Source organism: Prionailurus bengalensis, chromosome E2, assembly GCF_016509475.1.
Source record: "Prionailurus bengalensis isolate Pbe53 chromosome E2, Fcat_Pben_1.1_paternal_pri, whole genome shotgun sequence".
Lineage (NCBI taxonomy): Eukaryota > Metazoa > Chordata > Mammalia > Carnivora > Felidae > Prionailurus > Prionailurus bengalensis.
In genome coordinates, this window is record NC_057352.1 from 35,336,832 (window position 1) to 35,466,662 (window position 129,831).

The 129,831-nt window shown below is 45.5% G+C and overlaps 2 protein-coding genes and 1 long non-coding RNA gene across 8 annotated transcripts; 1 reads left to right on the top strand and 2 right to left on the bottom strand.

The window, feature by feature from the left end:
- Positions 1–32,056: 32,056 nt before the first annotated feature.
- Positions 32,057–44,751, bottom strand: CFAP20 (cilia and flagella associated protein 20). Of its 2 annotated transcripts, XM_043599319.1 has the most exons (7): positions 44,614–44,751; positions 44,380–44,499; positions 35,457–35,536; positions 34,637–34,748; positions 33,424–33,612; positions 32,965–33,075; positions 32,057–32,495 (listed from the first exon to the last, which is right to left on the bottom strand). In XM_043599319.1, the coding sequence occupies exons 2-7, from the start codon at positions 44,461–44,463 to the stop codon at positions 32,490–32,492; spliced, it is 582 nt and encodes a 193-aa protein (XP_043455254.1). In that variant the 5' UTR covers positions 44,464–44,499; positions 44,614–44,751; the 3' UTR covers positions 32,057–32,489. The 2 variants fall into 2 exon arrangements, with proteins under 2 accessions (XP_043455254.1, XP_043455253.1); XM_043599318.1 differs by having other exon boundaries at positions 44,380–44,732.
- A 107-nt stretch (positions 44,752–44,858) lies between these two features.
- Positions 44,859–51,217, top strand: LOC122494272. The gene is made up of 4 exons (XR_006300137.1): positions 44,859–45,127; positions 47,220–47,281; positions 49,720–49,834; positions 50,753–51,217. It is a non-coding gene; the product is annotated as an uncharacterized LOC122494272 (long non-coding RNA).
- A 2,007-nt stretch (positions 51,218–53,224) lies between these two features.
- On the bottom strand, positions 53,225–92,186 carry CSNK2A2 (casein kinase 2 alpha 2). 5 transcript variants are annotated; one of them, XM_043599321.1, is made up of 13 exons: positions 92,039–92,186; positions 91,122–91,233; positions 81,976–82,077; positions 79,949–80,002; positions 79,088–79,138; positions 69,386–69,445; positions 63,978–64,061; positions 63,071–63,181; positions 62,709–62,810; positions 62,088–62,188; positions 61,135–61,283; positions 59,379–59,472; positions 53,225–53,676 (listed from the first exon to the last, which is right to left on the bottom strand). In XM_043599321.1, the coding sequence occupies exons 1-12, from the start codon at positions 92,140–92,142 to the stop codon at positions 59,396–59,398; spliced, it is 1,107 nt and encodes a 368-aa protein (XP_043455256.1). In that variant the 5' UTR covers positions 92,143–92,186; the 3' UTR covers positions 53,225–53,676; positions 59,379–59,395. The 5 variants fall into 5 exon arrangements, with proteins under 5 accessions (XP_043455256.1, XP_043455258.1, XP_043455257.1 ...); XM_043599322.1 differs by lacking the exon at positions 53,225–53,676 and adding an exon at positions 54,935–55,108; XM_043599323.1 differs by lacking the exon at positions 79,949–80,002 and having other exon boundaries at positions 92,039–92,184.
- Positions 92,187–129,831: the final 37,645 nt, after the last annotated feature.

A 129,831-nucleotide genomic window follows, 5' to 3' on the forward strand; every position in this document is an offset into this window, starting at 1 on the left:
TCTGGCAGGAGCACACATCTTCCAGCAGGCAGACCCTCACGATGGCCTCTGGTAATGTTCTCCCTCCCCTTGCTCTCTAGGCCTAGGGTGGCAATGTCAACCCACTGGGCTCGTCTGGTACCTCAACTTTCCTCGTAGGGTCCAGTGACCCTGGCCACACCTCTGTAAGTTATGAAAACTCGACATGTTACTTGTCCTGTCTGGAGTGAATTCTGTATCCTGCCAGAGCTCTGTTTGATACACTGGAGAGAAGGTCAAATTCCCAGATCCCTGGAAATGTATGTTGTCTTTTATTTTTTTAATGTTTCATTTCTTTTTGAGAGAGAGAAAGCATGAGCAGGGGAGGAACAGAGAGAGAGGGGAACAGAAGATCCGAAGTGGGCTCTGCGGTGACAACGGAGAGCCTGATGCTGGACTTGAACTCACAAACCTCGAGATCATGACCTGAGCCAAAGTTGGATGCTCAACCAACTGAGTCACCCAGACATCCCTATTTTATTTTTTTTTAAGTTTATTTATTTATCATTTGAGAGAGAGGGAGAGAGAGAATCGCAAGCAGGTTCTGCACTGTCTGCAGAGCCCGATGCGGGGCTTGATCTCACAAACTATGAGATCATGACCTGAGCCGAAGTCAGACACTCAACCGACTGAGCCACCCAGGCACCCCTGTGTTATCTATTTTAATACATGCTTACAAATTTTCCTTCCAGGTCATGTTAGAGCTTGCCTGACCAGGCCATTGGGCAGCCCTGCAGAGACATGGGAATGCGGGGCTCCCTCCCTGGGGCTGGGCACCTGGCCGCTGAGGTGCAGGCTCCAGTTCTGAAGCCAGAGTCCTGGTTGATCACCAACTGCACGCGGGTACACCTGGGGAACCTCTGGCTGGACACACATCCAGGTCCCTGCCAGCCACTACTGGCCACTGCCAATGGAGACCAGCCTGTGGCACCTCCCTCCCCTCCCACCTCCCCCCCCCCCCCCCCCCCCGCCACCTCATCTTGCTCAGAGGCTGGACAAAAACTTGACAAGCGTGTTTTCACCAACCTAAGAGTTTCGGCCTCTCTTTGGGGACTGTTTGTGTTTCGGGTCACGCTGTTGGCTGCCCCCACCTCCTTCTTTTCTCTGCCAAAGTACGTTCCCTAGGCTGCCAGGCTTCCAGGAAGCTGGCAGTTCCTGCCCTGAGCTGCCCAGTGGGAATCTCCTTTTCCTATTCTAGGCCCTTCCATGTCCTCTGTCCCATTTCATTGTCTCCTCATAGTCCAGCAAATGGGAGACACTGCCTCCATCTTATAGACAGGGGCCGGGCAAGGGATGGCAGTTTGCTCAAGGTCACTATACAGGGTAGGAGCAGGGGGGACATGAAAACTGACCCCCAGGCCAGTATGCAACCCCATCACCCACCCAAAGTCAACCATCAGACGGGCGTCAGGCCTCATAGCAATCCCCCTCTTCAGCCTGTTTACTCATTAACAAATGAGAAGCAGTACTGGGCACTCACAGCCGAGGGTTGGCCCTCGACCAAACCCTGCCCCCCCACCTGTTTTTGTAAATAAAGTTTTGTTGGAACACAGCCACTCCTTGCCGGCTGTGTACAGCCGTCCCCCCTTATCTGTGGTTTCACTTTCTGCAGCCTCAGTTACCCGGGGTCAACCGCGGTCCGGAAGTAAATGATCCTCCCTCTGGAATTATTAGGTCAACAGCAGCCAACCCCTGCTACATCTCAGTGCCTGGGTCATTCACCTCACTCCATCTCATCACATAGGCATTTCATCATCTCGCCTCATCACGAGAAGAAGGGTGCGTACAGTACAAGAAGGTATGAGAGAGAGACTGCATTCACAGAACTTTCATTAATACTTGCTATAATAGTTCTATTCTATCATCAGTTTTATTGTTGTTAATCTCTTACTATGCCGAATGTATAAATTAAACTTTATCGTAGGCATGTACGTATAGGAAAACACATAGTATATGCAGATTCAGTTCTAACAGCGATTTCAGGCATCTCCTGGGGGTCTTAATATATATCCTCCCGCGTGGGGGTACTTACTGTATTGTCTATGGTTGTTTTCTGCTGCACGGGCTGGGTTCGGTCACAACAGACTATCTGTTCCCCAAACCTAAAGTATTTACTATGTAGCTAGGACCACATTATGACTTTCTAGGCACTTTTATGCCATCATGAGCCCCTTCCTTTTCAAAAAATAAAAATTATATGCACATAATTGTACAAAATTATATTTTATGACTGTATGGGTATAAAGACAAATATAATCCAGGATGGATTATATTCTCTTTTTTCCTAGTGATTTTAAATAATTAAAACATTTCCATAGGCCTCTAGAATAACTGTGGACCTCAGGCACTGCATCCATTGTGCCTCATGGAGAAGTCGGTCCTGAGTTTGCCACACATGTGGTCCCTCATTGCTGAGAGTAGAACCCAAAGGGAGACACCCCTATATTTAGCCCTCTCCTTGGTCCTCCCTCCAGTAGCAAAGGGGTACAGGGAAGTTTGACGGGTTGGAAGGGAACCATTCGGGGCTCAGACAAAAACAACTGCATGTATTTCCTAGGATGGAAGTATTTATTTCTTTTCAAGTTTCTCTATTTTGTATTTTTCAAATTTTTAAATAGTTTTTTTTTTTTGGAATAAATAATAGATAGCCATGAGTTAAAAGAAAAATATTTTGAATGTCCCAAATAATTTGACCCTCCCCCCCACCTCTGCACCCCTCAACTCCCTTCCTACCACCAGTGTGATTCCTTCCCAGCAGACTGTGTGTGCTCAAGGGACGCTTGCAGATGGTTTATCACACACATCGTCCTGCTCCCTGCCTTTTTCCTTCTTAGGTCTATATTCTTATGCATAAATTCATCTTGCCTTTGTTGAATGGCTCTTCAGTACTCCATTGAACGAAGGTACCATAATTAGGACATTTGGGTATTTTCAATGTTTTTCTTTTGCAGCAGTGGAACTGTGAATACTTCTGTGAAGACCAGCCATGCCTGAATACATTTTTTCCTTCCAAACAAATCTCTCAGAAAAGGAGTCTTTTTATATACAGGTTTTGATTAAGGCTCTCCCATTACCTGAAGCTTTCTGATTCCTTTACTTTAAACAAGGAAGTACTATTTGCAGAAGACACAATAGCCTGAAATGACCTCAGCGCATTCTAATTTTGGATGTTTATGGTGGACATCCAACAGAATTAGTTTGGAGGGGGAGAAAAGGAGGCAAAGACATTTAACACAGATTTAGTATTTTTCCTGGGGATATGACTTCACAGTTGTAAGTGTTAAATAACACTGTAAATAAACCTTTTCAAAATTTACTTTAGAAAGCAAAGCTTTAAAATTAAGAGCACCCATTCACCAGACACATTGAAAGAATAAACAGGAAGCTTCAGAGTGGAAGATACTTGAAATCCACATGTCCCACAAAAGACTTGTATCCAAAATAGATAAAGAACTCCTACAAAACAATAAGGGGAAAAAAAGCATTTGATCCAAAGAAAAATGGATAAATGACTTGGTCAGCACTTCATTAAAAAAGAATACCCCAGGGGTGCCTGGGTGGCTCAGATAAAGCATTTGACTCTTGATTTTGGCTCAGGTTATGATCTCATGGTCGTGAGATTGAGCCCGGAGTTAGGCTTTGGTGCTGGCAGTGCGGTGCCTGCTTGGGATTCAATCTCTCCCCCTCTCTCTGCCCCTCCCCTGCTCACATGCACTCGCTCTCCCGTTATCTCTCTCAAAATAAATAAAATGAAATAAAGTAACACAAGGATGCAATACCACTATTTACCCACCAGAAGGGTTGAAATGAAAAAAAAAAAAAAAAAAGACACTATCTAGCATTGACAGGTTGTGGAGCAACCAGAAGTCTCATACCCTGTTGATGGGGACACAAAGAGCACAACTTTGGAAAACTGTCTGGCATCATCTGTGAAAGCTGAATATACGCATACTCCCTGAGCCAGCAGCTTCACTTCTAGATGTATGCTCAACACAAATGCATACACCTGTTTATGAAAAGGCATGTGTACAAATATTCATAGCAGCACTGTGTTATTGTGATTTATAATAAGAAATATGTTTGATTTTCTTTAAGGTTCCTGGCACACAACTTCTAAGACCCTTGGAATTTCTTAAGTGGTAGGAGCTATAAAGTGCTTTTTGTTATGTTCATGAGGTGACTTTTGGAACGCCCCCAGGTTACCTATGGGTGAGTGCTTGTTGCCAGGGGACCCATCAGGGTTTAGAGGGTTGGAAAATTTAGTTCCGTCACCCTCCCCAACCCCCAACCTCCAGCAAAGGAAGAAGGGCTAGAGATTGGGCTCAATCACCAATTGCCAATGATTTAATGTACCATGCTTACATAACGAAGCCTCCATAAAAACCCCAGGCCGGGGTTCTGAGCACTTCTGTGTGAAGGTTCGTCCCCTCCACAAGCCTTGCCCTATGCATCTCTTCCCGAGTTAGATCCTTTTATAATAAACTGGCAATCTGGGAAGTAAAGTGTTTCCCTGAGGTCTGTAAGTGGCTCTAGCAAATTAATCTAACCCGATTAGGTTGTCAGAACCTCTGATCTATAGCCTATGGATCAGAAGCACAGGTAAGTATCTGAGGGGGTGGGGGAGGGCAGTCTTGCAGGACTGAGCCCTTAATTCTTGGGATCTGCTGCTATCTCCAGGTAGATGGGATCAGAATTAAGTTAGCTGTTTAGTGGTGTTGAAAAGCACACGTAACAGTATTAAGTACTCTTTTAGGTACTATTTGTGATAGCCAGACAAACCAAGCGTCCATCCACAGTACAATGGATACTTGTGTTATAAACATACAAATACTATAGACTATTGAAAATGAATGAACTACAGGTAAAGGCATAGGAGAATCTCACAAAGTTGAGTCCGGGAAGGTAGACATAAAGAAGTAAAGGCTGCATCATTCCATTTATATACAGTTCAAAGGCAGGCCAAGCTAGCCAACAGGTGGGAACAATAGATGAACAGATAAAATGTGGTACGTCCATATATATATTCCTTTATGGAACATTGTTCTCCATAAAAGGAATGGAGTTCTGACCCCTGCTACAACACAGATAAACTTCGAAACCATTATGCTCAGTGAAATAAGCCAGTCACAAAAGGACAAATACTGGACAATTCCACTTACATGAGATATTTACAGACAAAAGAGATTAGAGGTTAGCAGGGGCTGGAGGTGATGGGGAAATAAGGAGTTATTGCTTTATGAAAGGGTCTGTTTGGGGTGATGGAAAAGCTCTGGAAACAGTGGTGATGGTCGCACAGTGTCATGAATATAATTAATATCACTGAATGTACACCTCAAAATGGTTTCAATGGCAACTTTTTCAAAATATATGTGTTACCACAATAAATAAGATTAAAAAAATGATTCCTATATTGCAAATAAAGAAATGAAGTCAAGAGGAGTGATAAACAAAACAAAACAAAACAAAACAGTCAAGGGGCACATGGGTGGCTCAGTCAGTTGAGCGTTGGACTCTTGATTTCCCCTAAGGTCATGATCCCAGGGTTGTGGGATTGAGCCCTGCATCCCCGTGTCCAGCTCTGCTGGGCGTAAGATTCTCTCCCTCTCTCTCTCTCTCTCTTCCCCACCCCTGTCTGCCACTCTCCCCCACTCGCTCTCTCTTTCTAAAAATAATAAATAATAAATAATAAATAGAATCTTTAAAGCAAATGAACAAAAAAATTCCCAGGCCAAACCAACCTCTGGTGTTAGAAATCAGGCCAGTGGGTGGGGGACAGTGGCCAGGAGGGGAGTCAGGGGGATTCTGGTGGGTTGGGCTTGTTCTGTTTCTTGACCTAGATGCTGGTTACATGGATGGTTTTTTTTGTGTGTGTGTGAAAAATCACTGAAATATTTGTGTTTTTTCTATATGTAAATGAAGCAATGAAATATACCTGCAGGATCTAGTATTTTGTAAATGGCTAGCTGGGACCTGGGTTAAATTTCGGGGACAGGGTCTTAAGTGCCTGTGGCAAACACTTTTAGATGGCAGTCACACTGGAAAGTGGAGGGGGACACACAGATAGCGATCACAGGACAGTGATAAAGAAATGACCGAGATGCATGGGTGGAAGGTGTAATGCAGAAAGTAGAACCCAATTATTTAATGAAATAAGACAGACAAAGCTACATTTCTAAAGTGACGTATTGTTTTAGCTAATATGTGATTTAAAAATATGTGTATAGCTAAGTCAAAACATTATTCAATACATAAGTATTTGAATATTTAACCTACATACCTAAAAGTTATAGATCTAAGCTGGCCCACAAACGTGTGGTTGGTTTGTTTTCATTTCTTTTTATTATTTTAAATTGTGGCAAAAATATGCATAGCACAAAATGTACCATCGTAACCATTTTTAAGTGTGTTTAGTGGTATTAAGTTCATTTGCTTTGTTGTAAAACTGTCACCGTCATCCATCTTCAGACCCTTGTTCGTCTTGTAAAACTGAAACCCTATGCTCATTGCCCAATAATTCCCCCTCTCCCCTCCCCCAGCCCCTGGCCTCTTCCTTTGTCTCTGTGTATTTGATACTTTCTGTACCTCACATGAGTGCAACCATACAGTAATCGTCTTTTTGTGACTGACTTATTTCACTTGCGTTCTCAACTTCCAACTATATTGTAGCATGTGTCCAAATCCCCCCCCCCTTTTTTAATGTTTATTTATTTTTGAGAGAGAGCGTGAGAGGGGGAGGGGCAGAGAGAGAAGGAGACAGAGAACTGGAAGCAGGCTCTGTGCTGTCAGTGCAAAGCCCCACATGGGGCTCGAACTCAGGCAGGAGCCCCGAGATCATGACCTGAACTGAAGTAGGATGCTAACTGATTGAGCCACCCAGGTGCCCCAACTCTATTTTTTTTTAAGTTTATTTATTTTGAGAGAGTGGTGGGGAGGAGCAGAGAGAGAGAGTGAGAGAGAATCTCAAGCAGGCTCCACACTGCCAATGCAGAGCCCTACATTGGACTTGAACTCACGAACCTCGAGATCATGACCTGAGCCGAAATCAAGAGTCAGCCACTTAACGACTGAGCCACCCAGGAGTCCCTGGTAACTATTTTTAACTTTTTGAGGAACCCCGCACTTTTTTCACATTAACAACACCATTTTACCTGCCCACCAACAGTGCACAGGGTTTCGATTTCTCCATGTCCTCACCAACACTTGTCATTTTCTGAGTTTGGACTATAGCCATCCTAATAGATGTGTTGTTTTTGTTTTTGTTCTCTTTGGGAAATAGAAGGCTGTCCTCTGTTCCGTGTGCTATTTCCTAACAACATGTGCAAGCATGTCTACCTTGGGGATAACTTCCTAGAAGTGACATTTCTGGACCAAAGGATGTGTGCATTTTTTTTTTTAATTTTTTTTTCAATGTTTATTTATTTTTGGGACAGAGAGAGACAGAGCATGAACGGGGGAGGGGCAGAGAGAGAGGGAGACACAGAACCGGAAACAGGCTCCAGGCTCCGAGCCATCAGCCCAGAGCCCGACGCGGGGCTCGAACTCACGGACCGCGAGATCGTGACCTGGCTGAAGTCGGACGCTTAACCGACTGCGCCACCCAGGCGCCCCATGTGTGCATTTTTAAGGTCACCAAATTGCTCTTCTAGAGGTTGCCCCAGTTCATCCTCCTTTCCCCACTCCTGCACCATCCCAGCGTGTGATCAAGGACATATCTACTGACTTCCCCGCTAGTGCCCCTGGTCCCCCCTTCCTTCAGGGTCACGAGCCACCACCCCACTGAGCCTTGTTTCAGGCCCTTTTGAGATTCCCCTCCCGAGGATCCTCCTCTCCTCCATACCGGCCTCCACAGAGTCAGCAGGAAAGATTTTTCTCAAACAGCCGCTCCCCAGGCTTGGAACTCTCCGGGGACTCCACGTCACCCATCGTTGTGCTGTGTCTCAACAGGAGTTCGCCAGTGATTTGCTTTTGAAAATTGATGAAAGCAGCTGCAAGGGTACTCCAGTGCGTCAGTTCGGGCTCCCCCGGAAGTGGGCCGGAGACTGGGATTTCAGGGAAAGTACAGTGGTCTATCGCTGGCCATCCAGGAACACAAGTCCGAGAGCAAGAAAGGATAAAGGAAAGGAAGACCGAGTAAAGGGCACGTTATCAAGCTACTTTACCACTGTGGGTTAACCAGAGCTTATCCTCCTGGAGGACTCAGGGGGCTGGCGTAGCACCTGGGAGGTGGAGAGCTGGGCGCTATGCACCAGCACCCATGGACAACTGGTTGAGCGCGGCTCTGACTTACTACGTGCGTGGGCAGCGCCACGGAAAGTTCTCAGGTAAAGAGACGCAAGAACCGGCAGCCGGCAGCTGGCCCTGTTTGCTAGACCAGTAAAAGCCAGGAGACTGACAGCCTCTGCTTCACCCTGTCATTGTGTCTCCCCATTGTGTCCTCTTGAGTGAATAAGAGAAAGGAAGAGTTGCAACTGGTGCAGGGAAATTTGCACCCCAGCTGCTCATCTCGTTGTAGCCACAGGCCTTGCGCCTTTCCACAGCTCATTCTGCCTTCTCCTTACACCCGCTTCCGGATTTTCCTTGGAGGAATCGCAGCCAACGCCCCGCCGCATCCTCATTCCCTGAGGTTGGGGTGGAGTTGGCCCCGCCCCTCAGATAAAGGCTGGTCACATGATTCGGGCCTGGCCAATCAGCAGATACCATTCTGCTGGCCATTGAAATTGGGTCAAAGATAATAAGATAGTAACAAGGATCCCCATTGAAGGTCTTCTGTAGACTTTGGCTGCTGCTTCTGGGAAGGTGGGGCTCTTTTCCTCCTGGGTTTGTGAGTGTGGAGCTGCTGGCCACTCTCCTGTTGTTAGAGGTGTGTGTGTATGTGTGTGTGTGTGTGTGTGTGTACGTGTGTGTGTGTGTGTACGTGTGTGCGTGCGTGTGTGTGTCCATGGTTGTTGCCTGAGAGCCACTCAGGGAAAACCCAGCAAAGAAGGGGAGACTGATTATTGGTGACACTTTGAGCCCTGGATGCAGTCAAGCCTAAAATGAGATCCACCTGGGACCGTTCAGATACCAGGGCAAATTAAGTGCCGTTTGTAGCTTCAGCCAGTTTGAGATGGGCTTCTGTTGCTTACAGCCAATGGAGTGCCAACCAGGGCACCAAGGCACCTTGACAGATGTCATTGAGAATAATTGTGGGGCTTCTCTTGCCTGAAGGTTTTGGAGAGGACCGTCAATCTGGGTCTCCAGTGGGGGTATTTTCCTCAAGGGAGTCAGGACAGCAAAGATGGGAGATACAGGCTAAAGGGGCTCCTGCCTGGCTCCTGCCTCAAGTGCACCATGTTTCTCTGTTCTGTCCTTCCTTCTCCACACCCTGGCCACACCAGGCTCCTCACCCTTTCCCACTCATGTTCTGGGTCTTGATCCTGCCCTTCCTGGGGATCCCCATACCTCCCCATTCCCAGCTGCCCCAGCTCAAATATACCCTTTTTTGCAAGGCCTGCCTGGACAAGACTCCAAACAGAATGCTTTTTCCCCTCCTCCTGTGCTCCTACTGTCTAGATCCTTCTATTTAATGCAGAGTTTGGGGTTCCTAGGTGGCTCAGTCAGTTAAGCGATGGACTTCCGCTCAGGTCATGACCTCACACTTTGTGTGTTCAAGGCCCGCATCTGGCTCTGTGCTGGCAGCTCAGAGCCTGGAGCCTGCTTTGGATTTTGTGTCTGTCTCTCTCTCTCTCAGCCCCTCTTCTGCTCATGCTCTCTCTCTCTCTCTCTCTCTCTCTCTCTCTCTTTCTCTCTCTCAAAAATAAATAAACATTAAGAAAATAATAACTTTTAAAGCAGAGCCTGGTGCTCACTATGATCATTCATTCACTCATTCTTACAACAGTTACCTACTGAGCATCTTCTGTGCTTACAGAATGGTTTTGTGCATTAGGAGTACAGCAAAGGACAATACAGACCAAAATCGAACATCCTGGAGCTTAAATTCTATTAGGGGATTGGACAATAAAAATCAGTAAATAAGTAAACTACAAATGGTATACCTGAGAGTAAGTACTAGAAAGAAAAATCAAGCAGGGAAGGAGGATAGAGAGAGCTGGAATGTGGCCAGAGAAAGTCCTTCTGCGAACATAGCATCAGAGCAAAGGCCTGAAGGGGATTGGGAAGTATAGTAGATTGAATGGTGGCCCCCAAAATATATGTCCACGTCCTAGTCCCCAGAACTTGTAGATGTAATCTTATTTGGGAAAAGGTTTTTCCAGAACTGTTAGAGAAGGCATCTCTGTTGTTAGGGCACCAAATTTGTGGCAATTTGCTATAGCAGACTTAGGAAACATAAAGGAAATAAACCGTGTGGGAATCTGGGGAAGAATGTTCCAGAAAGAGAGACTCTCAAGGACAAGGACTCTGAGGCAGGGACCAGGCTTGGTGGGTTTATGAAAGAGCAAGGAGCCAGAACAGCTGGAGCGCACTGAACAGGGCAGCATGGTGGGAGGTGAGGTCAGAGGTTTAGGGGACTAGATCGAGAGAATATGAAGGGCTTTGTTGGCTTTTACCTTGAGCGAGGCAGAGCCAAGAGACGGTTTGAGCAGAGGAGTGACGTGACTGGACTTACAGCTTAAATAAATGAAGGAATAAATGAATGCATAGCAGCCACCATATCACATCCTGGTTATGTCTATGCCTGTCTATGCTGCTAAGCTATGAGCGACATGAGAGTAGGGACTCTGTCTTAAATTTTTTTGTATCCCTAGGGTTCAACACTAATCATGCCTGTCCTGGCTTTTCCTGGCCTACCAATCAATAAGAAAAGACCAAAAAAATAGGCAAAAGAAATATTCAAGGTTAGGAAACATAGGAAGAGACTGGTTCAGTTGCTTTCTTAGGTATTCACCCAGGAGAATGAAAGCAATGGGTCACAAAAAGACTTGCATATGAATGTTTATAGCAGCTTTATTCATAAACAAAAATGTCAGCAGCCCAGGTATTCATCAATAAGAGAATATATATTTGGATAGTCATACAATGGATATTGAATATGCTATTCAATAATAAAGCAATATATGCCGAATTTATTCAACACCACTCAACAATTAACTATTGCAATGACCTAGATAAATCTCACAGAAATAATATGAGATGAAAGAAGTCAGACACAAGCAAGTACAAACTTTAGGGTCCCATTGATAGGAAGTTCCAGAATAGACAAAACTAATCTGTGGTGGAAATGTAAATACCGTGGTTGCCTCTGGAGGATGGGGGCAGAGATTGACTAGTTAGGCACGAAAGGGAATTTTCTGGGGGTTGCATTCTATATCATGATAGAGATCTGGGTTACACAAATGTATGCATTGTCACAACTAATCAAATGATACACTTACGATTTTTGCATTACCCTACGAGCATTTTACAGAAAACAGAAAAAAAAAAAAAAAAAGAATCCTAAGCAAATATTGAACTCCAGGTAATGATATGCATGCTCCAGTGTTTAGGGAGGAAGTGTACTGATGCCTGTAACTTACTCTGAAATGTGCCCCCCAAAATAAGAATTGATGGATGAATAGATCAATATGTGCTAAAGCAAGCCTGGTAAAATGTTAATTGTAGGACTACATGGTGGGTAAGTGGGTGTTCGCTGTACAATTCCTCCTACTTTTCTGTATGCTGAAATTTTCTTAATAAAATGTTTTAGGGGGCAAAAAGAGGCTCAGTGATCAGAGATGTGCAGATTATGACACTCAATCCTTCACCTATCGGATCAAATTACAATGAGACTGTCTTCCAAGCACTGGATTGCAAAAATGTTCAAGACTAGTGATACCCAGTGTATGCGAGGGTGTGGGGATTCTCATATACTGTAGATGGACAGGACTATGACAGTGCCCCTGCCAAAGCCATTGGCCTGGATGCCCTGTGAGCTTCCTTCCTGTCCCCGAGTGGCCCGTCCTTTACATACAATGTATACAATGTTGTATCCTGTTTTCTACTCAGCATTAGATTATCAGCATTCCCCAACTTCTTTAAACAGTCTTTGTAAACATTGTACTTAAAAGAAAAGAGGCATTGTCGGATTTGGGTGTTGTGTTTTTTGTTTTTTGTTTTTCTTTATGATTACAAAGTTCATTGTAGAAAAATTAGGATATACAGAAAAAGAACAGAGAAGAAAATAAAATCCTCTGAAAACCTACCACTTAGACATGTTGTTGGCCCTTCCCCGTCTCTTCCGTGCACACACACACACATTCAAAGAGATTTTTATGTTTGTGTGCTTTTTAACAAAATAGAGATCATATAGGGCATTGTGTTTTATGACTTGATTTTCTTAAAATTCTTCTGGGACGTGGTTTTACAGGTTGCCTGTTTCTTTAATGAGGGCCCACATTATTTCTCCATCGTTGGGGTCCAGGTAGGGTCAGCCTGGTATTGCTACACCCTTGGGGAACCCAGGGCATGGACAGGTCCACCAACACAGATGTTAGAGGTGTGCAGGCTCCTAGGGATCAGAGGGCCTGGCACGGGCACCCATTGATTCTGGGGCCACCCCATTCCCCTGGCCCCTGGCCTGGCTGCCTCACAGCCCCCCACCGCCCACTGCTGGGCTCAGCCCAGAGCCGAGCCCATTATGGCTCTCCCTCAGGGTTCTGCTGCCTGTCCTGGCTTGTCCTGTCTGTCCTCAGCTGCCCTGTCTAGGCCAGGTTGGGTGAGGCTGGGCCCTGAGTCCCCCTGAGGACTGTGGGAAGAGCCAGGCATCTGGAACCAACAGTCAAAGAGTCCTGCTTCAGCAAGGCTTTTGGCCCAAGAAGCAGCCTCCGTCCAGCCCTCAGCCTGGAGGAAACCCCTGTGCCCCAGGCCTCATTGTGTTGTCAGGATTTCCCGTTTCCTGACCGCCTAACCTATTTATGGGCCACAATGGCTGCTTCCCTGGGGAGGCCTCTACTGTACTTGAGCCCATCCTCTCCCGGCCTCTGGACTTGGCCCATTTGTCACATCACAGACCCAGCCTGGGCTTGCTCTGGGGCAAGGACAGAAAGTGGGTGTCACCTCAAATGCTAATTCAGTAGATTGATAGAGCCTGCCAGGTGCAGGGTGAGGATTGTGAGGCTGTATCTGGATTCAGCAAGAGAGAGTATGACAGTCCATTCACCATGTGGTGCTGAATGACTTGGGCTTACCGCCTGGTGACAACAACCCTCTGCTGTGGCCCAACTTCCCTTCTAGTCTCATCTCCTACCTCCCTTCCATGCTCCTCCCCTCCAGCCACAGGTCCTCTCTCCTAGGAACACGTCCTGCCTTTTTCTGTCTCAGGGCCTTTGCTCGTATTGTTCCTCTGGCCTCTCACACCCTCCCTCACCCTGAGCAAGATATATCAAATGGAGCATTCAGCCCCAGTTAGCTGTTCAGTTCAACAGTTCTTACTCAACCTCCATTTCAAAGGTCCATTTCAAAGGTCACATCTTCTGGAAGGCTCTCCTATGGCCCAAGACTGGGCCACACCCCCCCCCCCCCCCACGAAACCTTGATACCCCATTCTAAAGGAGAGGCCACCAGATCAGTTTTGTGGGTATCTTAAGTCAAGCTCTCTAGAAGCAGAGCCTGAGGGGGGATTTCTTGTGCAAGTGGCTTACTGAGAGCCTCCATCCACAGGAAAGGGAGGGAAGCAGAATAGGGCAGAAGAGGAAGCTGAGTGAGACGTGGTTTCGGGAGAAAGCTTGCCTCAACCCGATCCCCCGAGGAACTCTAGAGCATGAATGGCACCAAAGATGTTGTGGACTTCAGAGACATGGGGCCTGGGCTGCTATACGCCCATGTCAGTCATTGCTTATAACTTCCTGGGCATCTCCAGGTAATGTGGCGCCCATCAGCCAAGGGCAGCCTCTGGATGGGGGTGAGCAGAGAGCAGCCAACAGCATAGCAGCTGAGGGAAGGGGCACCAGCCTTGGAACCTGGGTGGACACAAGTAGCACCTGCCTCAGGGAGTGTCCAGCACCCATGCCATGTGTGAGTGCTCCAGGGCAGGTGTGGCATTTGAGGTACCGCAGAGCTCAGAACTGGGCTCCAGAGAGAACTTAGCATCTGACAGACTAAGCTGAGCCCAGGGAGGGCAGCAGCTTCAGGACTGATACTGGTTGAGTCCACGGCCTGAGCCCAGTTGGTGGGGGCCACCCCCAGCCCCGAGGCCTTCCCAGCAGGCCCGGTGACTATGCCCCTGGGCCCCATCTCCTGGTTGCGTCCCACCTCCCTCCCCGTGGTTGTGTTTCTCAGCCTGGCTGTATGTCAAGCAGGCTCTGGGAAGGCCATAGGCCTCCGTGTAGAGTATGCTCTGGACTTGTCCCCAGCTCTGTCCACCTTCTGCTCCTCTCTCTGGCTTGGACATCATCCCTATACAAGTCCCCTCTAGACTGGCAAGCAGGATCCTAAATGCCTCCTTCTCCTGGAAGCCTCGTCAGACTTGCCCACAGCCCAGCCAAGGGGCCTCTCAGCTCTACTCCCTACCCTAAAGACAACTTTGAGATTTACATGATAGAAGATAGTTTGTGCAAGAGCCTAAATATTGGAAGCTTCAAAATAGCCTTTCAAAAACGAGTTTTTTTAGGTCACCCCGTTTTACAACCATACCTCCACAAAGACAGACGTGCCATGGTGGTATAAGGTTGTGAGGCTGGCCTGCCTGGGTTGTAGGGGCCGTGCTGATGGTCCTGATGGTCTTGATGGCCTGTGTCGGGTGGTGGCAGCAATGTCCCAACAGCCAGTCCTCTGATACCCTCAGTGTGGTGCTGGTGGGTTATCATGGGCTTGGGTGGGTGGCCACCACTGACAGTCTGCATGATGCTAAGTGAGTATACATATTGGCCTAAGCTTTGCCTTTCTATGCTTACTGTGCTCATTGGAAATCAAGGTCTCTGATGTTCAGAAATATGGTTAATTATGGAAATAGGGGCTAAATGATAACAAATCTATACTTCATGCAGTCATTTAGTACTCCACAACCTGTACCAGGACCTGGCATTCCATACATATCAATGGATGGATGAATGGATGGATGGATGGGTAGTTGGGTAGATGGGTGGGTGAGCGGGTGGATGGATGGATGAATGGGTGGATGTGAATGAATGGATAAGTACCTGTCTCACAAATACAGAAAATGGGGTTCCTAAGAGGTAGTATCATTTGCTCGAGGTGACAAATAAAAGCAAAACCATGATTCCATACTTATTCCTAGGGTACCCCAACCCCACAATTTGGGCAGCATATCAGTATGGAGGGAGGAGGAGATAAGAATGAACAGGTGTCTGGAGAAGGGGAGTTGTGAACTGATCAGGGAAAAGGTGATTCTGGGGAGTGGTCACCATTCTTACTGCTTCCTGCCCCCTGGTGGTGGTGGTTGGGTCTCCAGCCTGACCAACCCAGGGGCTGATCTCTGGGACTGAGGTCATCCAGCCACAAGGCAATGGTGTTTACACTGAGGAGAGGGAGTCAGGGTGCAGAGAGAGGGTCTGAGGAAGGACTGGGTCCCTTTGAGCAGCCTATAGGAGGAGGGGTCCATGCCCAGAAACGGGGTGGGGGCTGGAGGGGTGTCCAGAAGCCTCACTCAGCATCCCTAGCTCACTGAGTGACCTATCTGGGGAAGGCAGGGAAATTGTGGTAGGGTTTGGGCCAGGCAGAAGACAGAGAGGAAGGGGAGTATGCCTGTGCTGATAGCCCCTCCAGGAACTGGTTCAGTTCATGCTTGGAGGAAGGAAGAGAGAAAAGCCACCGCCTAGACCACCAGGCAGGAAGCTGCAATCCCGGCTCTGCCTCAGATGTGCTTTGCAACCTTAGGCACTAGACCCCCCCAGGGCCTCAGGACCCTCACTGGCAAATGGGGACAGTAATAGCACCTGCCTCAAGGGTTGGTGTGAGGACGACCGGTGTCCAGGGAGCTCAGGGACATGTTCCTGCTCTTCCCACCTTGGCTTCTGTGATCCTCACGCCAGCCCCTATTAGGGAAGCAGGGCAAGGGTCACACTCACATCTCAGATGACAAAACTGAAGCTCCGGGGAATGAGCTCAGGCTCAGTTCTCTCCCCTACTGATGCACCCTGCCTCTCCCACCCTGTGGTTGCAGGTGATGACGGCCAGGCTCCTCCATTTCCCACCTGTACTTGGGCTGCACCATAAGTTCACACACACACACACACACACACACACACACACACACACACCCCTCTGCAGGACTGCCTGGGCTCAGCTGAGCTAAGGGTGGGAGCCCGGAGCAGAGCATGGTTTTTCCAGCTGCTGGGCTCCTTCTGCCAGAAAGGGAGGGAGTGGAGGGGGGAAGGGGGGAGGGGAGGTGGCGTGGCCGCCTGTTCTCTGGAAGGATCAGTTTTTCCCTGGAAACACTCAGTGGAGTCCTGCCCTCCACCCCTCTCCCTTTTCCTGGAATGAAGGCTTGGGGTGGAGAGGAGAAGGTCCCAAGGCCACCTGGATGCACACACAGTCACGTCACCAGCCCAGCTTTGGCTCCAGAGCCCCTGCCCCCACCCCATCATCGAACCCAGGCTCCTAAGTACATCTCTGCCTCATTGAGGAAAACCGAGGCAGACAATCTGAAAACCATCGTCCTCCACAACTGGGTCCTGTCAACCCAGAGGAACACGATTCAGTCCATGTCTTTTGAGGGGTCATGGTGACCAATCCCCTGCCTCGGGGAGGCCAGGGGCCCAATGAGGGGACCACTTCCCTTGTGGGCCTGCTCTGTTGTGTAATCAAGAAGTTCCTGGGGCGCCTGGGTGGCGCAGTCGGTTAAGCGTCTGACTTCAGCCAGGTCACGATCTCGCGGTCCGTGAGTTCGAGCCCCGCATCGAGCTCTGTGCTGACAGCTCGGAGCCTGGAGCCTGTTTACGATTCTGTGTCTCCCTCTCTCTCTGCCCCTCCCCCGTTCATGCTCTGTCTCTCTCTGTCCCAAAAATAAATAAACGTTGAAAAAAAAAATTAAAAAAAAGAAGTTCCTGCTTATTCGGGTGCCTGCAGTTAAGCAACAGACTCTTGATTTTGGCTCAGGTCATGACCTCACAGTTTGTGATATGGAGCCCCACGTAGGGCTCTGTGCCGAGAGCGCAGAGCCTGCTTGGGATTCTCTCTCCCTCTCTCTGCCCCTCCCCTGCTCTCTCTGTCTCTCTCAAAATAAGTAAATAAACATTTAAAAAATTAAAAAAAAAGTTGTTGCTTATATCCAACCAGATCATCCCCATTTCCTCCTCTGTGAGCTGGAGAACAGACTAGCCCCCACCCCCCTCCCCAGCCAGCGAGGCCTGGGCTTGGGGTGCAGGGCATGGGGGGCACCGGCAAGGGAAGGTCTAGGCCAGTAAGGACTGGGGGAAGTCCTCTGGCCTCTCACTCCTTTGCTTGGCTATGGCCTAGATCTTTCTCCCTCCCCCTCACTCCCTCTCTGCCTCCTGCTTTCTCTGCTACTACCTATGTTCCTCCTCCTTCCTCTCCCCTGTCCCTCTGTCCATTCTCCGGCTCTCTCCTCACTCAGCATCTCCCTCTCTCTGAGTGCCTCTCTTCTTGCCTCACTTTCCCTTTCCCTGCTTTCTCCTTTGCTTTCTTGCCCCCTTCTCCCTCTTGTTTCTGTTGGGTCAGTGGCTCAGCCACCTCCTCGCCACCACTCCATTGGTCCCCACTGGCTCCTTTCCAGCCTCCCTTACTCCTTGACCCATCTCCCAGCTTCTCTCTTCCCCTGTGGTCCCCTCCTGCAGGCTCACATCAGACCCCTGGAGAGGGCCCGTGGCTTTCTGGATAAAGTCCCTTCTGTGGTACCAGACTTGCTGGCCCTGCCCCCACCGAGTGCCTTCACCCACTCCTGGCACATCTCAGCTGAGGGCCTGTCCTTCCTCTGGGCCTCTGCACCTGTCCCCTCCATCTGCAAAGCCATATGCCCCACCCCAACTCATTTCCAAGTCACTTCCAGACTGGGACCCCTCCCCACCCCCTGGGCTTTCATGGTCACCGTGTGGTCCCTCATGTGCTCCCCATTTCCTGCCCAGCTCTCTCTGAAGGCAGGTGTCTGTCCAGCACAGAATGTCAAAGCTGCGAGACACCTGACATGGCTTAGTGGTGGGAAATCCAGGGATATGCTAGCCAGGAGGACTCCCTAACAGGCCAGTTGAGGCAGAGTTGGTGGGGGGAGGGTGTGGGCTCTGAAACTACAAGCCCAGACCTTTCACTTTATGCTGGTGAGTCAGGGCCCCCTCTATGGGGTCCCAGGCAGGCACCCCTAGATCCTGCAGTGCGCGACTCTGCTCCCAGCGTTGCTGGCTGATCAGTGCCACCCCGGCAGGCGGCCCTGGGGCCCAGCAGACTGTAAATCACCACCATTGTCTGCCTGGTCCCAGTCTCGCCCATACTTTAAAAGGGAAGGACAAGAATCTCCCCGCACTGGCCCCTCCGCCCGCCAGTCGAGAGGCTGGTGCAGCAGAAGAGAAAGAGGGTCTTTATGCCCACGGGCAGGAGGGCACCACATCCCCGCCCAGTCCCCCGACGATGCCCTCTGGTGAAAGGAGCCTTTGTGAAGCCCCCAAGACCGGCCAGAGCAGACACACGGCCCGCCCCAAGTAGGAGGCGGTGGCAGGCAGCTGGGGGGTGCTGTGCCCCCGGTGGGGGGGTCACAGGCCACCGTGGGGGAGGCCTCGGGGCCCAAGGACCTGAGGCAGAGGTTGAGTAGTGGCAGGAAAGGAGAAAGGCCACGCTCAAACTGTGGCAGTTGAAAGTGGGCTCACAGTTGCCGCGTCCTGTGTACACACAGGCCCTGACCTTGCACGGCTGTGAGGGCCAACTTCCTGCAGACCTGTCACAGGGGAGGACAGCCTCCCCACCTCGCTGAGCCCCCCCCCACCCCGCCCCCCATGGCTGACTGCTTTCTCACCTGCTCTGCCCCACTCCCGGCTTTTGAATGGCTGGGCAGCCCACCTGGGGACTCTGTGATGCCATTCCTTCCCCCTCGAATGCTCTTCCCAGCCTCCTTCTCTGAGAGCCTGCTCTGCCGGCTCTACCTGCCCTTCCCCACCTTCCCCACCTCCAGCCTGCCTCATCCTTTATCACATCTGCATTTTTCTGTCAGTCTCCCCAGCTAGATGGGAAGTTCAGTGAAGGAACTTCTGTTCATTTCTTTCCTTTATCTTGCCCCTGGTGCACTGTAGGTAGACGCTGAATATTTCTGTGAGTGCATGAACAGATCATTTCATTTCACTTACCCTTCCTCCTACCCTGCGAGGGAGGAACAGTGATTCTCTGTCCTGGGACCGAGGCATCTTCCTCAAGTTATACACTGAGAAAGAGGTAGAATTGGGGATTTAGAGTCAAGGCTGGTGGACCCCAAAAGCCATGCATTTAACCTATGTGCTCCCTACTTCCCCACTCCTGCCTGGCAGGATCCCAAGGAGAGAAAGGCTTAGCCCTTAGGGAACATTCTTGACTATGCCCTTGGGAAGCAGCTCTGGAGTTCAGGTGGCCCAAACCCTCCCTTGCAGGTTGCATGGGATCCAATGTGGGGTCCTCAGGCACAGTGCCCTCTCTGTGACAATGGGGGTGGGGGGGTGGGCGGCAGCTTAACTGCTCTCTACACCTCACAGCTGCAAGTCTGACACTGCCCAGCTATGTATCATTAGGCAGGGTTCCTGCTCCTTCTGGGACCTCAGTGCCCCACCTCCCACACCAAAGTGGGGCAGTAGCCCTGTCTAGAAGGTGCATCTGTGAGGAACACAGGTGAAATTGTGCAGGAAAGGGCTCCTGGGACCCGGACAGCAAAGCCCCAGATAAAGATGTGTCCCTCGCCCCATCTGCAAAGGCCTGAACCTGGCAGGCAGCTAGGGGTGGGAAAGATGCCAGAGAAAGGCTCAATCCCCCTCGGCCCTCAGCTGGGGGAAAAGGCTGAGCCAGGGCTGCCAAAGCCGTGAGTCAGCCGTCCTTGAAAAGCCAGGCAGCCCAGGGCCCGGCACCATGGAACCCAGACCTCCTCTGTGGTTGGGGAAGTAGACAGGGTCTCCCCAGGGAAGAGCAAAGCCACCCAGCCAGGAGCCATTGGGACGTGTCTCTTCTGAGCCTGATCCCTGGACCTGGAGTGAATGCTGGTAGCACCCGCTGGACGGCGCTGGCCCCTGGGATGGCACTTCCTGACAAAGGCCATCCTCCCTGCATCCTGCTGCCCCAGGTCCAGAAGCCCACAGTGCCCTCCCCCAACCCAGGGACCCTCTGAGCCAGGGACAGGGCCTTAGAGAACACCAAGGCAGCCCCTTCACTGTGCAGATGGGGGAGTCATCCTAGCTGCTGGGTCACACAACCAGCCGGTGGCAGAGCTGAACCCTGAGGCCTGCACTTGGCTCTGCTCCGAGGACAGGTCACTCAAGTGCAGCTGCCCCTCTCAGCGCTGGGTTGGATACTCCAGCACAGGCAGACTCTGACTCGGGAGGGGAGATTCCACCCGGTGCCCCCTCTTGCCCCATCCCTTACCGCCCCCCCACCCCAACTCGTGGTCTGGCCACATGGAATGTCCTGCTGTTCCCCAAACTGGCCAGGCCCTCTCCAATCTCTGGGCCTTTGCCCACGTTGTTCCTTCTGCCTCGAAAGTCATTGCCTGTTCTTTTCTCTGGCCAACTTGTTCCACCCTTCAGCAACCACTGCAGACAGTAGACATGGACTCCTCCAAGAAGTGCTCCCTCTCCTCTTGCCCTGTCTGGATTCCTACCTATCACAGAGGCCACTCTGAAGGGCTGTGGTTCTGCCCCGGCCCCAAGTGCCAAGGCCAGTGCATAGCAGGGCTCAGTGAGGGGCCTGCAGATGAAGGGGAATGAGCTCCCTGTGGTGGAGGGTCTCTCGGATGGGGGGGAGCACCCTGCTCCTCCCTCTCACTTCCCTCCTCTGACCACTTAAGTAGCTGGGAAGATGGAGGGGCGCCTGGGAGCTGGAGAGCCGCTCTCCCCCAGGGTGCCCGGGTTGCCTCACCCTTGGAAGGACCAACTCCACCCCATTTCTCACTTCTGCTTCCTGAGCCCTTACTGCTAACTGCCCTGCTCTCTGTATTTCCATGGTCAAATTCCAGGCACAGGAATTTGAAGGCTGAGTCCTGTATCACCAACCAGTCAACAATTCAGCACCCAATTATCTCCAGCCAGAAGCCCAGGGCAGGTTCACATTCCAGGGACGCAGTGATCCACTCAAAAGTCCATGCGTTCATTGAAAAAAATGTGCTCTGAGCACCAAACCTGTGCCAGGCACTGTCCTCAGTGCTGGGGACACAGCAGGGAAGAAATGGATGCAGGCCTTGCCCTCTCAGGGCTTACAGTCCAGTGGGCTCCTCCCTCCTCCCTGCACTTCTGGGAGCCTCCACCTCCCTTCCTGGTGAGGATTTCTTCCTTTCTCCTCTTCGTGAAGCCCCTTTTGGAGCCCTCTGTGAAGGCAGGCACACAGATCCCCTAGAGGGTGGCCAACCCAGATGATGTCCGTGAGGATGATGAAACAGGGCAAGAACAGTCACCATGACAACACCCGTGGGTGCCGGGTCCTGCCCTAAGCACTGTCCATCCAGTTTCTGGGGATCCCCACCAAAGCCCTAGGAGGGGCTTATCACTATCGTAATTCCTGTTTCTGTAAATGGGAAGGCTCAGGGAGGCCCACTTTATGGCCTGAGTTCACAGGGCTGGTAAGTGGTAGAGCCAGGGTTCAAGCCCACCATGGTAAGCCCTAGAGGGAAGGGGGTAACCTCTGGCCGCTTGGCTCCTTCTGCCCCAAAGTGCTCTCACCTGCTTGTGATCCCACAGAGAAGAAGGGTAGATGCCACCAGAGGGTATGGTCTCCACCAAACGTGGTTTCTGCTGGGAAGGAGGTGCTGGGAAGGTCTGCCTGGAAGGGGGTGAACAGTGACCACAGGCTGCCCGCCAGCCTAGCCCCTCACAGGCAGCCCTTCCCACAGACCCACTCTCTGTCACAGGGACCTCCTTTTCCTCTCCACTGTTGCCAGTGGCACAGGGGCCAATATGGGAGGCTGTATCCACCTTCCCCACCCCTCCAGCTAACCCAGACTACACTTAGGACGCTAGCTCCGTATTGGGCATCCCCGATCTCGAGCCTGTTTCCTCACTGGTCTCTACAGCCCCAGCCTCAGGGAGGATCATGTCCCGCTCCCCAGCACCCCTCATAATTAATCATGTGGGCTTCCCTCCCAGCCAGGCCCAGCTCTGGCCCCTCCAGCCCACCCTGTTGCCAGGCCCCAACACAGCCATCCGTTGTCCCCTGGTCAGAAGCCAGTGACCAACTCAAAATAACTATTTCCCTTCCCTCCAACACAACTGTCCTTCCTGGGGAGGACAACAGCTGCAAGGGATTAGGGGTGGGGAACAGAACCAGAGAGCCCCCGACCCTCAGCCCTACACTCAGGCCCAAACCCACAGAGCTGGAGGCCAGAGCTACAGGCATGGGGGTGAGGAGCCGACCTGCCCCAGTGTCCGGGGCTGCCTTCTCCCCCCGGAACGAAGTCCTCCTCCCCATGAACAAGGAGCACCAGGGGAGCTGAAGGGCAGCAACCTCCTCAGCCCGACCTCAGCCCGACCTCAGCCAGGCCCACCTGTGGCCAGTCCTGGGCCTACCCCCAAGCCCAAGGTTGCTGCCTGTGGAGGAACTGCATGCTCTTGCTACATAGGAAGCTGGAACGCCCACTTCTGGCCTTTGCATCTGCTGTTCCCTCTGCCCAGATCGCCCTTCCCTTTACAGCCCGGTGTCCCCACCTCCTAGCCCCTCAAAGCCCTCCTGTGTAGAGCCTTTCTTGAGCTCCCAACCCCCTAACAAAATTCAGAGGCTGGAAGTTACAGCTCCTACCTGACCGCACACCATCTGTGATGGTACTTCTCACGGGAACAGATGCCCGGCAAGGATGACACCACAAAATGGCAGAACCACCCTCGGCTCGAGGAGATGCAGGGCTCTTTTGGATCCCGTAGTTGAACTGGACTGGCCAGGCCTCACTTTGAGCAGTGACCTCTCACCCAGGGCCAGTTCAGGCGGAAGGACAAGGAGAGGCATGACTGGGCTGGAGAGGGCCCCGGGATGCTCGGAGCTGAGTCCCCAAGGCTGGGCTGTCACTGCAGTGCCCACCTCAGGAGCATCTGTGCAGGACTAGGGCACTTGCTACTTCCGAGTGGCCGCTGTTCTCTCAGGGGGGCTCCTCAGTGCTGAGCTGGAGCTGGAGTCTGGCCTCGACTTACCATCCATCCCTGGAGCCACCCTCACCGCCCACTACCCCCTGCTGGCTCCTCGCACCCACCGCGCGGTCCCTGGCTCATTCCTGGCTCCTTCCATGTCGTCCCTTTCCTGGGGCAGGCCTGATCATTGCTTTCTTTCTCCAGGTCTTGGTCACACGGGCTCACGAGGCCACATTCACAGCCCCCGCCCCACACAAACACGAGAGCGGGCATGTCCTCACGGACCTTCAGCTGGCAAGTGGCATTTTCCTCCTGCCCTTGGCCTTTTCCCTTCCACCTGCGAACTTTGAAGACAATCTTCCATTATGTATATTTAAAAAAAAAATTTTTTTTTTAACGTTTATTTATTTTTGAGACAGAGAGAGACAGAGCACGAACGGGGGAGGGTCAGAGAGAGAGGGAGACACAGAATCTGAAACAGGCTCCAGGCTCTGAGCGGTCAGCACAGAGCCTGACGCGGGGCTCGAACTCACAGACTGCGATCATGACCTGAGCCGAAGTCGGACGCTCAACCGACTGAGCCACCCAGGCGCCCCTCATTACGTATATTTTTGGTAAGCCACCTCATATACGTTTCGGGACTGAGATGAGATATATGTTAGCCAGTAAATAAATATTACCTGCTCTTCCTGTGAATTCATTTAATCCTTTGCTACCCTTGCCTGAAGGCACTTGTGGTCTGAGGATAAGGGGGCAGCACCCGGAAGGGGCAGGTCCTACAGGGGATGGGCTGGCTACGCTTCCATTACCTGTGTCACTTAGGTTCTGGTAAACTGTGGCCACCTAGGAACCACCCCAAAACCTCCTGGTTTAAAACAACGAAGGTATTTTTAATTTTAATTTTATTTTAGAGACAGCATGAGCGGGGGAGAGGGCAGAGAGAGAGACAGAGAGACAGAGAGAGAGAGAGAGAAAATCCTAAGCTCAGCATGGAGCCTGACACAGGGCCTGATTCCACAACCCTGGGATCATGACCTGAGCCCAAATCAAGAGTCAGATGCTCAGCCGAATGAACCACCCCCGTGCCCCCAAACCAGTACCGTTTTATTTGCTCCTGGTTCTTCCACCTTGGCCGGGTTCTCTGGGGCAGTCCCTTGGCTGGTCTTGCTGGGAGCCACCTGGGTAGCCTCACTCAGCTGCAAGCTGAGGCCTTGCTTCTCCACGTAGGCTGGGCCTCCTGGTCAGTCCTCGTCTGGCTGTCTCTCCACGCAGTCGCCAATGTGATCACTCCAGCAGAGTGGCCAGGCACAAAGAGCTTCCATCAGTGAAAACCCAGAAACTGTCAGGCTTCCTCAAGACTTTGCCTCAGAGCTGGCACAGCATCACCTCCGCCACATCCCGTAGTTAGGTAAGTCACAGGGCCAGCACCACACCAGGTGAGAACACTCGGCGGCTATGTTCATCTCAGGCCACTGAATCAACAACATACGCGGGACGCACTGGAAGGAATATGTGACAAATTGGTAACGGTGGTAATTTGGGGCGGTGGGAATATGGGGGCTTTGAACTTCTCTATTTTTACATTTGAGAAAAAGACAAGAAATAAAGGGGAGGCTGAGACAAGGCATCCAGTTCACTGTTCTGAGAGGAGCTGTCCCCGACAGCTGTCATGGCAAGTCGCCTTGACTGCCGGGGAAGCCGGGGCCTTTTGGCCTGATGGGGCCCTAAGAGGGAAGCTATTCCTGACGCCAGGACCTGGGAAATGGGCCTTTGGGCGGGGCCTAACAACAGGCCTGAAATTTAGGCTTGAGACATACTGTCTGAATGAAGTCAACAGCGGCCAAGGTATCTGGCCAGGAGTGAAAGATGACGCTCATCACTCATGATGCAATTTCGAACTTGCTTCCCATTCCCAAGGTTCATCACTAAAATGCACCCTGGGTGTTTTTTAATTAATCCAGTGATCCCTCACTGCCCAAAAGGATGGTCCAAAGACCAGCAGCATTAGCATGACCTGTGGGCTTACTAGAAATGCAGAATCTAGGGCCTCACCCCAGACCTGCGGAATCAGAACGTGAATTTTTACAAGATTCCCTAGATGATTCTTATGCACAATTACATTTGGGAAGCCTGTTCAAATCTGTTCTTAAAAACACGATTATACTACATTGAAACTATTTTTTCTTTGATGGTGATAAAGTCTTATTGTTTTAGTGAAGGCATTTAAAACAGCATTGTCCAATTAAAATTTTCTTTATCTGCACTGACCAATATGGTGGTCATTAGCCAGCTACAGAGCGCTTGAAAAGTGGCTAGTACAACAAAAGAATTGAATTTTCCTTTAAATTTAAATTAAATGAAATGTAATTTAAATAGCCACAGACTGCTAGAAGCTTCCTGCTACTGTATTAGCATGGATTTTAAATCGACTTCATTTTTTAAAGGTCCGTGCACCTAGAAAATTGCAGCCGGGCTCCCCAGGGGATTTTGCACAGCCATGAACTCCTTGTTACAATGTGATGTTATGATGGCAGAAGAACTCTATATTTTGGTGTTTGAACCCAGCTCCTGGCCAGAACTCCTAAAACCTTTGTAATTTCCTACTCCGTTAAGGTGCTAGGAGCATCTCTTGTTTGCCCTTGCTTCCTGACACAGAGCTCCCAAATCCCTTGGAGTTTCCTGGGTGATGGGAATATCTTTTGCTCTAATGAAGTGACTCTTGGCAGGCTCCTTCCTGGCTACCTTCAGCACAGGGGCTGGTGACCTGAAAGACCAAGCATGGTCAGAAGCCTGGGATGTTCAGCACTTCCCCCCACCCATCCCCTGGGTTCATCCCCATGATAAGGCCTCCATAAAAATCCCTGAAGTATGGGGTTTGGAGAGCTTCTGGATGCTGGTGCCTCTGAGGCTCATGGAGCCCCCAGTGGGAGGGGAAGGTGGCAGCCACCCTGGGTTCTCCACACCATGTAAACTCAGCCTTCTGGGAAATGTGAGGTGACCTGAAGCTCCCTTCAGGCCTCAACAGCTTCCCCGAGCAAGTGGGGTTCAAGGGGACAGCTAATGCCCTCTTCCCACAGCAAAGGCTGGTGGCCCCTGTGGGGTTCGCTGCCTAAAGAAGCTTGAGGTTATTCATTTCCCTTATTTGGGGTTGCTGGGATTCCCTGGGGCCGGGGCCGGCCCAGGGCTGGCAAGGAACTTGTGTCGAGTATCTCCGTTCCCCTTCCCCTCTGCCAGCACACGGACCAAAGTGAGCACAACCTCCGGGAATGAATCTCTACTCCCTGTCATTATAACTTCGTCGTTGGTGAAATGAATCCAGTCCAAACATGTGAGTGGCCAGAAATGTTATCTAGGTACCTCTGTCCCCAGTAGACTTGGGGCATGAGAACTTGGCAGGCCCAACCACCTAAGATCTGCAGAAGGTTTGAGTCTGGAACTCCTATAGGGAGTTCACTGCCCCCATCCCCACCCGCAGACCCTTAGCAGCAGATTCCCGTGGGATTCTGCTCTCCCCTGCCACCCATCCTCCGGTTCCCCATGGACGTGCACCTGCAGAGAGCGAACAGACGCTTTGCCAAGCTTTCGGTGGCAGGAGTCTTTTTCATGTGCTCCCTAGTCACTGTCGCACGTGGGGTCTGAGATTTGCTTTCCCAGCAGCACACCTCCCGGTAGCCAGCTCGGATGGGGAGAACTGTGGCTTCCCACTACCTCTCCTAGGCGGGGGCTCCTGACAGTCACCAAGAACCTGACATGTTGGCATAGGTAGGTTTCCAATACCAAAAAAAGAGGCTTGGAAGGCTTCTGTTCTTTAGACTTCAAGTGAACATGAGGGCAGCCTTGGGGTGGGGGCAGCTTTGGAGGGGGCCTTGGAACCCAGGGGCTACTGTGTGTACAGGCCTATTCTACTATATCGACTGACTTTACTGTATTCCCTCCTAACTGCCAGGAGGATTCACAACTTAAGACTTGATGGAAGACAGCTGGGGGAGACCCAAGTGATGAGAGAACTCGTGAGAGTCCCTGTTAACATTTATTACCTTCATGCAGTAGAAGGGCAGCGGCTGTCAGTGACATTCGACACCCCTTAATAAGGGGCTCCAGCCACCGTGTTTCCATATCCTACCCTTCACATACTGTTTTGCTTTGCTTCAGACACCATGGATACCAAGAGGCACAATTTTTCCAAGGCTCGTGCTCCATCCAGATGTGCAATGCCTTGCGGATTTGCGATTTGGAGTGTGCCTACCATAGCTCAGGGGCACTCGTGGTTTGCATCACAGGACTCCGTATTTGCAGGCTCTGGAAAAGGTGCAGAGATGGAAGTTCCGGACTAGAATTTTGTATCAAAGGAACTTAAAGTCTGAGAGGGGCTTTGCTTTATGCTTTCCTTTCTTCCCAGCATCTGGCCTCTCTGCAGGTATGGCATCGATTCTTGCTCTTGGAACAGCTTCTCAGTGCCAGAAACACCACAAATCACCAGGGGAAGGTGTTAACATGCAGATTTCTCAGCCAGATTTAGATCTCCTGAAAGAAAATCTGCATTTTAACGAGCTGGGCCTCAAGCGTATGCATTTTAATAGGCCAGGGCTAAGTAATCGAAATTTGACTTTTTTTTTTTTTTTTTTTTTTTTTTGAGAAATACAATCAGAAGAATATACTCCACAGTGTGATTCAAATTGTAATGAAGCAAACATCGGTGTGCAAACACTCCCCAGGTTGGGAAATAAAGCACTGGTGGTCCTTGGAAGTTCCATGAAGCCCCTCTCCTGTCACTCATGCCCCCGTCCTCCCACCCGCATCCCCCACCCCTGGGTGAAACAGTGTCCTGAGTTCTGAGATACCCAGCCCCCTTGCTGTCACTATGGCTTGTCATTTATAAATGCATCCTGGAATATGTTGTTTTGCTTATCTAAAAGTCATATAGAAATGGAGGGGCGCCTGGGTGGCTCAGTCGGTTGAGCATCCAACTTCGGCTCAGGTCATGATCTCACAGTTCGTGAGTTTGAGCCCCATGTTGGGCTGTGTGCTGACAACTCAGAGCCTGGAGCCTGCTTCGGATTCTGGGTCTCCCTCTCTCTCTGCTCCTCCCCTGCTCATACTCTATCTCTCTCTCTCAAAAATAAGTAATCGTTAAGGAAGTTTTTTTTAAGTCATACAGAAAAGGAATCACCCTTGATATACTGTACCTTGCTGTCTTCACCATGCACGGGAGTCATGCTTCCTCTGCTGCTGCACCTGTAGCTGCAATTTGTCCCTTTTCGTTGCTGTATAGCTTTTTGTTGTGTGAAAACAACACATCTCGCTCGTAGGCATCTCTTCCAGCCCGGCTCTGAGGCACACTTCATGTGTTTTCCCCATCAGGCTGATTTTGCTGAGGAGGAAACAGCAGGTCAAAGAAGTCAAGTGATTTAAGAGCCCAGTGCGGGGGTTCAACAGCCTGAGTTTGAAATCTGCTTCCGCCAAGGGGGGAATCACTGTGTGAGCTCAGGAACACTCATCTCTGTGCCTTGGTCTTCTCATCTGTAAAACGAGAATGGTTCCTGTTCCAGTGCTGCGATAATTCAGCAAAACAAATACCCGTAAAGCAGGTAAAACTTGGCCTAGCCCCTTCAAATGCCTTCAGATCAGAAATGGGAACTGGGGCTTCTGTTTGGCTTTATACTATTTTTGTGGTTTATATTTCCCATGAACATAGGCTACTTTTATGATCCATTAGTGAAACAGAAACCTTTGCCCTACAAGCTTTTCACTCTTCACCTCAGCGCTGAAGGTAAGTAAGCTAACATGCAGCCATGAGGGGACAACCAGGCAAGGCCCACTGTGGAGACAGAGCCGAGTCTGGCCTTGAGATCTCTCCAGCAGTGGGGTCTGGCCTGGCCCAGCCACCCAGGGGGACATTCTCTCACATCTCACTGCTCTCTATAAAAAGGGCACACCCAGACACACAGGATGCCGGTGGACAGGGGGAGTGCCCATGCAAGCAGGACAGGGGTGGCATGTGACTGGTCAGGTGATCCAGGTCCTTGTCCCAGCCCATGTCTCCCTGGGCTGTGGCATCCTCATCAGTAAAATGGAGGAAGAGGAAGAGAGGGCTTAGACAAGGAGAGCGCCAAAATCTTTCTCAGTGAATTCTCAGTGAGGCTTTTGGCTAAATCTGCTGAGGTGCTGGGGAAATCAGCTTGGAGGTCTGTCCCTTGGCATGCCTGACTTTCCTGAGAGACACCCCAGGAGGGGGCCAGTCTGGCTACAGGAAAATCATTCGGTGGGCCAGTGGCAAATAAGGGCCACAGTGGATCTGCTCTCACCCAAGATGAATCCTGTTGGGAATGGTTGCACACCTGTCCCTTCAAGTTCACGACAATTAACTAACACTCTCACTTGGAAGGCAATTCCTTCTAAAACACACCATGACCTCCAAGGCGCCTGATAACGCGACCCTGCCCACTTCAATTTCTCCACTGTAAGGTCACTCTGGCCCCAGCTCCAAGGAGGCTGCTAACCCTCACAGCCTGTCCTTTCCTTCCTCCTGTGCTCAGCCTCCTAATGGTTTGTTGCCGTCTTCCTGGTGAGCTGGAAAGCCGAGGGCAAGGGGCCGTGCACTCGTTGGTTCCACAATTCACACTGGCCTGGGTCCAGCTTAGATAATACACCCCATCACCCCCAACGCCCCCTCACTTCCTCTCAAATGGATATGCAAAGCATCTGGGAAGTGGACAGCTGTCGCCTTCCACCCCAAAGAGGGAGGTGAGGTAATCCCCATACATAGTCTGACAAGTGCCTTGGGGTGAAAGGGGCTCTGTGTGGAGGAGAGTGTGTTGCTGTGTTTCTCTGGACTTCCAGGAGCACTTCCCTGATGGCCTGGCACTGAAGAGAGATGAAAAGTTAACCAGATTTCCTCGCCTCCACAAAAGCATCTTTCTTTCAGGCCACAATAGACACCATGTTGGAAGGAAGATTTCAGCGTCCAGTGACCAGAGATAGGGAGCTCTATTGAAGTCCCTGGCCACCCCACCGCCACCCATCTCTGAGGATTCCAACTATAACCCTGAAGGCTCAGGGGACAGGCCCATGGGATCTAACAACAACAACGCTACTATGTTTAAGGATGGACAAGGGGACAACATTCAGATGTGACTGGGGCTGGCCCTGTTACCTGGGCTGACGGCCCTCTGTGTGTTGACCCCAACAGAGGGGCAGCACCCGTGAAAGAGGCGGCTCCAGTCGAGTCGTTAGCAGGAAGAGAAAGGGCAGAGCTGTCCTGGGCCCACCCGAGTGTCAGGCGCTCGACAACTGTGGGGAGAAACGCAAACTCGGCAAGTCACACGAGGTGGCAGCGGAGCACCTTTCCCTCCAGACCCCTGGCCCTGCTGCGGCAGAGGCCTGCTGCTTACCCGCAGCGCACTCTGGAGGGTACAGGTTGTGGGAGAGGAGCGCTTCTTGCCATTTACTTTCACAGAAGGCCGTGACGGCAACAGCAAATTCAGCACGGTTTTTACGTCTCACCGAAGTCTAAGTGGCTGGTGCCCACGCTTCCAGCGTCATCCCTGTGGGACGAAACCAGACCCAGGGGGGATTCCCCGGGAGGGCCCAGTATCTAGAATGGCCTTTTGTTCTTGACTTTGAAATTCTTACTTTTCAAAAACATTTTTTTATAGTACACAAAGTCTACAAATGACACAATAACTATTGTCTCCAGATGTAGTCACTGTACTAGTTTAACTGTATCCTTCAAGATCTGGCATATCCGCCCATGCTCTTCTCTGCCCCTAAACTGCTTCCTCCCTGCCCACCCCTCTCCGCCCCCCAGCGAATTTACACAGGGTAGTCGCATCATGGAAGTGTTTAACTTCTGTGAATATAACTATTTGTGCCGGGGTTGGCCATCCCACTGAGGGACCATATGCCCAAGAAGCAGTATAAGGGAGAGTGTGGGGTAAGCTTTCAGCTCCCTTATGTGATTCGAGTGTTTAGAGAAACACTTTTCCTGGAAGTCCCTAAATTCAAGGCAAGGAAGTCCCTAAATTCAAGCCCATTGGTGATGGGCTCCAATGCTGAGGGACAGTAGGTGTGGTTACAAAAGAGCATGTGGGGCTCCAATGTGACAACTTGCTAAGGGAATTAAGAGCAATCTGGACTAGATGCCATTTTGTCTTAAGCTTGACTCGGGCCCCAATGCCTAGTAAGATGATTCTACTGATCATATGCTGTTCACATTTTTCCCCATTTAGTGTAGCTTGGAGTTGTTATAAATCAGTATCTGTACAGATGTCTTGTCCTGTAAGTGCTTACCGCAAGATATTTCACAGCATGAGCGTATGGGATGTGCTTTGGAAAGAGCTCTATGTTCACATCATAAAGGAAAGAAAAATATCATTAAAAAAATAAACTAAGAGGGGGCGCCTGGGTGGCGCAGTCGGTTAAGCGTCCGGCTTCAGCCAGGTCACGATCTCGCGGTCCGTGAGTTCGAGCCCCGCGTCAGGCTCTGGGCTGATGGCTCAGAGCCTGGAGCCTGTTTCCAATTCTGTGTCTCCCTCTCTCTCTGCCCCTCCCCCATTCATGCTCTGTCTCTCTCTGTCTCAAAAATAAATAAACGTTAAAAAAAAAAAAAAATTAAAAAAAAAAAAATTAAAAAAAAAAATAAATAAACTAAGAACAAATTTACTGGGGTGCCTGGGTGGCTCAGTTGGTTGAGCGTCCAACCCTTGATTTCGGCCTCAGGTCATGATCTGAGGGTCGTGGGATCACATCCCACGTTGGGCTCCACGCTGGGTGCAGAGCTTGCTGAAGAGTCTCTCCCCCTCCCCCTCGACTCACCCCTCCTCCGCCCCACTCATGTTCTCTCTCCTTCTAAAATAACAAACAAAAAACCCAAATTTACAAACCAAGAATATAGCATTTTATTCATTTCCAGATTATGAGTATTACACAGCATATACATATATTTAGATAATATATAAAACAATGAATAAACCGTAGGAAGAAATATTGGTCTGAAATTGCTTTAGGGAACATCTTTAATTCTATAGTTCCTGGTAAATGTGTCTCCACACACTGGGGCAGGCAGCTGGGTAAAGTCCAGCATTCGTGCACCAGAGCCCGGCCTACCCCCCACGGCACTTGCAACGCGAGGATGGCATTCTGGCATGGTCACTGGTGTCCACAACAAAGGACACCAAGTAGTAGATAAAAGAACCACAGCACAGTAAACTAATAGAAATATTTGTTTTTTGTATTGTCCTCCAGTTAGTTTCCTTTTCAAACTAAGAGCCATGTCCAGGGTCTGACATCCCTTGAGTTGCATTCTAGTTATTGCTGGAGAAAAAGAAACAAAGAGAAGAGGCAATCAGAAAAATAGATGGTCAGTGCCACCGACCCGCCTTCCCCTTTCTGGTGACACTGGACTGTGCAGAAATGCGCAATGTCAGCAGCAGGCAGGCATGGAAGAAGCACCCAGCATTGTGTCAGAGGAGACCGATGGGCTGACAGGAATTTGTTCAGATGGAAGATATTCTCCAAGGAAGGCCCGTGAGCAGGAAGCAGCAGGATGCCACCCAGGGAGAGGCAGGACCACCTTGTGGAGGTGGAGACAACAGTCACAGAACATTTCCCAGGACCGATCCTGATTCAGTGCTGATGTTGGAAGAAGACCCAAGATCTTACAATGAAAGGTACTCCAGACCCCACGTCAGCACTGAGAGGCTCTGCAACCCAACTCAGAATAGAGCACTTTCTAGCTCCCCCAACTCACCGTCTGGCCTTCCTCCGAGGAAGGCTGGCTTACCTTTGCTTTGTTCTGAACTGGGAGATATAATTTGAACTCTGCCGGCAGTTCATCTTCTGAGTAGAGTCTGTCTGAGAAGTAAACACGTCGGATGCGACAGTTTGCGTGGATCTGTGGGTGCAAGACTTATTTTAAGAGACAAAATAGGATTGCCCTTCCTCTTTTCCTGATTCTCCTAGAGCTCCTCCTACGAGGCTGTCAAAGCTTCATCTCTTTGGCCTCTCCTCAGCATGGCTTAGGGTTGGAGTCTGGCAAGAGGGATATTTTGCTTGCTGTGTTCTCCCACTATATCTGAGCAGACACCTGAATATGGCCTGGACCTCTCTGAGCCCTCTGGAGAGTGACTTGGGCACCTTAGCCAAAAACCCACACTGTTCTGTCACCAGGGCCACAAGCCAGGAACAAGCAGAGCACACTCTCTTCTCCCGTTTGGCACTCCACAAGAAAAGGAGCCAGCACCTGCACTCTCAGGGTCTCGATGTAATTTGTGCCATATGCCCGCCGTGTGAAGTCTGACAGATTGAACTGAATCTGGTTCCAGCCATCATCCAGCCGCATGGGCATGGTACAGATGAAGGGTTTGACTCGGGTGGTGCTCTGGTAGTTACTTGCCCGAAACCGCCGACGCACATTCTTGTCATCTAGTACCTATGACATATAGAAAAAGAGTCACGTGAACTCTACCTTGGAAGAAGCAAACAACCTGGGTATAAGACAAGGGCCTGAACTCCCACAGCCCAGTTTCCCAAGGCTGAGACCCAAGGGAGAATAAACAGACCAGATACAGGTCACACTGGATGCAGATGGCCCGGAAGTAGCAAGTTTATCTTGTCCGTTGCCAAGACAACACCAGCTGCTTATGACACATGACACACCCGAGGGCCCACAGACCATAGAAGATTTCATAAACATTCTTCCATTTCAAAAATCAAAAATACTAGAACAGAGACCAACAATAACCAGTATTAAATGGACGCTACTCTAACCTTTAAGCTTTGAAACTTACAGCTGTTGTTCAGACTTCCTAGGTGCCTACTGCTTCTTTAAAAATGTGGCATTAAAGTTTGACTACCAAATTGATACCAAATTTATGCCGTATAATAACGGCTGCATCAAGTGTGTAGTAGAAGCAGAAAAGAATACATACAGGGGCTCCTAGGTGGCTCAGTCAGTTAAGTGTCAGACTTTGGCTCTGGTCAGGATCTCACGGTTCTTGGGTTCGAGCCCTGCGTCAGGCTCTGTGCTGACAGAGCAGGGCCTACTTGGGATTCTCTCTCTCTTCCCCTCCCTGACTCATGCTTTCTCTCTCTCAAGATAAACAAATAAACTTTAAAAAAAAATATGGGATGCGTGGGTGGCTCAGTCGGTTAAGCCTCCTACTTCGACTCAGGTCATGATCTCACAGTTCGTGGGTTCGAGCCCCGTGTCGGGCTCTGTACTGACAGCTCGGAGCCTGGAGCCTGCTTCAGATTCTGTGTCTCCCCATCTCTCTGTTCCTCCCTTGCTCTGTCTCTCTCTCAAAAATAAATAAAGATTTAAAAAAAATTTTGTTTTTAAAAATACATACAAAGGACTAAAGATACTTTCCCAGAGCTATTTTTTTTTCCTGCAAGTTGATGAGCTATTCCTATGGTATAGCTGAGAGTGTACACATTCATGTGCATATACTAACCTGTACTTCAAAGGTAAAGTATTTCTTCAAATTTTTGATAATCATGACAAGGAAGGGCAGTTTAATCCCCAATGTCTTTTTTGGGTCTGCGGGACAGGTGATATACGTGGTGCTGCAGAGAGAGGGGACACTGGTAAGCACTTCCCTTGTGGTACACACAGCAAAAACACTCGGTCCAAGAGGTAAGTTGGAAAGCAGATCTAAAAGAGCCAGATACCTCACCCAATCCTCAATCCTTGAATCAGCTGATGCTTAAGAAAACACAATGCTGGACTCTGAAACAAAAGCTGAACACAGGGCTAGACATCAACAAAAAAATAACCTGAAAAACAAAGCCAGGCCAGCGATCTGAGGAATTTCCTCCAGTGAGAGAAGACTCAGTTCTGGTCTAAGAGAAGCATCAAGTGATAGAAAACGTAAACTAGGACCACTGTGGCACAGAGAGCCACACAGTGGCACACGCCATCTACTATGACCGGTGCCATCCCTCCGCCCACACCCACAGCCTTGGTTACTTATTAATAATAATATAACTAACATACAGCACTTACTATGTGCTGAGCAGGCTTTAAGTGCTTTATACACAATTTGCTTACTTAATCTTCACAACAACCCTCTAAGGAAGGTGTCCTGTTACTATCCCTGTTTTACAGATGAGGAAACTAAGGCCTGTGGGTTAAGTAACTTGTCCAAGGTAAGCTGTAAGCACTGAGCTGGATCCACACCAGGCGCTCGGTGCCACAGTCTGTGCTTATTAACTTCTATGACGTACTGCCTCCCTGGTGTACCCGGTCTCTGGGTGAGCAGAGGGGCCACCTACCTGACATTCGTCCCTTCAATCTCTAGCACCAGGGACTGGATGTCATTATCAGTGATTCTTTTGATGTGGCCATTCCGCACCTACAACGAAGAAAATTCAACCAATTAGGACTGAAATATTTGGCAACAACTTTGTTAAGATTTTGAAGGCTGAATGGGACCATTTAAAGAAAACCACAGTAGCTCTTGGGGCATAACACAGAACTTTGGGACACAGTATACTGAGCTTATCTGTAAGTAGGCCATGATATTACCTCTATATAAGGTCCCATCAGCCACCACAGGAATTGCAGGTGACTTGGCAATCTATAAATTAGGATAAATTTCTTCCCAAAGAAATCAACTCGAGGGGGACTTGGGTGGCTCAGTCAGTTAAGTGTCTGACTCTTGGTTTTGGCTCAGGTCATGATCTCAGTTTGTGAGTTTGAGCCCCCAGTTGGGTTCTGTGCTGGCAGAATGGAGTGTACTTGTGAATCTTTCTCTCCTTCTCTCTCAAAAAATAAACATAAAAAAGAAAAAGAAATCAACTCGATTCAGCTAACATTTACTCAGTGCCTACTATGCACTAGGAACATTCATATACACTCTCTGACTTAATCCTAACAACAAAAATCATAAGGTAGGTGGTATTTTACACATGTGGACACTGACATCCGGGCAGTGCAAATGAGGACCCTAAGTGACAGAGTCAGGATTAATGACCAGGCTTTCCACACTGTCTTATATACTTCTTCGGTCAAAAAGGCCCAATCCTGGGTGCCACTGGAAGGGCACCTCCACTGGGAGGGCAGCAACCAGAAAATGAGAGCACTACTCCCCAGTATCAAGCATCATTTTTATCTTCTACACTGCTTATTACAATGCTCCTACTTCCCGCTTCCTTATTTTTTCCCTAAATTTCAAATTTTTAAAGAATTCAAGTCTCATCGGTGCTGCACACAAAACCCTTCTTCAGTGTTTCAGCCCACACCAACCTCTCTTCTTTCTGATTTGTCTGTCTGGCTCATGTAGCCTAGACCATATAATTTAGCACTTCATCCTACATGGTTCTGTGTCGTCTGCTGCATATGTAGGAGGTACAATATGAAGAGAGATCAATATTCAACATGGATTTCCCCTCTTAAAATATTCAGGAAAGCACAATTACCTTCAAGCAATGAGCGCTTAAGCACCTAATATGGACACAGCAGAGAAACGCAAAGGCATTTTTGACACAGGGCTGGACTATTAGGGCTGAATGTATTAACACATGAAAAACATCAACAAGATTTGGTACAGGATGCACCTAAAGCATGTGACCTTTTTCCAGGCATAGTGAAAATGGCTGTATTGACATGTCGTATTGACTCAATCCTTTGGCTTTCCAGTAGACTTGCATATAAAGAGAGAATACGGTGTCAAGTCTGACTGAGAGTTGTATTTTCAAAATGGATTATTAATAATACGGCATTTTGTTTTTAGGCATCAGTCTCTGACCTCTGGTACTGTGAATTTGATCCACTTGAGGTGTGCTTGGTGTTCCCATGGGACATTTGATATCACTGCCTATCTTTTTCTGGGAGATGTAACTGAGTCTTGTCTCCTTACAAAAGTATAAGCTCAAGGGTAGGGATCAAGTAGTAAGCATCATTTGCATCTTCTACAAAGCTTAGTACTATGCGAGGCATACACTAAGCATTCAAATATTTGCTGACTTCTGGAATTTGTCACCCTGAGAGTTGGCAAGGGTGAATAGATTCAAGGAGGATTTAAAAAAAACTCCTGGATAACATATCCACCATGGACTATTATAGGAAGCCAGAGAGACTGGGGTCTATCACAAAGCCAGGGAGGCTGCCAGCATGAGGAATGCTTTCCCACAAATCAGCCTCTGGTGCCCATTATCAGAGACAGAATGCAGGGTGGATGGGCCCCAGATCTCTGCCAATGCAGCATTTCTTGGGTTCTTAAGACACAAACGTCACATTGAAGTGCTCCTCAAACAAAGCTGGCGACACCGCTGCCCTCCTGCTTCGAGTTCTGGGCCTCTTTCCCAGGGAGATTAAGAGCACAAAGGCTTGGGTCTGTGTAGCACATGCCAACGCGGCCCACCTCATTGCCCACATAAACACTCGGGACCAAATGGCAATATTCCTCCTCGATCTGCTAGCCCACAGCTGCTGTGGAAAACAGACGGACTTGCTGGTGAAGGAGGAATCAAATGCGAAATTATTTCCAAATAACGTGATGTAGTCATGTTGCTAAGAGGGGCTGGTATTCCAACAAGATGCAAACACTAATTTGATAACATACAACTAATTATTCTTTACAACTTCATTCTTTCTTTAAAGGATACACAATGCAACAATCGACATGGTTAACCTGAAGTATCAATTAATTATTGCTAAAAGGCAACTTGTTGCAATTTATCCAATATTGCTTAAAAGCATGGATTCAAACCTTACATCCCCAAAGGTCTTTCAGAGCACAGGGAGAATGTTCTCTCGGCTCCAGAAAGCTCAGCCAGATTCCACAGGGAGGAAATGTTAGAAAATTTGCTTCTGCCCATCTCAAAGTTTCTAGCAGATGACTTCACTCCAGCAAATGCTACTATTCAAGTCTTTATACAGAAGAAAACAATGCCTTACAAAGCACGCAGAAGCCAACAGACTGGAAGCCAAAACAGACTTTGTTTATTCTTCTGCCTCTGCCCCAGAGGCAAGCTCATTTTTAGCTAGACTTTCAAAAACTTCCTACAGAGAAATTTCTCTCAGCAACACATCAACCACCACACTCCAGGACTTCGGTCTTACAAAATTAATTAACGTAGTCCATAAACCAGGAGAACCAGGAAAAAAGGCAGCTTTTTCAAAGGAATGCCCACCGGTCTCTCTGGAGTTTTAAGTATTCTCCTATCACCAACTGCCAGAGTTCTGAAATCAAATTAAGTTGATTGGTTAGTGAATTATGATTTTTCCCCTTTATTTAAGGGCTGCAGATCAAAACTCACTGGGAAAGAGGGGTGGGGTGGGGGGTGCAATTAATCAGAGAGAGGAGCACTTAAAGGACACCTCCCCAAACCTCTTTAGGCTCTAAAACTAGGATCAAGGGAAAAGCGGGGTGGACAATTTGGGACAAGGCCTCTCAACCACCTTGGCAGTCTGGCCGTCACTGTTTTAAATTGTAAAGGTCTTGCAGGAAGCAACCCCCTCCTCAGCCCTGCTTCTGACAAACACATACAACAAGATACACGACCTCAGAAAGCACTGACTTCCTTTCCTTAGCTCCTTCCAGTTCAGAGGTCACTAAGCAGGCCTGGCTTTGAAATGAAGATAAAGTGAACTGGTCAGTATTTATTGCTTACGGTGGAAATAGGTTTTATCTTACTTCCCTCTCTAAATGAGACAGTGCCAATTGTTTTTGACTTTTTCATTCTTTTTTACTTCATGACACAGTCCCGCTATCAAGGTGTAGGTTACAAGTGTTTTATTCCTCCAAAAAATAAACAAAGCCAATCTTACATTTTTTTTTTTCACGAACTCCCTATCCCCACCCTCCCTCCACCCCCAAAGCTATGAGATGGAGGTACTTTGGGAGCTGCAGAACCCAGGTTCCTGGCTACAACAAATCAAAAAGGTTCTCAGCCTCTGTGAACACCAGGAAAGGAACCTTCAAGCCCTTCTTGCAATCACTCTCCCAGGCTTTCCATGGTCACTGGGGCAACTAATAAAGAACACTGATTTTCTTTTCTTTTTTTTTTTTTTTTTTTTTCAATGTAAGCTCCAGGGAGGAAGGTCAAGCTGAGGGGAAAAAAGTATTACTGGGATAGGGAGAAAGCTAGCCAACTCTCCATATTTCTTCAAGTGTTTTAAAAATAACACATGAGTTGTATCCATTCTCTACCCCCACCTTTCATTTTTCTGGCTCCACCCACTTATCCTGGCAGACAGCTGAGCCCTCAGCCATCTGGCATCCTAGTCTTAATAATGACACATGTTCCAATTTACATTAAGCCATTAGAGCTGTACATGTCGGCAGGAAAGTTTCGCCTGTAGCTAGGGGCCGGGATGTAAGTCAGAAAACAGGCAGAGGGAGACCTCTGTGGGGAGAGCTGGGCATAGCTCTGTCTCAAGGCCTGGGCCTTGCAGGCTCCGATGGGTCAAAGCTCCTTTCCCTTTGCTGCACTTAACAGGGACTCTCCAGATAGCACACGGAAAACTCTGGGCATATACAAAGTAAAGGCAATTAAGTGCAGTGCTAACCAGTCTCTTCCTAGCAATGCCTTGCAAGGGCAAGTGTAACTCAAACCCATGCCTTCGCCCAATTATAGTAAAAGCTATTACTCAGAATAATAAACATCATCAGGCTGATCCAGTTAAAGTCTGGAAAAAAACCCAGCTACACTACCTTCATGTCCAATGCCCTCGATCCTACTACCGGGAACGCAGCAGTTTAACATGTACCAAGAAAGTCTGCTAATTAAAAATGAGGGTGTGGAAACTCCTTTTCTGGAGAGAGATTATTCATTTTTAAAATTAGGAACAGGGAAGGAATCTAATACTATCCAGCAACAACCACAAAAAGTCTGCTTCTAATATTTAGTTTTAGAATAGGCGAGGATCAGCGGCAGCTGAAAGACAAGGTGAGAGGTGAGAAAGACAGAAACTTGTATGAACTAACATTATCATCTAGTAGACTTTTAGGATATTAAACATATTTTGAAATATGAACATTTTATGTTTTACACAGGCATAAGTGGGAACAGAACCTTCTGGTATTTTCTTTACAAACCAGAAGTGATATCGACATTAAACATAAAAGTCCTTTAATAAATGAAATATTTGCTGGTTCCAGATGTTAAGGGAACATTAAGAAACCCCTAATTTCTCCTAAGCTGTTGGTTTGATAAAGACAGAGGTCTTTATCAGGAGGCTTGCAGTCTAGCAAGGAATACAGATTTTAAGAAGCTAATTTCAAGAATGAATTTCAAGAACGATGGGTATGATGAAAAGGAAGTAGAGGCTCTATAGGGGGGTATAAATGAACTTAACCTGGAGGGGCAAGTGGATATAGACTCACTTAATCTGATGAAGTGCCTTTGTGCTATAACCTGGAGACTAACAGAGGTGGTGGGGTGGGTCCCAGCAGAGGGACAGGTACAAAGGCCTGAAGGTGAGAGAACACAACCTCCTTCAGTTCAGTAGGAGGTCTAAGAGGGGAACCCGGTGGGGGGGGGGGGGGGGCAAGCCTGGAGAATTGGTTAAGCAGGCACCCGACCATGTGCTGTGTGCCCTTAGAGTCACGTTAAGGGTTTTGGACTGGGAAAGCCATGCTACAATGACTAAATTATTCTAATTTCAGAAGTCTGGCTTTACTGTATTTCCTATTCCTAGGCATCAATTATAAACTTGTTTACTCTTGAGCAAATTCCTGGGTTTCCTGCCCTATTTAATACTGTATGCCATAACTCTGTTGCCAAGCATTTTATATAAACCTTCATTTAATCTCCATAATCATGGAAGGAGGTGGCATCATTACAAAATAAGAAAACTGGGCAGGTAAGTGCTTGCCCAAGGTTACACAAGACAGGACATAGGACACAGCCAGGGCGCACATCCACACTGTCCCAACTCCAGCCCTGGGGTTTCAAGGTAAAAAAGTTTTCTTCCCCTAAAGGAACTTGTAGTCTAGTGGGAAATACACAATAAATAGGCAACTGCCATACAGTGTGAAGTAGAGGGCCACAGGAATACACAGGAGACCTAACTTAAGCTCCCAATGTAACAATGTTTAAACTGAGATTTGAAGGAAGAGATGGGCGGCAGGAGCTATGAACTTCAAAGAGGGTCTGATAAACGCAGATGTTACAGATGTTAGTAAGCACACCCACAAAAATTGAGCCTGTCAATTCACTAGTATGAATATGGCATTCACTCTTCACACTCATAAGGAGACACAGAGCCCAAACAGAAGCCAAACTTAATTTTTCCAAGATTACTCTTTACAAAAAACAAATTATAGAAATTCTTCTCCATAAACTCAGGAAGGAGAATAGTAAAGTTTGTGAAATCACAATAGTAACAAAAATAGCCATATACTACTGGCAGAGTTCAGGGTCATTTCTAGATAAATGTGGATGGTCTATCCCTCCCTCCATCGAACTTTACCTTTACTACAACTTTGCCTTACTCCCTAAGAGCAGGGAAAATGTCTTCTAGCTTTTTATCTCCCCAGATCTACCCAATGCCTGTGATTTAACTGTTGCTCAATACTTTGATAAGTATATCAATTCCCAGTGTTTCCCCAACTGAATTGGATTCCCAACACTTCCTGAGGACTTTAATATAGCTAAGAAAAGGCACACATGCAACAAAGCCTATGGATCTGACCCCAAACTTATCCTTTCCCTTTCCTTCCCTTGCCCCAGGGGAAAACATTCACCCCTAAACCCATTTCAGTCTAAATACAAAAAGTATTTGACCTTGGCTCAGCTCATGATCTTGCGGTTTGTGAGTTCGAGCCTCACATCGGGCTCTGTACTGACAGCTTAGAGCCTGGAACCTGCTTCGGATTGTGTCTCCCTCTCTCTGCCCCTCCCCAGCTCACACACACTCTCTCTCTCTCTCTCTCAAAAATAAACATTATACACAAACAAACACAGAAAGTAGAAGGACACCTGGGTGGCTCACTCGGTTAAGCATCTGACTTTCAATTTTGGCTCAGGTCATGATGTCAAAGTTTGTGGGTTCAAGCCCCATGTAGGGAGCCATGCTGACAGTGCAGAGTCTGCTTGGGATTCTCTCTCTTTCTCCTTCTCTCTCTGCCACTCCTACACGCTCTCTCGCTCTCTCTCTCTTAAAATAAATAAACTTAAAGAAATACAAAAAGTAAAAATATAATTAACTTTTACTATTATAAGAATTTTGCTTAAAATGAGTGTTATTCTAAATGTTTTCTTTGCCAAAAGGTCTGTTTAATTTACTCCAAGTAACCCTGCCAGGTGTTCTAATAATGTTTTCACATGTGTTTATGTCATTAGGGTACCATCCGACCTCTAGCGGCGTTGTTAAGGGACACAGTGCACCATGGTTACTTTGCTTTTATATTCCATGTGTAAACATATTGACTGGCCGAAAAGCTGCATTTGAAAAATAAAACACACACAAAAAGATCAAGCCCAGAAAGGTCAAAATGGACAACTCTGGTAAGTTTCACCTAATCGAAACGCTGAAGCGTTCCTACCACTGCAAGTCTTTCAGTGTTACTGAGTTCTCTGGCCTGCTCTAGAAACCTCTCCTAGACCAGGTCCCGTTCTCTATTTCAAGAGCCTTACGTTGACCTTTTTGTTGTAACCGCACGTTCAGCTAGCACACAAGGTTACTCCCTCCATGCCTCCTGACAGCCCATAACTAAGCCCAGCCACAGGTGGGCAGCCATCGTCCTTACAAAGTTCCCAGGTACATTCACACCAGGTTCTCTTTGTAGAGATGCAGTTTCAGAGGTTTCAGTGTTTATTCCAATGTGAACAGAATCATGGAACTGAAAACCTCAATAACGTAGGGAACAAAACTAAGGAACTGCTTTCCTGTGTAATACTCCTGGTGTGAGACTAGGCTTGTGGACAGAAGCATAGTGAAAAGAGGAGACTTCGATGTTTCACGTGCGCATAGGGCCCAAGCAACTCATTATATTCAGAGCTGCCAACTATTATAGAAATGACATGAAGAACACAGCACTCTCAAAGCTGCTCTCAAAATGCAGAATTCCCTAGTCCTGACCGGCAGAAGCCTCTCGGTGTTCTCTACCAATCGCTGTGTGGCCCCAAACGCTCATTTGCGGATAAGGAAGACAAAGAGCTGTTCTGAGATGAATTCCCAGATTCTTGGCTTCGTTACCCATAACCTGCTTACTTAGATTATCCCACATTTATCTCTATAAAATACCATTCAACATACCACTTCTCTCCATTCTCCCCTGAGAAAATCACCTGTCTTCCACAAGAGACTGCCTACCTGAACTCATCCTAAAAAAGGGTACAGCGGACTAGGAATTCACGTGAGCAATGAAATAACCAAGTAATAAAACGCAGACCAACGCACAGCCTGCTAGACATACATGCCCCCCTACCCCACATCTCCAAAAAGTGGACAAGGTCATCATCTCCTGGGGTCAGGGAAAGTATTACCCAGGGGAGACCTGAATAAAAATAACGAGGCTTGTACTTGGCTCTGAACTGATTAACCCAAACAAAACTTTATCACCAGTTTGCAATTTTCCTGATGTAGAAATCAAGCACAGAAGGCACAGTTCAGACCCCAAGTAGCACTGAATGTGGAGCAGGTGCCAAAGGCCACCCGAATTCTCCCTTGTTTGAGATCACTGGAAGGAAAGGAGCAAATGAATGAAATCCAAACATAACTGCTTTCTGGCTGTGCCTCTATAAGGATGCCTGGAACAAAAGCTCTGTGTCTTGTGCCCAGCACAGTGCCTGGCACAAAACAGGGTATCAGTAAATATTTGTGAAATCAGTGAACAGCAGCTTCTTTCATCTGCATGCTCCCAAAGCAACCTCAAGTAAGTTTATGCATTTCACGCTATGACACGGGTACTATCTATCCCACTATATAAACTGGGAAACCGAGGCTTCTGAGGAACCGACTGAGCAAATCAAGACAGTGGAGAGGGACCACTGTCATAACCACACCATGGACGCTTAAACCCCAGCCACGCCCACCCCACACGCACCCCCAACTGCTTACACGACGCCCCTACCTTGCACCTCAGTCACGACAGCCTGGGGACAGGTCACAGCAGCGCCCGCCCGGCCTCCCCTACCCCTAGGCCCCAACTCTACACAACTACCCACCACCCCGTGCCCAGCCTCAGGACGAGGAGGGGACGCGCGGCCCCTGCACCCCGCCCAGCGGCTGTCCCCAACTCCTGACCTTTTTGTCCCAGATCTGCAGGGGTTTGCTGCCAATGCTGTAGAGGATGGAGAGGAAGCCGCTCTGGAACGTGTTTTTGAACATCTCGCCCGCGGCCTTCTCAGCCGCGCCGGAGCCGACCTAGATATGGGCACCAAGTGGTGAAGGGAAAGTAAGGGCTGGGCCTGGTCGCGCTGCGCTCCTGATCGCCTGATCTGTAGTCCCTCGCGGGTAAAATCGGTCGCAAGACACTACCTCCACGAGTTTCTGCTCCCAAAAGAAACAAGCAACCTCAACTGGGAAACCACAGCAACTGCCGCCCGCGCTCCTCTCCCCGCCTTAAATGGAGGCGGCGGGCAGTCCGCTGTGTAAAATGGATACCTCCGCCCACTTGACCCGCCCCCTGAGCACGCGGGACCCAATCCTGCCACAAGGATCACGGACTTCCTGTCTCTTCCGGTCTTAAGCCCCGCCCCGGTCCCGCCTTCTTGTGGAAAGAACTCTGTTGTCAAGGGACTATTTTTCTCATCCTAGTTCCAGAGCCTCTTTTAGAAAACGGAAGGAGACAGGATTATAGAATGTGTGGGGCACGCAAAGAGTGTCAAGAGAACGTGGCGGGGTGGGGTCAGGGGCGTGAAGACCTGGCCCCGCCCCCTGAAGGACTGGGAGGAGTTACAAGGGCCGAAGTAAAGGGGAGAAAGACGCAGAAGGTGGCTTTGCTAAGCAACTGCTTACCAGAGGGTCAAATAGACTGGCCGCCGTGTGCAGGGTAAGGTTAAAGCACCTTATGTACAGCATTGCTTTAATCATTAACAGGGTCACTATGAATATACTGCATATCTTGTGGGATGCAAAGCTGTACTCTCAGGAAAATTACCTTGAATGCACTAGCGAACAAAAAAGCCTGAACATTAAGATAACAGCAGGAATTAATAAAATTAAACAAAATAGAGTTAGTGGAGCTGTTTTTCTAAATCAATTAATACTTAGAACATTTTTTAAAAAGACACAAAATAAGCTATGATATTTCAAGTGTGGAAGAAATCCCAAGTGTTGGAGACCAGTCACTCACTGAGCATCTTCCTAAATATTATATTCTGTGCTCAGGCCTGTGCTGGGTATTGTGACTGACAGAAAAGGAGTTTGCAATTAACATCATCAACAAGGCTACAAATGGCTAGCGTCAGTTGAGCATTTATCAGGTGTCAGGTACCATCCTAAGAGCTTAGCCTTTCCTAAATCATTTAATCCTCACATCAACCCTGTGAACAATCTAGCCAGAATTTCCAGACATGGCAGGGGGGTGGGGGGTGGGAGGATATGTGGATCATACTAGAGTAGAAAGTAAAAAACAGTTTTTTCTATGAAATTGTTATTTTTGGACGACTGCTGGGGACTGTGCTTTAGGCCAGTAAACAATTTATCCCTTGATTGTTACTAAAATGTTCAGGGATCTTCCTTGCCTCTTCCAGCTCCTGATGGCCCTAGGTGCTCCTAGGCTTGTGGAGCTTCACTGCAATCTCTGCCACCATCTTGGCATACCTTTCTTCCGTGTCCTCTCCTCTCATGAGCACACTGGTCATTGGATTTAGTGCCCACCTTGAATCCAGCATCATATCATCTTGAGACCTTAAACTAATTGCATCCACGAAGGCACTCTTTCCAAATAAGTGCCCATTTCTCAGGTTCTGGGTGGACATGAATTTTGAGGGGACACTATTCAACTCACTACACTACCTCCTCAGAGAGGACCTCTTTGACAACCAGCGTGAAATGGCACCTCTAACCCCAACTTCTTGTCCTCCTACCCCACTTTATTATTTCTTTCCATAGTACTTATCACCACTTCATAGTCTATATAGTTACTTATTGCTGTCTCCTTTCCCCTGTTTTGAGCTTCTGGGAGAAAGAATTTGGTCTGTCTTGTATTCCTAGTACCTAAAGTGCTGGCATAAAGTGGGAATGCAGTAAGCATGTGTTGAATCAGTGAATCAGTCATGGACCTGGGGTCCTGGTCACTGCAGGCCCAGCACAGGTTCTGTGTCTCCTGGTCTCAGCAGCTCCAGACCCAACCCACCAATAAAGATCTTCTCCTCTGCATTGGGGCTCACCTAATGCATCTGCCTATTCACATGTCCCTCATTAACCATGCACTCTCCTCAGTTAAAACGGAACACCTTGGGGTGCTTGGGTGGCTCAGTTGCTTAACCAAGCGTCTGACTTCAGCTCAGGTCATGATCTCAAGGTTCATGAGTTGGAGTCCCACATCAGGCTCTGCACTAATGGTGTGGAGCCTGGTTGGGATTCTCTCTCTCTCTCTCTCTCTCTCTCTCTCTCTCTCTCTCTTTCAAAAATAAATAAATAAACTTAAAATAAATGGAACACCTTGAGCAAGTATGGGCTTAAGCGCCTTGAACAGATAGACAATCAATGAGCAAGCTGATGAATAAAACGAAAGTGCTTGTTTCTCCCAACTACCCATTCTCAGTAAGTGTCTACCTGAACTGTGTTTAGTTCTTTCTTATGTTGGGGTTCAAAGTTTATTGCGATCATGGCCTTGGCTACAGTAAGAATGATTTTTTAAAATTTATTCTGAGAGTGCACATGTGTGCAAGTGGGGGTGGGGCAGAGAGACAGAAGGAGAGAGAGAATCTCAAGTAGGTTCCACACTGTGAGCGCAGAGCCCAGTGTGGGGCTGGAACCCAGCAACTATGCGATCATGACCTGAGCTGAACTCAGATGCTTAACTGACTGAGTCACCCAGACACCCCTACAATATAGATGATTTGATCAAAGGTTTGGAGAACATGAATTCGTGAGTTCACTCCATGGTAGATTTAATTTTGGCATGCTTTTTTCAGGTCCAGACTGTCTTCTTCTGTGCATGTATCCCAGCACCTACACAGGACCACCATCATGGCAGGTATACGATGAATGAATGAGTTGATTAGAGTCAAATGATCACCTCTGACATATACTTTCATTTCAAAGGTGATGTGGACCAACTTAACCTAAAACCACAGATGTCTCTCACAGAAAAATGCATTACACTATCATTCTTTAAGATTGTTTTCCCTTCATCAACATGAATTTATGTAAGGACAAAATACAGGAAAAATCTTGCTAATCAGTAGCTTCCTTCAGTGATTTCTGTAATTATAATGAGGTGGATGAGTCAGTTAAAAAAAGAAGAAAGAAGGAAGCAGAATTTACAGAGGCAGTGAAGTGATTCCAATCTGGGTAGTGGGTGCAGAAGCTTAGTTGATGTATCAGGCCATTAAGAGTTTCAGAATAGGTAACAAAATCCTGACCCTCATTGAGTGAGGTGGGATCTGGGGGTGGTCTTGAAAATCCCATTACTATTGCAAGGGGCTTAGTTTGTTAACCAGAAATTTGGATATAACTATTGCAGAAGTAGCAACCTGTACTTGGCCAACCCCAGAATCTCTGACTATGAATGTATCATAGTCCTGAGTTCAGATAGAATGTTACCTTGGTAGAATGTCACACACAGATTATGGCAAGTAAATCAAAACCATGATACCAGTAATCCTTGTCAAATAGAGGAATAAGTTTCCGATTATTGTGATATTTTGTTAAGATACCTTAATGTATTGGAGAACCTGATGCTTTGAATTTAATTTGCAATGCTTGAAGGAATGTGAAATTAGCTGTGATTTTAATTTTAAGATGCTTATAAAATTTTAAGTGTGTAAACACTAAATGTTTAAAAGATTTTGATTTATTAAACTTTAAAATGTATTAAGTATTAAAGATTTTATTTATTAAATCTGTGAATTTAGACTTAAATATGTTAGTATTTGAATGCTTAGGAAGATTTCATCTCATTTTAGGTCTTTCATATTGGAAGTGCTTGTACAAATCAAACAGACTAAATATGTGATTAAATATGTGGTCTAAGGAAACTAGATTAAGCATACAAGCAATATTTACAGTTTAACCCATTAAGTTTTGAATCGATCGAGCATCAGTCAAGGATTTAGCAAAAGTATTTATACATAAAACCAACTACTTTGTAGTTATAACAAGACTTGTAAACTGATGTTAAGAACACAAGAGAAAATAGATTTTAAATGTACAGCTTTAATAACTAAGATATTATTGGGGCACCTGGGAGGCTCATTCATTTGAGCTGCGATTTTGGCTCACATCATGATCTCACAGCTCGCTCGTGGGTTCAAGCCCCGCGTCAGGCCCTGTGCTGACAGTTCAGAGCCTGGAGCCTGCTTCCGATTCTTTGTCTCCCTCTCTCTCTGCCCCTCCCTGCTCGCGTTCTGTCTCTCTCTCTCAAAAATAAACAAACATTAAAAAGAAAAACAACTAAGATATTATTTGAAACACCAGTAACCATAAGTATCCTTTTCAGTGTGCAAAGGCACTGAAAAATACCAAAACCCAGTGGACAGTGTTTGCTCAGGTCGGTCAGAGCCCAGAAACTCAGCACACCTGGCCTCCGAGAGACACAAGGGACTCGCCACACACTGCAAGGAAGCATTTACACCCCACCCCTCTTTGCTGATCGAGATGGGAAGGCATAGCAATGAGGTGGGTAAAGTTGTGCCTGGAGAATCACCCCTTAGCTGGGAGCAAAGATGAAGAGTGCCTTGAAATTGGGTGTTCAGCTGGTAGATGGAGGACCACTGCGTCCCGGCCGGGGTGGTTACACCCAGAGACGACTCTCAGCCCGGAAGATAGCAGTGAAAGAGCCAGTGGTGGGCGGACGAGGCCGCTGCTCATCTGAGAGTGAAGTTCAAATGGGACTCTGTTGGGCCCTTGCACATTATTGTTATTTTTTTTAATTTATTTTTTAACTCACATACATATGTGTATGTGTGTGTGTGTGTATATATATGGTGTACAGTTTTTTTAAATTTTTTTAAGTGTCTATTTATTTTTGAGGAAGGGAGAGACAGAGCATGAGCAGGGGAAGAGCAGAGAGAAAGGGAGACACAGAATCCGAAGCAGGCTCCAGGCTCCGAGCTGTCAGCACAGAGCGTGACATGGGGCTCAAACTCACGAACTGCGAGATCATGACCTGAGCTGAAGTCAGATGCTTAACTGACTGAGCCACCCAGGTGCCCCGGTGTACAGTTTTGACAAAGGCACCAAGTCATATAACCATCACCACATTTAAGATACAGAAGAATTTCATCAACCCCCAAATTTCCTCATGTTATCACCTATGCTTAAACCCTGGCAACCACAGATTTACCTGTTCTCCATTTCCTACATTTTGCCTTTTCCAGAATGTCACATAAATGGAATAAGTATCCCTTTGAGTCTGACTTCTTCACAATGCGTTTGAGATGCACATTTTAACAGCTTTTCTTTATTCCTCAGTGTTGCTCATCCATTCTACACCCACCCCTCTGCCAGCCCCTGCGTGCTTTCTTTCGAAGGCTTCCCTACAGCACTTCAAACGTAGCAGCCATAGTAGCCATTTTTCATACTTAAGGTAAGTTTTTCCCTGTAATTTTTGAAAAGATCTTTTAAAACTGCTTTTGAAATTGTTTGATTTTGTAATTGCGACTCTTCACTAATTATCATGAGAAAAAATACATATATGCATATTTTTCCAAAGCTAAGTTTTTTTCTCTAAGTTTATTTATTTTGAGAGAGACAGAGACAGTGCGAGTTGGGGAGGGGCAGAGAGAGGGAGAGAGAAAGAGAATCCCAAGCAGGCTCTGCACTGCTAGCACGGAGCCCAATGTGGGGCTTGAACCCACAGAACTATGAGATCATGACCTGAGCCAAAACCAAGAGGCAGACACTCAACCAACTGAGCCACCCAGGTGCCCCAAGAAAAAAGTATATACATTAAAAAAAATTTTTTTCCCCATGTTTATTCAGTTTTGAGAGACAGAGCATGAGCAGGGGAGGGGCAGAGAGACAGGGAGACACAGAACCCGAAGCAGGCTCTAGGCTGTCAGCATTGAGCTGATGCAAGGCTCGAACTCATGAACCGTGAGATCATGTCCCGAGCTGGTCAGCCACTTAACCGGCGGAGCCACCCAGGCATCAAGAAAAAAAATATTAAAAAAATTTTTTGTATTAAAAAGCATGAGAGAACACCAGTGGGGAAGAAGGGCAGAGGGAGAGAGAGAGAGACAGAGACAGAGAGACATTGAGAATCCATGCTGAGTGTGGAGCCTGATGTGTTGGGCTTGATTCCACAACCCTGGGATCATGACTTGAGCTGAAACCAAGAGTAGGATGCTCAACCGACTGAGCCACCCAGGCACCCCAAGAAAAAAATTTTTTTAAAGCAAATGACAATGAAGCTCATAGGATTGGAAAGACATGTAATTACATTTATTAGTTTTTTATTTCATAACTTTCTTATGTTATCACCAACACCTTTTCTTTTTTTCAGGTCTCAAACATTCCTGTTTCCCTGGAAAGCGCAAAGACTCTGGGCATCATGTCCCAGTGCCTAACAGAGCCTCACAAGAATTCCATGACTAAAGGCATCCCAGTTCCAACCTAAACCAGTGAGAGAAGGGAAGAGAAGACTGCTTCCTCTGAATCATAGCAGTGCCCTTTCTAAAACAAAACATACAGCACAGTTTTTTCCTTTTTAGGATCTTATCTCACAAACATACCGTGTAAAAATGTATGTGCAGATTTGTTCATTGCACCAATACTGGTAACAGTACTGGTAAAAGTCTCTCTCAGGAAGGGATTGCTTCAACTGTGGTACGTCACACAATGGAACCCCATGCAGCCACAAAAAGGGGTGAGGTAGGTCTATACGTGCTAACAGTAAAACTGTCACAACTAAGCGAAAGCACAAGTTGCAAAAAAGAGAGAGAGAATGTGTGGTTTGATTACATTTCTGTAAGAATAAAAATCGTTGATTTTTAAATGTTAGTAAATTACAAGATATACGCCAAAATTAAGTATGGTTACCTCCAAGGGAGGAAAGAGTAGTGTGTGTGTGTGTGTGTGTGTGTGTGTGTGTGTGTGTGTGTATGTGTGTGTGTGTGTGTGTGTGTGTGTGTGTGTGTGGGCGCGCGGCATGTTTGGTAAGGGAAGGCTTTCAGAATTTCTTACCATGAGCATATATTACTTTGGTAATCAGAATAAATAAATGTTACTTTAAACAATCCAAATATAAGCAGGGCCATTGAAAGATGTGAACTGATGTTCTGAATTGCCAAGCACTTTGTGGATGAGCTTTATAGACTGTTTTTGGGTAAGCAGGTCCCTTGTCCCCTTCTCTCAAGGTCAAAAAAGCCTAAGCAAAAATTCCTCCTTTCCCTTCATTCTACAACCTCTCTTCCGCCCAACAGTAATCATCCACAAAAAAGAAACATCTGATATGCTTGAGGGGTTTCCAGAAAACAAGACTTTCCCACTGGGAAGTTAGAGAGCACCCTGGGAAGAAAAATGGGGAGCTAACATTTGAGTTCTGCATGGCATCTAAGAATTCCCAAGTCAATCAACTGTATCTACTCCAAAGAGCCCCTTCTGGTCTGGGAAGGCCCTCAAATGCCAGTGGGTCACCACAGAGGTAACGTGCTCTGTAGATAAACATGTGCACACAAAGCACCGTGTCCTCAGGAGCTTTGGGGACGTGCTCGTTATAATGAGGTATTGAGATGCTGTCCCAGAGACCTGGGAGACCAAGAGAAGTCTGCAGAGCCTGGAGTCAAAAGGGCCGCGGCATGAGAGTGCCTGCTTGAGAAGACCAGGCCAGTGATGGTGCTGGAAAAGTCCCAAGTCCATCCACTCGATGTCCTGTCGGCCTTACAAAGTCTGCTGGCGGTGGGCCTGCGGGCCCTCCTCGCTGGTGTCCGGGGGCCGGGGGGGGGCAGGCACTGTCTCGGGCTCCCACACCTGTGGAACTGCTTGGATACGACAGAAGCTGCTCCAGGGGCCACTGTGACGCCGTGGTGACCCTGAGGGGCCTCTTTGCTTTCCCCCCACAATTGCTTCAGAAACTGTGAGTGTCCACACCTGCGTTCCCACAGTCACCTGTGCAGGACAAGCAGCAAAGACAGAAGAAGGAATGTTGTGGGAACAAGTGGCTTGTGTGAATAGTGGGCACCCCTGAGCCGCCTGGGTATCGGGGTCTGCCCGTTGCTCCTGCTCTCTACAGGCTGTGGGAGGACGCAGGCCACAGCCAGAGGCCAAGCTGGCCGGCCACCCGGTTATGGCTGCCTTCACATCCCCATGGCACAGCTATCCTCAGAGGGCAGGCCTGAGGGAGCCAGGGAAGGCTCATTTGTAAAGCAGGTTTCCTTTGTTTTCACTCAACAAATACAACTGGTGCTTCCTCTGCACCCTCTCTCACAGCGGAGTGGGCCACTTTTCCTCCCAGCTCGCGGGAGCTTCCAAATGCCACCAGAAGCAGCCCTCGGATCTGGCCCTGAGACCCCTGACCCTTGCCTGCTGGAGGACAGCAGACTCCACCAGCCTCCAAGCTAAGATGCTTTTTCAGAAGGGGCCATGGGGAAGAGGGGCAAAATGGGGAAGTGGAATGAACTATGGAGACACCAGCAAAAGGAAAGCAAAGAAGGGGCTAAGGCATCTTCTGGAGGTCACTAGAGATGATGTTTACCGCCTAGTCATTGGATTAGAAGGAAGGGTCAAGGCAAAACATGGCTTTCCTGGCTCGCCCAGTCTACTAGTCACCTGCGGTTTGCCCCATTCCCAGGATTAGTTCACCATACCTGTTCAACTTCTCATCCCTGGTCAAGAGCGTCCTTAAAAACGGCCCTCCTCACCTCTGGGACTCCCCCTGCTTTTCCTCTGGCTAGAACCTGCTCTTCTTTTTCACTCAGTCCTCTGTGGCCACGGGTCTTGGTTAACGGCCCCTTCCACACTGAAAACTCTCCATACGTTTCTTTTAAAACCTTTTATTCAATAATATATACTTTTAAAATTATAATATGTAACTGCCCGTCATGCCATATATTGCCCCCGTTCCCCACTGTGGAGTCTGTGGTCGGCTAGTTAACGTGGTCTGCTGGAAAAACAGGTGGCCACAGGCCGAGTCAAGGGGCACGGGAGAGCAACAGTAACCAACAACCATTTTGCATACCCTTCACATTTCCCATGCTTTCTGGGTCAGGAGGAAGTCAACAGGAAGCCAAAGGCGTGTGAACCTTTTACATTCAGAAGTGAGGTTTGAAATACGGTGGCGGGCTGCCCTTCGGTTGGTCTGGTTCGTGCTCGCCAAACCTGCCACCATTTTGTGTCTGCTCACGGAACGTGATCGCGCTCTACACACGTTAAGACGTTTGATTTGGTTCTTGTTCTGCTTATGGAAAAGTGGGAGGAACCGCAACAGACCTGGGGAAAGAGATGGGAGGAGGGGAAAGACGACATTAATCAATCTGACCCGGAGTGAGGACAGGCCTCCACTTGCCTGTGGCTTCCTTCTCTCGAAGAGTGCTGGGAACAGTGTGCAAGCTTGACTTTCCCACGCCACTGTGTGGAAAACCTGGTAAGAACTAACTCTACGGTCTCGGGTTTCGAGTAATACCCTCTTCCTTCCTCTCGTGATCACCACTAGCAGAGGCGGTTTCGGGTGCAGGCTCCTGGGAGGAAGAGGGGAAAGCTCCGGACACAGCATGTGTGCCCGAGTCTCCTCCCTGCCTCTTGGGTTCGGAGTGCAGATTTAGGAGCACCGAGGCCTCTCGACTGTTCTGAGCAAGCTGAGTGACAGGCTCAACAGTCCAACGCTGGGTCCCCATCAGCCTTGACCCCGTTTACTGAGGATGTCTTGGGACTAATAATCAGAGGACTGTATTTATACCAGGAAAGTGCCCAGTCCACTAATAAACAAAGAGCAAAAAGGGAGCTCAAATATTTTTAACTCTCCCCTGGGAGCAGCAGTGAGGCATGGCCTAAAAACCCCATTTTCCCTTCCATGTCCAGCACAGTGAAGTGGGTGGTGAGATGCCAGCAGCGGAATTCTAGAAGCAACGTCTCACAGATCGGCACTACATCGAGAGAAAAGGACTGTGCCCCTGGGAAGCTGTCACAGAAACATCGCTTCGTGAAAACTTCCTCTGGGTAAAGGAAGAAAGGCCTTTCTTGAGAAAGGCCGCATGGTGCGTGAGGTTCAAGAAAGAAAGGACTATTTGCCTTTAGGCACTTCAGCAACTGATTTCCAAGCGTCCAGCGCCACTCAGGGTTCCATCAGTGAGAAGCACACTAATTAAAGACACCACCATCTGCCAAATGCAGACACACAATAGCGTGTGCCCGCTCTTGATGCAAGGAATGGGAGTGGGGAGAGGTTTTCATAAACGCAGAACACTCAGACACAAAGGTTAAAGTTGTGCACTAAAATGGGCCAATCCCAGAAGCAGGTGCCTAGGAGAGGGATTCTGGAGCAAGTACCAAGAAACAGCACAAGCCCCACATGACACCACTCTAGTCCCACCTCTCTTGATAAAGGAAAGCTCCACACGAAGGTGGTGATGAACTGCAACCCCCATACACACATCTTTCCAGTTCAAGGTGCACCCCTCCTCTTCCCCAAGAGACAGGAAATACAAGTTTAAGGGCCTCATAGCAGTGGCTTGTCTCCCGCTTGGGAATCTGGTGGTTATCAACATTTTTATTTTTGAAAACAAGGTTTCACATGACACTTGTCTTTCCTCTAAGGGCAGCAGCACATCAATCAGACATCAGTCATCCAGTGATACAAAGAGGTGGCCAAGTGTGTCTGAAGTGATCATTTGGAAGGGATCATAACCCAGGCAGTGTTGCTGTTCTGCAAACAGAAGGAAATAGTTGGCTCCACGGTTCTTGAAGATTTATCCAAGCTTTCCACAGGGTGTCCAGATTTCTGTCCCAACCTCTTAGTCGCCATTTACAGCAAGAAAAGCCAGCAAGTGCAAAACTGTTAATTTATTGATTCAACGAAAGTTTGTTTTTTTGTTTTTTTTTTTTTTTCAAACAATCCCCAATACATGCAGTTCAGGATTAAGTATCACATTTGTAGCACATTGTTGAGTCTCTACACAAAAGTACTCATGGCATCAGCTGTATAACCCATCACATCACTTTCCCCAGCCTCCACAACACCTGCTTGTCGTCGTTTCCATGAACACATCCATAGAGCTCAAAAGTGTTTGTTATTACTGGTTTTCTCTGCCAGATGTTTCACTGCCACCTCCCCTCCCCCATTCCCACCCTGGGGTTAATTTTTAGAAGCAGGATGTTATGCCACCTTAGACTTATTAAGCTCACTGAAAACCTCTGGCTCCTCGTGTGCTCCTGTGCACCCTGCTTTTGCTTTTAGAAGGGTTTCTATTTCAATGAACTTAACTCCAGCTTACCCCTATTATCTGCAGGAGGGAAGTTTGCTTTTTCCTGCGAGTGCCCATGCAGGAACACAGGTTTCTAAACAAATCGCTCAGTCTGAACTGGCATTAAGGGAAACTGCTAAGTGGGCTTAGAACCACTTCAATGCATATATAAAAATTCTTCCAATTGCTGCTTGTGTTCCCAAATAGTTTTGCTTCCATCCTCAACGCAGCACCTGGGAGAACCTAAGTCATTTCCCTGAGTAGGTGCGGACCGAGACCACGGCCGCCAGCTCTCTCGGGGACTCAGCAGCTGTCTGAGGGTGCCACCTTTCAGCGGCGCTGGAACCACTCCAGGGGGCAGTGCCCATCTCAGGGCGCATTCCACGTCATGAAGGTGGTACCCCTGACTCTCTGAAGAAGTCATGTTCCCTCCTCAAGACCTATCCCTTGACTGTTTTTCTTACTGGTTCCCTTTCCTTTAACCACCTTCTTGCTGAGCCCCTCAGGATTACAAGCTCTTCTGTCTCCTCCATCCAAGCAGTCTGAGTCCCTTCCTTCTCTGCAAGGGAACACACTAGCTTTGAGCCCTGTGAGCAGTGATGCGCTAGAGAACGTCTGTCAGGCCTGGTGCAGCAGCCGGTGTTTAGGTGCCTCCAAGAGCCACCACTGGCACTGCTCTAATTGGTGAGAAGACCCAAGAATGCTTGTCTGCACTGTCCACTTGGCTTTTCCCACCCAGTCACCTCCCACAGGGACAGGACAAGAGCAGGCAGCTGATATGATCCAGGGGAGAGTGAACAGCAAGCAAACTGCAGATGAAAATATCACTTGGTGTTCCATCAGTTCTGCTCTCGCCACGGGACTCGTCAGCTGAAGCAAAGCCTCGCACTTATGCTCACTTGCGGTCAATCAGACCAATCTGTATTTGGCATAGGAACTTTCTGTTCTCACCATACCAGGCCTATGTTGTCGAACACAGGCAGTACCTGAGATGATAGTGTAACACTACCCTGTTCCCCACATTTTTTGCTTTTCTTTAGGAAATAACTAAGTCCTTATCATAGGCACTTTTAACCTGTTATAAGGTAACAAAGCAAAAAAAATGCCTAATAAAAATTACTGAGATGAATTTAAGAAATAACATGCTGATCAAAAAGGATAGTGGGTGGGCAAATCTACCTTGGCTTAGTCTAAATAGAAGAACAGACTCACACACACACTCTCTCTCTCTCCCTGCCCCCTCTCTCCCCTTCCCTGCCCCCCACACCCTGAACTCTCCATGACCATCTCCTAACCCAGGTAAGCATTCTGAAATCTTGAAAGAGCTAGGTACATCGGGACACAGAATGGCTACGGAGATGGGAAAGAAGAGAAAAGGTCTGGACTGGACTCACTTCAGTTTGGGAAAGAACCACCTACAGTCAGCCAGCCAGCTAAGTGTCAAGACCAGACTCAGAAAGGGGCAGGCTTTTGAAACTCAGCGATGCTAAGGCATGAAGAGAAGTGAAGAGCATAGGTGGTGGAAAAGTAAAGCATACATGAAAAGGAAGAACGATTCCTGTGTCAGAGCCACAAGACAGGCAAGTTATTGTGTTTGCATCTACTAAATCATCAACGGAGAGAGGCCGGAGCACATCACCTGACTGTACTCCTCCAGATGCTTTCAATTGCCTCTGGGGAACCCAACGGAAAAAATGGAGTTGCTACTTCACCAAGACTCTCCAGTATGCTCTCCCTGCCTGGTCCAGACAGACAACTAAAAACAAAAAAAGTGGAAGGGGAGAGAATGGGTGACGAAAAGGGGAGAAGTAGGGGGGCAAAAAAGACACAGTGGCACATCTCCCTGATAATCACCAACAGTGCTGCCTAGAGGGGCACATCAGAAGGCTTCTGCTGCCTGATGTGCCAATACAGGTCCAGCTGAGAGCTCATGTCTTGGCTTTTCAGGCTGAACAAATGGACTCGTCAATATACAGAATGTGCAACACAGACAGGTAGTACCGGCATGAGAACCTTAACTGAATGCATTTCCTGGCTTTGGGGTCTTACTTTTAAGTTGTAATCCGTGAGCTCAACTCTAGTAAGAGTTTTATTTGCATTTCAAATCCCCACCGACCAAACAACAAAAACAGAATCTACATGTAGAAATAGGACCTGCTACCAATACCAATATGATTTTATTGGAATATGGAATGTAAACAGAGGTTTTCAAACAATCAATCTAACCTTATAAAAATGTATGGCATTATTAAATAGTTAATAAAGAAATCCTAAAGTATGATGTAGGTAAACACCTCCAGCTCTGGCCTAGCTGTCAAGTTCCCACAGCTGTGGCATGGCTCTGCAGCTGGGGTGAGGGGGGACTGCCTGCAAAGCATACGGGTGACAAGTCCCCAAAATGATATCAGCTCTACATTTTTTACTTTTTAAAGCAGAATCTAGCTTCCTTTGCTAACATGAAGGCTAGTGCCATGGGTCCCAAGCGTTGACACTTGCTCTATGTGCTCCAAATCCTCACCAAGCCCCTCGCATGATGCTCTGCTCATCCCTGGGAGTGGGCTGGCCCTGCACACAACCTGTCCCTGCAAGTGAGAAAGACTCAGCTTTGCCATCACATTCACGTGGTACCTCTCAGAGCTTAAAAACGCAGGTTACCCTGATTACAGAGGGAAACTGCTTCTCATGAGGATAAAACAAGGCAAAAAGGGGGGTTGGGGAGAATACATTTTTCTGACCCAACAGGTCTTTCCTAAATACATTCTAATAGGATGTTTCTCTCCCTCCCCAGCCTGCCTGAAGACTGACTTTCCAGCTTTCACTATGGTTGTGACCAAAAAGTCTCTTTCAGAGAGGTGTGTTAAAACAGGCACACGCACGCACGCACACACACACACACACGGATGTATGTGCTGGGAAATGGTGAAGCTTTCCTTACAAGGCTGCAAAAGGAAAAAAAAGGCTACACAGAAAAAACAGCAACAAGGTTTTATGGTTAGGCAAATCAACAAAGGTTACAGTGAGCTCCAAGTTATGCACTTTGCATCGAACTTTTGAGGAGACAGACGGCCCTGGACACAGCGTCACAAGGTTTAAAGTGATGCCTTCTGACAGCAAAGGGGACCCTTGTGAGAGTGACTGCAGTTTGCTCCCAAATGAATACACTTAGAAGAAAACTGCAGGGATGAGGTACATTTCCTAGAGAGCTCATGTCATAAAAAAATACATAAAACATGAATTTGTAAAAGAGCTTAAAAAAAAAATACTGTCACTGTTTTAATATCTCCTTTTCGTAAATGAGGCTGGTGTGTCAGTATAGACTGCTGACATTTTGCTAAAACTTGAGCCTGAATCTCACCAAAGGAAACCCAGACCACAGTGGAATAGATAGGAAGTCAGATATTCAGAGCTTGTTGACTGAACAGGTTAATTCAACAGCGGTCTCCTGTTAAATAAACGCAAATACACAACAACTCCGAGTCTCTCATCTCCCATGCATTCCAAAGGGAGTGTTCCCTCAGATCCTGAACTATGTGCATCGTCACACTGCCAGAATGGCGGCTCCCTGTAGTAACTAGTACTGGGGAATTTCTTTCTTTCTTTTTGACATTTAGGTCTTTACTCTTCTTTGCATTTAGAAGGAATGACTAGAACTTCTTTTTATCACATTGTAGTTTCCTTCAAGATTTGTGTTTGGTTGGTTGATTTTATTGGCAAGCATCAATGCCGCATTACCCGTCGCCTTCCAGACTTCACCGGGCTGCCGTGAGGCCACTGGAAAGCACAGCGTTGTCTGCACAAGGTTGGGACTGCTCCTTCACCACGGGGTCTGCAAGGAAACAGGACAGAAGTCAGCTGAATCAGGGCTGGTAGGTGTGGGAGACACCATCATGACAAAACCCCTTCCACGGTGACATAGACAGACTGACAGGGAAGACAGAGTCAGAAGGGCAATGGAAATCACAGAACTAGGGGCGCCTGGGTGGCTCAGATGGTTAAGCGTCTGACTCTTGGTTTCGGCTCAGGTCATGAGCTCAGTTTCGTGAGTCTGAGCCCCATATTGGGCTCAGCACTGACAGTGTGGAGCCTGCTTAGGATTCTCTCTCTCCCTCTCCCCGCACTAATAAACTTTTTTAAAAATTAAAAAATAAAAACAAATTACAGATCTAAGGTTATAGAAAAATCAGACATTGAAAAATGATCAGGGGAATTTGCTCTTAGAGTCAACTCCTAACACTTCCCTCAGAAGGCAAGTTCAATCTCTGAGGCCCATGGAAAACAAGAGGCCCAGACTCACTAACTTCCCACTGTTCAAAATTACTACTTATTTTCTTATGTGTTCTTTTCCTTGAATACTGTCATATCCAACCCCCAATTTCTTCAAATCATGTGTGCTAATGAGTACTTTGGAGCAAAGGGAGAATGAAAAGAGCCATTAGAAGGCCTATCAATTTTAAGCAACAGTCATTTGAAACATTTTTTTTTCTTACAAAAGATGTGTATTCAGAAAAGCAAATAAATCACGAATTACTTACTATAAAACACTGGAATTCTTAGTTCAATTTAACTCAAAGGGTAAAAACGGCTTCCTGTGCCAGAAATTGGAAAGAGGACATCTGAGTTGCACTTGTCTGAGGTCTAGAAGACCAAAGGGTAAAACCTTTCCAATTTCCTGTCTACTAATGCTTACAGGCCAAGAGGTTCAAGATTTATTTTCTTCAGGTAAGATTTGTTTAATCTTAGGGGGAGGAGGGGAGGAGGGAAGACAGCATACTGGCCAAGCAACAGACAGGCTGAAGGTTTTCTTCTCAATTCAGAGAGTGAACAGAGACGGGTCCTGTAACCTTCATCCCCAGTCTCCCCTGTGCCTGGACTAAATCATCTCATGTCGCCAACAATTAAGGGGAAAGTTTGTTGGAGACATCTTTATCGGTGGGGGGTGGGGAGGCCTGTATGCATGCAGACAATAAGCAACCACATGCACTGAATACATACACACACTTTGAAGTGAGACCTAAAAATTCTTTAATGCAGGTGAGATTTTAGTGCAGTCCTTCCATACCTGCTTTCCTTTCCTCAAATTCCTTTTGTTTATTTAACTCATTTCCTTCTTTGAAGATACACTACAGTCACCTTATCACTTTTAACTAACTACTTGGTTTTTGAAGGGAAGAATACCTTTGGTTAGGTTTCCATACAAATTTGAAAACAAATTTTAGATACTTGAAAACAAATTTTAGATACTTGTGATCTATAAGCTCAGGGCCACAGGGAACAGTCCCTCCCGGACTCGAGGGAGCTAAGGCAGTGAACAAGCAAACCCCTCTCAGAGCAACTGCAAAGTTGTCTCAACGGTCTAGAACTAATGAGGCCAAATTCTAAGGACGATTCAATACAAATACCTAGAATTCTCTTGACTGATCTCAAAGATGAAGAGAAGTATTTTTCCTTTAGTAAGTTATGCCCCTGAAAACAGTCCCTGGAGACTCACAGAAGTACGGGTGCTCCATGGCCTCTTTGGCAGTCAGTCTCTGCTGATGGTCGTATCGCAGAAGTTTGTCCAGAAGATCTAGGGCCTCGGGGCTGACGAGATGTCTGTTCTCACTATGGATAAAGTTTTCCCAGCGTTTCCGTGAATGTCTGAGAAAAAAGGGAAGCAATAGTATTCTGAGATTAAATTCAACAAGGATCCTGATGCATTAGGGCTAAAGCCAACAAAATCTTAGAATAATGCACTGATTCCAAGCTTGTGAAACCTCATTCTCGCTGGTACCTGTCCCACCCCCACACAGATACACTCGCAGCATCCTAAAATAAAAACTGTGCTCTATGACTGATAAATAAAATTAGCTCTAACTTCTACATATGATTTAGTTTGTGGCACCTTTCTAGATCACTTTTTATGCCTCAGGCTTTTAGTCAATTTTGGTGAGGCACAGAGGTGATGGGAGTTATTTTTGTTGTTCAGCAGAAATATTTAGAGAGCTAGCCTCAGAAACATAGAGGTTCCATAAACCACTGTTTGAATATTGTCAACACATTTACTTTTCAACACTACTGCACTGTACCTGAAAATATGCTTTCAAATTTGCTATCTTGTGGAAAATCCATTACACCGAACAAGAAAAACTGTAACAGTCTTACTCCTAGAAGAATCACAGCTTTCTAAAATAAGCACATGCTGTACCAGAAAGCTGGTTTCTGTAACAGGATTTTGTCTTCAATTTTTTACTGATTGACAGACTATCTCTTGGAGAAGTACAATAATCGAAAGACACATGTAAACACTGCCCAAATACTCTCAAAAAACAAGTTAAAAAAAAATACACACAGGAATAAAGAAGTGTATTTCAATTCTGCTAGGATTAGCCAGCGATTTCAGCCAACACTCCCACTTTTGAAATGGGGTAAAACCCTCTTTCTCTCTCCCTCTCTCTTACTTACTGTCCCAGGATATCGTTGAAGTGCGGATCTAGGTCTATGTGATACTTCTTCAGATAGCCATACAGCTCATCTGTACCCAGAACCTTGGCAATGCGAACAAGCTGAAACACAAAACAAACTGACCAAATCACTGAGCACAGGGCTCACTGCAAGCCTGTGAGGTGCTATCCCAAGGAATTAGGGGGACTTCCACATCACTCTACCTCCAGACACCAGATACAGACTGGAGCCGGGGGCTGACAGCGGCAGACACAAGGACACGATGTTCACAGAAAGCAAATTTCCAAACTGCCTTTAAAATGGTAACAACTTATGACAATAATCTAGAAGCTGACGATTACAAGAGGCATCACCTAAGGACTAGAATCTAGTTTTATTTAGACAAGGAGTGCGTGACTTCACAGACTCACTCTGGAAGTGGGGCATAATATCGCTTTATCTGTTATGTTTGGGGACCTGGTAACCACAGACAAAATTTCATGAAATTCTTTACCCTGAAGGAAAACTTATGTGCAGACACTCAACGATATTTAGTGGCTCAAGGGTATCACCCCTGTCAAAGTACTCCATTTTCTCGGCTTCTGCCCCTACACAGGGAGGGGCTAGTTAGTGTTTGCTCACCTGGTCGTAGTTGTCCTGTCCATGGAAGAAGGGCTCCTTTCGAAAGATCATGCTTGCTAACATACAGCCCAAACTCCACATGTCCAAGCTGTAATCATACATCTGAGGAAAATAAGGTTGGCCTGTCAGGGAAGGGTGTTACAAATGCATTTTTCAGATCTGAATTTCTAGTCTTCAGGGTGACCTTTGCACATATTTTACAATTCGAAGCAAAAAAAAAAAAAAAAGTCATTGAGAAAAATTTGAAATTATCACTTTGGGTGGGGTTTTCAATATATCCAAACTGCTAAATAAACAGCAAACGGGGAGAAGCACTAAGGCAATACACCCCGAATGCACAGGTGCTTGGCTAACAGTTTTACCTGATAGTCCACGAGAAGCTCCGGGCCCTTGAAGTACCTCGAGGCTACACGGACATTGTACTCCTGAGCAGGGTGGTAGAACTCTGCCAGGCCCCAGTCTATCAGTCGCAGCTACAAACATGACAGAAATCAAACATGTAAAGCATGTAGTTCTAGACTCCTGTGCCTTGGAACCAGGCCCCATCACACTGGCTAACAATTACGTGGGCCACACAAAAAATGTCAGCAAGCGCACTGGCAAAAATTACACTTTCAGCAACTGTGGAAGAGGTCATTTCTAGAGCAGAGCACTCAAAATCCTATTTGCTTTTTCTTTTTGAAAATTTAAATTATCCTGGGCTTCTCATTCTCTTTAGATCAATAAAACTTAAGCTTTTCTTTCTGTCTCCATAGCACTTCCATGTATAACACATTCCCCTATCATTAATAGCTTCCATTATAAGTTCTAGCCACAACGGAAAGGGTTGGGGACATACAACCCCAGTCCAGGATCAAAGCACTGCTCCAGCTTCTCATTAATCTAAGTAACTGATTCATTTACTCATCTATCAGGGACAACCAGAACTGAATATCAAAATAAGGAGGGACCCAAGTGTACTTTTGAGGCCAGGCATATTGGTCTGAGGGTCATTAAATGAAGTAGAAACCATCAGCTGTAGTTTCTTTGCAGGGTCCTCCAGAAAACCATGACCAAAATAAACAAGGGACTATAGTTAGGTTCAGCTGTCTACTTTCCTTGTGTACTATACTTATGCAAAGTAGAAAGCAACCCTGGAGACTAAGAAGTAACAGAAGCCCGCCAAAGAAAACAGCATGGGTCTCCAGTACCACCTCAGTACTGGCCAGCATTTTGGTCGGCGGTAAGCCTTCCAAGGAAAGACTTGTTGCTGCCTGGCTGCAACGGTACCTTTTTCTGTTGATGATCTATCATGACGTTGTGAGGTTTCACATCCCTGTGCATGATTCCCTTGCTGTGGCAGTAATCCAGAGCCTATTAGATAAGAAAGCACAGAGAAAAATAAGCAAACCGTCTACCAATTCCCAATGCAAGCATATTCTTATTTGTGATAGCTTGACTTGAGTATCTCCTAAAGTGCAGCTTACTGTCTGTAACAGATGAGAATAAACACGCTCAGAAGATATCCCTTGCTCTCTGCCCACTATGCTGGCAGCTGGTGGAAAGGGGGCTATGTTAAAAAGGAGACAGAGACACTTTGGACACTCCTCCTGCTTGTAGTTGGTAACACTTTACCAGCCACCTAGACTCAGAAATCATACATCAGCCTGTTAGTCTAATTCAATGGGTTTAAAAACAGATCTGGGAAACCCACTAGAGTCACTTCTCATAGGGGGTTCAAATGCCACGCCAAGAGTCCCTGTGGACACGAAGAATGGTATCTAAACGTATTGTTCAACATGGCTTATGTTTTAGACAAGTGCCCCATGTGGATTTTTGAGATTAACAAGTATTCTAGTATTAGTATTTTCCTTCAAAAATAATCCCCGAGGGGTGCCTGGGTGGCTCAGTCGGTTAAGCGTTGACTTCTGCTCAGGTCATGATCTTAAGGTTTGTGGGTTTAAGCCCCGTGTCGGGCTCTGTGCTAACAGCTCAGAGCCTGGAGCCTGTTTCAAATTATGTCTCCTTCTCTCTCTGCCCCTCCCCCACTTGTTCGCTAGCTCTCTCTCTCTCTCTCTCTCTCAAAAATAAACATTAAAAAAATAATTTAAAAACAATCCCTGAGGGGCGCCTGGGTGGCGCAGTCGGTTAAGCGTCCGACTTCAGCCAGGTCACGATCTTGCGGTCCGTGAGTTCGAGCCCCGCGTCGGGCTCTGGGCTGATGGCTCAGAGCCTGGAGCCTGTTTCCGATTCTGTGTCTCCCTCTCTCTCTGCCCCTCGCCCGTTCATGCTCTGTCTCTCTCTGTCCCCAAAATAAATAAACGTTGAAAAAAAAAATTAAAAAAAAAAAAAAACAAAAAAAACAATCCCTGAGCCAGCTGGCCTTTAAGAATTATATTCTGGGGGCGCCTGGGTGGCTCAGTCGGCTAAGTGTCCAACTTCGACTCAGATGATGATCTCATGGTTCATGAGTTCGAGCCCTGCATTGGGCTCTGTGCTGACTGCTCGGAGCCTGGAGCCTGCTTTGGATTCTGTCTGCTCTCCCCCACTCATGCTCTGTCTCATTCTCTCTCTCAAAAATAAATAATAAGCATTTTAAAAATTAAAAAAAAAAACATTACATTTTTACTCTAAGGAAGGATATTACTACATTATATTTCTACTCTAAGGGAGGATATTGCTTCCTAAAAGATGAATGATATGCAGGTAAGATTTTTAACTGTACGATACTTTTTTTTTTTTTTTTTAGCACATTTATAGAGTTGTACAACTATCACCATAATCCAGTCTTTACCATCTTCCCAAGAATTTCCCTTTAGCTTGCCTGTGATCAATCTCATTTCCCATTTGCCCCCTACCTCAGCCTTAACCACAAACCTGCTGTTACTATGGATTTGTCTTTTCTGGACGTTCATTAAGTGAAAAATACAATATACAGCACTTTGTCTATCTTCTTTCGCTCAGCAGGTTGCTGAGATTCATCCGTTACTTTCTTCTTGCTGAGTAGTACTCCACTGTGCAGACGCACTAGTCGATGGACATCAGAGCTATTTCCAGTTGTTAGCTATTATGAACATTCATGCACAGGTCTTTGAGAGGGCATAGGCTTTCATTTCTTTTATGCAGATTCCTAGGGGTGGATGTGCTGTGCTGTATGTTAGTTTACATCAGACTTTTCAAGAATGTCCTAAATGTCTTCCAAAATGCCTGCTCCATTCTACATTCCCATCAATAACGTATGAAGGCTTCTTTCTCCACATCCTCGCCAATGCTGGTCATTGGTTCATCTTTGTAATTACGACCATTCTGACAGGTTTGAAGTGGGATCTCATTGTGGATTTGAATTGTATTTTCTTAATGAGTCATCAAAGTTGAACATTTCAGGTGTTACTGGTCATCCTCTATTTTCTTCAGACCAATGTTGATTCAAATCTTTTGCCCGTTTTTTCTTCAGGCAGTTTGTCTTTGGTGTTCAAGAAAGCAAAAATTTGCTCTAAATCTCCTTTTCTAACATAGTATCTATTTTCATAAATTTCAAATTGGGCACTTTGGCTGGTCTCAAAAAGCACTGCAGCCCACTCAAATGTTATTCCCTGGGTAACAATACTTGCAGCCATCCATCATCTTGTGGTACCTACTATGTGCTCGGCACTGAGTGCTCTTGGTAGAGTTTTCCTCGGGACAAAATTAGGGTTTCTCAACCTCAGCACCACTGACGTGTTGGACCGGGGAATTCCCGGTTGTGGGGAGCAGTCCTGTGCAGGGCAGGATGTTTACGAGGCTCCCTGGCCTCTTCCGACCAGATGCCAGTAGCACTCCTCCAAACTGTGACAACCAAAAGTGGTTCCACATATCGCCAAATTGACTTGGTTGAGAACCACTGGACTAGGCATTTTTACATAGGAGAGAATGCGTAAGTCCGAAAATGATCCCTAGGATTGGTATTCTGGGAACAAGCAAATCTTGCTTTCCCCAGACACAGGGTATGATGTTTCTTATATATAGGTTTAAAACAGGCAAAACTAAACTTGGTGGTAGAGGAGGGGATCCTGAAGAGAAGGGACACATGAGACCTTTTGGTGTACTCATAATATTCTTGACCAGCCCTGTCCAACAGAACTTTCTGCAATGACAGAAATATTCTAAATATCTGCACTGTCCAATATGGCAGCTACTAGCCACATGAGGCTACTGAATAAACAAACTGTGGCTACTGTGATTAAGCAAAGGAACTTTAAATTGAAATTAAAACTTAAGTAGCTACCTGTGGGCAACAGCTACTATAATGGACAGCATAGTACCACATATATCTGGGTGAAGGTTTTACTTACGTGAAATCCAAAAACCTGCACACTTAAGAATTGTTCATTTATGGAGCTTCTACTTCAATTTAATTTTTTTCTTTCTTTGGTTCACAAAAACAGTTGTAGCAAGATTCCACAGTGGCTTTGCGGCAATGTTTTCTGAAACCAGGGCTCCTGAGGACAGACCTCCCTGGATCCGAATCAGGAGACGAGACAGTGTACCCAGCAACGACTCAATAGCCCTCAGCCTCAGTTTCTTCTACATTTTTGGGAGAAGCTACATATTTCCCCTACCCTATCCCCATTTTTCTTTTTTTCACCCGAAGAGAAAATTCAGCAAGTGTTGATTCTGTTATTTTGCCTGGTCTTCACCCAAAAGAATGAACTAATTAGGATCATAATACCTGGGATGTGAGAAATATCTGAGGAAAGCAAAAGTTGAACAAGTACAGTAAAAGAATTCTTTTGCCAACTTCACTGGTCAGACTCCCTGTGGAGTTACTGACATGCTTTTAGATTCCTTGGGGAAGTTATTTCAGTTTAGAATCTGATATTATATGACCATTAAGCATGAAAGACATTTTTCAAGCTTCATCTGGGGTTGTGTGCCACATTAACAGAAAGCAAGCCCTTACTGCCTAGCTGCTAGGGACATCAGACACAGAGAACCACCTGAATGACCAGCCTGCAAAGACCTGTGCCACTGGGATGTCTTCACCCGATCTAAGGACAACTGTGCTGGGTTATAAATCTTCACCTTTGGTGTGCACTAAGTGAAAACCACAAAAATCTTAACCCCTTACTTAAAAAAAATAACCAAGTGACAGCTTTGGATTATAGCTCTCATAGGGTGAATGCATGGGGTTCTCTGGAAAGGGCCTCCAGGAAAGGAGCTAAGCCTGAGAGCTCACAAGACCACAACACTGCAAACCTCTTCCCACCAAGGCCTTCGTTCTGGTCTGGAGAGGACATGGAGAGAGGTGTGATAAACCCAGCTCTACCCTCCCATGTTTCTGATCTTACTGATAAAAGAAAGACCCATCAGTTGTAAGAGTGATCCACCTAAATCCACCACCTTGGTACCAATGACAAGTGGTTTGTGCAAGTGCTTATAAGAAAACACATTCACTTCCCACAGCCAGTTCTTCAAAGTCCCACTTCCTAAAGCCTCGCCTTAATTTGGGATTTTGTTCAAGCAACTGTTCGCAATCCCATCAAAACTCAATCTTGGCAATTTTCTTCAATAATGCCAGTAACTCAGTCATCTCTACTCTTTCAGAGGTCTTGAATTGAGACCCACAACCCCCATAAGACTTTAGGTAATACTGTATATGTATACAGGCATTTTGGAGAGGTTTTATATGTTTTCCTAGTGATCCATGACCCCAAACAACTTAGGAACAATTCTTCTATCCCATTTTACAAAGCTTTTTAGAATTCTTTACCTAAGTGTTTACCTAGACTAAAAAAACTAAAACAAACAAGCAAACCAAAAAAACATTCCTCCATCAACCATTAGTGTTTCAGAATTTCCATCTTGGGATTACTAAGTCTCCTAGAAAGACGGACCATCCATCACCTCTTCTTGCGCGTCAAGGTTAGTCAGGGCCAAAGAGTAGGTTGGGAAGGGGATTATGAGAGATGGCAAGATAAAGAAGGCCGAAAATGCCTACCATCCCAGTACGCATTCCCTCCACACTGTGACTTCAATGCTCTTCCCATCAAATAGTCTACCTCTCCACCCTTTGAATGCGGGCCTGGCCCATGACTTGCTTTGGCCAACAGGGCATTTAGTAGACATTTATACAAGCAGAAGCCTGAGAAGTGCTTACACATCAAACTTTGCCCTCTCATGCTATTAAGAAGCCAGATACCACCATGGGAAGAAGCACCCTAGACTAAACCCCTGGAGGACAAGCCTTGAGGTATTCCAGCTGCCATCCCAGATATGTGAACGAGGCCATCCTGGACCAATGTGCTCTAGTCAAGGTGACCCAGACCAAAAGACTCACCCAGCTAACCCACAGATTTTTTAAAAAAAATCATTAAGTTTGGGGTGATTTGTTATACAGTGAAAACCAATAGTATTAATTAAGCAGCAAAAAGAAAACCCAAGGGCCAATAAAAGCTATGAAGGAGGTTCTGATTTCTGGTATAATGTCCCTAGTATCTCTTGACTTGGCCATCTTTCTCAGTTCCACTGAGAAAGTTTCTATGTAAAGATCCTGCAACAGAGATCTCAGTGTAAGTTAAAAAACAACAACAAGAAAACTCCCACTTCACTAAATTCTCTAAGTATCAAGAAAGAGTCTGAGATCTCTTTGTCCCCCCAAGAACTTCTCTTTTAACGAATACACCTGAAAAAATCCACTGCTTATTATGAATGTCACTTACCTTAAGCAGCTCATACATATAAAACCGGATATCAAAGTCTGTCAGGATCTGGTATAGTTGCTGAAACAGATTTCAGAAAACAGAAAGTTAATTTAGTCTCATCATATCTTGTCATCCCAAACATTGGTCACCATTCTCTATAAACTTAGTACTTAAGTCCCTAAAGAATCCCAGGAATTTTTACCATCTGATCTGGAACAAATGGGGACAAAGACCAAAGATGAGGGTCTAATACTTCAGTCTCTTGTTAAGGGGAAGAAAAAAAAAAAGAATTCCAAGGGAAACATTCAAGCCAACATGGATCTTTTAAAAACTTGTTTAATGCTCCAGGATTTCAACACCCACAATTACATTATTACGGAAACGAAGTCCAAGTTGTCCAACTGTCCTCATATTCTTACTACAAGCACAGCATAGCAGTACAGTGTGCTGTAGAGAACTAAGTGGAGAGCAGGACTTGAAGAATTTCATCAGCCCATGTGGCAAGTGGCCACATCTCATGAGTGTATCTGCTCACAGAAACAGGAGGAAAGTGACTGCGATAGCCCTTGGAGATGGTAAGAGGCTTAGGAAAGGAGCAGGGGAGTGAGATGCTGGAGGAAAAAAAAGAAGAGTGACAGGAAGTGAAAATGACTCCAGGCAAAAAGGACACATGAAAGAGTTCTCATTACCAATAATCCAAAGGAACACCCACTCTGAGTTTTTTCAAAATTTCAATTTCTAGGAGACAGAGTAGCATTTATACATCCAGGTTCATTAGAGTCATCACAGAACCTCATCAGAAACTATACTATTATTTTTGGTAATCAATTCCAAGCAGAGCTCTTTCCCCATCAGTCCAAAGCAGCACTGTCTATAAAACTAGTCAGTGCACCTTTATTAAACTTATTTTGTTTCTTTATTGGAAGACTCAGGCAATGGAGGGAAACTCTCTAACGAGCAGTGACCAGCCTATATAATGTGTCTGAGGAAGAGGGGAAAGCCAAACTACACATCCTTATTTGTTTGCATTCATACGAATGATATGAAGACCTTAATAAAACATGGTTTCACATGTATGCATGTGGGGGATGGACTGCTGGGGCTCAGGGAAATAAGACTTTTAATCACATACCATTTTATAATTTTAGATCCACGTAAATATAACCCCTGTTCAAAAAGATTAAGAAAAACAATCTGCCAAGAATCAAATTTAACATCTAAGAACACCAGGACTTGTTTTTCCCTGTTAATAAGTGAGAGTAATTCTCCCCCCCAGCTTGGCAAGAATATCTGACTTCATCAGTCTCCGGGAGCAGCTGGCTCAGCGCAGCACAGGGAATGAGGACACATGGACCGGGACACCCGCGGCGCTGGGAGCTGCTCCGCTACTGGAAACTAACCTGGGGTGGGAAGGAAAGCATCCGGGCACGTGGCACCAACACGCCACCACTTCTGCTCAGGAGCTAAACACCCAAGCGTTCTGTTGTCCCCCAGCTCCACACGGCAGGGAAGACTTTGCAGACAGCGTCCCAGCACCAGTATGGATGGACACAGGCTAAAGATACTATCTCTTTGGGTGTCAAATCAGCTTCTCCTTGGGAGGAGCTCTCCCAGCTCTCCTCTGGGAGATCCCTCCCAGAGACGCACCAAATTGAACCTCATGTCATTAAATAGACTGTGACAGTGAAGCGAGCATTTTCTAACCCTCAGAGGGGGCTGGAATATTTTATTTCCATAAAACAAATACTGGCTATTTTATCATTTGGATTTTTGTCTGTGGAAGGCATTCCTCTTGTATCACGTGGTATCTATACCAAGCATCTGTGCAAATGGTATAAGGCATAATAATAATAAATGTCCTTGGACCGCCAACATAGTGCTTCTAGCTACTCCAACCAATATCAATTTTATGTAATATAAAAAACACTAGATGAATGAATGTATTAGGCCTAATACATTACAGAGTCCTGAATGACAGGCCGACATTTACTCTCATTTCTCAGGAGCTTAGGATAGGAGGAGACCCAACTACATGTTACATTTTACCACCTGGGCCTAAAATTTAGGACTCAGTAGGGTCCACAGTCTGGCTCTGACCAACTTTCACAGCTCTGTCTCCATTTCAGACCAAATAAACCCCGGTTGCTTCCTCCATTCTTCCTTCTCCAGTGTCCCCACCTCCTCCCAAATCTCTAACATCCCACCCCTCTCCCTCGGCCTATAAGTAAGCCCATCCCATCTACTCTCTACAAAGCTAACAGTGGTTCCTTCCTTCTCTGAACCCATGCTACTTAATGTCCGCTGGGGTGTTCAGAGGACAGTGACAGCAGCAGCGTCCCCGGAGTTGATGCTCCCTACTCAGATACTAGCAGTGACCTAAGGTTCTCTAACCTGGCTGTGAGCACCAAGAGGCTGCTCCCCTCTGCCCACCCCTCAAGTCTCATGCCAGCGCCCTCACATATCAAGTGCATACATTGGTAGGGAAAAACGGGTTCTGGGGCCGGTGGTAGTCACCAACTTGGTGACTCAACTTCTTTGCTCTCCCTCCTGCAAATATGCAAGAAGCCACTGTACAACCTGGTCCACAGTCTAAGCGCTAAGATAACCGAACAGTGGAATAGCATACCCTGTATACACCCCACCCCATGAATGGTGGTTCTCAGCTTGTACCCAGAAGGCAGTTGATGAACATTTGTCTTCGATGATGTTCACCGGTGGAACAAAATTAAAATGGTTTTCCAGGAAATACAAGTCCGAAGAGTCTATGACAAGTTATAAAGGGAAAGTTCACATGAGCCACACTTTTCCTCCATTCTTCTTACCCAGCTGTGTCCAATGGCAAATTGTCAGCAGGAAGTTAGCTTTGCTTTTATTTTTATAAAATAAGTGACTTATCAAAAACAAAGCAGGCCTATGCTTCTCAGAAGATTACAAAGATGCTGAGGAAGACTATTCACCAATCCTACATTGGTTCCAAAGCTTCAAACACAGGCATTTTCTTAGAAATCAGGGCTATCTGAGGACTACCCAAAGGGCTAAAGGTGGAAATTTCCTAGGACTTTTCATTAACCTGCGAAGGTCTGAGGAGGACAATGGAAAAAAAAAAAAAGTCAATTTGATTAACAGACTCCAAATCTCCTTGGGTTTAGAACAACCGCCCAGAAAGGAATGGCCACGTGGGCCTCACTTTTGCTATATACCCATAGGTCCTTGGACTGCGGGTATAGCTCAGGTGCATCATGACCAGGTTCCCCATCCCCAGTGACTGTCATTTAGGATGACTACCCACTTTAGGAAGGTTCCTAGTCACAGGTGGGAATCAGCAACACAGCAAACTCACGCTGCACACGCAGCTGGCAGATTCCCTCACATACACACCTCACTTGGTCTGTATCCAGAAATCCCAGGGGGCCCCATGTAGGGAGAAGAAAAAGCAGGGGGAGTGGGACATAAAGTGAAAGGTGCCTAATGCAGTTGTCACCTGTTTTGGCATCAATGTGTAACCCCAAGATCCAGAATAAAAACCAAGGTTAATATTTTCAGAAATTTAAGGAAGCAGGACAAATCATTGATCAAGCAAATCAAAGTTATGACTAATGACCTGAAAATGTCTTATAAAGAAGATCTCTGTATCAAACTCTAACAGCATTAACAAGGCCTCAAGATATCAGCTAGTGAAGGCCCATCTCTATGGGAGTGACTTAGAAATTCTCTACGGAGCAAAATGGGTCTGCTTCCTTTTCAAATGCAGTCTATTAACCAAAAAGAATGAAATCTTGCCATTTGCAACTACGTGGATGGAACTAGAGGGTATTATGGTAAGCGAAATTAGTCAGAGAAAGAAAAATATGACTTCACTCATATGAGGACTTTAAGAGGGAGGGGGCCAAAACATAAGAGACTCTTAAATATGGAGAACAAACAGAGGGTTACTGGAAGGATTGTGGGAGGGGGATGGGCTAAATGGGTAAGGGGCATTAAGGAATCTACCCCGGAAATCATTGTTGCAATGCTAATTAACTTGGATGTAAATTAAAAAAAAAAAAAAAATGCAGCCTATTCAGGGGGCCTTATCAGTCTTTAAAATGTCCAAATGATAGATTTTGCTTAAAATGCATACTTGTTTTTTTAAAGTTTATTTTTATTCTATTTTGAGAGAGCGCCAATAGGGGAAGGGCAGAGAGAGAGAAAGAGACAGATTCCCAAGGAGGCTCTGTGCTGAGTGCAGAGCCTGATGTGGGGCTCGAAATCATGAACCATGAGATCATGACCTGGGCTGAAATCAAGAATCAGACGCTTAATCAACTGAGCCACCCAGGTGCCCTTTTATTCGTTTTTATTTATACTCTTCCAAAGGCATAGAAAGATGAAAAGCAGGTCTCAACAGAAACTTTTTCTTATACAAACGGTACTTTAACTTTCTGGAGAAAATGGTGAGTTTGGGAGTGTTCTGTAACTGTTCATTCCACTTTTAGAAACTGGCCTTTCCTATTCCTTTGTTTGGAAATTCTTTTTCTTAAGTGTCACTATGTATCTTTTATTATCACTTTGACACATATGAAGCATAACTGAGGATTTCAAGGAGAAATCAACCAAACCAGCTCTTTCATAAAACGAAGTATCAAGGGGAAAATGAGTAAGACGATAGAAGATCTGAACTAAATTAACAAACTTGATATAAAAAAAATGGCCATGTACTAAAGTCACAAAGGAATCATCAACAAATTCCAAAAACCGACATTATGTAGGTCATGTTCCTCTGGACCTAAAGATAGCCAAATTATAAATCAACAATAACAGAATAATTTTTTTGAAAAAAACAAGTGGTTCCTCCATCATCTTATTCACAAACATACAGCTATGAAGGACATTCTTAGGATAATTAATTACTGGGAAACTTCTCAATAGGGACTCTGTACTGTGTGTTAGGTGGCATTATTGCATAGATATTAAATTTCTTAACTGTACTAACAGTACTGTCATGCAGGAAAAAGGTCCTGCCTAGTTCCAGTGCTAGCATATCTAGAAGTGAAGTATCATGACGCCTGCAATTTACTTTAAGAGGATTTCAGTAAAAAGAGATAAAGGGCCAGTGGGGGGGGGGGGGGAGGGGAAGAAAACATCAAATGTGGCAAATATTTTTAGTTTTTTTAAGTGTTTTCCACCCCCCCCAGGTGGTTTTTTCCCCCCCCCAGGTGGTTTTTGTTTGTTTAGAGAAAGGAGCACTCCAGCAGTGGAAAGAGGCAGAGGGAGAAAGAGAATCTTAAGCAGGCTCCATGTTCAGCACAGGGTTGAACACTGGGCTCGATCCCATGAACCTGGGATCAAGACCTAAGCCATAATCAGAGTCCGAAGCTCAACTGACAGGCGCTCAGACGCCCACAAATGTGGCAAATATTAACAACCGGTGAATCTAGGGGAATAACATGAGGGTATTAATTGACCACTCCTTCCGATTTTTAGTAGGTTTAAAATTTTTCCAAGTACAAAGTTTGGGGAGAAAAACCCAAATCCACAAGTACTTTGTACTTCTAATCTGAAAACTACATGGAAATGAGCTCCATGATCACGGCATGCAGCAGCTAAGGTGGTGCCTGGGGCGGCACACACGTAAAGCACAGTCACCACAAATCAAGAAACAAAAGAAATGAGTGGACTTCAACTCAAGAAGTCAGGGGGAAAACCGTAAAAACCCAAGAAAGAAAAGCAACAAAGAAGGGAAGAAGAAAGAACTGAGATAGGAGCAGAAACAATGAAATAGAAAAAACAAAAACATTTGAGCAAAACCAAAAGCCAGTTCCATGAAAATATTAATAAGACCTCTGTAGCAACACTGATACTTTTTTAAAAAAAGAGAAAAAGCAAAAATAATGTCAAAAATGTAAAGGAAAACATAATTACAAACACATTACAGTCTTTAAGCCCTAGGAAAATTCTATTAACTTTATGTAAATAAAATTGAAAGTGGTCAACTTTTATAATAAATATTATTGGGGTGCCTGGGTAGCTCAGTCATTTGAGAGTCCAACTTTTCTCTCTCTCTGCCCCTCCCCAACTTGTGCTCTTAAAATAAATAAACTTTAAAAATAAATAAGTAAAAAAGAAAAGTGTAGTTCAAGGTCTTCCCTTCCCTCCCAAAAAGACATCTACTTAGATAACCCTTATTTCATATAAACTTTCAGAGACTAGAAAGGAAACACTACCCAACTTATTTTATGAAGTCAATATAATCCTGAAGCCAAAATCAGAGTTTGCAATAAAAGGAAATTATAGATAAAAGTTTATTATCAATTGTGTTAACAAAAAATACTGAAAAGAACAGGCTGCAGGTTGTATCCCTGTTGATTCACCTGGGATGCTAAACCAGGGACCAACTCCCCTGGGTGATACCTTAAGTCCAGTTATTAATACACTTAACAGTAAAATGAAAAAAATAAAAACAAACTGTTATAATTAAGACAGATACATGACAAAATAAAAAGGACATTAAACTAACTGATTTCTGTCTGTGGTCTGTCCTACCACCCGGAAAAGACAATGACTGTCTCATCATGATCTGTTCTTCCGAAATACACCTCTGCTACCTGCTGCTTGGTGATCTTCTAAGTAGACTAAAACGGCAGGGCTTGAACATTCACTGGACCTCCAGTTTAATACGGTAGACCAAATACATCCTCCCTATACTTCTTCCTGAAGCTCCTCTAAATTAACAGTAAAAGGAATGGGGCTTTTGGTGGGGGAGGGGGGATTCACTCACAACTAAGAGAATGGAAGAGATGACAACATTTTGAAGCTAGAAAAAAAATGTCCAACTGACTCAGCAGACCAAAGAAGCTGAACTTCTGACCAAAGTGGAGGGGATCCGGAAACAAACCACCTCACATGAAAGAAATTACAGAAAGGCTCAGGAATCAGTGACCCCAGGTACCAAGGAAAGAGAGTAAACAGATTCAGCTGAAAACAGGAAAACAAGTTTAAAACACCACACCAAAAATGAGGGAATTACATGAAAGTCTACAGAACTTTCCCAGAGCTCTCCTCCATTGGAGGCTGAGATGCCCGTGGCCAGGTTCGCCACCTCAAGACAGGAGTTGACAAGCCGTCATCAGTAATTTCAGTCCTCTAAAACAGGAGTAGACAAAGTCCGTGCCATTTCAGACAACTATAACAGACAAAAAACAAGAATGCACAAAAAAAGGAATCTGAAAGAAAAACTGAGAAAGAGTATGAAGAAGAAAACATCATGCGGGGGGGGGGGGGAGAAAGCCCACATATTCTCAGTGAGAAAATAGAAGATATTACATAAAAGAACAGGATACTACTTTTAAAAGTTCAGAGAATAGAACAGAGCTAAGAAATAAAGTCTAACGTTCGAATGAGTTCTAGAAAATGAGAACAAAGAAGAGAAGAAAATCAAAGAATGTTAAAAATATTGTTCTAAAATGAAAGGACATGAGTTTCTAGATTGAAAAAGCCCAGCAAGTGCACAGAACAAAAGATAAAAGTGACCCATTCGAAGGAACATCTTTGTGAAATTTCACAGACTGCGGCTGAAGAGAAAACCCAAAAGCTTTCCAAAGGAAAAACCAAAACCAAAACCAGATCACATAAGGTGAAACCAGAATGGCTTCAGGGCTGATAAGGGAAAAAGCTCTTCAAAACTGAGAAAATTATTAATTACAACCCAGAATTCTATGCCATGGCAAGTACATTAATTGGAAACATAAAACAGAAATGTTTTCAGATATGCAAGCCTCAAATAACATTAATCTTCCACGATCTCTTTAAAGGAAGCTCCTAGAGAATGTGTGCCATTAAAACATCTCTTTGAGAGTTGAGATGTAAACGAAATAAGATTTCTCCAGGGAGTTAAAAATTTCTGCTGTTAAATCAACAGAGCAGGCATCAATTCAAGAAACACAAAATGATGAAGTGAAATTTTTATATGTATGGCTAGACAATTGGTAAAAACTTATTAAGGAAGCAGAAGCATTTAACTTAGGCATTTTGCTATGAAGTTTCATTAAGACTAGCTTTCAAACTTTTGTATTTAGGAAAATGTTTGGTTTCATTAAGAAATGCATACACATTCCCACTCATATACGTACACCTTGGGTCATTCAATGATAAACTTGGGTCATTCAATGGCAAAAGTGTGATTGGCTTTGTGGATCAGCAGAGTACTACTTTAGCAGCTAAGCACTGCTACGCTAATGGAAAATGTAGCCCTCCTTTTTTTTTTTTTTTTTTTTAAATTTTTTTTTTTCAACGTTTATTTATTTTTGGGACAGAGAGAGACAGAGCATGAACGGGGGAGGGGCAGAGAGAGAGGGAGACACAGAATCGGAAACAGGCTCCAGGCTCTGAGCCATCAGCCCAGAGCCCGACGCGGGGCTCGAACTCACGGACCGCGAGATCGTGACCTGGCTGAAGTCGGACGCCCAACCAACTGCGCCACCCAGGCGCCCCTTTTTTTTTTTTAAAGTAGTCTTCCCACCCAGTAAGAGCCCAATGTGGGGCTTGAACTCATGACCCTGAGATCCAGACCTGAGCTGAGATCAAGAGTTGGATGCTTAACTGACTGAGCCACCCAGGTGCCCCATACATCCTATTTTTATGAGTTCACTATTGATTTCACCCTTAGGGAGTCACATTAGAGGCTCTTTCTAAATTAAAGAATTAAAAAAAAAAAAAAAATTGAAGAGTCACATTAACAAGGGAACTTGTTACATATGGAAAAGCTACACTGTATATAAAACTTGCTTATTGTTTTATCAGTTGTAATAGCCACTTTTACTTATTTTCCACAAATTAACCCTGAAAGTTGTTTTAGAGTGATTACCTAAGAAAAATTAAATGTGAGATAAAGCTCTTTTATTTTCACCCACAAGCTTCACTCCTAATACCAGCATCTTTCAACTGCTGATTTGGTTTTGCCCCTAACTTCTATCACAATAAAACCACAACCCTTTCATTCACTGACAGTGAATTATAAATCACCTAAAAGTTCTCCAAACACCTCTCAAAATCAATGCCACTATTTTGTTTTTATATTGGTTTTCATATTATGTTCTACCGTGACCAGAATGTTTGGCCCCAAAAACCTTGGCAGAAGTTAAGGCTTCAGTGTTTGAATAATAACAAAAACAAACTCATGAAAAACGAGCTTAAAACCATGCTTTTGGAATTACACTTCAAGTCTAAATTAATTTGCATTATAAATACAAGAAATGTAAATAACCCAAGATAAGGTTTTTCTAAAGCACAGTGTCTCTTAACTAGCTTTTTTGTGTCATTTGCTTTGTATACAGTGTACATGAACACACACACTCTGACAGCTTGAATCCCATGTGTTGCTTCTTTTTATGTAAGCCCTATATCTGTTTATGACTTATCAGCAACAGAAGATTCCTATGCAAATCAAGTATCTACCCAAAACTATGTTGTCTAAAACAGGAGTATTATAGATGAGGCATTAGCTTAGACTAGCAGCTACTCTCAGAGTAAGCAAGGCAAAGGGTGATGAGTAATTTCACCAAATGCAAGAACCCCACCCACTTTCTGCATCCTGTACTCCTGCTATAAGGAATCCAATTTGTTAATTCCCAATCTCACCATGACTTTTCCTGAACCCCTCGTGTTCTGAAGTATCAACAGTATTTATCGCCACCTCCCCACCCCCCCTCACCCCCATGCCAGAAAGAAAAAGCATATACGCACCTTAAAATCTGTATTATTGATATATTCAAATACCAAAGCCGGCGTCTTTGACTGCAAGAGACAATAGTAATGCCTTATAAGTATTCAAACAATAAACGTACTTTGCTTCTGTCATACCCATCCATCCCCAAATCCCACTTAAATGATCAGGGAGAGCCTTTTAAGAAAGTATCCTCTTGAGACTATGTGTCTGGAATTTGCTTCAAAATAAGTGGGGACGGTGGGTGGTGGGAAAGTGGGTGGCAGGCAGATGAAGCAAAGTTGGCCACAAGCTAAGGCACTGCTAAAGTTGAGTGATGTGCGCAGGGCGGTCCATTATATTATTCACTCTACTTTTGTAAATGGTTGACATTTTTCATAAGTTGCTTTTTTTTTTTTTAATCCTCTGACCAACCTGTCAGTGGGCCTGGCACATCATGTGAAGATTTACACTCTGCAGTGTTCCAGTCTGCCAACCACAAAAGGAGTGACATGTTTTCATCTTGGTTTAGCAACCCAGATGCATTTTACAGAATTATCATACGTCTTGGGAATCTATCATAGGCCTTTTCAGGATCCAAATGGGAACTATCTATGATTATCAGCAAGCCATAATGTGAAATTACTGCCTTGGCTAGAGACCACCGGAGAACGTCTGACTGTACAAAGTAGATATGTTCCCCCCAAAATTCATGCATAACCAAGTATTTCTAAAGCACTATAATCGTTAATGCGATGAGTACATAATATCCAGTATTTCCTTGTGTAAATAGATTTCTCAAACGTCAGGTTTACTTACGGTAAAATAATGCTAACTAGCAGTAATAAGCTTTCAAACTGGGAGAAAAGCAGAGGCTTAAAGGGTTACAGGAAGAAAGTCACCTTGGAAATCTCTATGGCCAGGAAGTTTTGCTCAAGGAAGCAGGTGGAAGTTACCTAGGAGACAGGCCACAGTACATGCACACAAGTCTTTGTCAGAACAAGCAGCCCCGGCAGCCGTAGGCAAAGGTTTCCTCAATAGCCCAAGGATGACAGGGTTTCATCTAGACCACCAGATCTCTTTACTGCCTGGGAGCAAGTCCATTTCCCTACAGGTCTGGGGAGGAGGGCTCCCTGTTGATTTTCATCCACCTTGATTTGTGTTACATATTATATAAAACACACACATGCCTCACACAACAAATTACAAAAACAGTAAGATAAATATCACTAACTTTAAAAAAAAAAAAAAAAAAGAAGAAGCAAAATGAAGATGCTCCTGGTGTAACAGTAATACATACTGGCTCACACTGCAGGCCGTTTTCAAAGACTATGGATTTCAGAGTGAGTCATTATAAAATCAATCTGAGCTGATCGGGCTGGGATATACTTTTTTTTTATTTATTTTTGATAGACAGAGAGAGACAGAGCACAAGTGGGGGAGGGTCAGAGAGAAAGGAAGACACAGAATCCGAAGCAGGCTCCAGGCTCCGAGCTGTCAGCACAGAGCCCGACGCGGGGCTCAAACCCACGAGCTGTGAGATCATGACTTGAGCCAAAGGCAGACACTCAACCGACTGAGCCACCCAGGCACCCCTGGGATATACTTTTAATGCCAATTAGATTCTAGCAGACAACCATTCTTCTCAGTCTTTCGAGGGTCCAAGAAGAAAAATTTTCCTTATTCTTCAGTTTAATAACACTGGGGAATCTTGAGCAAATCATTGAACCCCTGTAGCCTTTGGTTTTCTTATCTGTGCAAGTAACACTGTGGCCCATGATGGCATGTGCTTCAACTTGTGAGGATTGAATGGCTTTGTACAGAATGGTGTCTGCACATAGCAAGCACTCAACGCACGTTAGCACATCATTTTTTCTTTCTTTCTTTCTTTCTTTCTTTCTTTCTTTCTTTCTTCTTTCTTTCTTTCTTTCTTTCTTTCAAGTTTACTTATTTATTTATTTTTGAGACAGAGAGCGAGAGAGCAGGGGAGGGGCACAGGATCTGAGGCAGGCTCTGCACAGACAGCAGAGCGCCTGACATGGGGCTTGAACTCACGAACTATGAGACCATGACCTGACCTGAGCCGAAGGCAGCTGCTTAACCAACTGAGCCACCCAGGCGCCCCAGCACATTGTTTCTTTAGGTCTTCATCAGACAGAAGCAAAGACCTACCTCTCAAACAGAAGGCTATCCTGGGAGGACAGGAAAACAGGTGAGGCAGAACAGGTGAAGAACAGAAATGGGGCGGGAAGTGGAACATAAAAACTCTAGCTAATCATAAACACTTAGGGTTAAGTTACTTCTCAAGAAGTGAAAACAAAATTAAACACCAGTACATCTAAAATGGCTACAAAGTAAGTATATTTAACAGAAACAGTTTAGTTGTATCAGCATGTACAATATGAGCCCCAGTGGCGGATGCTGAATTAAAGCTTAGTATGAGAAGCAGCAAGGTGCCTTCCTCAAAGGGGCTGCGGGGCTGTGATCTGTCCAGCTCTCCAGGCCAGGTGTCCACATGGAGACATTCGGTATTTCCTTCTCCAAACCCAGATTTTCAAATGTTACGCTGACATTGTGAAGTACAACAATGCTAATTGGTGGTAATAAGCTTTCAAAATCGGAAGAAAAGTAGGCACTTAAAGAAGACATTCAGCGAACATCTGTGGGCTGAATCAGGAGGAGGTAATAAACCTGGGCCAGGGATTTTTCTATACACACTTTTAGGTTCCCTAAAAGTGGTGGTGGCTACTTTATCACTGGACCATCATGATTTTTTCTCGTTTTCAAAATTATTCAGTAGTAAAGAAAAACATGATCATTCCCACTATGTAATGACGTTTCTCATTATTTTGATGTTCTGTGTGACACACACACACACACACACACACACACACACTTTCTCCTTCTCCCCCCACCATCAGGCACCTACCACAGGGTCCTTCACAGTGTCAATCAGCTTAATGATATTTGTTCCACCACGAAGATTCTCCAGAATCTTAACCTCTCGTTTTATCTTCTTTTTCTTCACTGGCTTAAATACACAAGAGTAATCGGAAGTGAGATTCCTTTTGAAGTTAATAAATAAAATTTTAAAGCAATGTCAGCTAATCAAGTGGATGCTGCACTATCTTGCACACCATGGTGTTATGTAAACGAGTGTGTCTAAATTAGAAAAGAAATAAATATCAAGATAAAATGGGGCCTGCCCTTAAGAACATTTAAGACTAAGTTAAACACAGACTCATATGGCATATGTGTCAGATCTTTAAGCAGCTACATTTAGGGCACTTACAAATTTTGAACACCCATGTCATACTTTAAAAATAAAATGCTTTCTAGATAACTGCCAAATGGAACACATTATAGTTCTGAACAGCTGTATATCATGCGCTCACAAATGGAAAAACTGAAACAAAATGGTGAGACACCTGCTCTACCAATGAGTTCCGTGTAATTTTGTCTTCCACGAGTGAAGACCAGGTCACTGACATCAAGTTACAAACTTGTTTCCCAGCTGCTGGCTCCCATTTCCTGTTGCCACTCCCATTTCCTCAACATCTAAAATCTGAAATCAGCACAAAGCCAGTAAAACTACCCAACAGATCCCATTCCTAAAAAAAAGATGACGGATCAGCAAAGGAGAACACCGATCTCTGATATGGTACTGATTGGGAACTTCTACCTGCTAACCTTTCCATCTGCTGGACAGAAAAATTAAAGATCTCAATTAGAAACACTAGCATTACATGTGTTATTTCTTGTCTTAAAGAATTTGAAGAATGAAAGTAGTTCTGGAAAAACTGACACATCACAACCAATTATGTTTTATAAAGTACTTAGAATGCTGGCACGTAGTAAGTACTCAATAAATGGGAGATTTACTCTTTTCACGCTTTTAGTTAGTAATAAGTCACAAAATGCCTATGTTGTGGACTCAGCCTGGCTGAGCCATTTGTCCAAGGTCCCACAGCTAACAGGGAAGAGCAGGGGCGGGACTCAGATCTAGACAGTGACTCTGCAGGCCTCACTCCTGGCCACTGCGCTCTCATTTCTCAAATGTGGCTATGAGTGAAAGGGAACTAAGGAAAAGGAGTATTCTATCACGGAGACACTACTATGAAAGCAAAGGCAGAGTCGAATGGGTTTGCGATGAAATAAGATTTTAAATGCCTGCGTGTATGGGGTGGTGGGGGTGGGGAGAGATACTACATTTGCCAGAGAAACTGTCATCTTTTGTTGGTCACTAAGCTACAGCTTTGAACACATAACAAAACAGCGGGAGATTATGAAACACAGAGCACCTGCATCACCTCTAACAGGGTGCTTGACGGAGAGACTGGAATCTAGCAGTATTCTTCCAAGCCAGCTGCCACAATCACGTCCGCTCCACTTTGTTAGGGTTCCCAGTGGAGAACTGGCCACTGTGTCTCTCCTACTTCCACTAAGGGATCTTATTCATTCCCTTTTTCATTAGGGAGCTCAATACTTTGGGAAAATAAAGCACTCAAACATGAAGCACAACTTGATCAGAGAATAGCCAGAGAAGGACACACTACAAAATAAGTAAGTTTCAAAACTGTCAACGTCACGAAACAGACTGAACAACTGTTCCAGATTTAAAAGATATGACAACCGAATGTAACACATGACCTGGGATTTTCTTTTACTATAAAGAACATGATATGGACAACTGGCAAATAAGAACAGAGGCTGTAAGTTAGCTAACAGCACTGTATCAATGTGAATTTCTGATTTTTTGATCATAGCACTGTGGGTTATTTAAGAATTGTCCCTGTCTTTAGGAAATGCGTAATAAAATAAGCATCACTGCAATTTACTCTCAAGCACATAATCATGTGTATACACATACATATACACATATATTTACATATATAAAAAAAGCAAAAGCAAATATTAACATTTAAGAAATCTGAGTGAAAGATACATGGGAATTCTTGCAACTTTTAAGTCTAAAATTGTCAAAAAGTTAAAAGAAAAATAAAAGCTAGCAATTATATTTATAAATTCAGCCAATGCTACCATTACATTCAATGTAAGAAAATTCTAGAGTTGTCACCCACTCCTGGAAAGCAGTTACAGATCTGTGGCTGGTAACAGAGGAAAAAATACCCCACAGCCAGAAATCTGGATACACCAAAAACCTTCCTCTCTGCCTAACAGTGAATTCGTACAGGAGGAACCCATTAAATAAGTTGCCTCATGACAATGCCCCATATAAAGCCTTGCCTTGCTCTATTATTCAGCAACAGGTCAAGCAGGCACACTTCCTGGACAATGCAGCTGAGACCAAGGGATCTTTTCATTATGTCCTAAGGTAACTTACAGATCAAGTGAAGCATTTTTTAAAAATTATTTTAATTTCATTTGGGGGGGGGGGGAGTGTCAGAGGGAGGGAAAGAGAGACTCCTAAGCAGGGTCCATGCTTTCAGCACAGAGCCGGACGAGGGGCCCACAACCCTGGGATCATGACCTGAGCTGAAATCAAGAGTTGGACACTCAACTGACTGAGCCACCTAGGTGCCCTGAAGCATATTTTGCTGCCCAACTGTCACCTGTCCAACAACTTCCTCACCTAGAGACGGGACAGCAGGGCAATTCTGAAGTGGCACAATGGACTCACAAAGCACCTAAAGTCCTCAAATCCTGACAAAAGACGAAGAGATTATAAGAAAGGAAAGTGACCGACAGCTCAGGACACTCCCCTCCAAAGTGCAGACATCTATTCTCTACAGGAACCAGGCTATAGGTAACTCTCTTTAGCCTCAAGCTTACTCTTCTGAACCTGGGAGATGCTCCAGAAGCTAAAAAAACCAACAAGCTCCCAGGGAATGAAAGTGATCATTTTTTTTTTTTATTTAAAAAAAAATTTTTTTTCAACGTTTTTATTTATTTTTGGGACAGAGAGAGACAGAGCATGAACGGGGGAGGGGCAGAGAGAGAGGGAGACACAGAATCGGAAACAGGCTCCAGGCTCTGAGCCATCAGCCCAGAGCCCGACGCGGGGCTCGAACTCACGGACTGCGAGATCGTGACCTGGCTGAAGTCGGACGCTTAACCGACTGCGCCACCCAGGCGCCCCGAAAGTGATCATTTTAATTCTATAAACAGAATTAGGGAGACAAAGTTAAAATTTATAAAGGAAGACCGTTGGCATCCTATGGAAAATAGATCATGGATTTTACAGAAATTAGAACGCTCTGACCATGCAGTCCAGTGTTTGTACTCATCCACCCACAGTTACATGAAGCGGAGAAAATACATACACGTCCATAACAGTCTCATCATTTCATCCTGCTAGACAAAGTGTCTCCCACCTAAGGTTCATTTATTCCAAGTCAGAGAATATCTGTTTCAAAGATTCAAAATGAATCAGATTATAGCTGTTTCCTGATCCCCACACCAATTTTTTTTACTTAAAGTCTAGTAGATAAAAATGGCAAAAAGGTAAAGGAAAAAAAAAAAAAAGAAAAGAAAAAGCAATTAAAGTATTAAATCAAGTTTCAATAATAAATGAATTTTGGCACACGCCTATAAAGAATGTGTAAAAGGAAAAAAACTCAATTTGAAATTTTTCTGTGCATGAGCTCAGGAAAGGAAGGAAAGGGAAGGAAAGAGGGAAAAAACAGAGAAAGAAAGAGAGAACAGAAGAAACTTTCCCCAAGATTTCTGACCATTTGGTGGAGAGTGCCGGCTATTCATGAAAACCTTGTTCAATGTGATCCAAGAGTAAGATACTTCTCTCTCTCTATTGACCAACTTGAGAAACTTAAAAGACAAATTTAGTGATGAGCCGCTTGGAAAGTCAAAAGTTAATAAAGTCAGTAATCTATCCTATTTAGCAAAGCTGATTTTTAAAAAGTCAGATCTGAGCATGATTTCAACTACTAGCACCTGACAGTGATTCAATTTGCAAAATAACACATACAAAGGGCCTAAGAATTAGGACCTCGAAAAATCCCAGCAAACGTCAACAGGCAAAGTCCCATTTTAATTTCTTTCTAGGCACAACTGAATTAATAAATTCAAGACAGGTGAAAAGATAGCTCAGCACTTTCAAATCTGGAATTACTTTTATTCCAGTGCCACAGCCACAACTTAGCTATTAATTTCACCACCCTCAATAAACAATCACAATGAACAACGGTTGCCAGGGATGCAGGACAGGGTAAGGAAGAAAGTGCAGCCCAGATGACAGCATTTATTTTACTACCTTGGGAGCATCTCTCAAATCCACTGCAATTGACCCAAATACAAACAGCATCTGAGCAACGTTGTTTCTTCACAGCAATTCTTCCTTTCATCTTTCAAGTCCCACCTTTCCAATTACATTATCGATTCCCCAAGACTGTTTATTCTCAGGATTTTTGTTTTTGTCGATTTAAAAAAGCAAGGCATACAGCAGGCCTTTTGAATCTCACCAAGAGACTGGTATAGTCGTTCCTACTTTTGATTTTGCCCTTCGAAATCATTCATGCGGCCCATGTGAAATATTATTATTGGACCTATACTTTATTGCTAAGTGCCAGGCACTGTTTTAAGCACATTTAATCCACTTTTAGTAGTATCCTGAGATGAGAACTACTGGTGCAATTTTACATGAAGACACTGAGGCAGAGTCTGAATAACTGCTCAAGGTCACAGAGCATCTGAGTGTCGGGAACGAGTATCTGAATGCAGGTAGTCTACTCCCAGGGCCACTTTCAGGAAAGAAGCACTTTGCAGATTACTAAACCACTGCTGTCTACCTACCCACCTATCCATATCTCATTTAATTCTCCCAAGAACACTGTGATTTATACAAGAAAGGTATATCCATCTTATAGATAAGAAAACAGAGTCAAGTGGGTATAAATGAAGAAGCTGGTTCTAGAATCCAAGTCTTCTGACCTTCATTTACACAGCACTTAACACTATACCACCCTGATCATAAGGTGGCAGATCCTAAAATCAGGCTCTAGAAACTATCCAGAGCCACGTTCTATACATGCAAATGGGTACTCTATAACAAGATATTCTTTTTACACACGGCTCACCCTCCAATAAACCCCAATGTATTAGAGGGATAAAGCTGGTGGCCCCCTAACCTGGCAAGTCGTCATGATGAGACCTGGAACTGTAGGGGTTAAAAATGTGTAAAAACACTGATTATTGTGGCTTCCAACCAAGAGAGCAAAGTAACATTTCAGTTACGCATCAAACACCCAGCAGTTACAAACCAGAGAACCCCTGTCCGGGTCCCAAAGCTCTCTGGGCTATTCCACACTCCATCCAGCAACCCATCAAAGTCTAGCATTTCCTTCCAGAGGAATAACTCCCCCAAATCATTAGAAACCACACCTGACTTTTAGTGAGTGTCCATCCATCCTTCCAGGACAGTTCAACACATCAAGAAGTAATTAGCTACTGTCCTAACTGCTCCTCACATCTACAAGACTCCATGACAGGAACAGAGGACCCTAGCGCTCCACGCTGTGACCCTCAGCAAACTTCATGCTCTCTCCGGGTCTCAGTTTCTCTCTCAAAAGGGTTTGGGTTCTAAGGTTTCTCTGCTCCCACATTTCATGATTCTGTTTCACTGCAAATTCAATCCCTGACCCTACAACCTCGTTAGGAACAGTACAGATTAGTTCACATCATTTTTAAAATGTATATTATTTCTGGGGTTTAGTACCATTTTAATAATATTGTTTTAACTACTTTTACACCATGACATTGGTGGGACTCAAAATCACAACAACTTTAGATAAACTAATACCAATGTCCTGTTTCAGGAAGATGATGTCTTGGTACGTTTGCTAACAAAGGACATGGAGGGTGAAACCTACCAGCAGAGAAAGCAGAAACAAAAGAGAAAGCCGGGCACCAGCATGGAGCAGACAGCACTTCCATGTAACCCACACAGTCACCCGCTCGCTATGAAGTAACCAACAAGATGTGTCAGGGACAGCCCTCCCATCCTTGCTTTAACACTACCTCCTCACAGCACACAAGTTTCACAACGTCTACAAATACGCTAAGAACACTTCAAAGATAAATTTGCGTTACCATCATTGTTTTAATCTTGAGGATTAACCTCTGGGGAAAAAATGGATTTGCCCCTCTTCGTAAATAAGACCATCAAGAAACTGCCAACTTACTCTCTTATACGAGAATTTCCAACTGAGTACAGCATGAGTTCAAAACGCCGCGTTTGTTTACAACTGGTATTGCTCTTAACTTCTATTTACGAAATAGTTTTATTTTGAAGGATCCCAAGAAGGGCTGAAATCCATACACAGGTGGTGCTCACAAAATGCTACAAGCTGTCCAAAAGGGCCAAATGCTTTTATTTCTGTGTATACCTTCCTAAGAGGTCCTACAAATGAACTGAGAAATGGATTTCTCAGGATCAGAAGATGAAACTGTCAGCACTGAAGTGGCTTTCTTACCCTTCTATGTTAACTCTTCCATCCACCCTCCGCCCTTACCCTCAAAACAATTTCTGTCAAAAAAGATTTAACCCGCCTGTTGATTGGAGCGTTTTAGGATTTCAACCTCAGAATTTCACTTCAAGATAGACAGTAAAATTTTGCTCACCAACTTCTAAATTCCTAAAACCTCTAAAGAGCTCCAATATGTTTTGATCAAAAACTACGAAAGAATCTACCAATGCAAATTAAACGGTAGAATTCCTCTGTGGTCGTTCATCTGACCATTCTCGTATGTTGGACAGAACTGAAGGAAAATGTTATCAACCAAAAAGGAAGACAGCCCCGTCCTCAGGGAAAGTACCCTGTATCTCAGTCACTGCGTGTACACTTATAAGTTCCTTCCTGCAGCTGAAATAGAGTAGGCCTTTCATGAAGCGCAAGTTTTTTTCTAGATTCCTCCAAATTATGAGCAGTTGGCACTCTGTCCAGAACCTAATTTCTGATGACCAAACACCGTAACAGCAGATTATCAGTCATAACTTATCTGAATAGGGGTACACCACTTTGGATAAAGACCTTGTTCTTTTTAAAACACAATACTTTTAATCTACTTTAATTCAGCCTGTGAAAACAAGAAAACCACAGTACAATTAGTAGTTTCTTACCCCATCCTTCAGATAGAACAAAACCTGGATAGAAAAGCCACAGGGCTTTGAAAAAAAAGAAAGAACTGGGTGTCGTAGGCACCAGTGGAAAAGAGGTAGTTCAGGCTGCACCCTGAAAAGAACTTGTATGGAAAAGATACAAGAAATACTTCATTAGCTAGAGCATCAAAGGAGCCTCCCAAATCTTATTCCCAAACACTGGAACTTATTCTGTGCTCAACATTAAGATCTTACCAACCAACACTAAAATGAGGAGAAAAATAGGAAAGAGTTCTGGCTAAGGGTCATTTCAACATCGTGGTAGCAGGCAAGTTTTCTTGTCTGTAAAAATAACCTTCACCTTACATATTGGGTTCCCTAAACATATCCTGTGAATCTTTAGAGGAAAAACTCTCCAGCAACCGATGCTATGAAGTTCTGTAGAAGGACGACTCAAGAGTAATGGGATTCTCTCTCGCATGAACGCACTGCCACTTTTATATTTACCTAAAGGCCATTCCTTCGAAAAAGACACTACAGGAAGTTACACACTTATTCTAAAAATACTATCGCACAAAAGTTATTATTTTTCTGAAATTGTTCTGGAGTCAGTTCATTCTTCCAAAGGCACAGCAGAGGAATATTCCTAACTCCTTGCTTACTTCCCGGAAAGACTTTAAGCAGCTTATATTAAAAACATTTATGCTTATGCATAAAGGAAAAAAGTGTATGGCTTCCCCAGGCAACTTCTTTGAAGGGAACATTTCTTTAAATATTTATGTTTGTAAAGGAAGGAAAAAAAAATAATAAGAAAGACCACATGGCTTTTCAGGTCCAATTCATATTTGGGGAAGAGGGAAGTCAAACTCCACATCTTCGGTATCAATTCCTCACTTCTCACCCATAGCGTTTCTGATGGCACAGATAACGTTCCCTATTTCTCTCTACTACAACTCTGCCTCTTCATCATTAGGCTCAGATGGTACTGACAAACAGAGCCGATCACTTTCCTGAAAAGGGATTTTCAGACCATGTAAGCCTGACCCCTCATGCTAAACAGGGACACAGCTGCCCTAACTCTGGCCTTAAGACACAAAAACAGCTTTTCAATCCCATGTCCTTATTCACAGCTGCAAAATGGCCACATTGGAAATCTTGTATATGCAAAAGTGCTTGTATTAATCACTCTTTTTAGTCTTTTCAGTATTTTGCTAAATGACGTGCAACACATTAAATGATCTGGCAATGATGAGGACCCTCTACAGAATCTAAGGCTTTTTTAGTACACTCTATAAAACATTATTAAAACTATCTAACCAGTTATCTGAAAAAGAATTTAGCCACTCCTCATGCTCATTAAAATCATGTCTTCACCCAAGAGACGACAAAAGGTCTTTATCCAACTTAGGCTACTAAACCAGACACTAAGATTGTTTTGTTCCAACTATAATTTTAGCATGTACTCTTTTACTGCTCCCAATTTCACCTTTACTATTTGATAAGCAACAATGAACCTTCCAGGCACTACTGACTCACTGTATCCACCCCACCTGACAAATGTGCATTGCCAAAAGACATCAGCTTCAAACTCATCTTTGGAGCTGCTCTAATTTTTCCCAACTTTCTTTGTGGAGTAGTCCGAGCATCAAGGGTAACAAACTCACTGCTCAAGGAACCCTTGGATCAATGGATTCTTTACGAAAAAGCTTTTCTTTCTTCTGAATACCTATTTCAAGTGGAACCCCTTTGGAATTCTCACTTTGGGAGCCCAAAATGACATTTTGGAACAAAGATGTTCCTGAACTATCATCCTTGGGTTTGAAACAGGTCCACATACTTTCTTCAAAGTTCACAGGAAAATGGGTGGGAGAGTGAGTAGGGAAGGGACATCAGACAGAACAGATGTAAAACCAGAGTTTGCACTGCTCATTCTAGAATGTGGGGGAGTTTATATCCTAACCAGTGAGGAAAAATTTTAATGTCACTCAAAAGACACTCACCTTGAGAATTTTTACAACCACTCTCTCATTGTTGGTGATGTTAATGGCCTCAAATACTTCACTATACTTTCCCCGACCAAGTTTTCGAACCAGTTGGTAATCATCTTGATTACTGTGAAAGGCAAGAGTGACACATAAATGCCAAGACTTGGGATTAACCAAGCCTATGCCCACTCTACACCCCCATCCAGCCGTTTCCATTAATCAAGCATTGGAAGCATCCATACATCAGGACACAACTCATTCCCTAAATGAAAGCCACAACATAAACTTGGCTCCTCTCACTGCGCACAGCTCCTAACCTAATTGGTCCGTCACAACTTGGGGAGCCAAGGTAGGAAGGCACGGCTCTGGGCCAATCTAGAAGGGTGAGCAAAGGATCTATCCTGGAGGCTCAGAGGGTGCCCGTCTGCCTGGGGCTCCACAGCAACTGCATTATACTTCACATCCCAAAGGTAGCCAGCGCCTGCTTTGAGAATGTGGATGTCTTTAAAAGGTTTCCTCCCACCCAGCCTCATTTCAAAAAACTAAAAAGGCAGAGAATTTTAATAGCTCCAGAGGACAGCTGCTGACTGCCCACCCCAAATAGAAACCAAAAAGTGTAAGGAGGAAGGGCTGTTCCCTCATTACCACCAGGCTCCGGTCCCTGGACCCTACACTTCTCAGTAAGAAAGCATTTCTTGGGGTAAGGGGGAGAGTGGGGTGCGCAAGGGGGGGGGAGAAGGGGGGAGAGGGATCCGGGGATGTGTGCGGCGGGGGGGTGGGGGGGGTCTGTCTACCACCCCAGGCCCCGAGAAAGCGCCGGCCAGCGGCTGGGCGGCGGGGGAGGCAGACCGCGGGGTGGGGGGCGAGTGCGGTTTGCGCCGGGGGCGGGGGGGCGGCCGGGCGAGGATGGGGGGCGGCGGCAGCGGCTTTACCCCCAGCTCGGGACGTGAGCCTCATAGTCCCAGTACTCGCGGCTCCTCAGGCTGTTCACCTCGGCGTAGACCCGGGCCCTGCTGCCCGCGGCCGGGCCGGGCATGGCGGGCGGGACCGGGGGGCGCCGCGGGGCGCAGAGGGCGGCGGCGGCGGCGCGGCGGGGGGCGCGGGGCGGCGGGCGGAGGAGGCGGCGGGCCGCGGGGCGCCGGAGGAGGAGGAAGAGAGCGGCTGCCGGAGGCCACGCCAGGCCCGCGGGGGCGGGCGGGCTGGGGGCGCGGGGGGCTCCGGCCGAGCCGGCCGGGCCCTGGAGCGGCCGGCGAGGCGGCGGGGCGGGCGGCGCTCGCGCTCCGCGGCGGCCTCCGCTCGGCTCGCGGCCCCGAAGCGGCGGCGGCGGCGGCAGCGGCGGCACCAGCAGCGGCGGCCGCCGGCCGGGAAAGGGGCAGCGGCGGCGGCGGCGGCGAAGAAGGAGGAGGAGGAGGAGGAGAAGGAGGAGGAGGAGGAGGAGGAAACCCGGAAAAGGGGCCGCGCTCACTAGGAGCGGCCGCCGCCCGGCCCGGGGCCGCCCAGCCTCACAGCGCCCCCTGCAGCGCGGGGGGACCGGCCGGGCGGTGCCGATCCCTCCCCCAGCCCCGCCCCTGCCCGCCCGCCGCCCCCGCCCTTGCCCGCCTGCCCGACGCCCCGAACCCGCTCCCAAAGCTGCCAGTCCTAGGTGTGGCGTGGTGCGCTGGCCGCCAGGTCTCCCCCACCCACCGACCGCTGCCTTCGGGCCTTGCCCCTCGTGTGCCCTTTCAGGACTGTCCTGGAGACCCCCTACCCCTAGCTCTCCCCCTTCTAGTCATCCAGAGTTTATCCGCCCCGTTCTGACCCTCCTGTTAACCAAACCGTCCCCATCAAATCACTCTTAACAAGGAGAACATCCTCCCACCTCAACGTTTCTCCCTCCCTCCCTCCCAGAGACATCCCCTGTTTCTCCAGTGGACCCTGCTCTATCACCCATGTATTCCTCAGCCTCAAGATTTCCCCTTCTCTGTTCAACCAGGGCCTTCCTGACAAAACCCTTCTTTTACACTTTCTCCCAAATTCCCTTCCAGAGTCTTCCCTAAAAACCCTCTGAATGCTCACTTCTGTCACTTGGTTAGGCTGGAGTGGGCCAGGTTCCTTGCTGCAAAGTTCCTGTTTTTCCCTTTATAATTAATAAGCACTTTGTGGGGAAATACTTTGAGACAATGTAAATGTCCTGTTTTGGGGAGGACAGAGAGCAGAAGAATAGTGAGTCCTGCCTGAAGGGACAGGCCAGGGGCTGGGCATGGATTGAGGGTGAGGTGGCCAACCAAACTTTGTCCTATTTTATTATGTTGCCTTTTAGTCCTTAACACACTTCTCTCTTTGATCTTCTGGGCCTTTCTTTTGTCTTGCTTTCCCATTTCCACACTCTGTATCAACAGCACTTCCCACGGGGCCCAGGTTGCTGGGACTCCATTCTTTTTCTATATTGCTTTCTAGGTAAGACCCTGCTTCTCCTTCTTGACTGTAGAGTCAGATCCATCCAGGTTGAATCCCAGCTGTGCTTCTTACACACTGGGCGACCTGGGGCCAATAACTTAATCTCTCTGTGCTGTATACAGATCTTACAGCATAAAACCAATAATGGCCTTCACAGGGCTATGGACAGACTTAGACAAGATAAACCACATAAAGCCCTTAGAACAGTGTGTAGCAGTTACTAAGTGCTCAGTATCATTATTAGCAGACCTAGAGCCTTTCTCCTATCACTTTTCCCTCCCTGATACCACCACATACCCGGGTCTTGGTTCCTTTCGCTCTTTGCCTCTACCTCCTCCACCCCCACCTTCCCATGTCTGCCTTCTTTCTCCTCCTCTGGTCTCACCTTTAAGTTCACTTTATTTACTTAGATGTGGATTATACCGAGTTGTAAATGTGGGACAGGGTGAGCTCAAAGTTCTACTCTGTCATTTTTCCCAACCTCTCTTTAAGTTCAGGGTTTTTTTTTAATCTTTATTTTTTAATGGATTTTTAAATTTAAATCTGTACTCTTTTTTTTTTTTTTAATTTTTTTTTCAACGTTTTTTATTTATTTTTGGGACAGAGAGAGACAGAGCATGAACAGGGGAGGGGCAGAGAGAGAAGGAGACACAGAATCGGAAGCAGGCTCCAGGCTCTGAGCCATCAGCCCAGAGCCCGACGCGGGGCTAGAACTCACAGACTGCAAGATCGTGACCTGGCTGAAGTCGGACGCTTAACCGACTGCGCCACCCAGGCGCCCCTGTACTCTTTTTTTTTTTAAGGAAGTTCTATGCCCAATGGGGGATTGAACTCACAACCCCTAGATCAAGAGACACATGCTCTATGGATTGAGCCTGCCAGCCAGGTGCCCCTTTGAGTTCACTTTCACTTTAAATGGTAGAGTTGATACTTCTCTATCTTAGCACCCTATCCTTCAGAAAACTGCATATTTTGTAATTGTAATTCTGTCTCCTCCACTGTAAAAACAGCATGAGAGCAAAGGCTAAGTCTCTATGGTCACCACTGGCTCACCCAGCATTTGCCACATTTAGAGGCTTTCAGCAGATACAGCGGTACCCCACAGATCACTTACTAATTACAAAGTGGAGGTCACTGATTTAACTACCAGTCAAATTTAACATCATCAATAAGGGACCGACTGACCCTGTGATGTGAGGCACCAAGCAGGGACATGGCATCTGCCCCAAATGCTTGACTTGAATCTAATTATGAGGACACCATCAGACAAATCCAAACTGGGAACATTTTGCGAAACAGCTAAGCCTGGATCTCTTTAAAAATATGAGTGTCACAAGAGAAGACAATACAAAACAAAACTCTGGAGTAGTTCTTGATTACAGGAGCCTGAGAGATATAACTAAATGAAGTATGTAATTCTGGGTTTGATCCCAAATGAAAAAGGTAGGAAGGAAAGGAGGGAAGGCAGGGGAAGGGGAGGAGGGAAGGAGAAAGAATACAGCAAAAAGGACCCTAAGGAATGGGACTTCTGAGGCTATTTGAATATAGGATGTACATTACATAATGGTACTGCATCAGTGTTAAATTTTATGAGTGTGAGGATTATATTGTGGTTATACAAGAGAGTCTCTTGATCTCAGGAGTTACATGCCAAGTGTTTAAGGATGAAGTGTCATACCATCTGCAACTTATTCTCAGATGGTTCTCCAGAAAAACCTGGGTTCCCAAGAGCACAAGCATTCATGGGGAGAGGGGAGCAATTAAGCAGAAATGTTGACAGTTGTAGAATATGGTTGAAGACCACATGAGCTTGCAACTTTTCTGTGGATTTGAAAATTTTCAAAACAAAAACTGGAAGAAGATACATAAGGCATTTATGGAGTAAGTGGACTTTGGAATTTGAGTCTAAAACCTGCAAACCTCTCTTGTGTCTTTCACACAAGAAGACACAAACGTTCTCAAGCTCTTAACACAGCATTTTGATTTTTTTCCTGACACGTCCCTGTGAATCAGTCTAGGCCAGAGGTTTTTAATCCTGAGCCCTTGGAGGGGCACCAGGATGGCTCAGTTGGTTAAGCATCCAACTTTGGCTCAGGTCATGATCTCACAGTTGGTGAGCTCAAGCCTGGTGTCGGGCTCTGTGTTGACAGCTCAGAGCCTGGAGCCTGCTTTGGATTCTAGGTCTCTCTCTCTCTCTCTCCTGTCTCTCCCCTGCTCGCGCACGCTCTCTCTCTCTCTCTCTCTCTCTCAAAAACAAAAACAAAAACAAAAACACTTAAAAATAATAATAAATAAATGGGGAAAAAATCCTTAGCCCTTGGACGAGCTTCCTGGGTTCCAGGAACCCCTGACATGCTAGGCAAAATGTGTGGGTCACTGCGTGTTTGTGTGTATGTGTGTATGTTTGTGTATTCTTTCCTTAGCATCCACCAGATTCTCAAAGGAGGCTGTGACCCAAAAATGGTTCCAAACCACTGGTCTGACTACTAGGTCCAACCCCTGCAGGGGCCCCATTCCTTGCCTCCACCCCCTCCTACCTCTGACCCCACACACCCTCCCTGCACCTTCCTCTCATCCCTCATCACCTAACCCACACCCATCTCACGTAACCTGCTCTCACACCTGCCAGGATGCTGAGGGTTCACCCACACATCGCTCTGGTGCAACACACTTCTGGATTTGGCTGACGCTTCACTAACTCAGCCCTGAAACATGCAGCCTATGCTTCCACGGCCACACAGAGTATGTTTTTATGATTTTTTGGTGGGTAGATTGGGCTCCCCATAGCATTGGTGGAGACTTCCTGCCAGCCCACCATACAGTGTCCTTGGTGTGAATTAAGATTGGCAATTGAGGTTGGTAAAATGCAGTCCTCACTGGATTGAGTCTCCCTTGGATATGAAGAGGTACAGGTGGATGGTTCTGCAGGGTTAGGTTACAGTGAACCAGAATCGTCTTCTCCTAGTTACCCTGTGGGTGTGGGTTTGGGGTTGAGTACAATTCAGGGTTACACAAGGGGGAATGAAAGAGAGCATCTTGGGTCAAATAGCCCAACAATTTCATACCAACTCTTATGCTTCCAAATTCTATACACACACACACACACACACACACACACACACACACACCCCACAAAAATTTAAAGACCTCAGAACACCTTCTATCTTCACAAAGTCTATTTCTAAAACATTTGAGAGATTAATAGGCTTATTTTTTAATGTTTATTTATTTTGAGAGACAGAGAATTTGAGCAGGGGAGGGGCAGAGAGAGAGAGGGAGAGAGCGAATCCCAAGCAGGCTCCATGCTCAGTGCCCGACGCAGGGCTCGATTCCACAAACCATGAGATCATGACCTGAGCTGAAATCAAGAGTTGGATGCTTAACTGACTGAGCCACCCAGGTGTCCCCATATAGGCTTTTATCTTATATGGCTGATTCTAAGAACTTAGCTTAAGGAAATAATGTAAATTATGAGCAAAGAATTATTAAGAGTGGTGACAATTTGTGTGTTCAATATCACTGAGTCCTGCAAAAACCCCTGAGGCTAAAACCCATTAAATTTATACTTAAAAAAAATTTTTTTAATGCTTACTTATTTTTGAGAAAAAGAGAGAGACAGAGCGTGAGTGGGGTGGGGGCAGAGACAGAGGGAGACACAGAATCCGAAGCAGGCTCCAGGCTCTGAGCTGTCAGCACAGTTGGACACTTAACCAGCTGAGCCACCCAGGCGCCCCCAATTTATACTTTAAATGGGTGAATCATATGGTAAGTGAAATGTATCTCAAGAAAACTGTTAAAAAATCCTGAGACTGGAGTTGTAACGATCCTGTTTTTGCAGTTAAGGAAACTAAGACTCCAAAGACGTGGGTAATTGAGGCAGAGTCTGGATTTGAACTAAGGCCTTTCTGACCACCAACTCCATTTCTGCAATCCCTTTCTAATTCTATATACCCCCTCCCAAAAGACCCAAAGATGTTTGTCATGAAAATCACCTTTAATCGTGAAAAATAAAACAACCTAAATATCCCAAATTATAGGAACAGTTAAATAAATTGTAGTGTATCCCTACAATTCAACATTAGGCATCACTAAAAATTATGATTATCCTGAACTTTTAATGATGAGAAAATTTTTATTATATGAGATTTTTAATAAGTATTTTTTAAGTTACACAAATAATTGCAGTACACAGAATAACACCACCTTCCCAACCTTGTTCCCCAAAGATATCTACTTCCTAATCTCTGTAGCCTGTGAATATGTGAATATGTTACCTTATTTGGGAAAAGAGACTTTGCAGATGTGACTAAATGCAGGATTTTGAGATGAGGAGATTATCCTGGATTACGTCCAGGTGTGCTTAATGTTGTAAGGGTCCTTATAAGAGGAAGACGGAGGGAGGAGAGTCTGGGAAGTACATGTGGGGATGGAAGCAGAGAATAGTGTGATTGCCTGAAAGAAGGAAGGGGCCACGGGCCAAGGATTGTGGGCAGCCTCTGGATGCTGGGAAAAGCCAAAGAAACGAAATCTCATCTAGAGCCTCCAGGAGGAATTCAGCTAGCCCTGTCAACTTTGATTTTAGTCCAAGGAGACCCGTGTTGGGCTTCTGAGCTCTTAACCAAAAGAGCATAAATCTGTGTTGTTTTATGCCACTAAATTTGGGGTGATTTGTTGCAGCGGCAATAGGAAACTCATTCAGTAGTATAGAGTTACTAAACATTTCCCAGGAAATGCAGAGATCCGAGGGGCAAGGAGTGAAAGTTGCCCTTCTTTTCCATCCACATTCCCACAGTTTGGTATGTATCCTGCCAGGCCCTTTGCCGTCAGGACACATAATACAACCCACATTCTTGTGTATTGTTTTGCTTAGTTTCAAAGCAGGAAACCAGAATGTATATGTATTTAGCAGGTAAGTTCATAGGCACGTACTGAATGCATAGGAAAATAACTGGAAGGAAATACATTAAGTGCCTTAGAGTCTTTTTTTTTTTTAAGTTTATTTATTTATTTTGAAAGACAGAGTGTGCCTGTGCATGCAAGTCAAGGGAGTGGCAGAGCAGGAGAGAGAATCCTAAGTAGGCTCCATGCTCGGCACAGAGCTCAGCATGGGGCTTGATTTGACAATTGTGAGATCATGACCTTTGCAAAATCAAGAGTTGGTCGCTTAACCAACTGAGCCACCCAGGTGCCCCTCTTTTATATTCAGAAAAAAAACCCCAATGTTTACAGGCTGTTGACTATCCTAGCCCTTCCCTTCAACAACTTGTGGGTTAATGGGGGTTTTTCACCAGTTGGGAAGGGGTAGAGAGTAGGGCAGTAGGGTCTTAAATTCTGTTTGTAACCAAGGAGTCCACAGGGAATGCTGGATTCTCAAGGCTGGGAGTCTTTAAGGCTCCAGACAGGTGAATAGAATATGTTAATTAGGCCCCCACTGACTGCACTTCACCTGAGTACATTTATATACCACTTGCTTAGGACTATCACTTTTTGATTTTTTTTCTTAATTATTCTTAAAGTGTGACCCACTCTGTCCTTCACCCAGAAAGTGCCTGTGAGGGGACAGGAAGGGCTGGGGAACAGCCTGCCCAGGCTAGAAGTGATAGAAACAGAAATATTTGGCTGGTGCGTCAATGAGGTCCCCTTTTATTCAGCGTTGCCTGACTGGGAAAGGGGGCACACTTTTAGCCCCCATCCCTCAATACCCACCTATTCCTGGAAGCTCAGTGAACTCCAATTCTCCTAATACTCTCAGGGAAGGATGGATAAACTCTTTGGGGCTAAAATGTGAATAACAGCTCTCCAGAAGGGATTTGCATTTTAAGGAAGGTCAGACTAAGAGGTCTTGCACAATGGGTCCTTAATCCTGGAGTTGCAGGTGATGGGGAAGGGGGCATTTTGGAGGGTACATGGTACTTCTCTGGGGACCACGCCCACTCTGCAAGGTTGCAGTAGGCATTTGGAGGGAAATGGGCTAAACTCTATAGTAGCAGGTACAACACCCATGGTGAGGCCATTGTACTTTGCAAACATTCATCTCTTCCTAACTGCTCTTCCAAATTGTCCAGAATCACCATCATCTTTCATGCCTCCTCCATCACCAAACCAGGTGGCTTTCCGTCTAGACAGCAGCTTACTTGTAGCCTCCCATCTGGGTGTCCGTAGCCTTTGCCCTGATTTAAGCCTGTGTCATCTCCTCCTTGGGCTTTCTTCAGGTCCTTTGCTGGAGTAATTTCTGGGCCATCAGACTCCCTGTGTGAAAACTCAGGACCCTTGACCTAGGTGTGGCTCAGGACTGAATATGTTCATAAACTTGGATGGAAATAATTACATCTTTATTCACAAACCTCTAACTGAAATTTAGCATTTCCTTCCATTATGGATGTAGCAAATGCTCAAAAACAAAAATAACAAAGCACGTGAGCTGTACCTGAGAGTCTATCACCCCTAGAAATCACAGATATTTGCTTATCACTTTGCAGGTGGTGTTATTTTAAGGTAGGAAAGTTTGCTCTCCAGAAGGACCAGCTGCTCTAATTGTTGGAGGCAAAGAATATGAAGGAATCTCCGGATTTTGGGCTTTTCCCCTTATGTTCCAGCCCCCATCCTTCCTCAGCTTGGGATATCTGTTTAGAAGGTTCTGAGCCCAGGGTTCCTGGGTAGCTTACTTGGGTAAGTGTCCAACTCTTGATTTCGGCTCAGGTCATGATCTCACAGTTTGTGGGACTGCACCCCAAATCGGCCAGGTGCTGGGCATGGAGACTCCTCTCCCTCTCTCTCCCTCTGCCCCTTTTCCTCACTTGTGTGCATGCCCTCTCTCTCAAAATAAATAAACTTTTTTAAAAATATAAAAAAATATTCTAAGCCTGAGTGCAGCCAGTGGGAGCCTAATTAACATATTTTATTCACCTGTCTGGAGCCTTAAAGACTCCCAGACTTGAGAACCCAGCATTCCCTGTGGACTCTTGGTAACAAACAGAATTTAAGACCCTACTGCCCTACTCTCTACCCCTTCCCAACTGGTGAAAAACCCTCATTAACCCACAAGTTGTTGGGGGAAGGGCTAGGATAGTCAACAGCCTGTAAACATTGGTGGGTTTTTTTGTCTGAATATAAAAGACTCAAAGGCACTTAATGTATTTCCTTCCAGTTCTTTTCCTATGCATTTGTCACAGGCCTGAGAACTTATCTGCTAAATATATACATACACTCTGGTATCCTGCATTTTATTTCCCCCAATAGATACTAGCTGCTATACCGAGGAATAAAAAAACACCAAACAACAACAATGAAACCAAAAGATGTTGCACCTGCAAGCTCTATGTTTTGTTTTAGGAAATGCATCATTTCTGGGTGCTTGCAGAAGTCTTCCTGTCTGACTGGAAGACAACCTGGGAAGCCCAGGTGCCTATGAATGTGTGAGCATGGCAGCAAATTGACCCATGAGAGCACAGAGGATGACAGAAGTCCTGGTGGATGAACTGCCAGCCCCAGAAAGCACAATCCAAGCCCAAGAAAAACATCCAAACTCCACACCCCTAACGTGGGGACCAATCACTTCACTGAGAACATGGAGGAGGGAATACAGGTGACAGTGGCAGAGATGGTTGGGATAAGGTGGTCTTGGCTGCAAGCACACCAGACATCTGTGGCAGTGGTTAAACCATTGTGGAGTCAAGCAGAGACTCATCCTAATTAGAGCAATAATTGTGTTATTCTGCCAACACCATAATTCATAGACCCCATTCTAATTTTGCCATTTGCCCCAGTAGTGTCCTTTAGAGCCAAAACATCCTCTCCAGAAACACAGAGCCATTTAGCTGTTATGTTTCTTTTAAATCTAGATATACTGAGTCTTAGTTTCAGGTATATGACACAGTGATTTGATACATGTATACACCAGGGCACCTGGGTAGCTCAGTCAGTTAAGGGTCCGACTCTTGATTTCTGCTCAGGTCATGATCTCATGGTTTGTGAGATCGAGCCCCATGTCAGGTTTTGTGCTGACACCACGGAGAGGGTGAGTGCTCGCTCTCTCTCTCTCTCTCCTCTTAAAATAAATAAACAAACGTTAAATATGTGTGTGTGTGTGTGTGTGTGTGTGTGTGTGTAATCACAGAAGTAATCTCTATCACAGAAAAATACATATATAATCACAGAAATAATGCCGTGTACTTCTCACTGCACCGTATCAGATGATGGACAATTTCTGTTTGTCCTATTACTTGAAGTATCAACTTCAATCACTTGACTACCAAGGTAGCATCTGCCAGATTTCTGCACCGTTAAGTGATTCTTTTTACCTTTCTAAAGAAATATGTACTTTATGGGGAGGTATTTTGAAAACTGTGTAATTATCCTGGTCCTCATCAAACTTTTGTATTTATTTGTTGGTAGGGACTCGTGGATTCCTATTTTATTCAGTGAGTTATAATCAATTATTGTCATTAGTTATTTCAGCATTCAAACTGTCCTTTATTGGCAACTGGGAAACCCTTCAAGCTAGTTCCTGTATCCTTTTGATGTGTTACACTAGCCTTTGAGCACTTTCTTATTTTTTTGGCACAAAGAATGTTCCAGGCTTTTCATGTACTTTTCCTGCCCCAGGCCTGGAATCAACCATTTCTCCAAGGGGTCCTGATTCCTTTTAATGGAGAATAATATTTACAAGTCAAGATCTGGGCATAAGGTGTGCTCGCTGTTATTGGAGTGTTGCTCCCAGGCCTTCTCCAGTGGACTGAGCTAGAGAATATGTGTATGTTCACACACACACACACACACACACACACACACACACCATTTCCATCTGTATTTATTTCTATATATATCTGTATCTATTGAAAACCATGAGTTCACTCCATCTCTCTGATTCCAATCTATCACCATAGAATTCATTCTAGCCTTCTCCCTTTCTATATTTGTAACCCTCTTTTCTGACAGTGAGCAATCTGGCACATGCAGGGTTCTTTTAGATGGAGGAGAGAGTGCTAAGAAAGGTCTGTTGAGGAGGTGACATTTAAGCTGAGACTCAAGGAAATGAGGGCACAAGCCAGGCAGGTTCTGGGAGAACAGTATTCTAGGCAGAACACTGAAGTCATTGCAGTGGCCCTGAGCAGATGTCTGAGGAGCAGCCGGATCCCTGTGGCTGAGCCGGCCGACAGGTGACGTCAGGTAAGAGAGGGTAGGCAGTTCAGGCAACATCTTGTACACCATTGCAAGGACTTTGGTTTTTATAGTGACAAAGACAGGAAGCCACTGGAGCATTTCAAATTCAGGAGGGACGTTGTCTCGTAAAGGATTGCTCTGACTGCAAACGCGGAAGCAGGGAGACCCACAGGAGATTTGCAGTACAACACAGGAGGTGGGTGGCCGGGGAGGTGGTGAGAAATGGTCAGACTGGGGAATCATTTTCTAGGGGGAACCAACAGGATCTGTGAGATGTGGCCTGTGAGAGATGGGTGACAGTACATGGGGCTCTGTGAGTGCTCATTAAATGAATAAAGCAAAAACTGTGCGCAATGCACTTAGCACGTGTGGCATGCAATGAACTAATCACAGTCTTTGTTTATCATTGATGAATGAAGGTGAACTCTTTTCCCAGCAGGCTCCTTCCCCCCATCTATCCAATTCTGCACCGCCCCCCCCACACACCGCCTGGAATGTCACTTCTCTTGCAGAGTCACCCATTTTCCACCACAGCTCCCTCCTACTCCTCCCCTCCCCTGTCTGGGGAGTCAAAACTCCCACTTCCTCCAAGCCCTGTCTCATCAGGGTGTGAGGCGGCATCTGATAAGCTAATTCACAACCAGCTACTGACTTCTTGCAAGATGCCTACCCCTCCCGGAGGTATTCACATTTTCAAAAGGCGGCAACATATTTACTTAGTTTGGGGATGTGCCAGTAACCCTGATAGTGTGACTGACAGTAGTGAAGGAGGTCATTTGATTCCCACCAGCACACAAATGACCCCTTGCAGAGTTGGGGATATTGTTGAAGGGGCCTGGCCCAGGCCTAGCCTGCATTTTTCCTTTCTTTCACCTCACACAACAATCCTGGGCATCTACCGCCTCCCTTTTACCAGAAGGATACTGCGACCCATGTTTGGGCAGAAGATCATGCATTCTAGATGCTCTCTCCTGGGTGGGTAGGGTTTGGTATAGATGTCCTGCCCCTTTGGGAGCCAGCTCTATAGGATGGTTCAGTGGGACAGTCTTTACTCATCCATCAGACTCATCCCACTAGTAGAGGCTTAGAACCTTGAGGCCACTGTGCTTGGTTCCTTGGTTGTGTGCGAATTTGTTTTCTGTGCAAGACTAGTTTAAAAAGCAAGACCACAGGGGCACCTGGGTGGTTCAGTTAAGTGTCTGACTCTTGATTTCTGCTCAGGTCATGATCTCATAGTTTGTGGGATCCAGCCCAGCGTCCAGCTCTGCACAGAGGCTGCTTGGGGTTCTCTGTCTTCCTTTCTCTCTCTTTCTCAAATTACATAAATAAACTTAAAAAAAAAAGCAAGACCACAAAAGCACAATGATACTGCTTCACACCTACTAGGACAGCTATAATCAAAAAGGCAGATAATAACAAGTGTCGACAGGGACGTGGAGAAACTGGAACCCTCCTACGCTGAGGGTAGGAATGTAAAATGGCAAAGTCACTTTGGAGAACAGCTTGGCGGCTTCTATAAAGGTGAGGTATAAGTTATCCTATGACTAAGAAATTCCATTCCTGGGTATATACGCAATAAAAATGAAAACATGTTCTCACAAAAACTTATAACTAAGGTTTACAGCAGTATTTTTCACAATAGACAAATATGGAAACAACTTGTATGTTCATCGACTGATTAAAATGTAGTATATCTATCCAATGGCATATTATTTAGCAATAAAAAGGCATGAGGTACTGAGGCATGCTACGGCATGCATGGACCTTGAAAATATTGGGCTAAATGAAAGAAACTAGACATAAAAGACCCACATCTTGTATGATTCCATTTGTAGAAAATGTAGTCCAGGAAAGACTAATACATAGAGATAGAATGTAGATCACTGGTTGCTAGGGGCTGGTAGGAAATGGGGAGTGACGGCTAATGGCTATAGGATTTCTTTTTGGGGTGAATAAAATGTTCCAAAATTGATTGCACAACTCTTGAATATACCAGAAATCATGGGATTGTACACTTCAAATAAATGTGTGGTATGTGAGTTATATCTGGCCAGGTACAGTGACTAATTGGAAATACCCAGGTCCCTGGGGACTGATCTCACCTGTTTAGAATGTAGGTTAAAAGGGAGGAAGATGAGGGATGCCCAGGGGACCGCAGAAACCATGGCCACTTTGCCTCAGGGAAATCTTGCATAGAATTTGCCTGGGGAACCAGAGAAAAGAAGGGATATTAAGAAAAATTATCCCAGGGTGCCTGCTGGCTCAGTCGGAAGAACGTACAACTCTTGATCTCGGGGTTGGGAATTCAAGCCCCATGCTGGGTGTTGAGGTTGCTTAAAAATAAAATCTTAAAAGAAAAGAAAAGAAAAGAGATCCCAAACTTGGAAATGAGGCAAAAGGAGAAGTGCACATCCTTTCATTGCAGACTGGAACACTGCCTAACAGACCACCCCAGGATTATTTATCTAATCCCTCTGTTTGATTTGAACCTCTGTTTGATTTGAACTTTCCTTTTGCCTGAGGCCCTGATTCTATAAGGTTGTGTAGAATTTTGTTTGGTAGAGATACAAATGATTTTTGTCTACAAAAATGATACCCTAAAAGGTTACAGTTTTATTACCCTGTAGGATATGAGTCAGTTTTGCCTCTAACCTAGCATGCTGATTTTAGTATGCTTTTCCTGATGGATTGTATAACCTCTTTTCCTCCACTTCTCCTTTGGACTGTTTTCACCATCCTGCTGATTCCCTCATTAACAAGTTAAATGTATCTGGGGTGTGTGCTCGGTTGTAGGAATGCCATGTTTGTAATGTCCTTTAAGTTATACTTTGACAGGGAACAGAGGTCATTTGCTGTATTTCAACAATGGTACAGGCAAGTGACCTCTTTATCAGTGCGATCAGAACCTGAGCAGTAAGGCAGAGCCCTCTGGATGCACAAATAAGGAGACATTACAAAGGACTCTGGGTACTTAAAGCAAGAAGACATGTTACAATGTTAATCATATTTTCTTAACAGGGGGTTTTGCTTAAAAATTTATGCACACACATAGGTATGTAGACAGATATACAATCTATACAGAGGAAGAGAGAGAAAAAGACCAGAAGGCTGTCAAAATAATCACCAAAATTATGTTATCAGTGATTATGGAAGGGGTCCAGAGGGAAGATTTTAATTCTCTTCCTTGTGCTTTTCTGTATTTTTCAATTTTCAACGATAAATATCTATTACATTTGGAAATTTCTCAAAATTCTTTCTAAGGATAGCAGCAAATAAACTTGAGGCGGGGTGGGGGCGGGGGTGGGAAACCTGCCAGTAAGAAAAATTAACCCAGGGCTTCTGAGTGGCTCAGTCTGTTAAGCATCCAACTCTTGATTTTGGCTCAGGTCCTAATCTCACAGTTCATGAGATTGAGCCCCCAGTCAGGCTCTGTGCTGACAGAGTGGAGTCTGCTTGGGATTCTCTCTCTCTTCTCTCTCTCTCCGCCCTTCCCTGGCATGCTCTCTCTCTCTTAAAATAAATAAATAAACAAGAAAAAAAAAAAGGAAAGGAGTTAACCCTACCTGGACACTCAGGGAATGGCATGTTGGGACTATATATCCTCTCCTAGAAAAACCTAGGTAACTAGTTGTAAGAGAAGCAAAGGGAGAAGAGCCAGCTAACCGGTTACAGGCTGCCAAGAGGACTTTAGATCAGTTTATAGCAGTGGTTTTCAACTGGGAGTGATCTTGTCCTGGGGGACATTAGGCAAAGTCCGGAGACATTTTTGGTCGTCACAATGTGGGGAGGTGGTGCTAGGTATCTAGTGGGTAGAGGCCAGGGATGTCACTGAACATCCTGTAATGCACAGGACAGCCCCACAACAGAGAATTATCTAATCCAAATTTCTCAATTAGTGCCCAAATTGAGAAATCCTGGTTTTTAGCAATAAAGCCAAGGGGAAAAAAACACTCTGAAGTGTGCATGCTGTAATGATAATTATGTACATGCATGTGACGTCAAGGATATGGTTAAAGCTCTGTACACCTCATCCCCACCCACCACATCCTGCCTCTGACCTTGGGGCACTCCTTTGGGGAGTCATCCTGTCCCTCCGGCATAAAGAGTGAGGGATAGGTACATTTCCCCCCTTTTCTCTCCTGTGGGATAGAATTCCTATTCCTCCCATGGAACACTACACAGCTATTTTATAGAACGAGGCAGATCTATATATATTGACATTAAAAGATGTCCAGAATATATTAAGTGAGAAAAGCAAATTACCCAACAATTATAGCATGATCCACTTTTGTAAAAGTAAACTCTACAGAGAGGTATTAACACTTGCTTATGTGCATATCGAGGCATTATTGCAGTGATTTCTATTAGGGGAAAATATGGACACATGGCATTTTTTGTTAAAATAATAGATTGAGGGGTACCTGGGTGGCTTAGTGGGTTGAGCATCCAATTCTTGATCTCAGCTCAGGGTTGTGGGTTCAGGGCCCATGGTGGACTCCATGCTGGGCGTGAAGCCTACTTTAAAAAATAATAGGGGTGCCTGGGTGGCTTATTTGGTTAAGCATCCAACTCTTGAGCTTGGCTCAGGTCATGATCTCATGGTTTGTGAGTTGGAGCCCTGCGTTGGGCTCTGTGCTGACAGTACAGAGCCCGAATGGGATTCTGTCTCTCCCTCTCTCCGCTCCTCCCCTGCTTGCTCTCTCTCTCAAAATCAATAAACTTAAAAAAAAATGATAGATTGAGGATATAGATTTTCCTTTGCCCCCTCCCCAAAGCCGTACCAAAACCAGAGCAAATGAACCAAAAAGTTATTAGCTCACAAAAGAGCCAAAAAGAACAGGAGAGAGGGCAATAGCAGATGAGAGGTGTTGACCAATTTGGGGAGGTGGACAGGAGATGAGTTAGTAGAGCTGAAAATGCTTGCAGAAGAGGGTGGCAGCAAGCCGTGGGGCCACCCGCTAGCCCTTAGGCTAGGCGCACTGCCCAGCTTGCACATCTGTGCATGGGGGCCTCCCAAGAAGCAGGAAGATTCATGGACCAAAACTGCCAGGAATTGAGTCAGAGTGACGTGTGGGAGGTAGAGAGGGGTTGCCAACAGAAGCATGGCTAGGACCCTGCGTGAGAAGCAGTGAGACCACTGTGGCAGGTTGTACTTTCCCGAGAGGGCCACAACAGTATCTCCCGTTGCACCTGTGTTCCACAGCATGACTGTGACACCCCGCCTGTTGAGAGGTGAGGTCTATGTCCCCTCCCCTTGACTGGGGCAGGCTTGTGACTTGCTTGTAACAACAGAGTGCGGGGGCACTGACACTGTAATGTCTGAAGATGGGACTCTGGGGCTGGAAACTTAAGCAATGTGACTGTACTGAGACCACCATGCTGTGAGGAAGCCCATATGGAAGAACCCCATGGAGTGGCCCTGTGACAAGAGAGAGAGAGATTGAGAGAGACAGAGAGACGGAGAGAGACAGGGCAGTAGGTGCCTGGCCCCTGCTATTCCAGCTTCAGTCACCTTCTGGCTGTAACCGCATGAGAGATCCCAAGCCAGAAATACCCATTCTGAGCCTTTCCAAAATTCTTCAGCTACAGAAACCATGAGAGATTAAAAAAAAAAGAATATTGTTGTTTTGATTAGTTTTGGGTGATTTCTTACCTATCAATTATAACTGGAAGAACCACCGAAGGCCCCTTTCAGATCTAGGGCAGTCAATAAGTTACCCCCTCCCGACCCTGGCAGAAGTTTGTTCTACAGAAAAATGGAACGAGGAAGGCTCCGGACCTAAGGACACTAGGCACAGCGGAAGGCGGGAGAGACACTACATTAAAACCAGGGATGTTATGTGAAAGTCTGTACTGACCAGGGAGAACCCTGCTCCTCCTGCCCCCTGGCTCTCAGGATGCTGCCAGTCAGGCACGTGTCCTCATCATAGTGGGAAATTGGAGAAACTCCAGAAAAGTAAACAGTAGATAATTATGGGCCAAGGCAGGAGTGAAGCTTTTTCTTTTCTTTTCTTTTCTTCATTTTATTTTATTTTATATGTGTCTTTATTTAAATGTTGATTTAGTTTTGAGAGAGAGAGAGCACACACATGCAAGTGGGGGAGGGGCAAAGAGAGCTGGGAACAGAGGATCGAAAGTGGGCTCCGTGCCGACAGCAGACAGCCTGATGTGGGGCTCGAACTCATGATCCGTGAGATCATGACCTGGGCCGAAGTCGGATGCTCAAATGACTGAGCGACCCAGGTGCCCCAGGAATGAAACTTTTTAAACAGATGTTAGGACTCACTATAATTAATACCCACAGAGAGATAATGAGGTATCACATCCATGAAACACAAATAAGATTCTATTTAAAAAGAAAAAAAAAAGGAGTGTTTGGGTTTGGGTTTTCCCAAATGCCCATTTCTGAGATAATGATTCCAGTGCAATGGATTTTTGGCAGGTGATCCTAGGAAATGTGGGTCAAGGAGTTGGGAAGTGAGGCAGGGAAAGGAAGGAAGCCAACAAAAGGTGTGTTACCCTAGCCAGCTACTCCTGTGGGTGCCTGGAGCTTGATATTTCTGGAGAACCCCAGGAGCCGGTATAGAACATGCCTCAGAGGTATCCCAGCCAGTGCACGAGGGCCCACTAACTGCCTCCAGTGGGGAGTAACCTCCAGCTTGTCCTGCACTCAGGCTGAGGATGCTGGTTGGAAGAAAATAGCTCTTGGGCAGAGCTGCATAGCTATGTGTAGTAAGCAGCTGTGGGCAGCACTCAAGGGAGAATGCCAAGGGCCTATGCCAACAGTGTTTGCTGCAAGAAGCAATCAGAAAACAAGAAAGAGTTATTGTAAATTAAAAATGTAAGAGCAGAAGTAAAACATTCAATGGAAAGCTGACAAGGAAAAAGTTGAAGATAACCTGACTTAATTGATCTGGGGTTCAGGCTGGGCTTCAGGGTTATTTAAAAGCTCCCTGGGTGATTTAAAAGCTCCCTGGGGGCAGTTAAAGTTAAGAACCACCGCTTGGCAGGAAAAAATAAAAGACCGCACTGATGTAAACAAAGAATACTGATTAAAATTTTTTTTTAATGTTTATTAATTTTTGAGAGAGACAGCATGAGCGAGGTGGGGGGGGGGGCAGAGAGAGAGGGAGACACAGAATCCGAAGCAGGCTTCAGGCTCTGAGCTGTCAGCACAGAACCCGATGTGAGGCTTAAACTCGTGAACGGTGAGATCATGACCTGAGCCAAAGTTGGATGCTCAACCAACTGAGCCATCCCGGTGCCCCAAGAATACTGACTTAACCAGAAAATTGTCATGCAATTATATAGGAAGAATGGGGAGAGGGGAGGCAAGTGCATGGGAATGGTGTGTATAAAGCTACCTCAATAGGAAGGCAGTAGATCATGTCTTGGATTGATAAACCAAGAAATAGCACAGGGTGCCTGGGTGGCTTAGTCAGTTAAGCACCTGACTCTTGATTTTGGCTCAGGTCATGATCTCATGGTTGTGAGATCGAGCCCTTCATAGGGTCCTGCACTGGGCATGGAGCTTGTCTAAGATTCTCTTCCCCTCTCTATTGCCCTCCCCGCCTCTCTAAAAAAAAGAAAGAAAGAAAGAAAGAAAGAAAGAAAGAAAGAAAGAAAGAAAGAAAGAGCATGTAAACATCTTATTCAGAAATACGGAGGTAAATGCCAGAAGAAACAGCTGAAAGAATAGTAACTTTCTGAGGAGCAGGACTCAGGGGTGTGTGTGTGTGTGTGTGTGTGTGTGTGTGTGTGTGTGTTGCATTACTAACATTTGCTAGAAACCTTATAATATTATTTGATTTTTTAATACCATGAATATGCATGAATTTGACCAAAATTTTAGAAGATTGTTTTTATAAAGGGACAGAAGAAAACATCAGGAGCAACCTAAGCATCCACCAGTAGGGAAAAGCTAAATACATTGTAATACATTCATTTAATGAAACACAATGCTATGCTTAGAATGAGGTAGCTGTATACATCCTAACACAGATGAATTTTCAATACAATATGACCAGAGTTGGCAAACAATAGGTGTGATATGCCAACATTTATGTAAACCACATGCACGAAAAATAGAGCTATTTATTCCCCACGGAAATAGAAACATGTGCGATTAAAAACACATAGAGCAGGATGGGGAAGAATACACTCAGAAGAGATAACAGGCATAACCCGTGGGCTGTGGTGAGAGTGGACTCAGAGGATAAAAATCAAGGCAGATTTTGTACCGTTTCATTGTTTTTCCCCCACAGAAAATAAATTTTTGTATTACTTGTAAAATTAGATTAAATTTTTAAAACTGAACATTCATCAAGAAACTGAGAAGACAAGCCACAGATTGGGAAAAAATATTTGCAAAAGGCATATTTGATAAGGCACTATTATACAAGGCACTAAATATAGAAAGAACACTTAAACTCAACAATAAGAAAACAAACATCCCAATTAGAAAATGGGTCAAAGATCTTCACAGATATCTCACCAAAGAAGATATTTAGACGGTAAACAAACATAAAAGTTGTTCCACGTAATATACCATCAGGGAAAGGAAAATTAAAACAACAATGAGATACCATTACCCACATTTTAGAGAGGCCAAATTCTGGAACACTGACAGCACCAAATGCTGCAGATGATGTGGGGCGACAGGAAACTCATTCATTGCTAGCAGGAATACGGAATGGGAAAGCCACTTTGGAAGACAGTTTGACTATTTCTTACAAAACTAAGCCTGTTCTTACCGTGTGATCCAGCAATCACACTCCTTGATATTTACCCAAGGGAGCTGAAAGTTTATATCCACACCCAAGCCTGTACATGGATATTTATAGCAGCTTTTTTCATAATTGCCAAAGCTTGGGAGCAACCAAGGCATCCTTCAGTAGGCGGGTGGATAAATGGTGGTCCTTCCAGACAATGGAGTATCTTTCAGGGCTGAAAAGAAATGGGCCATCAAGCCATGCAAAAACATGGAAGAACCTTGTATGCAGATTAGTAAGTGAAAGAAGCCAGTATGAAAAGGCTACACACTGTGTATAATACCAGCTATATGACATTCTGGAAAAGGCAAAATGATAGAGACAGTAAAAGGATCAGTGGCTGCCAGGGGTTGGGTGTGAAGAGAGGGGGTGAATAGGCGGAGTGCAGAGGATTCTCAGAGCAGTGAGAATACATGGTACCAGAATAATGGATACATGTCACTGTACATTTGTCCAAACCCATAGAATGTCCACCACCAAGAGTGAACTGTAACGTAAACTATGGACTTTGGGTGATTATGACATGTAAATGTTGGCTAATCAGCTATAACAAATGTGCCACCCTGGAGGGGGATGTTGGTAATGGAGGAGGCTGTGCATGTTGGCGGGGGGTGGGGGGGGCAAGAAGTATATGGTGAATCTCTATACCTTCCCTTCAATTTTGCTGTGAACCTAAAACTACTCTAAAAATAATATAGTCCTAATAAAGAAAATTGAATATGCAGTATACAGAATCTGGAATGTTCCACACCAAGCTATTAATAATGGATTATTCTAGGGCATGGATTGAGATGGAGGGCAGAGAGGAAGGGAAAGTTTTCTCTTTCCTGTCATTCAGTAATAATTGTTTGACAAAAACTATGATAGTATGACAGACTTTTCAATAGAATGGGGCTCTGGGGTCCTGGTAGTTCTGTCTGGCAAGTGTTTCTTGCTTTTGACAAAGGAGGAGAGTGAAGGTTCCATCTTGGCAGGGGTGAGGCCCAGCTCCAGAGGGATCTGGTAGAACCAGCTGTGACATCAGAAGGGCATGTTGACAGGGTGACTCACTTTTCAGGAGGGGTGGAGATGGATCTCTCCTCTTCTTCCACGTGAGCTGCCGTTGGGGCTGGAGCCCACAGAGCGTCCCGTCTCAACAATCCTAAAGGAGGAGTTCTTTCCAAATCAATAGAAACAGGGACCATTTTAATCCAGGCCTTTACACAAAGCTACCTGGGAGCCAGCCTGGATTGGAGGGGTGGGGCTGTTCATTGATCAATCAAGATCCATTGATTAGAGCAAAGGAAGAAGAGGAGGGATGAAAGGGGACTAGGGATGAGTTTTGAAAATGGGGATCTAAGCACCCTTGGGCCTATGGGTGTGTGGGGGGCGGTTTGGAGACAGCAAATGCTTTTAATCATCCGTAGAGCTTCGTTAGGGACCTTTTATTTAAAAAAGCTTTTAAGGGGCGCCTGGGTGGCGCAGTCGGTTGAGCGTCCGACTTCAGCCAGGTCACGATCTCGCGGTCTGTGGGTTCGAGCCCCGCGTCGGGCTCTGGGCTGATGGCTCAGAGCCTGGAGCCTGTTTCCGATTCTGTGTCTCCCTCTCTCTCTGCCCCTCCCCCGTTCATGCTCTGTCTCTCTCTGTCCCAAAAATAAATAAACGTTGAAAAAAAAAATTTTTAAAAAGCTTTTAAGTATAGCCATTTTCTTATTTGGCCCTCAGGACCACCCATAAGGTAAAGAACTGAGTGTAAATATCCCCATTTTCCAGATGAGGAGACTGAAATCTTAAAATATGAGACCACTTATCTGAAGGACAAGTTAGTAACTGAGTGCAGTATCTCTCAGCCAACGCCACAGGCCCTCTTTGCTTTTTGGTCTGCCACAGCATCCCTCCTTAAGACACAAGACACTGTCCTGAGACAATGGTTTCCCTGCTTGGGATCCAATGTTAGCTAAGCAGCTGCAGCTAGGCTAGCAGGAGCAGAGGGCCCCCAGACAAGCTCGGTCCCTGCATGGGTCACTGCTTCTGCATCCACCCAGCATTGATGGCAAGAGTGGGCAGGCAAGTGTAGGGCACTTGGCTGGGCAGGGCGCCAAGTGCCCTACACGCACAATCTCATGTCAGTCTTACAACAAGCCTGTTATATAGGTGTTACCATAGTCAGGCTGGCCATGTGGGCAATTCTTATAACCCTCTTTTTATGCTTCTTTATTTTGCTTTTTAACATACAGGAGTAACACAACAACAGTTGGTCTTTCTCGATGACTGTTTGCCTCTGTTCCTTCAACATGTACTTCCTGAGCACTTGATCTGTGCTGGTTTCTCCTAGATGTGGGCATATGACAATGGACAAAACACGGTGTCCCTGCCTTCAAGGAGATTACAGTCTCCTGCTGGTAGGGTGGCAGAGAGAGACCATAAACAGATGTTATCACTCTTGACTTTCGTAGCATTGCTGGTGACAGGGGTATGGGCGTGCAGGAGATTATCTCTAAGATCATGTAGAAAGTGGCTGACAGAGAAATGAGATATTCTGTGGTCAAGATGGAAACAAATGGAACCACAATGGGAAGGAAAGTGATGCCCCTGAGGGCCCCCAAAGTCCTGAGGCCCCACAACACACAGTAGATAGAGAACTCCAGAAATCAGCCATCCCTCCCCCTAGCCAATTTTATCCAATTCTGCTAGCAGCCCTGTGGGGGAGGCAGGTAAGATTTCTTCGCTTAAGAGAGGCTCAGAGAAGTGGAGTCCCTTGTTCAGGTCACACATAGTGGGACACATAAGAGGGAGGGGGTGGTTGGCCCTGGACTCCACATCTAGTTCTCTTTCTCACCCTGTCACTCAGTGAAACTCAGAGGAAGGAGGATGAAACTAGGACCGAGAGGGACCCTGGCTTTCCAGCCTGACACCCCCACCATGGTCCCATGCGTTGGGGTTGACAAAGCACTCTGACACTCACCTCTTTGTTACTCTGTCTGGTCCTTCTTTTGTGGTCACTTAAGACCTCACCTGTGCTCCAGAGGTGAGCATATGCATCAGCAGGACGCAGGTGACACATTCAGCAGGGTCCCTGAGGAAAGTATAATGACGGGCCTTTTACAAAGGTGAAGGCAGGATGCAGGGAAGCCAACAACAACTGGTGTGGTACTCGGGGACCTCCAATGGCTAGGAGCCATCATCCCTCCTAGACTAGAGAGGTAAGGAGAGGGAATAATTGATTACTGGGTCCACGAGGAATGGTGTTATAGGGAAAATGTCCCTTGGCAGGAGATGGGACCTTCAGTGGACACAGACAGTTCATAGCAACTTGGGAGGGCAAGAGGGGAAAATCCACACCCTGACGGTAACCTCTTCCTATCCTCTAGTCTCTTACATGTGCCTCCCATTTGCTGAGCACAACCTAAACCCAGAAGGCAAGAGTGTCTGTTTTTGTGATCTGCATGGGTTGGGCTCCCAAGGCACAGAGGTGGAGAGAGGCCATGGAGGGGCAAATAGGAGAGACCTAGCACAGCATGTAACCCAAACAAGCCAATAGGCATCAGCCCTTAGGACATTTGCTAAAGCTACTAGGAAAGACATTCTCTTTTCTGGGGTCGCTCAGCTGGTAGGATGTGAGGCTCGGGCCATTGGTCATCTTGCTGCCCCATAAAAGTGAAGCCAATACAGAGGAAAACTGAGTCCAGAAGAGATTGAGGGGGTTGGTGGAGTAATTGTATCCCTGGATCCAGCCATGCCTAAAGGTTGAGAAAGGACCCTTGGAGACGATGGGTCCTTACTTTGTGTAACCTGGTAGGAGTCGGGATTCTGTCACTTGCACTGGAAAGGGTCCTGAGTGACACAGGTGAAAGGTGAAAGGTGAATGAAAGGTGTCTGGGGCACAGGTGCCTGCAGGTGACCAGGACTGAAGATGGGCTGGAGTGGGCCATGATTTGTAGTTTGTGGGCACCAATCCTTGAGGGCAGGTGGAATCCTGAGGGCCCAATTTTAGTGATGCATGTAGACTGGAAAGACGTCTCTAAAGGCAGCGGCCTCATTCAGAAGTCAGGACACCAGCACAAAACTCTCACATGCCAGCTGCTGCTCCCTGTGCTTGACATATATCAGTGTCACCCTCTCCAAAAGGCTCTGGGGGCAAAACATCCCCATTTGACAGATGACGCAACTGAGGCCTAGAGCAGTTAAGTCACTCACCAGAGCTAGGATTTGAAATCAAATAGCCTGGCTCGCCTTAACCACCTTTCCCACCCCACTGCCCTAAAGCTTCCTCAAATAAAACTGAGTAAAATCCCAATCTATTCATATATAAAACAGATATTAGCACAGTCGCTCTAGGGGTTGGGGGCTGAGGTCAATTCTGAGAAGAAAGACCTGAGCTCCCTGAGATTCATCATCACATTGTGGATTTCCCTCCCCCTCCCCATTTAAGCACTATTGGTATAGGGCATTATGGAGTGTGCTGGGGAGGCAGGGAGATGATTTGGACCCACATTCAGGAGAACCTCAAAAGCAGACTTTTGGTATAACTATCTTATGAGGAGCACAATTATATTTGCATCATACTTTTGGTTTTAAAACTATTGATTTGGGGACACCTGGGTGGCTCAGTTGGTTAAGCATCCGACTCTTGATCTTGACTCAGGTCATGATCTCACTCACCATCGGTGAGTTCAAGCCCCACAGCTGGCAGCGTAGAGACTGCTTGGGATTCAATCTCTCCCTCTCTCTCTCTGCCCCCGCCCCCCACCTCAAAAATAAATAAATAAACATTTTTAAAAAAGAATTTAAAATCATTTAAAAAATAAAACAATTGATTTGTTAAATGTAAACACTCAAAACATATGCTATAATATTTGTAAACCTCCCTGCCCCCCTTTTGGGCATTTCACCTTCTCTTCCACCTCTTCCTTCTTCCTTTCCTTCATCATTTTTTAAAGTTAAGGTTTAAATTCTCCACTAAAATAAACTAGGGTTGTTTGAAGAAATGGCTGATTCCAGATTTGAGTAAGGGAAATATACATGAACATCTAGTTTTCCAGAAAGTAAGAAAACACACACAAAATGGTGGAAACATGTCAAAAGGACAAAGTAGCCAGCTTTAAGGAGTTCCCATTGGCTGGCCAAAGTTGGTGTAATTTAAGCATCAAATCAAAGAATGATAGTAAGGGATTACAACTCCTAGAATAAAATAAGAATCCATGAGTCCATATTGATGTAAGTAAATAAAGTAGAATCCAGACTAATAGACATAAAAGGAATGGTGGATTTAGAAAAATCACCATTTGGCAGCTGTCATAGTAACAATCTATCTAGGCAAGAGTTACCAACGAATACTAAAACTGGTGGGTGAGGTCTGATGGGAAACAGGATATTTATATAGACTTAAAGTATCTCCCTACAAGATACTTATAAACAACAAAGGGAAAAACACTAATTTTATAGCAGAGAAACTTGGCAGGCACCACCTTAACCAAGTGATCAAAGTTAAAACCAGATGATATTATCAAATGCCTCCTGACAAGTTGCCCTGAGAATGACACATCACTTCTGTGATACTCTTGCCCAAGATGCAGAACTGCAATGCAATCACAACGTAATGTACGACAAACCCAAATTGTGGAGCACTGTTCAAACTAACCGGCCTTTATTCCTCACAAATGTCAAGGTCAGGAAAGACAAAGACTAAGATACTGTTTCAGATCGAAGGAAACTAAATACATGTGGCCACTTAATGCAATTCTGGACCAGAAAAATTCATGTTGCTATTTTGCTATAAAAGGCATTAGTGGGACAACTGAGAAAATTTAGGTTAGATCTCTATGTTAGATATCAATATTAAATCAATGTTTATGTCTTGATTTTCATAATCTTACGAGAAAATGTTCTTGCTTTTAGGAAATTTCACACTGAAGTATTTAGGGATAAAGGGGCACATCAGATCTGCAACTACTCTCAAATGTTTAAGAAAAAAGGAAACATTTGGGTAAGGGATATAGATGAACATCCTATATATATATATATATATATATATATACACACACACACACACATATATGTGTATATATATGTGTGTACATATATATGTATATATATGTGTATATATATGTGTGTACATATATATGTATATATGTGTATATATATATATGTATAAAGAGAGAATGATAAAGCAAATGTCATAAAATATTAACCTATGGGGAATGTAGAAAATCTGTGTAAAAGGTGTCTGACAATTCTTTCTTATATTTTGCAACTGAAATTATTTCAAAATAAAAAATTTTAGATAGCACAGTATTAAAAATACACCTCTTGGATTGGGATTATTAATGCGACCCCAAAAGGGGTAATTTATGATCTGAGGCTAGTGTCTGGGATAACATAGGCAAATTCATTATATATATTATTTTATCAGATAAAATAAGTTAATCATTGGCTTGTTAAATCTGAAGATCATAACTTGTTTACAGGCAGTTACTACTCATAAATAAGCATATGATTGCAAAACCCTGAATTGTAGCATATACACAATAAAGTATAATTTTGCATTATATATCATATGTATACATAAACATACATGTTTGAATTTTGCAAGCTCTACTACCACTGATGCTCACTCATTATTTAATCTGCTCAGGAATCAGGGGAGGTGGGCATCATTAGCCTTGTTTTACTGAAAAGGAAACAGAGGAAAATCACAAATAAGCAGGGGGCAGAATCTAGATTCAAACCATTGTCTTTTGAATTCCAAGGCCAGTGAGGTTTTTTTGTTTCTTTTTAAAGTTTATTTATTTTTGAGAGAGAGAGAGCACATGCACATGTGTGCATGCAAAAGTTGGGGAGGGGCAGAGAGAGAAGGAGAGAGAGAATCTCAAGCAGGTTCAGTGCTGTCAGCACAGAGCCCGATGCTGTGGGGGTTTGATCTCATGAACCATCAAATCATTACCTAAGCTGAAATCAAGAGTCAGACAATTAACCGACTGAGCCACCCAGGCTTCCACCAAGGCCAGTGTTTTTAAGCACTCTGCCACACTAATTATTGATGCTATTGTCATCAACAAACATCAGTGGTGTATCAGTTACTTTAGCTCCTATGCTTCAATTTCTATCTGTAAAATGGGATCATAATAACATGTCTTACTAAGACCTGTCAAGTGCTCCGAATCATGCCTGCACATAGTAAATGCTCATGTGTGAATTAGTATTTACTGTGCATAAGGCGCGAGGATCACCATGAAATCTAAGATGCCATTCTTCATTCTGACGCTACTCCCCACAAAGGCAAACAGCCACCACGGGCAGCTCATGCTGAGACCAGCCACAGACCTCCATTCCATAGAACCAGACAGAGGGATGCCCTGGAAGGAGTGGCCTTGGCTAGCAGGACACTGAGGTGGGCATGCCAACACTGCTCCTTGCTCCGGGAGGAGCAGCTGCCCCTATCTGATGAAAGTCCTCCTGGTGAAAGTCCTGATGACTACCCAGGCAACCTAGGTGCAATGGCCACCCCCCACCTACATGTCTCATTTGCTACCACCAGCACAATGGGCTTGGTGAATAAGACTTGTCATTTTATCCTGGAGGTCTCTGCCAGGGTCAGTCAGGGTCCAACCTGGAAAAGGAAATCATTCTAAAGCATCTAAAAACGGTATGATTACAGGGAATTGATTGGATGCATAGGTGGTGGAAGAGGGGGGAGGACTATGACACACCAAGTGTAAAAAGTCACGGCTACCTGTCAGCTAGAGGGGCAAGGGAGCAGGTGACGTCACTGGAGCCCAAAGGCCAGGGTCACCTGAGGAAGCCGGAACCACAACAGGCCTGTCTTGTGGGAGCTGGAGCCATGGAAGAGATGCAGCCACAACCAGACAGAGAGAGCGAGAAAGCCCCCATCCCAGTTTTTTTCCTTTCTCCTGTCTGCTGAGCTCCATCCAGGGCCCACCAGCTGACACGGGAGCCTGGGGAATGTAGCTTGAAAGTCTCCCTAGGTTACCCCTGCCCTCCCCTCACAACACATTCAAGGGGAAGGAGAAAGGGAGAGGGATGAAGAGGAGATAGATTTCAGGGCACACAGGGCCAGGACTAGCCCATGGCACTTCCACGGTGGCCTTCTGGTAGCTCATTCAGTGCCTGGCACAGACCCATTCTTCCTAAATGTGTGTGTGTCTGGAAGGAGGTCATAGTGCCCTGTGTCACAGATTGTTTTAAAAAGTGAACACCATGGGGCGCCTGGGTGGCTCGGTCGGAGCCACCGACTTCGGCTCAGGTCATGATCTCACGGTCCGTGAGTTCGAGCCCCGCGTCAGGCTCTGTGCTGACAGCTTGGAGCCTGGAGCCTGTTTCAGATTCTGTGTCTCCCTCTCTCTCTGCCCCTCCCCTGTTCATGCTCTGCCTCTCTCTGTCTCAAAAATAAATAAACGTTAAAAAAAAATTAAAAAGTGAACACCTGCTATCATCACTCTGGAAAGCTGTTTGACAGTATCTACTAGCTACCAATTGCACTCCTAAGTGTATATGTGACAGAAATGTATACATATGTTCACCAGAAGACATTTACTGGAATGTTCATAGTAGCACTTATTACAATAGTCTCATACTGGAAACTCCCCAAAAGCGCATCAACAGCGGAATGGACAAACAGAGTGAAACACTGTATAGCCATGAGAATGAACGATCTCTGATTACCCACATCAATGTAGATGACTCCCATCAACATGATGGTGAGTGAAGGAAGTCAGACACAAAAGAGCACATGGGCTGCATGATTTCATTTATATAAATAGGGAAAGAGGCAACACTTATGTCTGCTTCAGAAGTCAGGGTCATGGTTACTCTACAAGGTGGTGGTGACAGTTAAGGAGTATTTGGAGGGCCTGCGGGGGTGCTGGTAATGCTCTGTTTCTTCAGCCATGTGTTGGTGACACAAGTGTGTTCAGTTTTTGAAATTTTGTCAAGCTGTGCATTTATGGTTTGTGCACAGCTTCCTGTATGATACTCTTTAATAAAAACTTTACTTGAAAAAAAGTGATCCAGTAGACAAACACTAATTTGAAAAGATATATGTACCCTGATGTTTATTGCAACATTATTTACAATAGCCAAATTATAGAAGCAACCCAAGTGTCCACTGATAGATGAAGATAAATAAAAAAGATGTGATACATATACATACATATATAGTATATATATATACATATATATACTATATAGTATGTATATATATAGTGTGTATGTATGTATATATATAGTGTGTATGTATGTATATATACACACGTATGTATATATATAGTGGAATATTACTCAGCCATAAAAAAGAGTGAAATCTTGCCATTTGCAACAACATGGATGGATTTAGAAGGTATAATGCTAAATGAAATAAGTCCATCGGAGAAAGAAAAATACCATGTGATTTCACTCATAAATGGAATTTAAGAAAGAAAATAAACAAGCACACACAAAAAAGAGAAAAACAAAAGAACAGACCCTTACCTATAGAGAACAAACTAGTAGTTTCCAGAGGGGAGGTGAGTGGGGGAAGGGGTGAAATAGGTGAAGGGGATTAAGACCACACTTATTATCATGATGAGCACTTAGTAATGCATAGAATTGTTGAATCATGATATTGTACATCTGAAACTAATATAATGCTGTGTGTTAATTATACCGGAATTAAAAAAAAAAAGTGAATACCCTAATGGAAGGACTATTTTCTTTTTCCATTTCCTGCTTCATTCATCTTAGCCTAGGGAGCTTCCCTGGAAACTGGATGAAAGAGGAGGGTGGGCCTGGGTTCATGGTGAAAGATGAGAAAAAAAATAAGGCCAAAGGCTTGGGTACTTTTTGGGTGTCAAGTCCCGTGAACTCTTACAGGAGTTCTCTCATGACCCCCTCAGTTGCATGCACACACACACACACACACACACACACACACACACTGCTCTAGGGGGCAGCACTAATATAAAGAGAAATGAGTTGACTTACTTCAAGTCACACAATTAGGAATGGTCTGGGGCTGGGTTTGAACTCAGGTCATTAGCTCCAGAGTCCAGGCTCTTAACACTTTTGCTCCTCCGTGATCCAGAGAGAGCAGGAGGCACAGTGATGTTGAATGTCCTGGGCCTCAGCTATGTGCCTCTGATTCTGATTTCCAAAGTGGGGGCTACCTTGGGGGTGAACTTGCCCCAGCTCTGATGCTTTCCCAGGACTTTCTGCCTCTGCCTCTGCCTCACCCTGGCTGGGACAAAAGCAATTTCTACACATTTTGTAAGATACCAAAGATGTCTGGTCATGCCTGATGTCCCCTTTTGCTTCTGGATAATATCAAAGGCCTTTTGTCCTGACCAGGGGATCAGACCTAGATGGGGGTCCCTGAAACTGAGAAGGGAATTGTGCTCAACATGGACACCAAGAGAAAGCATCTAATAACAGCTCAAATTGGAAAGGGAAGTCAAAGGGAGCCCTCAGAAGGCAAGGAGAAAAACCAGAAGGTGGACCTTAGCAATAACCTTCTCTGCTTTGTTCTGTGGGGGTGAAGCATAGACTGGCCTTCCTTCAGTTCCTCAAACATGCTCACTCTCCCCTCTGGGCCTTTGCACAAGCTCTCTCCTCTCCCAATGCTACTCTTCCCTTGGTCTTTGCTTAGGGGCTAAAATTGTGGTTGACTTTGGACTAATTAGCCTGACCCACCTGCATCTGAATCTTACTCAGTCTCTAAATGTCAGCTTAGACTTCACTTGCTCCGGAAAACCCTTTATGACCACTTGAAATCTAAGCACCTTGCATTTCCCTCTTATAGCACTTATCACACTGGATTATAAGTGTTCATATCAGACTGGATGGTTCATGTGAGCAGGCACACCAGCCTTGCTGCTCACTGCTGCATCCTCAGGGCTAAGCATACAGTAGGTGCTCAACAAATATTTCTTGAAAGAATGGAGGAAAGTGCCCTGGCAGCCATCAGATGATCCACTTCGCAGGGCTGGTCCCTCTCCCATAACTTGCAAATAGTCACTTGCCCACAAGCTCGAGTTCCTTTCTCAGATTTTTGAGCATCTTCCCATTTGTGAAAGAAGAAGGCAGGCATTTCTTTGGAAGCTTAATACTATTTGAAGCTTAACACTTTGGGTGGATCTGACCGTATCATTCTTAAATCAAAACGCAAAGTGCTGTATGAATGCCAGGCAGGGGGCAGCATCCACATGGAGATACTGGAGGCTATCAGAAGAAGAAGTGGTTCAGAAAAGTGGAAGGAGAGGGTGACCTCCGGACTTTAAGGTGCTCTGAGACCCTTTCTGTTTGTAGCTATGTGGATTAACAGAGGCACATTCTTCTCACTTCTCAGACAAGAAATGTCTCCCTCTAAAGCAGGGTTTCTCATCCTCAGCACTATTGCAATTTGAGCCCAGATAATTCTTTGTTGTGAGGGGCTGTCCTGTGCATTGAAGGGTTAGTGGGCTGAATACTGTCCCCTCAAATTCATGTCCACCTAGAACCTCAGAATGTGACCTTGTTTGAATTAAGGATCTTTGCAGATGTAATTAGTCAAGGATGTTGAGATGAAATCATCTTGGATTTAGGGTGGGCCATGAATCTGATGACTAGTGTTCTCATAAGAAAAGGAGATACAAGGAAGATACAAGGTAGAAGATACAAGGAAGATACAAGGAAGAAGGCCATGTGAAGACGGAGGCAGACTGGAGTGAAAGAGTTACAAGCCAAGGAAGGATTGTGATAGAACTACAAGACACCACAGCCTAGGAAGGATTGTTCTCTAGAGCCTTCAGAAGGAGTACGGCCTTGCTAATACCTTGATTTTGGACTCCTAGCCTCCAGAATCATGAGACAATAAAGTCTTGTTGTTTCCAGCCACCTGTGTGTGGTCATTTGTTATGACAGCCCTGGGGAACAAGCGCTACCACTGGTTTCTGTTCTCTAGATGCCAATAACATTTTAACAGAGTTAAAATAAACAAAAATATCTCCAGACACTGCCAAACTTCCTCCTGGGGGTGCTATTTTGTCCCCCCCCATCCCCCCCTGAGAACTACTGCTCTAACAGGCGGATACAATGAGAGGACAGAGCAAAGTTGGATGAACCTGGATTTGAATTTCAGCCCCAGAATACCTAAGTAATTTGGGGAAAGTTGCTTAATTTCTCTGAACATCAGTTTCCTCACAAGTAAAATGGGGGTTAAGAAGGTACCTGTATCTCACAGAACCATCAAACTGATGCAATGAGAGAATGTGTAGAACGTGCTTAGCACAACGTCTGGCACATAGCTAGCAATCAATAAATAGTAACTGAAACAATAGTTGTTATAAGTGTTTTCATTAAGCAATAATATTACCTAATTGGTAATAAATATATTAAGAAATAATAATGCCTATTATCATCACTATTATTTAAGGCCTGCAAGCTGAGTCAGCTTTTCACTTAATAATCTACTACAGATTGTTGTCAAACTGGGGTAGTGACTCCTTCCAGATGGAGGAGGTCCTGGGCACTCATCATGGTGTCATGCTTTCCAAACTATTCCTTTCTCTTACGCCATCTCATTTCAGCCTGATAGTAAACTTGTAAGATGCATAGGGTAGTCACTTAAAATATGTCACCTTCATTTTACAAAGGTGGAAATTGAGGGACAAAAACACTGAGTGACTTATTCAAGTTAAGTGGCCAGTAGCCAAACCAGCCTGGAACCCTAGACAACTAAAACACTCTGCTCCTGACACCCCCACCTCTAATTCACTCCCTTTCCCACTTCTTTTAGATACCTAGTAACATCTCCCTAACAAAGCCTGACTCTTAGAAAAGGAACTGATGGACTACAGTTTTGAGTGACTTCATATGCAACAGTAGTCTCTCCCAAGGATATATGCACAGCAAATTTCTCTGGCTACTGGATGGATTGTTTTTGGAGCTGAGATGAACTCTTCAGGTAGGTGGAGTCCAGATGTATTTATTAGTCAGGGTCCTGCAGGAAACAGAATTCCGCTCAGTTCAACCGAATAGACCTTAGTCAAGGGACTATTTATCCTTACGTGGGCAGAGCTAAAGGAATCAACAACGATGATGAGGTATCCAGGGACCAGCAGCATTCTAGGTATGAAGGGAAGGGGAGGCATGGCGAAACCAGTGTCTATTGTGGGCTGGTGCTATGAGTGAAAGGATGCCAGACAGGAGGTGTGGTCACGGAGGGGTTATGCCCCACCAGGACTGTGGTGCCAAAGCAGGAAGGCAACATCGAAGAAATCCCCTGGAGGCTCTCTCTTCCCGCCCTCCGGTCTCCTGTGGGTGTCTCTCATTGGCTGAAGCCAGCCAGAAGTCAGCCCGCAAGGGATCCTGGGAAACGGAGCCCCTGGTCACTAGACTCCTAGGGAATAGAGGAGCGAGGGATCAGGTTGCTGGAGTGTGAGACACACTAGCCCAAAGATGGAGGGGTGGTGATGTGAAGGGGACAAGAGGAGAATCAGCAAGCAGCACAGGTGAGAAGTTGATGTGACAGTGGGCTGTATTCGTGTGAACTCTTTGGCCATGAGCAGGAAGCCTGAATGTACTCACTCCACCCTTTGTATCCTCCGTTCTTATTTCAAAACCAACGAATTTTGCTTGCTAAATTGCCAGGACTCAATAGGGGCCAAGAAGAAGGAGGTCTTCTCGAAAGATCATTGAATCTAGTAACTTATGTTCTCTGAAAACAAGCTGTCCAGATAACTGGTGCTTACAAGGGGTGTGATAAAGTGGAGATTACGTGTCTTAATTTTCGCAGGGCATAGATGTTGGGGGTGGGGTGGGGATGTGGGTGTGCAAGAGAGCCAGTGAAGTTGGCAGTCAGACGACTGAGGCTGGCTGTGCTCTTGTCAAGAAGCAAATACTTTCTGATACCAGCTACACCCACCCACCCTGGGGAGAGGAACGTATTGTCATCTTACAGGCAAGGCTGGATTCTGGATTATAAATGGAAGGAGGTCAAAGGGGGCAGTGCATGGAAGATTATCTTTGCAAACAGTCTCCACCTTTCCTTCCTTACCAGCCACCTCAGAGGAGGATTCAACCTCTGACTTAAGCCCAGAAGAGGGAGGCATGACCAGTTGACTTAGCTTTCCTCCCTAGTGTCTGGAAATTCTCAGCTTGGTGCTAGCTCAATGGCCTCCATGCTGGTCCCCAAGGTTTACTGTCCCTCTCCAGGTAGGAGTGAAGACAGTGGCAATGCAGTGTCAGAACTAGACCAAAAATGACATCTCCTGCCACCTCTCTTCTATACCTCCTCCTGCCTTAGTGAATCTTCCCAGCTGTCCATTTATCCCATTTGTTCACCTTTCTCTGGAGAAAGAGACTTTGGGACAGAGGTGATGAGGGACTTCTCCAGAGTCACTCATACAACAAAAGAGTGACTGTGCTCAGATTCCAACTTGAGTCTGTTTGATCCCAGAACCTGAGCTCTTAAATTCGTCATAGCCCTGCCTTCACATTCTTGCATTTATTATTATTTATATATATATATATATATATATATATATATATATATATATATATATTTAATTTGAGAAAGAGAGAGTGTGTGAGCTGGGGAGAGGGGCAGAGAGAGAGAGAGAGAGAGAGAGAGAGAGAGAGAGTCTTAAGCAGGCTCCAGACTCATCATGCAGCCCTATGCAGGGCTCAGTCCCACGATCCTAGGATCATGGCCTGAGCTGAAATCAAGAGTTGGATGCTCAATTGACTGAGCCACCCAGGTGCCCCACATTCTTGCATTTATTTAACAAATATCTGTGGGGCATCTGTTTTGGGTACTAGGGATAAATCCGTGTGCAAAACAAATTCCCTGTCCTCCTGGAGCTTATATTTTAGTTGGTGGGGGTGGGGTGGGGCTGGGGAGGAAAGGCAGATAAACAAATGAATAAGTAAAACATATAACAATTTACTTAAGATAAGCATTATGGGAAAAATAAAACAGAGAATACCAAGGGTCGGGGGGAGGGGGTAGGAATGGGGTTCAATTTTACCTAGATGATTAAGGAAGGCTCATTGCAAAGATACTAATTTAAGCAAAGACCTGAAGGAGGTAAAGTACAAAAGGGGTGAAAATTTGGTGAATAGGTAGTGTTTTTACCCCACCCCCAGGTTTTATTGGGGGGTGTAAGTGACATGAAATAAATTGCAAAGTGAGGGGTCAACCACAATAATTCAGGCAAAAGATGATGGTAGCTTGGACAGGGGTGGTCATAGTAATAAGAAGAGTTCCAGATTTAATCTGAATGCAGAGCCAGTGGGATCTGCTCACAGATCCAATGCAGGGGTGAGAAAAAGAGGGGAGTTAAGGGTTAGTAAGGGATTACTCCCAGTTTTTTGGCCTGAGTCCCTAGGAGGATGGAGATGCCAGTTACTGAGATGGAAAAGAATGGGTAAAAAGCAGATCTGGAGGGAGGAGAAAAAGCGATGTGTTAATTTTGACATGCCCACTACACATCCAAGTGTAGCTACTGAGTAGGTGCTCTGATGTACAAGGCTGGGATAGAGAAGAGAGCGTGTTTGTTCGCTTCCTTGTTTTACAGCTTTATTAAGTTATAATTGACCTACAATACACTGCACATACATAAATATCGAATAGCATACTACCTAATAAATTTTGGAATTTTTATTTGCGTTTAAAATTTAAAGCACTGACGAAAACAACCCAAGTGTCCATTGACAGATGAGTGGATAAGCAAAAATTGGTGTGTCCATACAATGGAATATTATTCAGCCTTAAATAGGAAGGAAGCTCTGACACGTGCTGTGTATGAATGAGCCTTGAGAACATTATGTTAAGTGAAAAAGCCAGTCACAAAAAGACAAATACTGTATGACTGAGTTTATGTGAGGAATTTAAAGCAATCAAATTCATGGAGACAGAAAATAGAAAGGTGGTGGGCAGGGGTGGGGGCAGGGGTGGAGGCGGGGGGCAATGGAGAGCTATTGTTTAATGGGTACAGAGTTTCAGTTTTGCAACATAAAAAAGCTCTGGAGACTGGTTGCACAGCAATGTGAATCTACCAGACACCACTGAACTTTATACTTAGAAATGGTTGAGATGTTAAATTTTATGTTGGGTGTTTGGTTTTTTTGTGACCACAATTTAAAAACTGCAATGCAGTGAAACAGAGTGAGAACAGCAAGGTATTTTTGTTTGGTAAGCACAGATTTTAGTTCATACATGCACTGTGCTACTAAATTTGAATCATATATTTAAGATTGAAATTTATTATTTGTGTGAGTTCAGGTCCTCTAAGCCAAGATGGAATTAGACATGAAGGGATTTATTTAATGGGGGAAATGCCTGTGATAGACAAAGGAGACGAAGCAGGAGTAGACAGGGAGAGTGTTCAGACCACAACACAGGTCTCACATTTGAGAAAGAAGACAGAGAAGTCTGGAGAGGAAGCTTCTCAGACTATAGCATCTAACAACATTTCAGCCAGGCTGGTGGGGAGTCCCTACGCCAAAGTTGCCCATTAACAAGTCCCTGTAACCACTTCTCATCTGAGATCACTTCTCCTTCCATACAAAATAGATGGCCAGGTCCACCACTCACAGGTCTGCCCCTTGAAAAGATTTTCCTGTTCTACTGTCTTTCAGGGCTTCCCACGAATGTGGTTGTAATGCAGCCACTGTCCATTTTTTTTTTTGGCTTGTACCCACATTCCAAATCAGCCCATCTCTAAACCAAGCTCAGGCTTTGCCTCCTCTTTTAGCTGATCATGACCCTGTCCCCTCCCCTAATATGGTCATGAGTGTGAACTGGAATGGGGGTACTGGTGCAAGTGTGGTTGATGACAAGTGGCTGTGGGCTTCCTGCTCATAAAGCTTATTCATGCTCTCTGGTCCTGCTGGGACTCCATCCTGGATGGAACATTTCCATTTTACAATGAGCTGAAGCTCGGCCTGTCCAACTTTATGATTCAGTGGGTCCAACAGAACCCAGGTCATGATAAGCAGGGTTGAATGCATGCATGGTTAAGCATCCCGTCCCTACCAGGGTCTAGTAACAGGCCAGGAGCTGTTTCTCAGAGGGCATGAAATTCCTTGATGTGGTCTTTTTCCAAAATCTCAGGTTCTGCATTGTGGTTCTTCCACTGGATATTGCTTTAAGCTTCACACTGCATCTTTTCCCACCACTGATACCTCCAACACCATAGGATCTGCTCTATCATGTAACACAACTGATGGGGCCGTTTGTATCATAGTGTGGACCTGCTGCAGAGTCCTTTCTTGCTCCAGGCCCTCCTGGGACTGGCCTCCATTTGTATCACCTGACATATGAGCATGTTAAGTATTGCTTTTTTTTTTTTTAAGAAATGTTTATTTATTTATTTTTGAGAGAGAGAGTGCAAGTGTGGGGAGGGCAAAGAGAGGTGGGGGGAGAGAATCCAAAATAGGCTTCACGCTGTCAGGGCATAGCCCGATGTGGGGCTCAAACTCATGGACTTCAAGATCATGACCTAAGCCAAAGTTGGTCACTTAACCGACTGAGCCACCCAGGCTCCCCAATATTAAGTATTTCTAAATGTGGTCTGCATTGCTTCTAGAGTGCAGAGAGGTCTACCACTAGAGAGAAGAAGGTGATGGCAGGGCTCAGCCTCTCTACTGTCATCTCCAGTAATTCCACTCTGGCCCAAAATTTGTGCACCTTACCCCCAAACACAAAAGCCTTTCTTTGGAGTTTAGTGACTACGTGTTGACGCTAAGGCATGTCCCTCGGTGGGGGAAGGCAGCTGACTTCCACTCCAAGCATTTATCACAACTTGTTTTCTAACCACATCCACCCCCACCTCAGAGGAGGAGTTTGTCCATTCTGCCCTCTGCCCTCTTCCATCCCAATGGGAACAGACAGGTAGCTACCCTGCTGCCTTGCCTATCCTTGCCATGACACACACACAATGTAGAAGTTGACAGCATGAACTTTGTGTTCTGCCAGAGCTTGATTCCATTCCTCTGTGACCACGGACAACTCATCAAAGCTACTCTATTGCTCAGTTCCCGATCTGTAAAATGAAGACAGTAATACCAATCTCATAAGACTGTTTTGAGGATTAAATGAGATGATGAGTATGAAAATGTTTGAAGCGCGACATTATTGCTATCCTCACTCCATTTGCAACAGCTGGTTTGAGGGTTCTTTCCCTCTCATTTAACCAGAAGCGAGAGCTGGAATTGCCTGCTCCATACATTCCCCCAGGATACATAATAGGTGTTCAGTGCCTATTTAGAGATGTCTCTTGAGTTTATACCAGTTAATAGTCAGGTTTTTTTTCTTCTAGGAATGCAGGATATAGGTATCTGAGAGAAACTGCAGTTAGTATGTATGAAGCATCAGATGGTGAACAGAGTGGAGGACTCACAGT

Excerpts from the sequence above, each read along its gene's own strand:
- CFAP20 (XM_043599319.1), bottom strand. The coding sequence starts at position 44,463 with ATGTTCAAAAACACGTTCCAGAGCGGCTTCCTCTCCATCCTCTACAGC. Across the intron at positions 34,749-35,456 it reads ATTGAAGGGACGAATGTCAG|CACCACGTATATCACCTGTC; the intron begins GTAGGTGGCCCC and ends CTCTCTCTGCAG. Across the intron at positions 33,613-34,636 it reads ACTTTACCTTTGAAGTACAG|GTACTAGATGACAAGAATGT; the intron begins GTTAGTATATGC and ends TATATGTCATAG.
- CSNK2A2 (XM_043599321.1), bottom strand. The coding sequence starts at position 92,142 with ATGCCCGGCCCGGCCGCGGGCAGCAGGGCCCGGGTCTACGCCGAGGTG. Across the intron at positions 64,062-69,385 it reads ATATGTATGAGCTGCTTAAG|GCTCTGGATTACTGCCACAG; the intron begins GTAAGTGACATT and ends CTTATCTAATAG. Across the intron at positions 62,811-63,070 it reads AGCTTCTCGTGGACTATCAG|ATGTATGATTACAGCTTGGA; the intron begins GTAAAACTGTTA and ends TATTTTCCTCAG.